The sequence below is a fragment of the Ammodytes marinus genome (assembly GCF_949987685.1).
Source record: "Ammodytes marinus genome assembly, chromosome: 22".
NCBI classification, from domain to species: domain Eukaryota; kingdom Metazoa; phylum Chordata; class Actinopteri; order Uranoscopiformes; family Ammodytidae; genus Ammodytes; species Ammodytes marinus.
This window is the reverse complement of record NC_137226.1, coordinates 20,234,779-20,378,957: the sequence shown is the minus strand read 5'-3', so window position 1 is coordinate 20,378,957 and position 144,179 is coordinate 20,234,779. Positions and strand designations below refer to the sequence as shown.

Genomic DNA, 144,179 nt, shown 5'->3' with positions numbered 1-144,179 from the left:
TGTTGTCCACCTGCTATCATGGCCTCCCTGATTGTCTAGTGGCTAGGATTCGGCGCTCTCACCGCCGCGGCCCGGGTTCGATTCCCGGTCAGGGAAAACCGTGAAGAAGCTGTAACTCTTGCTATACCTGATTATAATCATCTTGAAACTTGTAGGATTCCAATCTGCCAAGGCATACCTGATGAATTTTTTGTCAATTTCCTTGAAGACTTGGCCAAAACCACCTCTTCTTGTGACATTCAATGTTATTACATTGGCAGGGAGAACCCTAAAGAACACTTCCCCTATTTCAGGAGAGTCTTTTTGATGATGCATTGGCCGGGAATCGAACCCGGGTCAACTGCTTGGCAAGCAGCTATGTTAACCTCTATAATACCAATGCTTGAGTGTGATATCACTACAATTTAATGACTCCCTGATGGTGTAGTGGCTAGGATTCGCTGCTTTCACTGCTGCTGCCTTGGTTCCATTCCCGGTCAGGGAACATAGGTTTGAAAACAGTGAAGAACCTGTTACTTTTGCTATACCTGATTATAATCATCCTGAAACTTGTGGGATTCAAATCTGCCAAGGCATACCTGATGGATTTTTTGTCAATTTCCTTGATTACTTGGCCAAAATCAGCTTTTCTTGCAACATTCACTGTTATTACATTGGCAAGGAGAACCCTAAAGATCACTTCCCCTATTTCAGGAGAGTCTTTTTGATGATGCATTGGCCGGGAATCGAACCCCGATCAACTGCTTGGGAAGCAGCTATGTTAACCTCTATAGTACCAATGCAAAAGTGTGCCATAACTACAATGTTATTACTGCAGCTCCCAAAGGGGAAGATGGAGAAGGGACGGACATTAGAAAGATGATAATTCTTTTATTTCAATCTGTGTTGTCCACCTGCTATCATGGCCTCCCTGACTGTCTAGTGGCTAGGATTCGGCGCTCTCACCGCCGTGGCCCGGGTTCGATTCCCGGTCAGGGAAAACCGTGAAGAAGCTGTAAATCTTGCTATACCTGATTATAATCATCTTGAAACTTTTGTGATTCAAATATGCCAAGGGATACCTGATGAATTTTTTGTCAACTTCCTTGAAGACTTGGCCAAAACCAGCTCTTCTTGTGACATTCAATGTTATTACATTGGCAGAGAGAACCCTAAAGATCACTTCCCCTATTTCAGGAGAGTCTTTTTGATGATGGATTGGCCGGGAATCGAAGCCAGGTCAACTGCTTGGGAAGCAGCTATGTTAACTTCTATACTACCAATGCAAAAGTGTGCCATAACTACAATGTTATTACTGCAGCTCCCAAAGGGGAAGATGGAGAAGGGACGGACATTAGAAAGATGATAATTCTTTTATTTCAATCTGTGTTGTCCACCTGCTATCATGGCCTCCCTGATTGTCTAGTGGCTAGGATTCGGCGCTCTCACCGCCGCGGCCAGGGTTCGATTCCCGGTCAGGGAAAACCGTGAAGAAGCTGTAACTCTTGCTATACCTGATTATAATCATCTTGAAACTCGTGGGATTCAAATCTGCCAAGGAATACCTGATGAATTTTTTGTCAATTTCCTTGAAGACTCGGCCAAAACCAGCTCTTCTTGTGACATTCAATGTTATTACATTGGCAGGGTGCACCCTAAAGAACACATCCCCTATGTCAGGAGAGTCTTTTTGATGATGCATTGGCCGGGAATCGAACCCGGGTCAACTGCTTGGCAAGCAGCTATGTTAACCTCTATACTACCAATGCTTGAGTGTGATATCACTACAATTTAATTACTCCCTGATGGTGTAATGGCTAGGATTCGCTGCTTTCACTGCTGCTGCCTTGGTTCCATTCCCAGTCAGGGAACATAGGTTTGAAAACAGTCAAGAACCTGTTACTTTTGCTATACCTGATTATAATCATCCTGAAACTTGTGGGATTCAAATCTGCCAAGGCATACCTGATGGATTTTTTGTCAATTTCCTTGATTACTTGTCCAAAATCAGCTTTTCTTGTGACATTCACTGTTATTACATTGGCAAGGAGAACCCTAAAGATCACTTCCCCTATTTCAGGAGAGTCTTTTTGATGATGCATTGGCCGGGAATCGAACCCAGGTCAACTGCTTGGGAAGCAGCTATGTTAACCTCTATACTACCAATGCAAAAGTGTGCCATAACTACAATGTTATTACTGCAGCTCCCAAAGGGGAAGATGGAGAAGGGACGGACATTAGAAAGATGATAATTCTTTTATTTCAATCTGTGTTGTCCACCTGCTATCATGGCCTCCCTGACTGTCTAGTGGCTAGGTTTCGGTGCTTTCACCGCCGCGGCCCGGGTTCGATTCCCGGTCAGGGAAAACCGTAAGCAAGCTGCAACTCTTGCTATACCTGATTATAATCATCCTGAAACTTGTAGGATTCCAATCTGCCAAGGCATACCTGATGAATATTTTGTCAATTTCCTTGAAGACTTGGCCAAAACCACCTCTTCTTGTGACATTCAATGTTATTACATTGGCAGGGAGAACCCTAAAGAACACTTCCCCTATTTCAGTAGAGTCTTTTTGATGATGCATACATCACTACAATTTAATGACTCCCTGATGGTGTAGTGGCTAGGATTCGCTACTTTCACTGCTGCTGCCTTGGTTCCATTCCCGGTCAGGGAACATAGGTTTGAAAACAGTCAAGAACCTGTTACTTTTGCTATACCTGATAATAATCATCCTGAAACTTGTGGGATTCAAATCTGCCAAGGCATACCTGATGGATTTTTTGTCAATTTCCTTGATTACTTGGCCAAAATCAGCTTTTCTTGCAACATTCATTGTTATTACATTGGCAAGGAGAACCCTAATGATCACTTCCCCTATTTCAGGAGAGTCTTTTTGATGATGCATTGGCCGGGAATCGAACCCCGATCAACTGCTTGGGAAGCAGCTATGTTAACCTCTATAGTACCAATGCAAAAGTGTGCCATAACTACAATGTTATTACTGCAGCTCCCAAAGGGGAAGATGGAGAAGGGACGGACATTAGAAAGATGATAATTCTTTTATTTCAATCTGTGTTGTCCACCTGCTATCATGGCCTCCCTGATTGTCTAGTGGCTAGGATTCGGCGCTCTCACTGCGGCGGCCAGGGTTCGATTCCCGGTCAGGGAAAACCGTGAAGAAGCTGTAAATCTTGCTATACCTGATTATAATCATCTTGAAACTTTTGTGATTCAAATATGCCAAGGGATACCTGATGAATTTTTTGTCAACTTCCTTGAAGACTTGGCCAAAACCAGCTCTTCTTGTGACATTCAATGTTATTACATTGGCAAGGAGAACCCTAAAGATCACTTCCCCTATTTCAGGAGAGTCTTTTTGATGATGCATTGGCCGGGAATCGAACCCAGGTCAACTGCTTGGGAAGCAGCTATGTTAACCTCTATACTACCAATGCAAAAGTGTGCCATAACTACAATGTTATTACTGCAGCTCCCAAAGGGGAAGATGGAGAAGGGACGGACATTAGAAAGATGATAATTCTTTTATTTCAATCTGTGTTGTCCACCTGCTATCATGGCCTCCCTGATTGTCTAGTGGCTAGGATTCGGCGCTCTCACCGCCGTGGCCCGGGTTCGATTCCCGGTCAGGGAAAACCGTGAAGAAGCTGTAACTCTTGCTATACCTGATTATAATCATCTTGAAACGTGTAGGATTCCAATCTGCCAAGGCATACCTGATGAATTTTTTGTCAATTTCCTTGAAGACTTGGCCAAAACCACCTCTTCTTGTGACATTCAATGTTATTACATTGGCAGGGAGAACCCTAAAGAACACTTCCCCTATTTCAGGAGAGTCTTTTTGATGATGCATTGGCCGGGAATCGAACCCGGGTCAACTGCTTGGCAAGCAGCTATGTTAACCTCTATAATACCAATGCTTGAGTTTGACATCACTACAATTTAATGACTCCCTGATGGTGTAGTGGCTAGGATTCGCTGCTTTCACTGCTGCTGCCTTGGTTCCATTCCCGGTCAGGGAACATAGGTTTGAAAACAGTGAAGAACCTGTTACTTTTGCTATACCTGATTATAATCATCCTGAAACTTGTGGGATTCAAATCTGCCAAGGCATACCTGATGGATTTTTTGTCAATTTCCTTGATTACTTGGCCAAAATCAGCTTTTCTTGCAACATTCACTGTTATTACATTGGCAAGGAGAACCCTAAAGATCACTTCCCCTATTTCAGGAGAGTCTTTTTGATGATGCATTGGCCGGGAATTGAACCCCGATCAACTGCTTGGGAAGCAGCTATGTTAACCTCTATAGTACCAATGCAAAAGTGTGCCATAACTACAATGTTATTACTGCAGCTCCCAAAGGGGAAGATGGAGAAGGGACGGACATTAGAAAGATGATAATTCTTTTATTTCAATCTGTGTTGTCCACCTGCTATCATGGCCTCCCTGACTGTCTAGTGGCTAGGATTCGGCGCTCTCACCGCCGTGGCCCGGGTTCGATTCCCGGTCAGGGAAAACCGTGAAGAAGCTGTAAATCTTGCTATACCTGATTATAATCATCTTGAAACTTTTGTGATTCAAATATGCCAAGGGATACCTGATGAATTTTTTGTCAACTTCCTTGAAGACTTGGCCAAAACCAGCTCTTCTTGTGACATTCAATGTTATTACATTGGCAGAGAGAACCCTAAAGATCACTTCCCCTATTTCAGGAGAGTCTTTTTGATGATGGATTGGCCGGGAATCGAAGCCAGGTCAACTGCTTTGGAAGCAGCTATGTTAACTTCTATACTACCAATGCAAAAGTGTGCCATAACTACAATGTTATTACTGCAGCTCCCAAAGGGGAAGATGGAGAAGGGACGGACATTAGAAAGATGATAATTCTTTTATTTCAATCTGTGTTGTCCACCTGCTATCATGGCCTCCCTGATTGTCTAGTGGCTAGGATTCGGCGCTCTCACCGCCGCGGCCCGGGTTCGATTCCCGGTCAGGGAAAACCGTGAAGAAGCTGTAACTCTTGCTATACCTGATTATAATCATCTTGAAACTCGTGGGATTCAAATCTGCCAAGGAATACCTGATGAATTTTTTGTCAATTTCCTTGAAGACTCGGCCAAAACCAGCTCTTCTTGTGACATTCAATGTTATTACATTGGCAGGGAGAACCCTAAAGAACACATCCCCTATGTCAGGAGAGTCTTTTTGATGATGCATTGGCCGGGAATCGAACCCGGGTCAACTGCTTGGCAAGCAGCTATGTTAACCTCTATACTACCAATGCTTGAGTGTGATATCACTACAATTTAATTACTCCCTGATGGTGTAATGGCTAGGATTCGCTGCTTTCACTGCTGCTGCCTTGGTTCCATTCCCAGTCAGGGAACATAGGTTTGAAAACAGTCAAGAACCTGTTACTTTTGCTATACCTGATTATAATCATCCTGAAACTTGTGGGATTCAAATCTGCCAAGGCATACCTGATGGATTTTTTGTCAATTTCCTTGATTACTTGTCCAAAATCAGCTTTTCTTGTGACATTCACTGTTATTACATTGGCAAGGAGAACCCTAAAGATCACTTCCCCTATTTCAGGAGAGTCTTTTTGATGATGCATTGGCCGGGAATCGAACCCAGGTCAACTGCTTGGGAAGCAGCTATGTTAACCTCTATACTACCAATGCAAAAGTGTGCCATAACTACAATGTTATTACTGCAGCACCCAAAGGGGAAGATGGAGAAGGGACGGACATTAGAAAGACGATAATTCTTTTATTTCAATCTGTGTTGTCCACCTGCTATCATGGCCTCCCTGATTGTCTAGGATTCGGCGCTCTCACCGCCGCGGCCCGGGTTCGATTCCCGGTCAGGGAAAACCGTGAAGAAGCTGTAACTCTTGCTATACCTGATTATAATCATCTTGAAACTTGTGGGATTCAAATCTGCCAAGGAATACCTGATGAATTTTTTGTCAATTTCCTTGAAGACTTGGCCAAAAACAGCTCTTCTTGTGACATTCAATGTTATTACATTGGCAGGGAGAACCCTAAAGAACACTTCCCCTGTTTCAGGAGAGTCTTTTTGATGATGCATTGGCCGGGAATCGAACCCGGGTCAACTGCTTGGCAAGCAGCTATGTTAACCTCTATACTACCAATGCTTGAGTGTGACATCACTACAATTTAATTACTCGCTGATGGTGTAGTGGCTAGGATTCGCTGCTTTCACTGCTGCTGCCTTGGTTCCATTCCCGGTCAGGGAACATAGGTTTGAAAACAGTCAAGAACCTGTTACTTTTGCTATACCTGATTATAATCATCCTGAAACTTGTGGGATTCAAATCTGCCAAGGCATACCTGATGGATTTTTTGTCAATTACCTTGATTACTTGTCCAAAATCAGCTTTTCTTGTGACATTCACTGTTATTACATTGGCAAGGAGAACCCTAAAGATAACTTCCCCTATTTCAGAAGAGTCTTTTTTATGATGCATTGGCCGGGAATCAAACCCAGGTCAACTGCTTGGGAAGCAGCTATGTTAACCTCTATACTACCAATGCAAAAGTGTGCCATAACTACAATGTTATTACTGCAGCTCCCAAAGGGGAAGATGGAGAAGGGACGGACATTAGAAAGATGATAATTCTTTTATTTCAATCTGTGTTGTCCACCTGCTATCATGGCCTCCCTGACTGTCTAGTGGCTAGGTTTCGGTGCTTTCACCGCCGCGGCCCGGGTTCGATTCCCGGTCAGGGAAAACCGTAAGCAAGCTGCAACTCTTGCTATACCTGATTATAATCATCCTGAAACTTGTAGGATTCCAATCTGCCAAGGCATACCTGATGAATATTTTGTCAATTTCCTTGAAGACTTGGCCAAAACCACCTCTTCTTGTGACATTCAATGTTATTACATTGGCAGGGAGAACCCTAAAGAACACTTCCCCTATTTCAGTAGAGTCTTTTTGATGATGCATACATCACTACAATTTAATGACTCCCTGATGGTGTAGTGGCTAGGATTCGCTACTTTCGCTGCTGCTGCCTTGGTTCCATTCCCGGTCAGGGAACATAGGTTTGAAAACAGTCAAGAACCTGTTACTTTTGCTATACCTGATTATAATCATCCTGAAACTTGTGGGATTCAAATCTGCCAAGGCATACCTGATGGATTTTTTGTCAATTTCCTTGATTACTTGGCCAAAATCAGCTTTTCTTGCAACATTCATTGTTATTACATTGGCAAGGAGAACCCTAATGATCACTTCCCCTATTTCAGGAGAGTCTTTTTGATGATGCATTGGCCGGGAATCGAACCCCGATCAACTGCTTGGGAAGCAGCTATGTTAACCTCTATAGTACCAATGCAAAAGTGTGCCATAACTACAATGTCATTACTGCAGCTCCCAAAGGGGAAGATGGAGAAGGGACGGACATTAGAAAGATGATAATTCTTTTATTTCAATCTGTGTTGTCCACCTGCTATCATGGCCTCCCTGATTGTCTAGTGGCTAGGAATCGGCGCTCTCACTGCCGCGGCCCGGGTTCGATTCCCGGTCAGGGAAAACCGTGAAGAAGCTGTAAATCTTGCTATACCTGATTATAATCATCTTGAAACTTTTGTGATTCAAATATGCCAAGGGATACCTGATGAATTTTTTGTCAACTTCCTTGAAGACTTGGCCAAAACCAGCTCTTCTTGTGACATTCAATGTTATTACATTGGCAAGGAGAACCCTAAAGATCACTTCCCCTATTTCAGGAGAGTCTTTTTGATGATGCATTGGCCGGGAATCGAACCCAGGTCAACTGCTTGGGAAGCAGCTATGTTAACCTCTATACTACCAATGCAAAAGTGTGCCATAACTACAATGTTATTACTGCAGCTCCCAAAGGGGAAGATGGAGAAGGGACGGACATTAGAAAGATGATAATTCTTTTATTTCAATCTGTTTTGTCCACCTGCTATCATGGCCTCCCTGATTGTCTAGTGGCTAGGATTCGGCGCTCTCACCGCCGCGGCCCGGGTTCGATTCCCGGTCAGGGAAAACCGTGAAGAAGCTGTAACTATTGCTATACCTGATTATAATCGTCTTGAAACTCGTGGGATTCAAATCTGCCAAGGAATACCTGATGAATTTTTTGTCAATTTCCTTGAAGACTTGGCCAAAAACAGCTCTTCTTGTGACATTCAATGTTATTACATTGGCAGGGAGAACCCTAAAGAACACTTCCCCTATTTCAGGAGAGTCTTTTTGATGATGCATTGGCCGGGAATCGAACCCAGGTCAACTGCTTGGCAAGCAGCTATGTTAACCTCTATACTACCAATGCTTGAGTGTGACATCACTACAATTTAATTACTCCCTGATGGTGTAGTGGCTAGGATTCGCTGCTTTCACTGCTGCTGCCTTGGTTCCATTCCCGGTCAGGGAACATAGGTTTGAAAACAGTCAAGAACCTGTTACTTTTGCTATACCTGATAATAATCATCCTGAAACTTGTGGGATTCAAATCTGCCAAGGCATACATGATGGATTTTTTGTCAATTACCTTGATTACTTGTCCAAAATCAGCTTTTCTTGTGACATCCACTGTTATTACATTGGCAAGGAGAACCCTAAAGATCACTTCCCCTATTTCAGGAGAGTCATTTTGATGATGCATTGGCCGGGAATCGAACCCAGGTCAACTGCTTGGGAAGCAGCTATGTTAACCTCTATACTACCAATGCAAAAGTGTGCCATAACTACAATGTTATTACTGCAGCTCCCAAAGGGGAAGATGGAGAAGGGACGGACATTAGAAAGATTATAATTCTTTTATTTCAATCTGTGTTGTCCACCTGCTATCATGGCCTCCCTGACTGTCTAGTGGCTAGGATTCGGCGCTCTCACCGCCGCGGCCGGGGTTCGATTCCCGGCCAGGGAAAACCGTGAAGAAGCTGTAACTCTTGCTATACCTAATTATAATCATCTTGAAACTCGTGGGATTCAAATCTGCCAAGGAATACCTGATGACTTTTTTGTCAATTTCCTTGAAGACTTGGCCAAAACCACCTCTTCTTGTGACATTCAATGTTATTACATTGGCAGGGAGAACCCTAAAGAACACATCCCCTATGTCAGGAGAGTCTTTTTGATGATGCATTGGTCGGGAATCGAAACCGGGTCAACTGCTTGGCAAGCAGCTATGTTAACCTCTATATTACCAATGCTTGAGTGTGACATCACTACAATTTAATTACTCCCTGATGGTGTAGTGGCTAGGATTCGCTGCTTTCACTGCTGCTGCCTTGGTTCCATTCCCGGTCAGGGAACATAGGTTTGAAAACAGTGAAGAACCTGTTACTTTTGCTATACCTGATTATAATCATCCTGAAACTTGTGGGATTCAAATCTGCCAAGGCATACCTGATGGATTTTTTGTCAATTTCCTTGATTACTTGTCCAAAATCAGCTTTTCTTGTGACATTCACTGTTATTACATTGGCAAGGAGAACCCTAAAGATCACTTCCCCTATTTCAGGAGAGTCTTTTTGATGATGCATTGGCCGGGAATCGAACCCAGGTCAACTGCTTGGGAAGCAGCTATGTTAACCTCTATACTACCAATGCAAAAGTGTGCCATAACTACAATGTTATTACTGCAGCTCCCAAAGGAGAAGATGGAGAAGGGACGGACATCAGAAAGATGTTAATTATTTTATTTCAATCTGTGTTGTCCACCTGCTATCATGGCCTCCCTGATTGTCTAGTGGCTAGGATTCGGTGCTCTCACTGCCGCGGCCCGGGTTCGATTCCCGGTCAGGGAAAACCGTGAAGAAGCTGTAAATCTTGCTATACCTGATTATAATCATCTTGAAACTTTTGTGATTCAAATATGCCAAGGGATACCTGATGAATTTTTTGTCAACTTCCTTGAAGACTTGGCCAAAACCAGCTCTTCTTGTGACATTCAATGTTATTACATTGGCAAGGAGAACCCTAAAGATCACTTCCCCTATTTCAGGAGAGTCTTTTTGATGATGCATTGGCCGGGAATCGAACCCAGGTCAACTGCTTGGGAAGCAGCTATGTTAACCTCTATACTACCAATGCAAAAGTGTGCCATAACTACAATGTTATTACTGCAGCTCCCAAAGGGGAAGATGGAGAAGGGACGGACATTAGAAAGATGATAATTCTTTTATTTCAATCTGTGTTGTCCACCTGCTATCATGGCCTCCCTGATTGTCTAGTGGCTAGGATTCGGCGCTCTCACCGCCGCGGCCCGGGTTCGATTCCCGGTCAGGGAAAACCGTGAAGAAGCTGTAACTATTGCTATACCTGATTATAATCGTCTTGAAACTCGTGGGATTCAAATCTGCCAAGGAATACCTGATGAATTTTTTGTCAATTTCCTTGAAGACTTGGCCAAAAACAGCTCTTCTTGTGACATTCAATGTTATTACATTGGCAGGGAGAACCCTAAAGAACACTTCCCCTATTTCAGGAGAGTCTTTTTGATGATGCATTGGCCGGGAATCGAACCCAGGTCAACTGCTTGGCAAGCAGCTATGTTAACCTCTATACTACCAATGCTTGAGTGTGACATCACTACAATTTAATTACTCCCTGATGGTGTAGTGGCTAGGATTCGCTGCTTTCACTGCTGCTGCCTTGGTTCCATTCCCGGTCAGGGAACATAGGTTTGAAAACAGTCAAGAACCTGTTACTTTTGCTGTACCTGATTATAATCATCCTGAAACTTGTGGGATTCAAATCTGCCAAGGCATACCTGATGGATTTTCTGTCAATTACCTTGATTACTTGTCCAAAATCAGCTTTTCTTGTGACATTCACTGTTATTACATTGGCAAGGAGAACCCTAAAGATCACTTCCCCTATTTCAGGAGAGTCTTTTTGATGATGCATTGGCCGGGAATCGAACCCAGGTCAACTGCTTGGGAAGCAGCTATGTTAACCTCTATACTACCAATGCAAAAGTGTGCCATAACTACAATGTTATTACTGTAGCTCCCAAAGGAGAAGATGGAGAAGGGACGGACATTAGAAAGATGTTAATTCTTTTATTTCAATCTGTGTTGTCCACCTGCTATCATGGCCTCCCTGATTGTCTAGTGGCTAGGATTCGGTGCTCTCACTGCCGCGGCCCGGGTTCGATTCCCGGTCAGGGAAAACCGTGAAGAAGCTGTAAATCTTGCTATACCTGATTATAATCATCTTGAAACTTGTAGGATTCCAATCTGCCAAGGCATACCTGATGAATTTTTTGTCAATTTCCTTGAAGACTTGGCCAAAACCACCTCTTCTTGTGACATTCAATGTTATTACATTGGCAGGGAGAACCCTAAAGAACACTTCCCCTATTTCAGGAGAGTCTTTTTGATGATGCATTGGCCGGGAATCGAACCCGGGTCAACTGCTTGGCAAGCAGCTATGTTAACCTCTAAAGTACCAACGCAAAAGTGTGCCATAACTACAATGTTATTACTGCAGCTCCCAAAGGGGAAGATGGAGAAGGGACGGACATTAGAAAGATGATAATTCTTTTATTTCAATCTGTGTTGTCCACCTGCTATCATGGCCTCCCTGATTGTCTAGTGGCTAGGATTCGGCGCTCTCACTGCCGCGGCCCGGGTTCGATTCCCGGTCAGGGAAAACCGTGAAGAAGCTGTAAATCTTGCTATACCTGATTATAATCATCTTGAAACTTTTGTGATTCAAATATGCCAAGGGATACCTGATGAATTTTTTGTCAACTTCCTTGAAGACTTGGCCAAAACCAGCTCTTCTTGTGACATTCAATGTTATTACATTGGCAAGGAGAACCCTAAAGATCACTTCCCCTATTTCAGGAGAGTCTTTTTGATGATGCATTGGCCGGGAATCGAACCCGGGTCAACTGCTTGGCAAGCAGCTATGTTAACCTCTATACTACCAATGCTTGAGTGTGACATCACTACAATTTAATGACTCCCTGATGGTGTAGTGGCTAGGATTCGCTGCTTTCACTGCTGCTGCCTTGGTTCCATTCCCGGTCAGGGAACATAGGTTTGAAAACAGTCAAGAACCTGTTACTTTTGCTATACCTGATTATAATCATCCTGAAACTTGTGGGATTCAAATCTGCCAAGGCATACCTGATGGATTTTTTGTCAATTACCTTGATTACTTGTCCAAAATCAGCTTTTCTTGTGACATCCACTGTTATTACATTGGCAAGGAGAACCCTAAAGATCACTTCCCCTATTTCAGGAGAGTCTTTTTGATGATGCATTGGCCGGGAATCGAACCCAGGTCAACTGCTTGGGAAGCAGCTATGTTAACCTCTATACTACCAATGCAAAAGTGTGCCATAACTACAATGTTATTACTGCAGCACCCAAAGGGGAAGATGGAGAAGGGACGGACATTAGAAAGACGATAATTCTTTTATTTCAATCTGTGTTGTCCACCTGCTATCATGGCCTCCCTGATTGTCTAGGATTCGGCGCTCTCACCGCCGCGGCCCGGGTTCGATTCCCGGTCAGGGAAAACCGTGAAGAAGCTGTAACTCTTGCTATACCTGATTATAATCATCTTGAAACTTGTGGGATTCAAATCTGCCAAGGAATACCTGATGAATTTTTTGTCAATTTCCTTGAAGACTTGGCCAAAAACAGCTCTTCTTGTGACATTCAATGTTATTACATTGGCAGGGAGAACCCTAAAGAACACTTCCCCTGTTTCAGGAGAGTCTTTTTGATGATGCATTGGCCGGGAATCGAACCCGGGTCAACTGCTTGGCAAGCAGCTATGTTAACCTCTATACTACCAATGCTTGAGTGTGACATCACTACAATTTAATTACTCGCTGATGGTGTAGTGGCTAGGATTCGCTGCTTTCACTGCTGCTGCCTTGGTTCCATTCCCGGTCAGGGAACATAGGTTTGAAAACAGTCAAGAACCTGTTACTTTTGCTATACCTGATTATAATCATCCTGAAACTTGTGGGATTCAAATCTGCCAAGGCATACCTGATGGATTTTTTGTCAATTACCTTGATTACTTGTCCAAAATCAGCTTTTCTTGTGACATTCACTGTTATTACATTGGCAAGGAGAACCCTAAAGATAACTTCCCCTATTTCAGAAGAGTCTTTTTTATGATGCATTGGCCGGGAATCAAACCCAGGTCAACTGCTTGGGAAGCAGCTATGTTAACCTCTATACTACCAATGCAAAAGTGTGCCATAACTACAATGTTATTACTGCAGCTCCCAAAGGGGAAGATGGAGAAGGGACGGACATTAGAAAGATGATAATTCTTTTATTTCAATCTGTGTTGTCCACCTGCTATCATGGCCTCCCTGACTGTCTAGTGGCTAGGTTTCGGTGCTTTCACCGCCGCGGCCCGGGTTCGATTCCCGGTCAGGGAAAACCGTAAGCAAGCTGCAACTCTTGCTATACCTGATTATAATCATCCTGAAACTTGTAGGATTCCAATCTGCCAAGGCATACCTGATGAATATTTTGTCAATTTCCTTGAAGACTTGGCCAAAACCACCTCTTCTTGTGACATTCAATGTTATTACATTGGCAGGGAGAACCCTAAAGAACACTTCCCCTATTTCAGTAGAGTCTTTTTGATGATGCATACATCACTACAATTTAATGACTCCCTGATGGTGTAGTGGCTAGGATTCGCTACTTTCACTGCTGCTGCCTTGGTTCCATTCCCGGTCAGGGAACATAGGTTTGAAAACAGTCAAGAACCTGTTACTTTTGCTATACCTGATTATAATCATCCTGAAACTTGTGGGATTCAAATCTGCCAAGGCATACCTGATGGATTTTTTGTCAATTTCCTTGATTACTTGGCCAAAATCAGCTTTTCTTGCAACATTCATTGTTATTACATTGGCAAGGAGAACCCTAATGATCACTTCCCCTATTTCAGGAGAGTCTTTTTGATGATGCATTGGCCGGGAATCGAACCCCGATCAACTGCTTGGGAAGCAGCTATGTTAACCTCTATAGTACCAATGCAAAAGTGTGCCATAACTACAATGTCATTACTGCAGCTCCCAAAGGGGAAGATGGAGAAGGGACGGACATTAGAAAGATGATAATTCTTTTATTTCAATCTGTGTTGTCCACCTGCTATCATGGCCTCCCTGATTGTCTAGTGGCTAGGAATCGGCGCTCTCACTGCCGCGGCCCGGGTTCGATTCCCGGTCAGGGAAAACCGTGAAGAAGCTGTAAATCTTGCTATACCTGATTATAATCATCTTGAAACTTTTGTGATTCAAATATGCCAAGGGATACCTGATGAATTTTTTGTCAACTTCCTTGAAGACTTGGCCAAAACCAGCTCTTCTTGTGACATTCAATGTTATTACATTGGCAAGGAGAACCCTAAAGATCACTTCCCCTATTTCAGGAGAGTCTTTTTGATGATGCATTGGCCGGGAATCGAACCCAGGTCAACTGCTTGGGAAGCAGCTATGTTAACCTCTATACTACCAATGCAAAAGTGTGCCATAACTACAATGTTATTACTGCAGCTCCCAAAGGGGAAGATGGAGAAGGGACGGACATTAGAAAGATGATAATTCTTTTATTTCAATCTGTTTTGTCCACCTGCTATCATGGCCTCCCTGATTGTCTAGTGGCTAGGATTCGGCGCTCTCACCGCCGCGGCCCGGGTTCGATTCCCGGTCAGGGAAAACCGTGAAGAAGCTGTAACTATTGCTATACCTGATTATAATCGTCTTGAAACTCGTGGGATTCAAATCTGCCAAGGAATACCTGATGAATTTTTTGTCAATTTCCTTGAAGACTTGGCCAAAAACAGCTCTTCTTGTGACATTCAATGTTATTAGATTGGCAGGGAGAACCCTAAAGAACACTTCCCCTATTTCAGGAGAGTCTTTTTGATGATGCATTGGCCGGGAATCGAACCCAGGTCAACTGCTTGGCAAGCAGCTATGTTAACCTCTATACTACCAATGCTTGAGTGTGACATCACTACAATTTAATTACTCCCTGATGGTGTAGTGGCTAGGATTCGCTGCTTTCACTGCTGCTGCCTTGGTTCCATTCCCGGTCAGGGAACATAGGTTTGAAAACAGTCAAGAACCTGTTACTTTTGCTATACCTGATTATAATCATCCTGAAACTTGTGGGATTCAAATCTGCCAAGGCATACATGATGGATTTTTTGTCAATTACCTTGATTACTTGTCCAAAATCAGCTTTTCTTGTGACATCCACTGTTATTACATTGGCAAGGAGAACCCTAAAGATCACTTCCCCTATTTCAGGAGAGTCATTTTGATGATGCATTGGCCGGGAATCGAACCCAGGTCAACTGCTTGGGAAGCAGCTATGTTAACCTCTATACTACCAATGCAAAAGTGTGCCATAACTACAATGTTATTACTGCAGCTCCCAAAGGGGAAGATGGAGAAGGGACGGACATTAGAAAGATTATAATTCTTTTATTTCAATCTGTGTTGTCCACCTGCTATCATGGCCTCCCTGACTGTCTAGTGGCTAGGATTCGGCGCTCTCACCGCCGCGGCCGGGGTTCGATTCCCGGCCAGGGAAAACCGTGAAGAAGCTGTAACTCTTGCTATACCTAATTATAATCATCTTGAAACTCGTGGGATTCAAATCTGCCAAGGAATACCTGATGACTTTTTTGTCAATTTCCTTGAAGACTTGGCCAAAACCACCTCTTCTTGTGACATTCAATGTTATTACATTGGCAGGGAGAACCCTAAAGAACACATCCCCTATGTCAGGAGAGTCTTTTTGATGATGCATTGGTCGGGAATCGAAACCGGGTCAACTGCTTGGCAAGCAGCTATGTTAACCTCTATATTACCAATGCTTGAGTGTGACATCACTACAATTTAATTACTCCCTGATGGTGTAGTGGCTAGGATTCGCTGCTTTCACTGCTGCTGCCTTGGTTCCATTCCCGGTCAGGGAACATAGGTTTGAAAACAGTGAAGAACCTGTTACTTTTGCTATACCTGATTATAATCATCCTGAAACTTGTGGGATTCAAATCTGCAAAGGCATACCTGATGGATTTTTTGTCAATTTCCTTGATTACTTGTCCAAAATCAGCTTTTCTTGTGACATTCACTGTTATTACATTGGCAAGGAGAACCCTAAAGATCACTTCCCCTATTTCAGGAGAGTCTTTTTGATGATGCATTGGCCGGGAATCGAACCCAGGTCAACTGCTTGGGAAGCAGCTATGTTAACCTCTATACTACCAATGCAAAAGTGTGCCATAACTACAATGTTATTACTGCAGCTCCCAAAGGAGAAGATGGAGAAGGGACGGACATCAGAAAGATGTTAATTATTTTATTTCAATCTGTGTTGTCCACCTGCTATCATGGCCTCCCTGATTGTCTAGTGGCTAGGATTCGGTGCTCTCACTGCCGCGGCCCGGGTTCGATTCCCGGTCAGGGAAAACCGTGAAGAAGCTGTAAATCTTGCTATACCTGATTATAATCATCTTGAAACTTTTGTGATTCAAATATGCCAAGGGATACCTGATGAATTTTTTGTCAACTTCCTTGAAGACTTGGCCAAAACCAGCTCTTCTTGTGACATTCAATGTTATTACATTGGCAAGGAGAACCCTAAAGATCACTTCCCCTATTTCAGGAGAGTCTTTTTGATGATGCATTGGCCGGGAATCGAACCCAGGTCAACTGCTTGGGAAGCAGCTATGTTAACCTCTATACTACCAATGCAAAAGTGTGCCATAACTACAATGTTATTACTGCAGCTCCCAAAGGGGAAGATGGAGAAGGGACGGACATTAGAAAGATGATAATTCTTTTATTTCAATCTGTGTTGTCCACCTGCTATCATGGCCTCCCTGATTGTCTAGTGGCTAGGATTCGGCGCTCTCACAGCCGCGGCCCGGGTTCGATTCCCGGTCAGGGAAAACCGTGAAGAAGCTGTAACTATTGCTATACCTGATTATAATCGTCTTGACACTCGTGGGATTCAAATCTGCCAAGGAATACCTGATGAATTTTTTGTCAATTTCCTTGAAGACTTGGCCAAAAACAGCTCTTCTTGTGACATTCAATGTTATTACATTGGCAGGGAGAACCCTAAAGAACACTTCCCCTATTTCAGGAGAGTCTTTTTGATGATGCATTGGCCGGGAATCGAACCCAGGTCAACTGCTTGGCAAGCAGCTATGTTAACCTCTATACTACCAATGCTTGAGTGTGACATCACTACAATTTAATTACTCCCTGATGGTGTAGTGGCTAGGATTCGCTGCTTTCACTGCTGCTGCCTTGGTTCCATTCCCGGTCAGGGAACATAGGTTTGAAAACAGTCAAGAACCTGTTACTTTTGCTGTACCTGATTATAATCATCCTGAAACTTGTGGGATTCAAATCTGCCAAGGCATACCTGATGGATTTTCTGTCAATTACCTTGATTACTTGTCCAAAATCAGCTTTTCTTGTGACATTCACTGTTATTACATTGGCAAGGAGAACCCTAAAGATCACTTCCCCTATTTCAGGAGAGTCTTTTTGATGATGCATTGGCCGGGAATCGAACCCAGGTCAACTGCTTGGGAAGCAGCTATGTTAACCTCTATACTACCAATGCAAAAGTGTGCCATAACTACAATGTTATTACTGTAGCTCCCAAAGGAGAAGATGGAGAAGGGACGGACATTAGAAAGATGTTAATTCTTTTATTTCAATCTGTGTTGTCCACCTGCTATCATGGCCTCCCTGATTGTCTAGTGGCTAGGATTCGGTGCTCTCACTGCCGCGGCCCGGGTTCGATTCCCGGTCAGGGAAAACCGTGAAGAAGCTGTAAATCTTGCTATACCTGATTATAATCATCTTGAAACTTGTAGGATTCCAATCTGCCAAGGCATACCTGATGAATTTTTTGTCAATTTCCTTGAAGACTTGGCCAAAACCACCTCTTCTTGTGACATTCAATGTTATTACATTGGCAGGGAGAACCCTAAAGAACACTTCCCCTATTTCAGGAGAGTCTTTTTGATGATGCATTGGCCGGGAATCGAACCCGGGTCAACTGCTTGGCAAGCAGCTATGTTAACCTCTAAAGTACCAACGCAAAAGTGTGCCATAACTACAATGTTATTACTGCAGCTCCCAAAGGGGAAGATGGAGAAGGGACGGACATTAGAAAGATGATAATTCTTTTATTTCAATCTGTGTTGTCCACCTGCTATCATGGCCTCCCTGATTGTCTAGTGGCTAGGATTCGGCGCTCTCACTGCCGCGGCCCGGGTTCGATTCCCGGTCAGGGAAAACCGTGAAGAAGCTGTAAATCTTGCTATACCTGATTATAATCATCTTGAAACTTTTGTGATTCAAATATGCCAAGGGATACCTGATGAATTTTTTGTCAACTTCCTTGAAGACTTGGCCAAAACCAGCTCTTCTTGTGACATTCAATGTTATTACATTGGCAAGGAGAACCCTAAAGATCACTTCCCCTATTTCAGGAGAGTCTTTTTGATGATGCATTGGCCGGGAATCGAACCCGGGTCAACTGCTTGGCAAGCAGCTATGTTAACCTCTATACTACCAATGCTTGAGTGTGACATCACTACAATTTAATGACTCCCTGATGGTGTAGTGGCTAGGATTCGCTGCTTTCACTGCTGCTGCCTTGGTTCCATTCCCGGTCAGGGAACATAGGTTTGAAAACAGTCAAGAACCTGTTACTTTTGCTATACCTGATTATAATCATCCTGAAACTTGTGGGATTCAAATCTGCCAAGGCATACCTGATGGATTTTTTGTCAATTACCTTGATTACTTGTCCAAAATCAGCTTTTCTTGTGACATCCACTGTTATTACATTGGCAAGGAGAACCCTAAAGATCACTTCCCCTATTTCAGGAGAGTCATTTTGATGATGCATTGGCCGGGAATCGAACCCAGGTCAACTGCTTGGGAAGCAGCTATGTTAACCTCTATACTACCAATGCAAAAGTGTGCCATAACTACAATGTTATTACTGCAGCTCCCAAAGGGGAAGATGGAGAAGGGACGGACATTAGAAAGATGATAATTCTTTTATTTCAATCTGTGTTGTCCACCTGCTATCATGGCCTCCCTGACTGTCTAGTGGCTAGGATTCGGCGCTCTCACCGCTGCGGCCCGGGTTCGATTCCCTGTCAGGGAAAACCGTGAAGAAGCTGTAACTCTTGCTATACCTGATTATAATCATCTTGAAACTCGTGGGAATCAAATCTGCCAAGGAATACCTGATGAATTTTTTGTCAATTTCCTTGAAGACTTGGCCAAAACGAGCTCTTCTTGTGACATTCAATGTTATTACATTGGCAGGGAGAACCCTAAAGAACACTTCCCCTATGTCAGGAGAGTCTTTTTGATGATGCATTGGTCGGGAATCGAACCCGGGTCAACTGCTTGGCAAGCAGCTATGTTAACCTCTATATTACCAATGCTTGAGTGTGACATCACTACAATTGAATTACTCCCTGATGGTGTAGTGGCTAGGATTCGCTGCTTTCACTGCTGCTGCCTTGGTTCCATTCCCGGTCAGGGAACATAGGTTTGAAAACAGTCAAGAACCTGTTACTTTTGCTATACCTGATTATAATCATCCTGAAACTTGTGGGATTCAAATCTGCCAAGGCATACCTGATGGATTTTTTGTCAATTTCCTTGATTACTTGTCCAAAATCAGCTTTTCTTGTGACATTCACTGTTATTACATTGGCAAGGAGAACCCTAAAGATCACTTCCCCTATTTCAGGAGAGTCTTTTTGATGATGCATTGGCCGGGAATCGAACCCAGGTCAACTGCTTGGGAAGCAGCTATGTTAACCTCTATACTACCAATGCAAAAGTGTGCTACTACAATGTTATTACTGCAGCTCCCAAAGGGGAAGATGGAGAAGGGATGGACATTAGAAAGATGATAATTCTTTTATTTCAATCTGTGTTGTCCTGATGTCAATGAACATCAAATGTTACGCCCCTGTAAGGGGGGGTTATAGAAAACAACGAGGACGCAGTATTGTTAGTGGAAGTCCAAAGTTGTAATGTTGTTCAAAATACACAAAATTCCATAAACAGTGCATTTTACATTTTAACAATATTTCTCACGCATTAACACATTACTATATAAAGCATATTTCACATTTTAACCATATTCCTATATAACGCATTGTTTCAGCTAAAACACACTGACAATACTATCTAATGACACTCAACTGAATACAGTTGCAGCTTGTACTATAACACATCGTCAAAATTACACACTACCTAAATAAAGCGCCAACTTATACTCCAACACATTTTCATATATATTACACCTGAAATGAGAACCGCGCCAACACGTATTGTCGTGGAATGGCGGACACTTTCTTACCACGCGCCTCTCCGTGTGATGCTACTAGCAAGCACGCTACGGCAGAGCGACTCCTCCGTTTTTAAACTAACTAATCTTTTTAAACATTTAATGCAGTTATTTTACTCTCAGCATGTTCCCTAGCATTAAACATATAACTAAAACAATTTCACAGCCACCGTTCTTACCTGTAAGGGGGGGTTATAGAAAACAACGAGGACGCAGTATTGTTAGTGGAAGTCCAAAGTTGTAATGGCCGATGAGACGGCGAGCACGCTATTCCCCTACAGGCTGAACGGGGTAAACTAAACTAATCGAACCCAGATCATCTACAGATAAAACTAAAAATAACGTGAAATAAAGAAACACTGCAACAACTAATCTAATTTCGCATTTGTGAACAGTGTTTTAGTGAATAAATAAATAATAGATCCTAAACTAAACATGGGATTACACAAACACATATTTAACCGGCATCCCATTATACCTAACCAAGGGGAGAGCAACAGATAACCGACAACAACATCTTTATAACCATTACAACTGCTGCACCACTAACATCTTTTTTGGTTGCATTAGTTCTGCCTTAGATAGATGGTATTTGTTTTCAGTGAGAATCGTTCAGAAAACACTATCTTAACCGGATGGAAATACTATATGTAGTCAAGTACAAGTACCTCAGATCTTAACAAGTTGTTATAAGCCTGATATTTAAAATTTGCAGGCACTATACATTCACTGAACAGTGTTTGTTACAAACTGTTTATACCTGACCTGTCTGTGAAGAGCTCAGTTGTTTGACAACCTTTTAGGGTGTATTCACACATGCCGTGTTTAGTTCGGTTGAAACGAACTCAGATGCACTTCTGCCTTCGGTGCGCATCTTTCAGGCAGGTGTGAATACAGCAATCGCACTCGGGTGCGGACCAAACAAACGCTCCGAGACCCAGCTGAAGAGGTAGTCTCGATGCGTTTCCAAACGCACTCTGCTGCAGTTCGTTTGTGGTGTGAATTTGTTCGGACTCGATCCGACCCAAATGCAGGAGGCACTGTGCCTTTTCTTTCTTTTCTTTTTTAATAAATAGCCGTCAGCTTCACATTATGGGAAAGTGTTGTTGTCACCATTATTAGGAAGATTAGTTGTGGTTTGACCGGGAGCCCAGAACAATATAAATGCTGAATGTGTTCAGCGATCAGATGAAGGAGAGGGGAGCGTCTCTCGCACAGTGCCAACAGGTTCACGCTGTGCAAGAAGTGTGTGTTTTTATTTTGCTTCCCATGTACGGGACCGTCAATACTATCCCCGTGTCAGTTTGGAGCTGAACTGCGCCGACCCAGCTGATACACAGCTTAATCAGCTGAGTGTCAGCTTGAGCCTATTCTTCTCGCGTGACGCGCATCCAGCACCAAAAATACAGTAAAAATGATGTTTCACATCGTAGGCTACAAGCCACATAACGTGGCATTGACATAAGGCTACACATTATGACCATATGAAACAACAATAATTTGATGTTTTTCCTCTTTATTTATAGGTTAGATGTAGGCCCTTTTATTATTTTTAACCCCATATTATATCAATGATATATATTTCGCAGTTTAAACTTTGTGCTTCCTGTTTCTCTCCACCCCAGAATGTCTGTCCAATGAATGAATGACCTCAGATCACGTGTGGTTTTGCTTCGTAATGCTGGTTCACTTGCAAAAGGGGCAATATGAAAGTGGACCACACCAAACAAAAAAAATCAAAACTCTATTTGGTCTGGACCAAAGCAAGTGCACTAGCGGACTTTCCCAGTGTGAATACACCCTTAGAGAAGGGACATACCTGTCATGCCCTGAGGTCTACTGGTGGTTATGTGATGATGCTGGTGTCAATAACATTCCTGTTAAATACAAAAAACTTCCTGATGGTGTCAACATGATTGTATGATTACGTGAGCTGCTTCCTTCACAGGAGAATGGACTAACACCATTGAACATTGAATAACCACAATAAGTACTTAATGGTGGTTGAAAAGAACCTGCCCATTCTTTACACAGAGGTGCATTTTAAGTAGATAATCTAATCTGCTAATTCAACCATATAACCAGTTTATTGCACTTTTGCTTACAGCATTTGATGTTAACAGTGTATTACTGTGTCATAATCTGAACATGTCAATGCTTTACAGTAAGTCAAGTCAATTCGATTTATATATATATATGTTATACCGTAATACATATCTTGTTATAAAAAGATAAAAGTTTATCACATTCTAATTTAAAGACCTACTTCACTGGTTGAAATATGAAAGTGTATTGAACTCTGAGATCCTATGTAGTATAAATGCGCAAAAAGCTTAGAAATTGGTACATCCTAGCCTGAGAAAAGGCAGAGTGTTTTATGGTCTCAGTCTAACCCTACATTTTACCATGTATGACATCACATGTGGTAAAATGTAGGGTTAGGATTCACAGGAAAGCTGGGCCAAGGGAAGACCGAGGAAAGACTGAGGGAAGAAAAACCTCATTCTTTATATTATCATAGCGATTTTATAATGATTGAACGCCGGTTCCGTATTCCTTTAATGAAGAGAAGCAGGCCCAGATCTTAACTTTGCCACCACTGTGCTTCACTGTTGGGAGAAGGTTCTTTTGATGGTAGGCTTACGCTTGTTGCGTTTTATGACAGTTTAATTTTGGAATTATCCCTCCACAAAAAAGACTTTCAGAAACAGGTTTCTCCAGCTGCTCTCTGGCAAAGTGTGAAAGGACGCTTTGTTATTTTTTGAGAGCAGATATTTCCTGCTAGCAACCCTCCCATGGAAGTCATGTTGACTGAGTGTTATTCTTATTGTGGAAGCATGCACATGTGTCCCATGCAGCTAGAGAGGTCTGCATATTTCTAGATGTAATTATGGTTTGTGTTTTACCTGAATTATCACTATTATTGCAGCTCTTGTGGATATTTTGGAAGGTTGTCCACCTCTAGGCAGATAACCAGTCACTTGTTTTGCTCTCCATTTGTAGATGATTTGCCTTAAAGGTGAAGTAAGCGATTTATTTATGTTAATATAAGTGTTAAATCGCTCTTTATTCATACAGTGATCACTTACATAATGTGCGCGTTTCATATAGCCAATCTCTCAGTCAGCTGCTCTGCATGTAATCGGCAAATAAACTTTTCGGGGGATCCCGAAATTAATATCCTATCAAAAGAGAGAACGCTACAAACCGACACCCGTCTCACTCATGTGCTGTGTCTGAAATCGCGCACTCACGTAAGTGCACTTACATTGAGTGCACTTTATTATCCCTACAGTACACTTACTTATAGACGCAGTGCTCTCATTTCTACAGTGCACTGTCCAAACTGCCGTCGCGCACCTACCGGAAATGACTTTGCATTTTGAAGGTTCTTCTTCGGTGGTATTTTTTTTTAAACGGTCGGATACAGTCTAAAACAGTGTAGTTGTACGGAAAAACTAAACAAATGTGTAATTTAACTTTTGTAGAGCGCGTCAGTCTCCACAGTTGCTTCAAGCTCCTCTATTTTGATTTTAATGTCCCGTCCTCTCCGCTACGTAGGCAAGATGGCGGCCGTTGAGTGTGGAAAGTGTCCATCGCTCCACACTCAAGTTTTAGACCGTTTTGAGTGCACGACCGAGGAACTTACAGTGCACTGCATTTTGGCACACTCTCCGGTTTTGCGCAAAGTGCACTCAAAAAAGTAAGTGTAAGTACAGAAGTGCGCGATTTCAGACACAGCATTGGTCTCACTGCCGGTGCACGCCAGAGCGACAGATGAGTGAATGTTTATTTGCCTACAATGGCGGAGCAAGTAAAAATCCTTCCCAATGTTTTGATGTTTTTTTTCATGTTTTATCACACTTATGGATCTGAGATGATGCTAGATAACTTGCTGCTTGAAGACCGCAGTGCATTAATGTGGTGACGTAGGGACGAGCGAGGGGACTGCTAACTGCAGTAACTGACAGGAAGTTAGCTAAAAGAACCATTCCGCTTACAGCACATTTAATTCATTTCACTGATTTACTATTGTTTACTTTATAGCATGAAAAGGTACCAAATGTTCTCATCAAACTCAGCAGGCTAGGAAGTGTTTTCTCCAATCTGGAACAAAATAAAATGACGTCATCCGCGTACAACGAGATACGATGTTCTATGCCTCCGACTTTAATTCCTGTAATGCCAGCATGTTTGCGAATTGCCATGGCAAGTGGCTCAATAGCCAGGACGAAGAGTAAGGGAGAGAGGGGGCAGCCCTGTCTCGTTCCTCGGTTAAGCCTAAATGGCGTTGATATAAGTCAGGGGTGTCAAACTCATTTTCACAAAGGGCCGAATTACAACATGATAATCACACGAAGGGCCAGACATGTCGCTTACTGACATGCCTTCTTTTTAATCCAAAACTTAAACAACATATCTAGGTATATAACCTGCGTACATACGAGGCATAGGCTAGATTTTGTTTACATATTTTGGGGGACAAATTATATGTGGGGGGTATGGGGGTGCTCCCCCAGAAATTTTTGTGCGTCAAACACTTAATTTCCTGTATTCTGGTGGATTTTTTTGTTTTGGTTTTCTGTGCCTTTTCTGCGTCAATTTATTGTGGAAATGTCTTTATTTTAAATGTCTTTATTTTTGTAAAGGAAAAGACAACATTCAGGTTCCTGGTGAAACAATTATAAAGGACTATAATGCAGTAAGGCTCTCAGGCATTCTGGATTGAGCCACAATATGTTTTCTCTTGGATTTTTCAAAACTTTCTGCACATTCAAAACATATCACGTTTTTTTATTTAATTTTTTTATAGGAATCATGACCCAGCACCAGTGTTAACTATTTATGACACTTTACATTGGTAATGAAATGCAAAGCCACCATTGGAAACAAAAGGGGTGGGCTATCAGCGGCTATCTAACGTTAGTTAGTGAGCTATATTGTAACTTCAGGCAAAAGTTAGAAACCAGATAATGTTAGCATTCATCCTTAGACAGTTGACACAATCAATCATCATATTAGCATGCTATTTAGCCCCATAGATTGGCCTATTTACAGCCATTAGAAAACTGACATATTTTCTTCAATGCAAGTTCATCAATTCATGGCTTAAAATCCTGAGCTGTGGAACTTTCACCAGACATTCCTAGTGGTAAGCTATGCGAGTGTCCTAACGGTTGGGAGCGTGTGCGACGTGCCAACATGGCACAGGCTCCACATGATAAAAAAAAAAAAAAAATCATGATAATTTTTTTTTTTTCTCGGGCCAAATTGAATGGAATTGCCGAATTGGTTCGCGGGCCAGATTAAATATTGAAACGGGCCAGATTTGGCCCGCGGGCCAGAGTTTGACACCCCTGATATAAATCCATTAGTTAGAATTTCAGCTTGTGGGTTGGAATACAAAAGCTGAACCCATCAGAGAAAATGAACACCCACACCATATGTTTGCAGGACATCAAATAGGTATTGCCACTCTATCCTCCATGGTCTCACTGCTGGTGCATGCCAGAGCAACAGATGGGTGAATGTGTATGCGCCTACAATGGCGGAGCAGGTAAAAATCCTTCCCAATGTTTTGATGGTTTTTTTCATGTTTTATCACACTTATGGATCTGAGATGATGCTAGATAACTCGCTGCTTGAAGACCGCAGTGCATTAATGTGGTGACGTAGGGACGAGCGAGGGGACTGCTAACTGCAATAACTGACAGGAAGTTAGCTAAAAGAACCATTCCGCTTACAGCACATTTAATTAATTTAATTTATTGCAGTCCCCAGACAACTGTGCTGTCACTTTTCTCTTCATGAGGTCCTCTGAGATTTCCTTCCCTCTTAGCATGTCTGACCTGTATGGGTTCACTTTGGTGAGCTTAAACTGACCTGGGGCCTCTACGATTCTCTTTTTTGCATAGGAAATTTCCTTTCCTATCGAGATGACCCAGAAGTACTCGGCGGATAAATGGTTCGAATTCTCAAAATGCTTAGGAAAGGAGCCTTGATTCATCCTTTAACCCTCCTTTAGCATAGGTTACTCCGGACCCTATGCGAAAGGAAAGGAGATAGTGGTATCCCATAATCCTTTACGGTGGCAATATTTAAAGCAACAAGCCACCGATGGAGTTTACCGACCCGAATAAGAACGAGAGGTAAAACAGAAGAGAGGAGAAGAGAAGAGAGGAAGATTTAACTCGGCTAAAACACTTAAAACACTCTCTCCTTGACCCCGATGACGTTTAGGGTTAAATTATAGGAAAGGAGGCTCGAAGGATAGGAGATTTGACTATTCGTAGAGGCCCCAGGTTTGATCTTTGCTTCATAAAGTGCCACCCAATCTCTCATTTCATTGGACCATTTCATCACTCAATTTGTCCCACCTGATTGTGTTTACCTGCATGATTTCAGCAATGCAACCAACACAAAAAAAAGTTTTACAAAAACAACAAAAGTCAGTTTTACATTACAAAAGCTGTCACACCAGATAATTATCTGTTACAGGAAATAAATAAGAACAACAATGGCCTCCTCGCTTCCTCAAACAGCCTGCAGAACCAGCTATTACAGCAGATGTCACATGGTTCAGACTTTTGGATCAAGAGTATAAAAGTCAGCCAAACAAGACGGGGTGTAGAGCAGCAGTTCCCCACTGATACAGAGGTACATCCTGAGGTTCACCGCTGACTACAGACCCACAACCACAGAGACGAGATGAGAGCTGTAACAGCCTTCTTGCTGGGGCTGTGTTTCCTGGCCATCAGTCATGGTGAGTCAGTCACTTGAATTTTTCATAAAAAAAAAATAATTGCTGAAGCTGTTTTCTTTTCTTCTTAAAAGTGGAAATATATTCTAAACCTACATTGGTTATGATTTTGTCTTTGAAGCATGGACATGCGGCCAGGCTCCGCAACTGAACAATGTTGTACAGGTTGATGCTGGCCAGGGGCAAGTGGTCGCAGTAGACCGGAACTCCTATCCATATTTCCTGATTGGATCGTCTTGGTACAGAATGACCACAACTAGGTTCAGGCATGTCTCAGTGGGACGAGCTGGACTTTGGGCGACTACCACCGCAAACCGGGTCTACAAGTACGTGGGTGGAACCTTCTTACCATCCACAGGTGACTATTAATTATTATTTCTATTTCCACAAGCACAAAAGCAGTATAAATGTCCCTGAGTTAAAGATTTCAAATTTCCAGTGCACAAATGAAACTGAACTGCCATGACCCTCTGTGTTGGATTCCTCTTCAGGTTTGTCTATGCATCAGGTGGATGCTGGAGGTGATCAGCTTGTGGGAGTAGCATCGGGCAGCTACAGAAGCAGCTGTGTGAGAAGTACCATAGCCTCCCTCTACTATAGAGGCAGCCTGAGCTGGACTTACCTGCCAAACACCTTGAAGTACTACAGCTGTGGCCCGCTGTACGGATGCTGGGGAGTGGACTCAAGTAACCGGATCTTTGTCACAAAGGTTAGACACTTTCTTGTAACTCTTGGTGGTGTTACTGTTGCTTTAAGGGCACATGAAACATACTCACTTACTGGTCATGACAACAACTCTGTTTGCTTCTTATTACAGTCCATGACCCCGACCACCTGTAGCACCAGTGGGTGGACACAGATTGGTGGGTCACTGGCAATGATTGAAGTGGCGACTGATGGAACCGTTATTGGAGCGAACAGACATGGCAATGTCTACCAAAGGTAAGCCAGGATCTGCAGTCTGGAAATCACATTGGAGATAATCTTTTTGGAGTGTGTTAATACAACAGGGTCACAACTTGGACCCACAATATTCTAGTATATGATTAAAACACAGCAAGAGCGAATCTTCTAAAAAGTAGGGCTGTCAAACGGTTACAATTTTTAATCAGATTAATCACATGATGCTGTGGATTAATCAGGATTGATTCTACCATTCGAAATAGGCCCAACAATGTCCATTCTCTCTGTATATTGTTGTAGGAACGGAAAGATAAATGGAAGAAATTTAGTTTTTTTAATTGTATTAATTGAAAATCCAAATGATACTGAAAATAAATCATAATCAACTAAAACATAGGCCTACCGCACTATAATTCAATGTGGCTTTTACTTACACAAATAACTCATGCAAACTTCCTGCTGATGGAAACAGAATTGTGAATGTGATGATTTCCTACATTTCTCCACCCTCTTCTAAACAGAACTGGCATCAGCAGCGCTCGCCCAGAAGGCTCAGGCTGGGTCCAGATCCCAATGTGTATGAAAATCCGTCACGTGAGCTACGACCTGGGCCAACTCTGGGTCGTGACCACCTCTGGTCTGCTCCTGAAGTGCACACATTAATGCCTCCGGTATGGCAGCTGATCAGTGTGCACCAATCAGAAAGAGGTTTTCTTTAACAGGAATCTCTTTAAGTGCTGTTTTGGCTGATCCCTAGAAAATGATTTCCTTCTTCCAGATTATTCAGTGCATAGTACACTATGAATAATTGATTAGCATTTGATTTTTCTTCTACATGTAAAATCTATGGTGTACCCATTCGTTCTACTCTTGTTATTAGGCTACATTACTACTACTACTTAGGCTGCAAGTAATACATTCTTAGATGCACTGTGACTTTCCTCTGAAATGATTCAACATCAATGTACAAAATGTGTTAATCTGAATTCAAATTTAGTGATTTATGAATAAATCTCTCTACAGTAGCTAGAAAATACAGTAAACAGCTAGATTAACAAATACAATTTATTTTTCTTAATCAGACTTTTTGGACTGTAGAACATAAATGATACATGTCAATTACAAATCAGCAGAGTAAGAGTAACCTAATGCAGCAATGATATACCTTGAGGGCTATAGATCACTTTTTAAAAATCAAATATATGTTTAACCTCCACCTGCCAGTGGGCCTACTTTCTACTGCTAATAAATCATAATGAAAGCAATTTTATCTGACCTTTGTCATGTTGTATATAAAATGTTCATGTTATGATTTGTGGTGGTGTTTGGGAGGGGGGAGGGGTCTATATGTTTCTCACATAAGAACAATTTTCTCTAAATGTGTCCATCAAAGATAAAACCATATGCCAGGGTATAGTTTATCAACTTCTCCTCTGCCTTTAATACAATAAAACCGGACATACTGCTACTGCCAAAACGAATTATATGGATATAGATCCACATCTCGTTCACTGTTACTGATCCTTTCTTACTAACAGGCAATAGCTGGTCATGGTCAATAACACTTGACCTATATCTGGAAATGGTGGATAACTTGGTAAAACGGTTGGAGCAAAATGCCCTCATTCTCACACTCAAAACGAAGGAGATCATCTTTGGCCCCTTGCATGATTGCCACACTACACCAATAATCATTCACAACCAAACCATGTCTTAGATCATTATTAAAAAGATTACATTTGCTGATGTATTGTTATAATAAATAGATAGATGACCCTCCAAAATCTGTTTTGAGTGTTTAAAAGCATTGCATTATGAATAGCGTGAATGGTAATGAATGAAGCATGTCATGTCTTCTGTTCAGTACACATCTTTTGCAGTAACATGAGAGCACACACAGGCCTGCAACAGTCAAATACAGCTTGTTTGTTTTAGTCTTTGCTGGTTGACTGGCAATCTCATGTTGAGGCTTAAGATTCAAGGAAGTCACTGCGCCAGGACAAGAAGATAAGATAAAATCTGCCCATTTTCATGGGAAATGGTTTAGCATCCAATTCCCTTATAATCAATATGTTGGTTGTTGCACAGTACAGGAAGTAAGTGTGTGTGTGTGTGTGTGTGTGTGTGTGTGTGTGTGTGTGTGTGTGTGTGTGTGTGTGTGTGTGTGTGTGTGTGTGTGTGCGAGAGAGAAGCACCAGCGTCCTCAGTGCTGCACTCTCACTTGTATGCAGACTGGTAAGGGTCGAGTCCCTCCTGTATGGACTGAGAAGGCATGTGAGTGACATTTCTCCTGTGTGCCTTCATCAAAACTTGAATAAGGGCAACAGGGTGAAAGTCATGGCACTCTTTGAGAGTAGGTGTTCATTGGGAGAGAGATGATGTGTGACGTCTTTCAGGCTGTGTGTCCAGTGTGATGGTGGCAGAGATAGATTTCAAGTCTATTTTAGACATTTTCAGCATGTATTACGTCCATCTGCTGCTGCGCGGATGGGCTCGGTGTGGCAGTTCTCATTTATTATAATGGGAGAGTTGTATCGTTGTGGTTTGCCGCTACGAGTAACATTGGCTGACAAACTGGGGCAAGCTCCTCTAGGAAAAATCTGTTTTCTCCTATGGAACACATATGTAAAGCAGTAGCTTACATCATAACGCCCAAATATGTACACAAGCGGTATATCACTAACAGTTTAAGTTTTATTTTTTTCGATCACACAGATTCACAACATTACATAAGTAAAAAAAACACAAAGTTGTCATCTTAATTTATACATTGATTTCTTATAAATAGTATTGATCGAAAAGGTGTAGGCTGAAGCCTTAGCTTATTGCACCTACCCTTTTTACGTTATGTTTATTTATTAATTTTCCGTTGGTCCCTCAGGATCTTTTTTAATTATTATATGTACATAGGGGAGAACGGGGTAATCTGAGCCACTTTTTACATTTGCTCCCCTCTAAGCAAGCTAAAATGATTTATCACTCAAATTTTCACATTTCCCATTAATTCAGGATGTTTCCTAGAAATGGGCATTAGCAGAATTTTTTCAAGACAAAGGGCAGTGAAAATATGATTGTTTTAAAAAAAGTTGTCATGTGGTTCACTTTACCCCAGCTGTGGGGTAAACTGATCCACTTACTTTTTCCACTCTGAAACTACCATAACAACACATATTGTAACAGTAAGAATCCTGAAAGCTAGCCACACATTCCAGAACTAATGTCGGACTAGTAAAAGAATAATGGGGTTTGGTCAATTAAGCAAAGCAAATTTTCTAAACACATAGAACCAGTTAGATTAGAACACAGTCTGGGGGTCACACAGGACACAGGACCCTTAGAGCCAGCTAGTGTCTGGGGGTCAAAGCATAGGAAAATCAGAACCAGCTAGAACAGCCTGGGACTCAGAACACAGGAGAAGACCCAACTGGATTATAACATCAGCCTGTCATACTCTACAACTAGGCCTACTCTACATTCCAGCCCTGAAGGTTACAGGGAAAGATGAGAAGGGGCTCTTTCCGTGTGGTTACCCTAGGTCAGGGGTGTCCAAACTTTTTTCACTGAGGGCCACATACAGAAAAATCTACGAAGGGCCGGGCCACTTTGCAAAAATAACATTTATCAGGACATGTAGCTGCTCTGATGTTTAGTTTCATAGTGTCTTCGTAAATTGTAATCCTTCTTCACGGCAACACTTTACTTTCACATTAAAAAGATACATCCCCCCGCTTGTTAAATGCCATTAATACACCCAGTGTTTTCTGCTTTTACGTCTAATGTCCAGCTTTGTGAAAATAGTAGCCAGCCGAGATCCCGCCCCTCCAAGGGGGGTCCGGGGGTATGCCCCCCCCGGGAGATTTTTTTAAGTTTTTAAAGTGAAATGCATGAATCTGGTGCACTTTGAGAGGGAAATTAAGAGGCTAAAGCTGAAGAATTTTGTATGAAAAAAATTTAAACACTGTGTCAGATGAATTACACTCTAAAAACAGATACTGCATATTACTTAATTTAATTGATGTAACATTTTTACACTCAAAAATATTGAGTAGCTTTCAAAGCTTATAAATCAAGTAAAACAAACCATGAATAATGAGTAGATTTACTTAATATTTTCTATTCATAGTTTATTCTCAAAAATATCAATGAAACATACAGTAATTATTCTAAAATATTTACACAATGTAATCTGTCAGTCAAGTAATACATTTTGTTGATTAAATAAACTTACTTTATTTATTACATTTCACACAAATATTTCTGTTTAAATTTTACTCATGGATTTTGATTAAGTTAACCCAAATGCTCACCAAAATGATGTTTACTCATCTTTTTCAAGCAAAAAATACTTTTATATTACTGTTACATTTACTAAGCCCTTGAAATATTTTTTAGAGTGTAGAAGCTATTGGAGAAGGACACATAGATTTTCCATAATAATATTAATTTAAATTTAAATATTATGCAGGGTCCTCTGGGATGGCCTTGGTGCTCTTTTTCTTTTATGGGACATATTTCTCTGTAATATAATGAGTGCATTTAGATTATTTAAAAATTAAAAGGGCCATATTACATTATATTTTTAAAATATGCCAAGGGCCAATCAATCAGTTTTGACACCCCTGCACTAGTGGGTTAACTAAGAAATGCAAAAAAAAAAATTATTATTTTTTTTTTCTCAAAAGGCCATATTGTATTATATTTTTAAAATCGGCCACGGGCCAATAAAAAGCGGGCTGCGGGCCGCAGTTGGCCCGCGGGCCGTAGTTTGGACACCCCTGCCCTAGGTTGTCTTCCTGGTGTATGTCCTTGGCATGATGGCTTTTCTACAATGTGTATGACATTAAAATAAAACATGTTATGTAATATTACATTAAAATATGTTAAGACTAAACTTAACTTGTGCCTCATGGTGGGGGAAAGTGAGACAGTGGCTCACTTTCCCCCACAGCATTTGGCTCACTTTCCCCCACCACCACAATTTGAGAAAAAACTACCTCTCTTAGCATTTCAGGCTAATCTTCAGTTATCAGCATCACATGGTTTCATATGTTGGTAGTTCATCAACACGTATGATAGAAGTTTTTCTACGTGAATACATTTGCTTTGGCACAACAGTTGATTAAGTTGACAGCAAGAACATTTACTTTTACATGCAAAATACCTATTTTGGTGAAAAAACATGCTTACCACAGCACCATGAGGTCCTCTCTTTCAGGGCCATGGGGAAATGAGAGGGGCTTGAAAACATATATCTCACATGACCACAAATGTTTTCCGTTGCCTAGATACAGGGGGTGGCTCACATTACCCGATGCCTCAGATTCCCTCGTTCTCCCCTATATTTTTTTAATTTGACATTTTTTCTAAAATATTAATTCCTTGAAGCCTAATCTCTATTAAAGTAGAGATTGCTTCCATATGCTGTTTTTGTTAAATATTTACGATCAATAAAAGTTTGTTTTTGCTCTCCTTGTGACTTGCAAGCAATTGCTTTACTCAACCTACAGTATGTAAAGAAAATGTATTACATCTCAGAAGTATACATTTTAAATATAGAAGGTAAATATTTTCAAAACTCCCAGGCTGTTCTAATGCAGGGCAGACCTTGCCTGCGCTCTGGCCTTGATGCATGATGTTCCCATGTGAGTCCATTTTAAAAGAATGCTAAATCTTTATTTTGCTCCCAAAGGCTGGAGCAATTTTCGCAGCATTTAGAGTAAGTCTGCTGGAGACACTTTTTTTCTTCTTCTTCTTCTTTAAAAAGATAAATCATACCCTTTAGAGCAGAGTCATCACAGCGTTGACAGAGGTTGGTTTCTCTGCGTTTGAGATGCCACCATTTTCGCACTGCAATTCACCTCTTAGCCTGTTGCCAAGCAACTCCTGACACTTTGGGGTTGAGGAGTGAATGCAGGAGCTGCCAAGGTATTTTCTACATTGTTTTGCTCCATGCACCATAGGTTTGTACATTGTCCACACACACATACACATGCTCATCCTCTACAAAGCCATACCTAGGTTGTTTGTCCAGAAACCAGACCAGAAGATATAACCTGAGACTGAGCTGCTTGGACATACAAGCAGAGATTGAAACGTTGGTGAAACAAACAAACAAAAGTATTATTACAGTTTAATTGAACTTATTTACATCATACACATTCATTTGTTACAATACTGTTTTCCACAGTTGGTTCTGATAGTTGGTTTTCTTTTGGATCCAGGTCCATGTTGCTATAACACCCATATTCACTTCACTGAAGGCTAAACCAGTTTATAATAATAAAACTGTAGCAGGCAAGCATTCAGTGCAGAAATCATCCAATCTAATACAGTTATTTTGTTCAGAATATTCTAATTAATGTGAACGTAAATTCAAGGATCAGAGGTCAACCAAGGATCCATTCTGTCAGAGATACTTAAAAAAAAAAGAAAGATTTTTTAAGAGGCTTTGAAGTCAGTTCAACTTTTTCTGTCACCACTCTGTGTTGGCACCCATGCTCTAATTATATAGTAGTTAATTTGATATGAATGAACAGCCTAACACATTTGTGCTTTCGCCTGTCTGAACACAGCTCAAGAAAGGTAGCTCAACTCATCCCACAATCCCCGTCATGTCAGAGAGACTTGTTTTTAAGATGTCTGAAACCACTTCAAATGACTTGTATCCACTTCTCAAAGGAGAAGTTGTTCTACTGAGCTTTAGATTTTTCATTTTTTTTTTCATTTAACTTTTATTTATCCTCGAGAGACCAATTGAGGGGTGACCCTCATTTTCAATGACGTCGAGTTCAAACAAATTCAAAGGAAAAACAACAATACATAAACAATATTCAACGCAAATACATCAAATACACAACAACAGGTGAAGAGAAAAACAATTGAAACATTTACACAGTGGTGAAGATTAAGTGGCAGCAATTAAAATTAAATGGGTGAAAGTACAATATAGCCTAATTAAAACAGTTACAGGTAGAGTTTGGCAGATTTCAGATAGTTTGTTTAAATTGGTTAAAGGATATGAAGTTATTTAGTTTAATTTGTTGCTGTAAGTTGTTCCAGGAGTCAGGGCACTGAAGCTAAAAGCTGTCTTTCCCAGCTCAGACCGGGCTTGGCTGAGATCCTCTACTAATCTCCACAATTTATCCCAGATAAATTCCTTCAGCAGCCAGCTGGTATCTGCACTCTCAGTCTTCGGTCACTACCTTAGGCTCATGGCCATAGGTGGGGTTGGAATTGGAACGTAGGTCAACTGGTAAATAAATAAAAAACCGCTGCCTTCAGTCCAAGCCCCAACCTCAGCGATTTTTACCAGCATCCAATAAGGAAGTGACCACAACTGTAGTAACCGGAAGTGCCACTAGGGGGGTGGTACCAAGACTGAGCCATTTTTCTTTGACTCACTTGTTAGACAGGCCGTTTTCAAAGTCTTATTAAACCTATTTACAGCCTGGTCCACAAAACCATTTTAGTCTGTATGTTTAGGTCATATCTCCATGACAACACTGAGGGGGGTGAATTTTTTCGGAGGTTACAGTTTTTTCGATCGCTAAACCACAGTGGGCACAACTGTAGCTCAATGTGCAAAACTCTAACTACAGTCTGCACTACCAACAGTCATTGGAGCTGAACAGTTCAATTCACCTGCAAAATAGGCTCAGTGCAGCACTATGAATTGTCCTCACTGAGATAACACACACTGTCAGTCAGAGTATGCTCTGAGTACAAACACTAGCATCAAACCCCAATACACAAATTACAAACTTTTAATCTTTACAGTTTGAATAATTTGAGTTATTTCACACAAATTACATAATATTGTCTTTGATGGAAGGGTTACATTCTTTCACATGAAATTGTTTATTTTATAACATACCAGTTTTTTTTAGGAAAACAAAAATAAATGAAAATCTGAAGTTTGCTTCAATAGATACACATTTTGTATATTTTATTGAAAACATTTCCAAATGTAGTATTTATCTGTGTAAATATTCTATAATTGTAATACAGAAATCTATCCTGTAATGTTGTCATTTACTGTAAGGAAAGGCAACTCTAAGCTGTTTGTTTGCTGGAAACTCCGTATTACAGATGCAACTTTAGATTTTTGCAGATTGGGTTGCACTCTCAACCCTGCCTCTCTCAATGAGAGACCATGATTCACAACAGGGTCTATCAGTGTAGCCCTTACTGTATTTCATCAGACATTACAGCTCTATGTCTTCCTCTACACATCCACACTCTCACTGCCACTCTTCTCCCTCCAACAACCTGTCTTCATTGGTAAATTTCCAAAAAAAAATATATTTTTGAGCTTTCCCTTTATACTGTATATGTTCACTAACAAGTCTAAAACAAGACATCTTAGTGTTTCAGTTGAAATTGCAATCTGCAGTGTTTGAAAGGGATTCATTCTGTTTTGAATGTGTGGTTTACAGTTGTGGCAGTAGTGTGTTAGTGTTTGAAAAAAAGGGCTGGAAATCCACAGTGTTGTGCAGGCTGTGGTTAAGCCATGAGATAGGTGTGTAGAGTTTTGAAAATTGTGTTTAATCAATGAAAAACGAGCTACAGTTTGGTCCGAATGAACCGCTGCTGTGCATAGTGTAGTTAGAGTTGTGCACTTGTCGTTCCAGTTGTGCCCACTGTGGTTTAGCAATCGAAAAAAACTGTAAAATGTATTGGCGCGATCTCTTGAGTGACAGCTCTCCGCCCGTTGTCCCTCACTTTGCCTCGGAGGTATCGGGGAGGTATACGTCAGCTATCTGCCTCCCCTCTCACAAAATGGCGACGCGCACAAACCAGGATTATTGGATGCCGTGTGAATAACTGAGGTCAGCCCGGATGCTACATCCATATTATTTACTATCTATGCTTCAGTCTCAGCTACACTTTTATTACGTCACTACGTACCCCACCTGGGCTGAGCAGTCCAATGTTTTCCGTCTCCTGCTGAGTTCTCTTCTGTGTGTGAGTGGCTGTGTATAGCCTACCCTGGGTGTCTGCCCAGAAATGTACCTACAATTAACTAACTTACAATTATTGTCATTTTGTTTCCCTTCCTGTTTTTGTCATAGCCGTGCGACCAGGTTATGATAATAGACACAGACTCTGGGAGCCGACTCTCTTCAAGAAGTGGGTGACTGAAAAAAACAAGTGTGTATTTTTGTGGTGAGGGCATATTCATGCAGGCTTGAATTTGAATGGTATACTGTATTAAATTCCACAAATGCGTAACATCACCTCTTGAACAAGTCCAATCCTTTCCACGAAGACCAAAATGGAAGCTTTTAGCTGTGCGCGTGAGGCCAGATACTCAGCACTCAGACACTGGTAATCAAATGATGCTAACCAAACCAATAGGCCTGCAGCGCCTCTGGCCCAGTACACCTCAGCTGATAACACACTCGATCGCTTTATAGCACTTAAGAGTTTGGCAGGAAATGGGACGACGAGTATAGCCTGTAGATTATGGATCTATTTATCTATATTCATTTCCATTTAACTTTATTTTTAAATAAAGTACAAGGTTGAAGCTTTGCCTTCCTTTTGCTTGCCCTGGTTATACTACTACTATACTATAATACTATATAATACTATACTACTACTATTACTAATACTACTATATAATATATATAATTATACTATATACTATATTTATTTATTTATTTAAACCTTTATTTTTCCAGATAAAACATTAAGAACAGTTTCTTATTTACAATATTGATCTGGTCCAAGAGGCCCCACTAGGAGTAAAGGTACAAATAACAAATACACAAGCATGACTCACATATATAATACTATACTATACTATACTATACTATACTATACTATACTATACTATACTATACTATACTATACTATACTATACTATACTATACTACTACTTTGGAGCAGAAGTGGACCTCCATTAGCTCTGCTCTCTATGACGCAGCAGCCGAAACAGTCGGCTTTAAGAGTAAGAATCACCAAGATTTGTTTGATGAAAACTCTGACAGCATCCATGACATGCTTGAGAATATTCATAGATTGCATCGTAAAGCCCTCAGAAATCCATCCTGCAGTATTGCAAGGGAGCAATGGAAGAAAGCAAGGCAGGAAGTTCAGAGGACCACTCGGATCGCAAAGAACGAGTGGTGGGTGAAAAAGGCTGAAGAAACTACTGGCTGTTGCTGGTAAGGTCCTGGCTAAGGTGATGTTGAACAGGTTGGTCAGTAACATCACAGAGTCAATGCTGCCTGAATCACAGGCATGTGGCTTCAGAGAAAGCAGGAGTACGGTCGACATGATCTTTACAGCACGGCAACTTCAGGAGAAGTGCCGGGAACAACATCAGGATGTTTTTATAGCTTTTGTCGACCTCTCCAAAGCATTTGACTCTGTTCAGAGAGAACTTTTGTGGGACATCCTCCTAAAGTTTGGCTGTCCCAAAAAATTTGTTAACATCCTCCGTCAGTTTCATGATGATATGACTGCTAGAATGACCATGGGAGGAAAAGAGTCCGCTCCTTTCCCTGTTCGTACAGGCGTCAAGCAGGGCTGTGTGCTGGCAGCTGTGCTCTTTAACATATTCCTTCTCTGTGTTACTCAGCTTCTCCATAAGGAGATTGAGAATAGCAGTGGTGTGCATGTAGACTTCAGACTGGATGGAAACCTCTTTAATATCAGGAGATTCCAAGCTACCACCAAACTGCTTGATGAAAGGGTCCTTGAACTGCAATATGCAGATGATTGCGCATTTATTGCAAACTCTCCAGAAGTCTGTCCTTAATGCTGCAGCCAGAGCATACAGCAGGATGGGTTTAACCATCAACACCACCAAAACAGAGGTTATTTGTCAATGGAGTGCCAGCCCCCCTTCCACTATGCCTGTCTTTACTGTTGCTGATGAACAGCTATCAGTGGTAACGTCATTTAAATACCTGGGGAGTATGCTCTCCGATGATTGCAGCATTGATGAAGAGGTCCAGAACCGCATCAGGCAAGCGTCTGCTGCCTTTGGTAGACTGCGACACCGGGTCTTTCAAAACAAGGACTTAAACCTCCACACCACTCTGCTATACGGCTGTGGGGCTTGGGTCACTTACAGGCGCCACCTCAGGTCCCTGCAGAACTTTCACATGCGCTGTCTGCAGCGTATCCTTGGCATCACTTGGCGTTAGGGATGTCCATGGTTAACTGGTTAACCGTTAACCGTTAAGAAGATCTTTAACCGGTTAATACTAAAGGTTAAATGGTTAAAAAAAATATATATCTTAATTTCTATGAAATCCGGACTCTTATTTTGATATCGCTAAACCGGATGTAAGAATGCCAACTGTCGGTAAAGAATGAAACGAGTAGTGTAGGCTACGCTCAACTTTATAATAGGTCCATGGTACGCTCCCAGTCACTACTCATGGTCACAACACTCCCGTGTCATATGTTTGTATAATTTAATTAACAGCGTGGGCTCCCGCTAGCTTAACATAGCGCTAGCATTAGCCTTCTTGAGGTGGATGCTGTCCTGCATCTATCACCGTCTCAGTGAGTGTGTGTGAGGGAGTGACAGACAGGCAGTGAGTGCCCCTGCACAGACACAGGTCTGCCATGATTGTGTGCCAGGATCAACAGCGAAAATCCGTCAACAAAAGCGTTAAGTATCGTTATGCAGTACTGATAACATCGGAGCTTATCAATATTACGGTCTTTCAAAATGTTGCCCCGTGCTCAGCACTACTTAGCACCGGGTTTCGGTAGGCTATCCCCTAAGCCTGTGTGTGTGTGTGTAAATGTCCCGGCCTTTTCTGTCACTTATTTCACTTTCTGCTCCTACATTCGCATACTACACCTCTTCTCACAACAGACAAGGTGCCGTGTGAATGTCAACATGTAGGCATTTAAATTGGCCACTGGTCCCTGAATAGTTTTTAAATTAATATGCCGGTCCTTGGAACAAAAAAAGGTCGGGAGCCCTGCTATAATGCTTCATGTATTTCACTATTTTAGGCTACATTAAAGCTCCCATATTATACACTTTTCGGTTCTATTATACACCATATTATATGGTCTTAGTGGTCCCTAATACGTTTTTCTTTAATTGTTTGCTGAAAAAAACTTTCAGATAATGTATTGTACTATGCTGATGTTCAGCTAATCTCACAATGGCCTATTTTTTAAAAAGAGCTGCAGCTCCCCTCGTAAATATACAATCTTTGAGCTGCCCCCGCCCCCTGTCCGGAAGCGAAGCCAGATACGCCTCGCCCTCTGTCTGTCAGGGCCGTGGACCAATAAGAAATAGGGGTGTGGGCTGCACAGTGGAAGCTTCTGGCTTTCCAGTTTGTGAGGTCAGAAAAGGGGAAAATTCTGACTGGAGTATATTGGGGGGGAGGGGTGGGGCTTTCAGAAAGGGGGAGAGTGAGAACAGGAGAGATTGTTATTTTTTTAAAATATTTTGGCAGTCTCTAGGCACACTGTGGACCCATGGATATGTTAGAACACATTTAAAAAGTGCATTTAGCATAATATGTGACCTTTAAATCTTAAAGGTTAACCGGTTAATAACCGTTAATTCTGGTGGTTAACCGGTTAAAGAAAAAATTCTAAATGGCCATCCCTACTTGGCGTGATCATATTCCTCATTCTGAAATCTTCGCGAAGACCAACTGTAGAAGTATTGAGGCTCTGGTCACCCAGCACCAGCTGAGATGGCTTGGACATGTGGTGAGAATGCCCCAGGACCGACTGCCCCGCAGAGTGATGTACGGCCAGTTAAGTCGTGGCCAACGCTCGGCTGGGGGGCAGAAAAAGCGCTACAAGGACCAGATGAAGACCACATTGAAGAAATGTAACATCAGCCCTGAGGACCTGGAAGTTACTGCTGCTGACCGCACCACATGGCGGCAGGTGTGTAAGGAGGGGACCCCTAGGCTGGAGGAGGACAGGACAGCCAGGAGACAGCAGAAGAGGGACAGGAGGAAAACTCCTGTGGAGCCCACAGTGTCTACTGACACATTTACATGTCCTACTTGTCAGAGGTTATGTAGGTCTAGGATTGGGTTGTATAGCCACATTAAATCTCATAGATAGATGTGGAAAAATGGGGATGGGTAGTATGGGCATTGTCACTACCTGGAGCTTACTAGTACGGAGCCTGGGTCTGTTGAAGGTGCGTTGCTGTTTGGTTTGTGGTAGCCATATGATAGGATAGGAAAAGTAAAGTAAGTAAGTGAAGAAGCTTTTGTTTATTTAAAATGTTTTTTTTTTATTCTTTTTTTTTACAAAAAGGTTCAAAGTGGACGTCATCATCGGAATCGATGGACAACCAAGAGAGAGAGACTTTGCTGTCATGTTTACTAGACAATTTTACAGATGTATTAAATACCTTTAGAACTCTAGTAGAACCATGTGAAGCCATGAATCATCTGTTTGAGGGATCTGACAGCCCCGTTAAAAAGAACATAAGAACTACTGTATACTGTGCTCTCTGTGTCCAATTTAGCCCTATGGCAGCAATGTAGATCCTCATCAACATTTTGCCATTTTTGTTTGGTACTTCTTTTAAAACAACCTGCTGTGTGTTTTTGATTGTGTGTCACTTATAAATCCAAAATGATGGGAAAAATGTGCAAAAGGGAAGCCATGGCTGCTACTTTCATAAATACATTCAACAAGAAGCGACTAGAACTTTAACACTGTGCTCTTAGAATAATATCTAGATTTCTGAAAAAAGCTTATTCGCTGTCTTGCCAAACGTTAGATGAGAAGGGCGATCAAACAAATATCAAACATTAACCTGGGAGTTGATCAGATGTTGGTAAGCAGATTTGGTTATGTTCGTGCATATATTCAGGCCAGAATGTCAGAAGTACAAAATATAAAAACCTTGCTGTTGAGTAAAACAGTGTAGGTTTGTACATTCGTCTTTCTTAATTAAAGCCAAACTTTGGAGGTATCTTAATTAACTTTGGTTACACAAAATAAACTTTCTTCTAACTTGAGGCTAATGTGTGTGTTTGAAGGTTGGTGACCCTGTTTGACTGAAGAAAGGCCAGACTCTGGGGTCATGCTTAACGAATGTCACCGGCTGATAACAAGACAGGTGATATTCCTTTTTGTGAAGCAGGGCCCTGGAAGGTCCCCCAGTGCTTAACTACATGTGGATTAATAAACTGATAAGCCTAATGAATCCTGACTATCGGAACAGGTGAAAGGGGGCTAATGCAAGTAATTACCTTGACTGATCCGTCCGTTGGAAAGGGCAATTCGGTCCTAATTCAGACGATAAAACAAGGGATAAAACCCACTGTGGGGAATCCAAATGAAATATGTCATTTGTAAAACATAATTCACATGGACACCTCGGCTTTACAGCTAAGTGAGCAGTTAATGGCATGCTAAGTGGGGGATGCAACTTGACTTTGAAAACAACAAAGGTCAGGTCTTTCCTGCACTGTCCTGCTTCACCGCTAAGCAAAGGAAACAGATAATAACCACTGACACAAACATTAGACATTTAGATAAAGAGTTGACCGATAGGTTCGCCAATACTTATCTGACCAACTTCAGTGTCACCGGTGTGCTGTCAAGATCAATACTAAGCATCTGTAGACGCTGTTAGATGGGGTGGCATCGTTAATTAACTAACGTTTGACTCACAACAAAAGCCCCACCTATGAATGTGTGTGTGTGTGTGGGTCCCTGTATAACTCAAAACTCAATTCCTTTTCATTCAGGAGCAATGTCCTTCACTGCCCTTCAATCTAACCATAATGGACCACATGGATGTAGCTCAGCTGGGTGCTAACACAAGGACTCCAGGGATTATGTGTTTACCTCTACTGCTCCACTGAAATTTGAAAGGTTTGAATGACAGTTTAACACCTTTGAACTAAATGGCTAGAAATGCACAGGTCCCTCAATAGACTAGAATTTAACTGTATCCATGCATTATGCATGAAGGAGAAATGCACAGCAGTGCATCCAGTCACATGCTCTTAACAGCCTTTACCAATGTGCAAATCGGTGAAGGTCCTTGCCACCTGTCAGTACGTTCTGCGCTGTAAGAATCCAGTTTTGATACACAGCCTAGGTTCTGTAAACGGCTATGTTGCTAGCTATGGTGGCCCCTTTATTTACATACCCGTTGTCTACATACCAGTTTACAGAGTCTAGGCTGTGTATTCACACTGCTTTTTTTCACACGCACACACACAAACACAGATACGTTCAGGTAGCAAATCGTGAAGTGCTATTCACATATTTTGAGACAAGCATTCTCAAGGATCGCTGACTCCACCTTTAATTTCAATATGTGCACATACAGTCATAAACCATGACAATGAATAATCTTTGTTTTTAAGATCTTTTGGGAGCTGTTTTGATGATCCCATTCTGTCTCACTTCAGCAGAGAGTCAAAGAGAAGTGCAACTTGCATTTAGGCACCTAAAATACATTTTCTCATGATTAAACAGACAATTCTATGAGGTTCAAGGCTTAACAACATAATCCAACCAACTTTGTGTTTAAAATCATCAGTTTTACATGCTGTTACAGGCATTAAAATCAACAAAACCACAAGGGTACCCATATTTTTGCACAGCCAGTTTTTCACATTTTATTTTATTTCATACAACCAAATACTGCTTTTCAAAAAATCTTTGTTTGGAAAACATCCCAGTACTTAGCTGTTCCTGGTAAATTAAAGACATACCACTTTTATATTTTTTTTTGTGAAAGCAGAGTCAATTATAAAGCCGGCTGAGAGGGGTTCCCAAACTTTTTCATATGATTGTATATGAATGGGTCGACTGTCCTTCAGCTATGATATTAGAATCTTATTAATGTTTGTGTGCAGCACCTTTAGCCACTCTTCAGGAGCACATTTTCTATCTTCATTTCTCCATCTTTACTTCTGGACAACATTATCTCTGTTTCCTCTTGTTATCTGGCTAAACACTAATTAGATGGAGCTCGCAAAGTTGTTGTTGAAGATTACGTCGCATAGCAACAACAGTGATGTAAGGCTCCTTGCGGCCTTTCAGCTCCTCTTCCATGCGCTTCTAACGACGCTCCCAGGTTGCCTTTGTGCTCAAGCACAAAAAAGAAAGCTTGCGATCAGAACACTGGCTTATCGGTAAATGAGACTCTAAAGGATGTCTATGAATTCATATTTCAGTACTAGGAAACAGACTGACTCCCACTCCTGTAATAAGGCAGAAAAAGCAGTGAAAGCAGAATCATAGTTGCTGTGTGTATATCACATCAGATAAGAACCCGGCCGCGCGTCCCTGGCTGTGCCCAGCTCGCCCACCAGCCACAATAGACGGCTAAAAGACTGCCAAATTGCCCAGTGATTGCTACTCCGCTCCTCTGCCCCTTTTCATAAATGGCGTGTAAGTGTTTAGAGACACACAGCTCTATCGGACAGCTGTGGTCACTCCTTAGGCTCACACTGGCTTTCTCTCTCTCTCTCTCTCTCTCCGTCCTGTTTTCCTGTTTGCTCAGACACAAGCTGACAGGGAGAGTAAATGCCAGTTGGGCTAATAAGTGAAAAGGTCTCTCTCCTCCTGTCTCCAACTCCTCTGTCTTTGTTTGCTCTACCTCTCTTGTATTTAGGCTTCTAATGGACCATGGTTATATAACACTCGGGGCTTATACATTTTTGAGAATAAAAAAAAACGAAGGTATCCATGTTGTTTACGCAACCGGCATCGATTTGGACTGTGTATCATAATGCAATAGGTTGTTGGACAATTTTACACAGCACAATACGTTGTTGGTATCATTTAGACGTGCTTTCAGTTATCTTTTTCTCCAAATCTCAAACAATGGCATAACTTACAAGGCAACATATGTCAATCCAAAGGCGCAACACTTGTCCTTTACTTATTCATTACACAACCTGCATTGTATTTTCTTCTCTTTGCTCCCCTTCCCCATCTTCTTGTCTGCACACACACCCACACACACACACACACACACCTACACACACACACACACACACACACCTACACACACACACACGCACCTACACACACACACACACACACACACACACACACACACACACACACACACACTGTGACTCAGTGCCAATTGGAAACGGTCCAGAACATTTAAAGGCTTTCTGTGAGGCAAAGTTTGCCACTCTCAAAGCGATTATGTTTCATTACAGTGGAAATGGGAGAACAGGGTTTCCTGGCGCCTAAAGATCGATAACCACCTCCCCCCCCATCACCCATCCTCCTCCCCAACAAACGCTAACACACACAAGCCCATACACACATGAACACACACACATATATACAGTAGCTGCTCTACTCTCATGTATGAATGCTTCAATTTGTGACTCCTGTGTATCCGTTGTGTTGTGTTGTTTCGTGGATGGAAGCAGAGATGTCTAGAAGTAGCCTAGTCGTCTACTGATTGGAGGATGTGCACTGTATGTAACAAGAACATTTTTTTCAATACTTCATAACAATAATAAGTAAAGTGTAAGAATCAGTGAAGTGAGAAAATTAGGACAGGAAAACCAAGGCACATATTGGCCGCGTTTCCCAGATTCTATCGTTCTTTGGGACCAAAGAAGGGTCGAAAGAAGGGTTCGCCTAAGAAGGAGCGCTAAGATACGGGTGTTTCCCAGATGGCTTCTTAAGTGCCATCTTTGGAGAAGCCGTAAGATGAAGCGAAAGAAGCTCTTTAGTGGGAGCTGTCCACCGCGGTGGTGCTGAAACTGAATAAATCGATGCGAGGCGAATCGATCACCCACCTCTTTATCAGCGCATAAGTCACACACAGCGCCCCGTGGTCTCCCCCACACAGGTGGAATTAGGCTACGCATGTATCGTGTGTGTGTGTGTGTGTGGGGGTGGGGGGGGGGGGTGGGTGCGGGTGTGTGTGTGTGGCAACAAGTGTATCCAAGTAGTAATCAAGCCCATTAGATATATATACCCCATGGATATAGGCACACACATGTGAGAGTGAAAGAAAGCGGCAGCAAAAGAAACAAGCGGGCACCGTCGTTTACCGCGGAGGAGATGGGCGTCTTAGTGGATGAGGTCTGGCAGCGCCGGGGAGTTTTATTTGGGGGAACAAGGGGCAAAAAGAACAGCACGGTGAAGAACCGTGTTAGGCAGGCCATAGCCGAAAATATGTCCCCCTCCAGCCCATGTGGCCTGCGTGACAGGCGTGCTGTGAGGAAGAAGTGGCAGGAGTTCCAGAACCAAATAAAAAGGAAGAGTGAGAAGGTTTCACTAATCAATCTCCCTTCGTTGCAGGTGATGCAGACGCCCAGTAAAGACAGCGCGGAGTAACCCCTCCCCCTTATGGTTTCAATAAACAATTTTGGTTTCTTTTCAACCATGTATTGTGTGTATCATTTTGCATTGAAATGGTATCAAACCTAGCAACAAAAAGTCCCAGGCAATTTGTAATTTATCTAAGCGTAGGTTAATGACGTGTGCGTATTGTGCGCCCTTTCAACAGCATTCCATTGTCAGACTTTCAGGTAAAGCACCCGGACACTGCAGCAATTATCATAGTGTGCAGGACGTTACATGTAGCCTACATCTGCTGGTTCTGTTTATTTATTTCAGCCTTCAGGCCTGACAGTTGATATGGGAAATGTGGTGGTTATGGGTTTATGGTTTAGTGATCAGTGCTTGGTGACTGGTGGTGAAGAGGTAAGGGCTGGGGTTGTTGGACCTCAGAAGAGGTTGATATGTTCCTAAAAACGCAGCGCAGCCAGGGGCTGCATCTCCGGGCTGAAGGCAAAATTGCAGTGGGTTGCTCTGGATGTGTGGAGACACCTGAGTGATCAGCCGTTGGATCTCCGCACGGGGCAGCCGGTACTTTGCCTGGACGGCCCGGTCTGATAGCACGTACAGTGGGGAGAAGTGCGAGTGCCGACGCACGTATGCTTTAATATAAACCATCTGGCTTCGCGCACGGCGAGGCTGTTGGTTCGCAGCGAGAAGGTGTTGTATTACAGCCATGGTTTCTCACAAGCGCGGACTTTGGCAACGCCTTTATAGCAGGTGGAGCCGCTCTGAATGAGGTTCAGCTGAGTTCAATTAAATCTGTTTCCTTGATATCTGTGAAATGCCACAGGGTTGTTGATGTTTTTTTATGTGTAGTACTATAAATTGGTCGCTAAGAAGGTTGTAAGAGTGGGTCAGCTCCTTCTTACAGTTCCGACTTAGTGAAATAACTACTTTCGTTAAGAACGAATCTGGGAAACGCATTCTTCTTTCACAGCGTTCTTAACCCATTGATGACTATGGCAATCTAGGATGCATGTCCTTAATGCCTGAAGGTTTTCTGAAAAAATAGTACAAATTGTCAAGTCTACCAAAACCTTAATATCTAAGCCTGTGTAGCACATATAAACATGAAATAAAATACATTTAAAAGTTAAGGTTCACAGGTTTTATTTAAGCATGCTCCCTTAGCGCTTACAAACCAACAAATATTTCTAAAAATCGTCAAAATTAGATGAATTAGAAAATTATTAAATATTGTTAATAAATAGATGCAATGTGTTGTGTGGTTTTCGTCAGTAGTCTATAGTAGACCTTGTTTCTGCGCACCAAACTGTTCTGTCGCCGACATAGCTGGCGTATTTTTTAAATTATTTTGTTTTATTTTTTTATTTTTTTGATTGACGGCAAACCACACAACTTTTGGGTGGTCACGTGGTCTTAAAAAAATCAACAAAACCCACCTCATGTGTATTTGAACCAATGACAGTGCATTCTATGCTGGGAATGCCATGAAAATTAGATAAAGTAATAATGCTGCGCGACGCAGCATCAGGCAGGAGAGCCAATGTGGCATCGCGCAGCAGCCGTCATCAATGGGTTAAGAGCGCTCCAAAGAAGTACTTAGCCCAAAGAGGCTCTTAACGAATCTGGGAAACGCGGCCATTGTAAGTTGGGTAAATGAACAACAGGCTTCCACTTTGTGTATGGCCGTTTGGCTACATTTACAGTTTTTTACGATTGCTAAACCACAGTGGGCACAACTGGAACGACATGTGCAAAACTCTAACAACAGTATGCAGAGCAGCGGTTCATTCGGGCCAAACTGTAGATCGTTTTTCATTGCTTAAACACAATTATCAAAACTCTACACACCTATCTCATGGCTTAACCACAGCCTGCACAGCACTGTGGATTTCCAGCACTTTTTTCAAATGCTAACACACTGCTGCCACAACTGTAAACCACACATTCAAAACAGAATGAATGCCTAGTGCATTTCAAACACTGCAGATTGCAATTTCAACTGAAACACTATAAGATGTCTTGTTTTAGACTTGTTAGTATAAAGGGAAAACTCAAAAATATATATATTTATTTGGAAATGGACCAAGTAAGACAGGTTGTTGGAGGGAGAAGAGTGGCAGTGAGAGTGTGGATGTGTGGAGGAAGACCTAGAAGACATAGAGCTGTAATGTCTGATGAAACACAGTAAGGGCTACACTGAAAACCCTGTTGTGAATCATGGTCTCTCATTGAGAGAGGCAGGGTTGAGAGTGCAACCCAATCTGCAAAAAAGTTGCATCTGTAATAAGAATTTTCCAGCAAACAAACAGCTTAGAGTTGCATCCTTACAGTAAATGACAACATTACAGGAATTAATTTCTGTATTACAATAATAGAATATTTACACAAATAAATACTACATTTGGAAATGTTTTCAATAAAATATACAGCATATAGGGGAGAACGGGGAATCTGAGGCATCGGGTAATGTGAGCCACCCCCTGTATCTAGGCAACTGAAAACATTTGTGGTCATGTGAGATATATGTTTTCAAGCCCCTCTCATTTCCCCATGGCCCTGAAAGAGAGGACCTCATGGTGCTGTGGTAAGCATGTTTTTTCACCAAAATAGGTATTTTGCATGTAAAAGTAAATTTTCTTGCTGTCAACTTAATCAACTGTTGTGCCAAAGCGTGAACCGCTCGCCACCGGCCGCCCGTTCGCACGCAAAATACATTGACTTTCTATGTAAACTCGCCGCGCGGCGGTGTGCAGTGTGTTGGCACCTTAAGGGTCCTGTGTGCTGACCCCCAGACTATGTTCTAATCTAACTGGTTCTATCTTTCATTTGAGTCTTATTAAAACCCTTCAAATTATAATATGTTGTATTTGATTTTGTTCAGAGTTACTTTCAAGTGTTTAGAAAATTTGCTTTGCTTAATTGACCAAACCCCATCATTCTTTTACTAGTCTGACATTAGTTCTGGAATGTGTGGCTAGCTTTCAGGATTCTTACTGTTACAATATGTGTTGTTATGGTAGTTTCAGAGTGGAAAAAGTAAGTGGATCAGTTTACCCCACAGCTGGGGTAAAGTGAGCCACATGACAACTTTTTTTAAAACAATTATATTTTCACTGCCCTTTGTCTTGAAAAAATTCTGCTAATGCCCATTTCTAGGAAACATCCTGAATTAATGGAAAATGTGTAAATTTCAGTGATAAATAATTTTAGCTCCCTTAGAGGGGAGCAAATTTAAAAAGTGGCTCAGATTACCCCATTCTCCCCTATGTATCTATTGAAGCAAACTTCTGATTTATTTTTGTTTTCCTAAAAACACTGGTATGTTATAAAATAAACAATTTCATGTGAAATAACTAAAATTATTCAAACTGTAAAGATTAAAAGTTTGTAATTTGTATATTGGGGTTTGATGCTAGTGTTTGTACTCTGAGCATGTTCTGAGACCCCGTTTCCACTTGGCATTAACATCTGACTTTTGTAATCGGATCACATGAATAAAGCTCTAACTACAGGTGAAAACACTCTCAAGACGCATTGAGATCGGATCACAAAAACCACATTCGGAGGTGGTTTACGTCCATTGTGACCGTTGTGTCCGCATGCATTTGGTAGTGGGAACACCAATGTGGTTTTTATCCACATTAGGGACCTCCTACTCAACTGCCGCCCCCTGCCTGAGCGGAAATACGTTGAAAATGCAGCTTTTATAGAAGCCTCATGAACGTTAGTTGCATCCGCCAGTATTGCAAATGACAAGCATTCTGTCCTCTGTTTTCATTTCACTGCGTAAATCTGAAAACACGGAAACCGCTGCTATTGACTGGAGAGCTGCAAGGCAACGACTTCCTGTTCTTATCTGCTTAAGAATAAACGTCGGTTGAAAACAGCAATGCAAATGGAAATGATGTGCGTGTTGATTTAAATACAGCGCGGGTAAATGGAATCGGATCACAAGTAGACAAAGAAGTGCACATTTGAAAATACAAGTGGGAACACACGGACTGAGAGCTGGCCACTTGTAACCAGATTCAAAAAGTCAGATGTTAATCCCAGGTGGAAACAGGGTCATAGTGTTTTGCTGCATTGAACCTGTTTTGTAGGTGAAGTGAACTGTTCAGCTCCAGTGACTGTAGATAGTGCAGACTGTAGTTAGAGTTTTGCACATTGAGCTACAGTTGTGCCCACTGTGGTTTAGCAATCGAGAAAAACTGTAAATCACAGCCATCTGAATTATTCACTATGGCTGGGAAGAGGGGGTTATCCTCTGCAATTAGTGCTGTGCTTTAAAACCAGCATCAGGCTTCAACCACTATCGAGTACATTACAATTTATCCGTGAGATCCCTCTTGGCATTAATCCAGCAGATAATTAAGGGCAGTAAAAATGGATTCAGTGAATTACAGCTCCCACACCTTCTGAATCAAACACTCGTTTTCTAGTCCTCTCTGCTCTTTATCTGGCAAAACGTGTTGAGGTGACTAATGGATCATGCTGCTGAGCTAAGAGCGTCCAAAGAGTATTCCAGTCCAATTCTTCAAAATGTTATTGTATGACTCAAGAGGAACGTGTAAAGAAAACAGCAAGCAGAAACGCACCCATACATACCCCCTCTTACAAGACTTACAATCTTCTCAATGACACAATACGTTTTATAAGCTGCCGTAAAATGCACATTAGCTTCCGATACCATGACATCTACCATGACTGGGTTTGTATTTCAAAGACAAGTTATAAAAGTACTTCACTGATTTTATCATTACACTCCTGTAACATTGTTAGAGTGATAGACAAAAAGGGTCAAGCTGTTACGGCAGAACCACAGAAATCGCTTTTGTAATCCCATTCCCCATTACATTTTTTTTTTTAGATTTCTGTGGAAAGTTGTTCAGCAGATACTTCCTGGTTATGGGACCCATGGAGCATGCTCAGTGTGTTTTTGCTCAAGGAACACCGTGACGGTAAGTGTACTTGCATGTTTTGGGCTTGAAAGTTGAATTGAAAAACCTCAGACTGGTACCGCAAAGACTTTTGGAGGTATTTAAACAACAAAAAGAAAAGGTAAGAAGTTAAGGCATAGTAATACACATCAATAGTTAAAAAATATAAACGCAACACTTTTGTTTTTGCTCCCATTTTTCATGAGATGGACTTAAAGATCTAAAATTAATTCCAGATACACAATTGTACCATTTCCCTCAAACATTGTTCACAAATCTGTCTAAATGTGTGATAGTGAGCACTTCTGCTTTGCTGAGATAATCCATCCCACCTCACAGGTGTGCCACATCAAGATGCTGATCTGACATCATGATTAGTGCACAGGTGTGCCTTAGACTGTCCACAATAAAAGGCCATTCTGAAATGTGCATTTTCTTGCTTTATTGGGGGTCTGGGGACTCAGAACCAGTCAGTATCTGGTGTGACCACCATTTGCCTCATGCAGTGCAACACATCTTCTTCGCATAGAGTTTATCAGATTGTCAATTGTGGCCTGTGGAATGTTGGTCCACTCCTCTTCAATGGCTGTGCGAAGTTGCTGGAGACGGCTTATGGTGGAGAAATGAACATTCAATGCACGAGCAACAGATCTGGTTGACATTCCTGCTGTCAGCATGCCAATTGCACGCTCCCTCAATGCTTGTGGCATCTGTGGCATTTTGCTGTGAGACAAAACTGCACATTTCAGGGTGGCCTTTTATTGTGGACAGTCTAAGGCACACCTGTGCACTAATCATGATGTCAGATCAGTATCTTGATGTGGCACACCTGTGAGGTGGGATGGATTATCTCAGCAAAGCAGAAGTGCTCACTATCACACATTTAGACAGATTTGTGAACAATGTTTGAGAGAAATGGTACAATTGTGTATCTGGAATGAATTTTAGATCTTTAAGTCCATCTCATGAAAAATGGGAGCAAAAACAAAAGTGTTGCGTTTATATTTTTGTTGAGTGTATGATTCATCCCTCCTTTCCCCCAGTAAATCACAGTTGCGCGTACAGCTTCTCAGTGTTCAAGTTCATAGACAGCATTTTAAACAACATGATTGCTAGAGGCAGGTACCCGCTTGTCCTTGTTGAAGGATGAAGACTTTTAAGATGATGATTTCCTTCAAATTCTCAAATGCACATTGCCTTCAAGAATCTACTTCAGGGAAACGACAGAAAGAAAGTATCAAGAAATCAAAAGCAGAGTGTTGCTACAGAAGCGTATCGGGGTGGGGGGGGGGCTGACGTGTCATTTTGGGAGGATTGGGAAATGGATTCTCACAATCTAACCACGATGCCTCTTGAAGAGAGTCTATTGGTTGCAAATATTACAGAATGGCTTGAGAGTGTTGTTACGGCTCCGCTCACAACTGTCGTCGCGCGTCCGATATTGGACAGTACAGGTCCCTGCGAGCCAATCAGGAGGAAGCTGGGGGCTGTATAGAATGAAACCAGAAGAATCTCAATACCAAACTTTCACAGTTTTTCAGATTGGTTCTCCCTCATCATACCTGTTATGTTGAGTGTTTTGTCAGCCAACACAAATCCACTCAAGCAGAGAGAATACCGTGCTTTTCTGTAATGACACACAGCGGTTGAGTAAATGACAGAGTGCCTGCTGAGTTAATGAACACTATAGCCCACATACTAGTGATTTGACCGAATTTCATCACACACTCAATTACAGTTGTCAGCTTTGGCGTGTGGAGAGACGCTAATCACGCCATGTTCAATTAACTTTCCCATGTGGTGGATTACAGTAGACCCTGTGACATCTGACAGCTTAAAGGGATAGTTCTGTATTATTGAATTGGGGTTGAATAAGTGACTAATGCGTAAGTCTCTTACCTTATCGAGATGGCTATCAGCGCAGTCACTATAAGGACTTTATGGGAGACGTTGTTGTATCGGACGTCAGCCTTGTACTGTTAGAGGGCCAGCAGAAAATTGTGATCAAACATGAAAGAAAGAAATTGATCATAAAAAAAATATTAAATTCATTCAGTTTTCATACATGGCAAAAAATGTGCCAAAATTATATTTGTTTACAAATTAAATACAAGCAACCATCCATAGCTACAATTCTAACTCCAGCCCATGCATATTAAGACTATAGCAGCTGTTTTACTTAATAATGAAGCACACACCATCCGAGTGCAGTGCGGTTTAAACACCTTCTGTTAATTACACGTCATCTGAGAGTTAGAGACTGCAACGAGATAAGGGCAGTATAGACGCTTTTGGACACTTTCAGCGTTCTCTTAGTAATTTGGTGCCTGAACGCACCACAGCACAAATAAACAACAAGACTCCTGTGGTGTTTGATGTTTAAGGGCAGACCCATTAAGTCTGGCTGCAATATAGGGTATTACTGAAGCTCCAGATCAAAAGTATTCAATGCTGCTGAGGAATTCATGTTTAATGAGATCAATGTCTATTAAAAAAAGAAAGAAAGATAATTTAACCTTTTTAGACGCTTGAAAATCAGAAAGTAGAGAGTGGGAATGGAGAGAGAGAGAGAGGGGGGGGGGGGGTGACATGCAGTGAACAGCCCGGGTCATTTCGAAACCTGTGACCTGATGTGGTACGCACTCTCTCTACTACCCGCTATGCCACTGGAGCGCCCCTCTGGTTTTTTTTCTGGAGTAGTGCTGGACAAGCAACTTTCACTGCAATAACTGCCACCCTAAAAACTAATATCCTGTTCTTTTTAAAAATAGATTCATGATTGTGACCTGAAAGCCCTCTACAGATTAACTTTCTCAACTTGTTCTAGTTCTGTCTGCATTAATGCCCTTTTACACATTGAAGACCATTCTGATCAATATTTAAATATGTCAGACCTTTAGAAAAAGGCCCCAAAGAAACTCATCAACCTCTGCGAGATCACAAATCCACCGTGCTAAATTTAGTATCTGTTGATACGAGCGCATTCGCAGCTCCTGATGCAAGGGTGGGCTGAGGCTTACCTTGGCTGGCTCATTAAGACGCTGCTGGGTGCACACAGCCTATGATCTCAGCCTGTGTGATGACACAGAGGAGCTGAGGTGGATGAGAGGCTTCATCTGATCAATGGGAATGTCTGCCCTCCTCCCTCACCCCCCCTGCCTATCAGTGGGACTTTAAGGCTCAGCATGCAAGGAGTCTCATACCACAGAGTATAGGGGCCATGTTGAGGAAAAATAAATATATAAAATCACAAGATTACAATCGGAAATTTACGTAAATAAAGTCAGAATTTCAGAGAGAAAGAAAAACATCATTCAGGAAAACATATCACCGATAATCTACATAACGAGGGTGAGAGCGGTCTAATGGTATGGTTATTGTCATAACCCACAATGTGTCTCAGGTGGCACAAAGTCAACAGTAATTTATGTTAACGTGGTGCTGATTTGACAAAACCTTTTCCTTATTTATGAAGGCAGTAGGCTATAACTTAGGAAGATGCCCCACATTCCTCATTTTAATGTAGGGGAAAATACAATATTTCTTTATTTCTTCCTCTAAAATAACAGCCTAAAACTATGACTTTAAATTCATAATATGACTTTTTGTCTCATAAAAGTACGACTTTATTCTCATGATGTTACGCTTTTTCGCACAATATCACAACTTTAATTGTAAAATACAAATTTTACATTAATAATCATAATTTAATTATGACAATGTAATCTATTTATTTTTCCTAAAGGTAACTCTAATACTCCGTAGAAGTTTCACAAAACTTTCACAAACTGTTGGAACTCATGGATCCATTTTGGTCAGCCAATGTTCTCACTTGCTGTCTAGTCGAGGCATGTGAAAGTGACTGTGGCAGCTGCAACACACAGTATGCAAATACTCTAGTGAGAAGAGATCAGGAGGTTCACGTTTGAATTACAGAGTTAGACAATCATCTGACAGCCAAACACACCCATCTTCATTGAACAGACATTTCCCCTGATCATGATGGTCTCATTCTGTCTCTGTCTATTCATTTCCTCTCTGGGTTTATAGTCACAGTGACACCTTGGTCAGCTTCCTGGCAGTCTTTGTGTTGACAGGGAAAAACAACAACAAAAGACTTCCACATAAAAACCTACAGATATATCGAAAAGAACATTGTAGTTTAATCCAAAAACCTCAGACGAAATAACTAGTGATGAGTCAAAGCTGTTGAATTATTTTCAGGTATCGTAAAAAGTCTCAAAAATGCCCCTCACCATTGAGATCCATTCAAAAAAGGTGCCAGCTTCCCCGCTGATTTTAAACCATTAGACAATATTGTCAGTGGATGCTCCGGCTCATCTCGTGCATGGACTTCATGTATGTTCTGAGCTTGTACCGGAGGTGAAAACATGGCATTCCCACGCACAATCGCATTGTTCAGCTGACCTTACTATATTAACAGTGGAAAAACAAGCAGACTAATGTTCATGTGCTTTTTTATTTAAAGTCTAGGACTTAGTAGTATTTAAATAAATAAATGTAGTAGTTTTATTTTCTTGTCCTGAGCATATATATATGCATGCACAATATTAGTTTAAAAAAATGACTTACCAGCCACAGTCATCCTATAACTAAGCAGGTAATCAATACTTCCATGCCTAAAATACATCAACTGGGCTACTGCCCAATCGGGTTGCTTCCGTCACATGACATAATAACAATGATGAATTCCATGTGAACGGTGTGAAAAAAAATTAATGGCTTAGATGGGTTTTATTACTACCATTTTTTGCTGACTCTACACATTTAAAAATAGCTTGGGGTTATTATACTGACTAAAACTAACTGATAAAATATACATCATGTACTAACTGATAAAAAATACATTATGTCAAAACAGTAAAATCTTTGACATAAAAGGTTATTTCACATTGAGTCTACACCGATACAGAACAGCAGTGTTATATTTAGCTTAGGCCTAATTCAAACCTCACCTGGCCTCACCTCGGTGGATTGACTGTACACTGTATGGCCAGAGGGGCGCTGTCTCACTATTAACAATCCAATTAAAAACGTGTATTTGCCTAATTTATTTTTTATTTTATTTTTAAGTGTTCAGATACAAAACATTTGACACATTATTCCAAGCAGCATAGGCTGCTTTGGAAACAAACTAGAAAAAACAAAACAAGTTGTCCTAAAAACAATAGAAAAAACAATTAAGTAAATCAACAAAGCACTTCTTTTTTCCCACCCTATTTTACCTTCATTGGTGAATCTAAAATGTAGTCATAATAAAATATTATCACACAAATATTCCACCTCTTTGTTCATTTTTGAAATAACAGTGATAGGTTGAATTGTAAGGAGTTCCTGGCGTGCCTGACAGAAAATTACAGTGTATTTTATTGGCCGCCTGAGGGGCTCAGTGTCCCAGCCAAAGATACTGTCTCTCCCCCAACCCACCTCTCAACGCTCTCAAAGGCTTTTTTCTTTCTGATGTGGGTGAGACATTTAAAATTTCAACGGGTTTATTTGGGGGCATGTTTGCTTTCCAGCCAATCAAACTTCATTGTAGTTCGAACCTGATGTGTCCTTGAGTAATTGCCACAACCATCAATACCTCTCTGTGGCTGACCTCTTACCCTGGCTCTGTGGGCTTATAAAAAGAGACCGTCCTTTTTATTCTTGAGATCAATACGGCACATATCTAGATACAAAACTCATTCGCTTCCACTATGGGCTGGCTGTGGAATTAAAATTTTAAAACACTAAACGCCCAAAATACTGTTAATTTTTTTAAGATTCGGAGCTGCACTTAGAATTTCTTTCAAGTCACCAGTGATCATTGAAATCATACAATCCTTCAGAAACCAGTAGACTAATATTATGAAACATCTTTAATGCAGTTTAAAGATAACATTTGCACAGTAGGTCTTCCATCCACCCCTCATCCTGCCGCTAAATAAAGGATAAAACCTGAGCTATGGAGGAGTGGCCATCAGTATCCCACATACTTACTGTGTTGAAGTGGTGGACAGAATGGCTGAATGGGCCGGCTTCCTGTGCTGCCGATGTGTGGCTTTCTGCTGTAGGTAGAGTCAATGTATTTACAGTACAACCATCATTTCATCCCATCCGTTTAATTTGTTTCCAGGTGAGACACTGCAAGTGAATAGGGTAAACATTTTTTGCCTATATATATCTTGAAACTTTGCCAGTGGATTACAAATTGTTATTTTTTAAGAAATTGTTGAAAAAATTGTCAATTTTAGCATTATTGAACCAATAATGCGTACATATGCATCCCTTTTAAGTCCCAAACTCTTGTTGGATGAAGCTTAAGTTAAACATTTTAATAATTTTTTTACAACATATAGTGTCCAAAGTTTTTACAGAACAGATTTTCATTTTACAAATAAAAAAATACCACGTACAGGTCTAAAAAATGCAACATGTGAACACATCAAACTACAATAATCAGAATAATGCTAAGAATGATAATGGGAAGTTTAGTTGATGTAAGTTCTTTAGAAGTAGAGATTTTTGGTTCAGAGTATTGAAAAAAATAACTACATTTTGGACCTTATATTTATACTAGCATGAAAAAATACAATTTACAAAAGAAAAATAACACAAATCTTTAAACTGACCAGTTCTTTAAATACCAATGTTTTTTTCTCTGCAGTGTCTCGTCTTCATTTTCACTTCTTTGTGACGCCGAAGCTTGTATTTGTAGCCCCGGCGTGTCCCAGCACTTAGTGTGCACCACTGCGAGTTGCCCTTGTGATTGTTAATACGGGGCTCGGTGTCAGCGTATGAGTAATTGAGAGCGTTCCCGTAGCTTTTGGAGTACGCACCTGGAACAAAGCCTGTAAACGGAGCCCCCACTCTACCGTCTGATTCACTCACTCTCATTACACGCCACTTAGCAGAATTTAAATGCCATGCAGCTTCAGAGCCCAGCATCTGGCTTACATTCATACAGTGTATATAAATATACAAATTATGTTTATCATCAGTGTCATGTCAGGTGTGCTTTTATCAAAGCCGTATCTCTGTTAGAACACATTTTCATCAAGTGTCTCCATTCAGACATGGGCCCCTTCACCCTGTCAGTTTCATATAAATGCTCCCTGTACTCTTCTCTAGGTGGTCTTGCTGTAAACTATCCAATTTCATGACAATTTATGTTGGATTTTTTAAAATAATTTTGGCAAAACTTTACGGTAAGGGTACGTTAATTAACCGTAAGTTAATGCTTAGTCAATGCTAAATAATAATTTACGGAGAATTAACTACCCGTTAATATTAATAATGGCTTAGTAAGCATTAACCAATCGTTATGCTTAGTAAATCTTTAACTAAGATAGTTAATGCTTAACCAAGCATTAATAAATAAGCATTAACTAACCATTAATAGCCTAAACTAAGCATTAACTTACAGTTAATTAGTACCCTTGTTGTAAAGTGTTCCCATCATTGTATTGGTTTTGGGTGTTTTTGCATCTTAAAAAATGAATATAGGACCTACAGTGCATATTTATACACACACAGCTGTTAAGGTGCGAACACACCAAACGCGTTAGCCGCGTACAGACGCGTATAAAATCGGCTATTTTTCCATAGGGAACCATTGGTTTACGCGCGTACATGGCGCTAAAGCAACATTTTAGCCGCGTTAGCTGCGTATGAGCCGCGTCACATACATTGGCAGGGTCGGAGAACAGTGTACTGTTCACAGAGGCTGATGAGAGACACCGAGGAGGAAAATGTATCGCAGGCGGCCCGGTGCTGTATGAAGCAGCTCGGGAATAGAAGACGTGGGGAGAGTAAACCAGGACAATGGACTTCCTGGTTAATTCAGTGAATATGTGCGGCTGTGCTTTAGCCGATAAAACAAGTTAGCGCCGTATAGCATTAGTTAACTCACCCGGTTGTGTGCGGGCGGCTAGCGCCTCATATTATGAACCCAAACATGACGGCTATGTCCGGGGGACTTTCACAACAAGTACCTACAGCGAAGCACCGGTGTTGATCTACGCCAGCCACGGTCCCCTGTCACAGCCAGGTAGGGTAATGTTGCTACTTGCCTTTATGTTGTGCCGCCGTGCACCGATGCTGCTGTAACTGTGTTTGTTATGTAGCTGCCGTGAATATGCAATGCTGTTTTAATGCTAGGCTATTTGTGCTGTTCAGTTTGTCTTTTGGCACAGTTGTTGGCCGTGTTGTTGTTGTTTTTGTGCGGACATGCACGCTGTTGTGTCAGGTCGGGTCTGATCGCAGCCATGGTTGATTAGGGGAAATACAGTATCGGGAGGGAGACTAGGCACGTTACGCGCGTAGAACCATTTTTGACACAAAATGATCAAGCAACATTTTAGCTGCGTTACGCACGTAAATCTTACGCGGCTAACGCGTTTGGTGTGTTCGCACCTTTAGGTTGGCCTAGGTGTGAAATAAGTGTGTCTTTTTGTTTCACCAAGCAAGAAGCCTCCAATGCAATATTCATGTCACAAATTTGGTATTTAGAATTTTTCAGCAGCTGGCACCATTCATCCAGCACCCCCCCTCTCCTGGGGAGGGGGGGGCGGAAAAAACCCAACACACACAGACACTCAGTCTGTGCTGGCTGTTTACATCTCTTTGGAATGTCTGTGGCTGTTTCCATGGCGACGGGAGTAATGATAGTCAGAGATACAGCGTGCCGACGTGAGCTGAAGACTGAGCGTGGCAGAGCAGGAAGTGGGAGAGGAGCTCTTTTATCTACGCCAGGCCCACGGACTAAAACTGCTTCAGCTAGGAGGAGCCGGCTGCTTTGTTTGCCTTCAACTCTCTCTATGGGAAATGACATGTAGAGTTGCACTAAGGCTGGAAAGATATACAGAAGTCCTTTACGGCAATATTTAAGAAAGCCAAGTGAAATATACATTGCATACTTCTTATTATTTACAGTATTTCATTTAGTTTTTTATTAAAGTTAATTGAAGTTACAGCAAATGCGTTTGTTATAATTAAATTGTTGTATTTTATCAAATATTTTGTCAAATGCAAAATAATAATAGACTAATAATAACGTCATATCTGCATTATACAATATATGGGCAATCGGCCGACCTGTACCTTTTCCCTAAATATTGATTTTGGCCATTGAAAATGTGTTTAAAGTAAATGATAGCTACTACAGCCACCTACCCACTGAGATGCTGCACATTTGAGTGAATGACACCGTGGAGTTGTTTGGTATGGCAGAGGTCACAGTTGGGGAGCAAAGAAGTCAGACGAGGCAAATAAAGGAAACCATCAGGTAAAAGATAAATAGTTTATGTGAATCTCTCACATAGCATTTACCTTGACTCTATACACATTGTTTTAAACGTGATATACAGTATGTCATCTTTCATTTCATTTTTTGTACAATTTGACATGTTTTTATTTTTTTTCAGCATGCACTTTAGAATGCCAACAAACGGCTCCACAGATACAGACTTCAAACTAGAACTTTTCCTCACAGTAAAACATACAAAACATGATACTCGGGGTCAAAAGCCTGACACATTTTTAAGGACACGATGGAGAAGCACAGCATCAGACTATACCATGACTTTCACAGGTAAGAGCAATGCACTCAACATTAAGACACAAAAATACATGTTTTCTGGGTTCCAAAAAAATAAACAACCTTTTTTTTTTCTTCTTTAAGTTACGATGTCATCCTAGAAAAACACAAAGAACGGTACTACCCCTTTGTCCATTCAAAGAGTAAAGCAGCGTGTGGTTCTACACAAGGAGGATTGTGGGTACAGGGTGACAATTGGCAGCTGGCCAACTGTGCAGTTTCGCAACCAACATGACACAGCGGTTGTACCTTCCTATCAGCTGTCTGTCTGGAGCTGCATTTTCATTCTATTTTTTCTTTCTGCCGTCTTGTTTTCACGGGCTGCAGAAATCACAGTGTGGATCGGCGCTTTTTGTCTTTTTTTCCGGATGCTTATTGCAAATCCGATCTGATTGTTTGGGTACGTGGGGATTGCTACTGTGCAGATGTAGCCATTCTAGAAGTCCCACTTTATAACTTGGTTAACTTCTGCTACACTTTTGCTCCACCCCCACAAGGGGAAAAGTTTGGAAGAATCAAGTTATGGAGTTTTCCTTAAAAACCAGGAGTGACGAGGAATACTATGGTTAGAATAGTTTGGTTTGTCAAGAGACAAACAAATCTGCAGCACATATGCAAGGTTAGCTCTGTATTAAAGCTATAGTGCGTAACTTTTTTATATAAATGTATGATGGTTACATTCAAGCCATCACCAAATGAGTTGACACAAAGTTGATTAAAACGATCAACTCCATAACACTGTCTATTTCTCAGTTTGGCGTTGTTTAACAAACGGGGGTTGCCCCCTGACACTGGCTCAGGAGCTCAGAAAAATCCTAAGAAGTTATGTTTCAGTCGTTGATTCTACTGCTAAGAAAACACCTGGACGTGAAGCAGAAGGTATACAATCCATGCTTGATCACCAAAGGCTTACCTCAAGTAGATGCACCGACAGTGTTGTTGTTATGACTCAGAATTCCCCATGCGGCAACAGAAGTTACGCACTATAGCTTTTAAGGGGGGGGGGGGGGGGGGGACTTCCAAAATGGCGACTGCATCACAGGGGAACTCTGTCTCGTTCAGGATTGTGCTAAAACTAACTGGAAGAGTGACAGTCCACTCATTGGTATCGGCTAACTTGGCCTTTTCAAACTGCAGACCTTATCCTGGAGGTTTAGCACACGCACACACACACACACACACACACACACACACACACCCTTCTGAAAGGTACCAGGGAAAACAAAAGCAGAGATGACCAAAATGTCCCATTTATTCAACTTAGCACTTTGTCTCTCTATACTGTATATACTGTGTGTAGAATTTCATATTTGAATATACTCCCCTTTTTAGAACAAAAAGTGCCTCAACCGAAACATCTTGATAATACACTTATTGCGAGGAGGGATACCACGGCAAGAAAAGTGATTCTGACGTTGAGTTTCGCGGCGCAACCTAGCGACTGACCGCCTTGTTACCTGTCTCTCTGTTCAAGATGACGAGACAGATGTTGTTGTCTTATTTACAGGAGCAACATCTGTACAGTAGATAGTCTCTTTTAAGGACGTGTCCAGTTTTGCTTTTCACAATTCCATATCAGGAGTAACAAGAACGAGAAATGATGGAAAGGTAAATGCTTATCAAAGTCTTTTTCTCTTTTGTCAAACCATTCGTTTGCTGCTCACTTGAGCCAATGGCTGGGCTGTCAGTCAGTGGTTTGTGTGTGCCTCATCGTCCTGTAGGAGTGGCTTTATGGCGCTGTCCAGCTGCAATAGGTCCTCATGTATCCCACCGTCATTCAAAGAGGAAATGAATGGTCTGAATAAAGTGTAAAAACATCTCTCTAAATATCTTTGTCGAGCACAGAAGATTACACAAGAACTTGCCATGCACAGACAAAAACAAAATGAGAACATAATACAGATCTATGGTGACTTTTACAGCATTTCCAGCCTTCTAAAAAGCTGCCGCATATTGCAGTGGTTCACGTCGGGGTGATTCAATAATTGGGTGTTTACAGACGATCACAAATGTTTGCGAGAGCTCTTCTTTTTTCGTATTGTCTGACTTTTTGCCGAGCTATGTGTAAGATGCATCTAGCTTGGAGCCAGTTGCTAAGCAACCACCTGCTCCCAGTATAGACACACTGTAGGGATGGGGTGAGGCACGTTGCTCGCTGCATGGCTATGTCTGCTGCTGTCCCACACCTGTTGGTGCACAGAGGCAATTTGTGTCTGCCACGTATAAAAAAGTGAATGAATAAATGACAAAGCAAAGGTGGCTTCAGTTTATAATGGGATATGACCTGGCACGCTCCCAATTGGAATTCAGGTCAGTCTGTCTGGTTTGGAGATTTGAGAGCAGGTAACTAAGCCCTTAGTGATGGCTGACATGAAGTACAACTGCAATTAAATCACGCAAAGCTCCAACCAAACCTGGTTTCATATCTTGCAAAAATGCAGTTCTCCTCAATGACGGTGCCATTTGATTAAACAAATTATACTTAAAGGTGCAGTGTGTAATATCTGAATATTTAGTGGCATGTATTGGTAAGATTCCAGATTGCAACACTACCCCTCCCTTTCAAATAATTACAGAAGCTACAGTGGCCTTCATGGACAAGAAGCTAGTTACTAAAGATGACATCATCCACCTTTGTCTCAAGTCTTTCCACAATGTCAAGTGATGAGGTGAGGAACTATAGTGCTTATTCCTTTGTCTTCCAACAGGTGCATTTCCCCAGGACAGCCACTATACTGTATATTAAACAGGTATGGCTGTTAAGTTTGTCCGTTCTGTGCAACTGTACAATCATGGCAGTGCAACATACTGGCCTCCGTGGAGGGTGCCCAGCTCCTATGTAGATATGAAGGGCTCATGCTAAGGTAATAAAAGCAAGAACTTTTATTTAAAGCGATTATACACTAATTATATCCTTTGTATGAATATTATATTCCATTTCTACCAAGTCTTTAATTCTACACACTGCACCTTTAAGTTTCAATATTGGATTCATACGTGTTAATTATCCACAGATGAATATGGTAAAAGCAGCACATTAATATGGTGCATCAAGAGGGCATATTTGTCTGCACCTGTCTCTGCAACCACATACAGGTATCTCTATTATTTAATAGCCCCAATTTTTTAAACACACACACACACACACACACACACATCAACACAAATCTTAATTCATGACCAAAAAGGGTGCAATATGACCCTCACACTTGTTCAGAAGGTTACCTTTCCAACATGGCGGTGCCTTCTCCCAAGCCATTAAGATGGAACGCTGCTCTCTGCTTGTGTGAAACCAGTAAAGACAACCTCTTTGCAGTTATCTGTGAGTGAAAACAACCAGAGACAATACAGCTTTGGTGGCACTCCGTCAAAGAAAAAAAACAAAAAAAACATGGCAGTTGAGGAGAAAGTTAATCCGAAATAGCAGCAGACAAGCAAAACAAAAAAACACATGCAGAGAGGAACGAACGCCCAGCCTGCGTTGTGTGTCTTTTAGTCTCCTAGGTGGATTGTTGGTGAAGCCACTGGCAAAAAATGAGGCACAATATAAGTCGTGTGTAGCCCCCAAACCCCAATGTAATAACATTTAATGAATACATGGATCCATGGCTTTCCTTTTTGTCTGTCTCACTACATTGCTTGCAGACAACGGTTACAGGATGATCCATGCAAGAACATGAGCAAGGCCCGGCAGCAGGTGAAGAGTGACAGACTTAATGTGTGAGTGAAAAATAGTCCCAAAAAGAAAAATATTCCGTCCAAACCGTCTCCATCCCATAAATAAAGTAGCGAACCAAAAAAATGACGTTGAAAATTAGGTAACATCTCTTTCTTTCTTTCTTTTTTTTTTGGAAGCACGTCTTTTTTCAAGGTATCTAAATATAGTAACATCTTATATCCCTGATTATTAATGTGTCCTTTATTAAATGTTATGGCTCTACCTCTGGAGCCACCAATCAGAGTTCTTTTATTGCAAGTCTAGAAGTACGACAATATCCAACTAAAGGGGGACTCCAAGGGACATGGGAGCACTGACTAGTTACTTAGAGCTATGCTGCGCTACTTATTCATATAAATGAATGTCGGTTACATTCAAGACTAACAGCTCCACACAACTCTCTCTGTATTTCTCAGCGTGGCAGCATTTACAAACTGGTGTCGCCTCCCCCCAACACTGGCTCAGGAGCTTAGAAAAATCCCAAGAAGGACCCAAGAAATGTTTTCAGTTGTTGATTCATGTAGATGTGTCCAACAGTGTTGCTGTAATTACTCCGAATTCCTCATGGGGGCGACTGAAGTTACGCACCATATAGCTTTAAGGGGGTTAGCTAAGCACATGTAGCTTCAAGGAAAAGGGGGGAAGTGAAGAGCTACTAACATTAGTCTTAGCTACAAAGTTTAGTACCTATCCACTATTCACTGGTCACAATATCTAGACACCTAAGGGAGTTGGTTTGTTTGGGAGGGTGGGGGGGGGGGGTAGGCTGTGGGCTGGCTGTCTCACAGGATGGAGGGGATAGGGGAGCGAGAGCGCCGCAGTGGGCAGGGCGATCCATACGGCGAGGTCACAGGAGACACACTCAGAGTGTTACCAGTCATGCCCGCTATGTTGTTCAGGCTCCGGGATTTCTCATAGCCTTCAGATTAGATGAGTGGGGGGGCGATAGAGAGGAGGTGGTGGAGGTGGTAGTTGTGGACATTAACACACAGGCAGGCAGGCAGGCAACGATCCCAGTCCCAGCCAGCCGAGTGAACCCAGACAAGACAGGAGACAGGAGTGAGACAAGAGCAACGGTAAACGATGGTGAGTGCATGCACAGTATACATTTCCTAACAATGACATGCTAAGACTTGCAGACTGGAGTTTTTGGAGCTATAGGCAAATGTTTTTTCAAGCTGGAGCGTCTCTTAAAGGAGAAATAACCTAATTAGTGGAGTTAATCCTCAGTAAGGGCAGGCCAAAGAAACCCATCTTCTTCTGCTTTCAACTTTTCAAAGTATTCACATGTTACCTTGTTTTGTGAAGTGCTATGCAAAAAAAAAGTTTATTATTATTATTATTATTATTATTATTATTATTATTATTATTATTATTATTATTATTATTATTATTATTATTATTATTAACACCTTACACAGTAAGGTCATCTATATGCCCGTTATGTATCAAATATCGCAGTGTTTGTAGGTAAACATTCTGATTGGTTACAGCCTCACCATACTGATCAGGATGAGGAAGATTACAGATACCTTAATAATGAATGCTTCAATTATGATTACAAAAGCTCAAACTTCTATGAATGCAGCATGTGATGCACACTGGAAAAATTTGCATTCAACACTTCATCAGCACACTAAACAAGCAAGCCAAAGCAGCCAGATCATCAATGGAACATGCCAATCAGCATGGGTGTACACAGTACTGATGATGAGGGCCGGCGAATGGAAACGTGACCTGATTATCATAATGCAATTCGGCACCAGTTGTTTTCTCCATTTGAGTGGAAGGGTGTAAATAAAACGGGCTGTTGCAAGACCAGCTGGCCCAAGCAGGCAGAACAAAGGGCAGCCTGGGTCTATGCCAACAGGTAGCCGGCACTGGAAAGGACCCCATGTTTTAAGCATAAGTGGCAGGGTGATGTGAGCTGACGTCTGAGGGGGCAGAGGCAAAGGCATGACCACCATGATGTTCTCCATAGAAGAACATTGACTACATGTACAGTGGTTTGCCCTGCTAGTCTAACTCAATGCCTATAGCTTAAATAAACAAGAAGTATCTTTAATGTTGTCCTTAAAGCTATAGTGCGTTTTTCATATGAATGAATGTTTGTTACAGTCAAGCAATTGCCAAATGAGTTGACACAAAATTGATTAAGCCAGTCAGCTCCATAAAATTCTCTATATTTCTCAGTATGGCAGTCTTTACAAACGGGTGTCGACCCCCGACACTGGCGCAGGAGATCAGAAATATCCCAAGAAGCGCCCACGAAATGTTTAAGTCGTGTCTTGTACGGCAGAAGGGACAAAATCCATGCGTGATCCCAAAGGCTTTAGCCCATGAAGATGCGCCGACAGTGCTGTTGTCATTACTCAGAATTTCTCATGGAGGCAAAGGTACGCACAATAGCTTCAAGTACATTTTTCCTTATAAGATTTCTAATGAATTAGGAACTGAAATTCAATTAAACCCAATCTTTAAAATACAGAGGCACTGGAATGGCATGATAACCTTGGTTTGCCTGTAATAGAGTGAGTACAGTAAAGGGCTACGGGGCTGTACAGCAATAGCATTTTGAGCAGGACATTTAGATAACCTCCTGGAGAGGCAGTTAACTCATGATAGAAGGCAATTAGCCAAGGCTTAACGCTTCCACATTACAGTGCAGATTAAAACTACATTAATGAGATGCTTGAGATAAAACGTCGGAATTAAATGAACAAACACGCCGTAGGCCTCGCGTAAAGTCTAAATATTATTGTAGTGTGGCCAAAGGGAAGAGTAACAGAATACATTTGACAGACATTTTGTCTTTTATGACTTTGCTGAAGGGAATACCTTTCAAATCAGTAGTAGCGTGACCTAATCTCAACTGTGTGAGCTGCTCCATTTCTGTCTTTTAGTTTATCTTCCTGGTGGTCATTGTCGGCTTATAATGTTTGACTTTCATTCATTTATACCATTTGACTGACTGTGATTTGAAGGTGGAGTCAGCCATTCAGGAGAATGCTTGTTGTCAAAATCAGTTTAGTCATATCAGTGAATATCTGTCAACGATCTGCTACCTCCAAAAATTCAGCTCACGCACACTAGCCTACGGTAACAGACGGTGACGAGATAGTCACTGATTTTGATAAAATTTATTTTTACGACAAGCGTTTTCCAGAAATGTTGACTCCACCTTTAAATTCAAGGAAACGGCATAATACGAAGTGCTAGGAATTGGCAGTATGCTAACTAGTTACCTACAGAGGTTCTTATAATGTTACAAATGAAGAAGTCAAACATTTTATGAGCTTTCTACTACTATATCCATTTGAATTTGTCCGATTGTGCGATATCTATTGCTGTATCATCACCTTAGATGATGCACTGGCAAATTGATTCGGGAGCTGTCGAAGGCCAATGAACCTGGCAACAACCCTAAAAAAAGTGAGACACAAAGTCAGCAATCTATTCAAGTGTTTCCATGCAACAGGAAAACATGAATAGCTTGTGAAGAAAGCAGCAGTCCTGTCAGCTGGGTAGACACTGCTGCCCTTTGAGAATTGCCAAAAAGGTTGTGCCGGGTGTCACTGCTGAGAACTGCAAACAGCAAAGCCATAGGTTACATTACCTTAGGCTGACTACGCCTCAACAAACAGGCTTTTTTCCCTTTCATGGATGTCTGTGTTCCAGTCACCAAAGATACGGATAGGCTGATGAGGATTTTGACTGATGATGAAGATGTGTTTTTAAGGTTGAGCTTGGACATTTGTATTTCTATGTCCAAACATATTTGACATAAAAACTGCTCTGACGGTTTATTCAGTCTATTTAAAGGCAGGGTCAACGTTTCTGTAGAACGCTTGTTGTCAAAATCACACATTTAGTCAAAAACTTTGCTAAAAACTGCTAAAAACTGGGGGGTCAGAGGGACACTGTAGCTGGCAACATGCCCGTTCACAGAGGCTTGGATTGGTATTAACAATAGATCTTTTTTTTGTGCACACACAGAACACACAGGTAGTGGATCGTGAGGAGATATTCACTGATTTTGAGAAAAAGTGATTTTGACAATTTTATGTTAATTTATGTCATCATGGCATTCAACATACCTTTCCGCAGCCCTCCGTCCGAAGGGCAGGTGGTGTAGTCACTAGCAGCGAGCAGGAAGCACGTCCCCCCACTCCGCCGGTCCTGCTCCCGGGCACTGGAGCTTCTCATGGGGACCCTGTCCTCTGGAGACATGGTCAGGTCACTGCCCCCACTGCAGTCTGCTGACAGCACTGGGGAAAAGAAACAATGCAAGGTTAGAGATCTGACATAGCCTGGAATCTAACATCCATTTCCTCCATTTGACATCATTTATAATCTTTTTACATTAAGGGGGTTTGGTTTTTGAATCCTGAGCTGACAAGAGCAGATTTAGTAAGAAAAGAGCATACCGTTAAAGCTTCAGTAGCTACCTGGATACCAAATGATAAGTTGACATGATAGCCTCCATTTAAATTTTTTTCCCTCTCTGCTGAGATATACATTCTGGGGGAACAGCATGTTCTTTCTTTGAGTTTGTTTTTTCAACGTGTAACATTTCTGTGGTGGGAGCTTGTTTAAACACTTTGTTATTGTCACATTTCCATAATGAATTCAAAAAACTAAATGTGAATTCTTGTCAAGTCAAACAGATGGCTGTTTACTCGTGCATGGGGAAGTGAAAAAATCCCGACAATTACCTTTGACAATGACTGTAAAATAAGTATTGCGTGACATATTACATCATTCAATACATATTTTTTAATTGCCCTGGGAAAACAAAAAAGTAAAATAACTAAATCCTGTTTTTTTTTAAGGAAATAAGGCAATAAATGTAACATTTCACTATGATCAAACAATACTCTGCTCTCACAATGTGACAGGGTATGTTAAAAGTACCACCAAAACGCTGTGGTTAATAGTAATGACATACTCTCTCGACAACAGTGAATAGCTCATTAACTTCTCAGTGGTATATACTTAGTGGTAGAAAGAGAAAGGGGGGGTTGTGGGTGAGAGAATATAGGGGAGTTTTCAAGGTAGCGGTGGGGTTGGGGTGACAGGGAAATCACAGTCACAACAAATCATCAAACAACCTCACCACATTCAAAGCCTGCGCCAAATGCCACAAGCGCCACAGTGCAGGTCAAAAGGTCAGACTTCTGTGGTGGAGCTCCGGCGGATAAGAAAGACATTGTTTATTCCTGAGCCAATGAGAGATTTTACAACAATAAAACTCTCTCTCTACTGCCAGGATGTGCAGATACGCCATGCTTAAAAAATACGTCTGAGGTTGATATTACGTTAATCTCAACAAATGTCTCCTGAAGACCAACATCATCCTACTAACCAATATTGTCCTAGTTTTGGCTTTTGTCCACAAACAATTCAAAAAAGGTACAGAGTGTAATATCGGAGTGTATAGCGACTAGTGGAGCGATTCCAGATTGCAAGTCTCCCCTGGTAACACCACCCTTTGAAGAATTTACAGAAGCTATGGTGGTCTTCGTGGACAACAAGAAAGTTACTAAAGATGACATCTGCCTCAAGTCTTTCCATCAGGGTACTAATATTATATTCCATTTCTACCAAGTCCGTTCTGAAAAAATGCAAACAAATTCTACACACTGTACCTTTAAAGCACATAAAAGAGCCATGCAGTTTTTATGACTTATGCGATCATTACAAATAAAGAAGCCAGTGTAATATGTTTACTCAACCTGTTAAAGTGGATTGGCATCCATAAGCATTCACAATAACGTTTACTGCATATGGAGTTGCTCTCCAGTGACTAGAAATGCAGTGGCAATTCAGCAGCTTACCATGTAATGATGGAATATTACATGAATTACGTCAGTGTTGCTCTTTTATGTGTTTTTAATTGTTTTTAGATGACAGTAGAAGTCTATGGCACGCAGGAATTTTCTATAGTAGGCTTTGGCTACACAGGCAATACTGGTTGGTAGGGTGGATTGGTTTTTGCTTTTTATTTTTCCGTATTTTTCATAAAAAGAACTAAAGTAGGAATGCCCTCTCCCATGTGACTGACATTAATATATAGTTATGTTAATGTAAATGGAACCTTTCACATTAACACGTAGGGGAGAACGGGGTTATACAGTATGTAACACGGGTTGGTTGTCACAATCGTTATATCTCGGAACCAGAAGGCGCTGTCTGTGAAATTTTGGTATGTAAATATCCAGAATTGGGATCAGAGGTCACCTACATAGTCTTCCTTGGAGTTAATCTGCTGAATTTGAGGTGAGAGGACTGTTTGTGTTTTTCATGTCAAATTGAAAATATTTAGCTCCTCAGTATTTTTCTTCTAGGCTTTTACACAATGGGTTTATAACAAAGCACTTGTTACCCTAAAAAGTGTGAAGGGTAAACTATAGTTTAGATTGTGGTTAGCAAGCTAATTAGTTGTCAGATGGTTGTTGGCCTTGATGCGAGCAAGAAATTCAAGTTGGGGTTGGTCGTCACATTTTTTGGGGGGTTGGTTGTCACATGTTGTCCAAAGCTGCAGCCAGGAAAGGAACCCAATAACGAAATAAATTGTCAAGCTGTATCCTCACTGACACCCCAGAGAAGGAAATAATAGAGAAGGAAAAGGCAGCTAGCATGCAAAAGAAAAAAGGGCAACAAAATCAAAACAACCCAGTGCATCCCAAACTAGACCAGCTGCCAAGGCTACAGTCAGTTATGTAGGCCTATTTGTCAACTTGACAATGCAATTAAACTTTCAAATTTAGTTCTGCTTTCTTGCCTTCTTTTTAAGATTATTCCTATTAAGATAACATTGTGACAAACAACCCCATAGTGTGTGACAACCGACCCCTTGATGGGGCATTGACACTCATTTTCATCAATCTCAAATGTGTAAGTATAAATGACTGATGATGGCCTAGAGGGAAAACAGCCTCATACGGGTCTGAACAACAAATTAGCAATCTCTACTGCAAGAAAGACTTGGACACAAGAACACTTTTCACACAAACATATCCTACTTTCAATACCTTTTGCATTGCCTTTCTCGTCACTGTGGCAACCAGAGATGAAGGCTGCGAGGCAAAAGAGCTCAGTGTTCTGTGAGGGAGCTGCTGACTCTCCAGGGGAAAATAATTTCTAGTGTCAGGGGGCCACCTGTCAAATGGCCACTGCGTTCTACCTAAAATGGATCCCTTAGGGATTTGCCTTGCTGTCACTACACATATAAAGACCACTCGGTGTAACCTGGCTTTTACTACTGAAGTGTGGTTGCTCATAATTTTCGCTGTTTTATAACCTTGGTCTGGCAATATGTTCTTAGCCTGGTGAGACCAGCCTGATCTTGCCAGGTTCACATTAATTTCTCACCTGCAGATCAGTATGGTCTTTCTCCAGTCTATGTTGGTAGGAGTCAGGTCAAAACATTACTGGGCCAATCAGAGCCCGCATTCTGACCTGACATTTGTCCCCTTATAGTGGAAGGCAGCTTCTGACTGGTATATGCAGTCTTCAATCTAACTTTGTGAGACCAGCCATATCTCGCTAGCTCATTTGTCGATCCATGTGGACATCAACGACTACATGTACCAATCAGGGGCTGATTTCCACTAACGGACAGAAAGTGCGGCAGGCCCGGTCTGACTGGAAGCTAGACTAAAGACTACATGTAGCAATCAGGGGCTGCCTTCAACTAACGGACGGGAGTGGGGAGGGCCCGGTCTAACCAATGGGTCTGACTGAAGGCTAGATTTTTCATTACAAGAACCAATCAGGGTTGCCTTCCACTTACTGATGGGGCGGGGCTCCTCCCCACGGAGATTGAGAAAGTCCAGACTAGTCTACAGGAGCGAAACGATTGTGAAGATTGTAAGCTATACAAACACTAATCGGTGTAACCTGGCTTTTACTACTGATGTGTGGCTACTCATAATTCTTGTATAACCTTTGTCTGACAATAAGTTCTTACCTGAGAGGTTGCGTTCTAGTACCCTGCTCCCTTTGGCGTGGCACAGGTCACCTGTAGAGCTGTTGCAGGTGGTGTTGAGATCAGCTTTGGAGTATATCGGCGACCCTCCCTGCACCACCTGAGGGATGTGTTTCTTCCTCTTCTTGGGCAGCTTCTGCTTGGCCATGGCCAGGGAGTAGTACATCCCAAAGTTATTGACGATAACGGGCACAGGCATGGCTATCGTCAGCACACCCGCTAATGCGCACAATGCGCCGACGACCATGCCCGACCAGGTCTCCGGATACATGTCACCATAGCCTAGTGTGGTCATGGTTACCACGGCCCACCAGAAGCCAATGGGGATGTTCTTGAACTTTGTGTGGAGACCACCGGTGGGGTCATTGGCCTTGGCGCCGATTCGTTCGGCGTAGTAGATCATGGTGGCAAAAATTAACACTCCCAACGCCAGGAAGATGATGAGCAGCAGGAATTCATTGGTGCTGGCCCGTAACGTGTGGCCCAGAACCCTTAGACCCACAAAATGACGCGTTAGCTTGAAGATACGCAGGATACGAACAAAACGCACCACCCTGAGGAAACCCAACACATCCTTGGCGGCCTTTGAAGAAAGGCCACTCAGCCCTACCTCCAAGTAGAAAGGCAGGATGGCCACAAAGTCGATAATGTTGAGAACGCTCTTAACAAACTCCAACTTGACCGGGCAGAAGGTCACTCGCACCAGGAACTCGATGGTGAACCACAGGACGCAAACGCCCTCCACGTAGGTGAGCGCTGGGTCCGTTCTAATCTCGTACTGCGGGCCTGGGTCCGGCAGGCTGCTGTTTCGATTGATCTCCGTCTTGTTGATGATGGTGTTGAAAGCCTCGTGAGTCTCCAGGCAGAAGGTGGTGATGGAGACCAGGATGAAGAATAAAGATGCAAAGGCAATAAACTACAGGAGAGGGAAAGAGCAAAAAAAACATGATATTATTACCAATCATCCATTACATTTTTCAATTGTTTGAACCTTCACGTTCTATTCACTGGATTAGGATACACAGACCGAGATCAATCGACAAAGTTACTCTTGAGAGTGAACGCCGACAAGTTTAATTAACTTGCATCAATTTGAATGGACTCCAGAGAGAGAAGCAATCTATTAGCAAGAGCAACAAATAAACACACACTTTCCCCATTGCTCCTGGTGGGAATGTAGCACAGGTGCAGACCCAGTCAGATTTAATTTACTGGTGTTGGTATGTTGGGGGTTTGAAGCAAGGAGCAAAGTTGTTAGAATTAACCAATCAAAGATGAGACTTCAGAATCAGTGGGGCATTTTATTTTCACGTGTTTTATTAGTTTTTCGTGTGTATGTTTTGTGCATATTGCATAATAAAACATGCCCCATCTCCATGTAGTTGATTGGAATGGCAAGATGTTGGACTATTTACTCTGTTTTTGCATTGAACTTGCTGTGATAGCAATGCAAGCATGACGGACTGCATCTACACTCAACAAAAATATAAACGCAACACTTTTGTTTTTGCTCCCATTTTTCATGAGATGGACTTAAAGATCTAAAATTCATTCCAGATACACAATTGTACCATTTCTCTCAAACATTGTTCACAAATCTGTCTAAATGTGTGATAGTGAGCACTTCTCCTTTGCTGAGATAATCCATCCCACCTCACAGGTGTGCCACATCAAGATGCTGATCTGACATCATGATTAGTGCACAGGTGTGCCTTAGACTGTCCACAATAAAAGGCCACTCTGAAATGTGCATTTTTTTTGCTTTATTGGGGATCTGGGGACTCAGAACCAGTCAGTATCTGGTGTGACCACCATTTGCCTCATGCAGTGCAACACATCTTCTTCGCATAGAGATTATCAGATTGTCAATTGTGGCCTGTGGAATGTTGGTCCACTCCTCTTCAATGGCTGTGCGAAGTTGCTGGAGACGGCTTATGGTGGAGAAATGAACATTCAATGCACGAGCAACAGATCTGGTTGACATTCCTGCTGTCAGCATGCCAATTGCACGCTCCCTCAATGCTTGTGGCATCTGTGGCATTTTGCTGTGAGACAAAACTGCACATTTCAGGGTGGCCTTTTATTGTGGACAGTCTAAGGCATACCTGTGCACTAATCATGATGTCAGATCAGCATCTTGATGTGGCACACCTGTGAGGTGGGATGGATTATCTCAGCAAAGCAGAAGTGCTCACTATCACATTTAGACAGATTTGTGAACAATGTTTGAGAGAAATGGTACAATTGTGTATCTGGAATGAATTTTAGATCTTTAAGTCCATCTCATGAAAAATGGGAGCAAAAACAAAAGTGTTGCGTTTATATTTTTGTTGAGTGTATGTACCCGTGTCTCTAAATCTCAGGTTTTATATAGGTACTTCATGCGACAAGGTCAGCCAAAGAAGAATTTTTTCCCCATTGTTTTTATTAAACTAAAATTAAAAGTAGAATTAAAATGAATAAAAAAAGAAAAAGACAGACCTCCTAAAGGTTAAAGATAGTATTCACCATTGCTACAGTGCAACATTCTGTCTTTTCCAGTGCTCTAGCTGTGTATTATATATTTTTTTGTGTCTTGAAATAGAACACAACATTGGCTATGTTAAGCTGGCTCCATATGAAAGCCATCTTTTCTCGCTTGGCCCCGTTGCCTATGAGTGAAAGTCAGACAGAGATATCGACTTCTAAATGGCCCTCTTTCTACAAGAAGATACATCGAAATACAGACTGTTTTATTAGGATGCAATATCAACATCAATGTCAGCGAGGTAATAGGGAAGAGTCAAGGTGACAAAACGGAATATTCAGCAAAAGCAGGCAGTTGTGAACATGTGAGTGGCAGTGAGCTCAATGGCACTTAGATTATTTTTATTTTTTTTACGCTATGACAACAACACCGATGATATAGAATTAAGTCCAGAATGGGTTAATATGAAGTACTACCACTTACTGTATATGTGTTATCAATGCAAAGTTTTGTTTCAAAGACACTATTGTTGTTAAAATAGAATTGAAGTACCTCGCAAAATGATAGTTTAGAGTGTTAAATTATGAGTCACATAGATTGTATTAATTTTTTTTTCATTGCTTAGCAGATCTTGCCCTGTTTTGGTCTTTTTTTTAGCAAATTGTTTAGGGAACCACCTGTCAGATGCAGAGCCTGCATCCAGCATTTTTCCGTTGCCCCTGGAAGAATCTCGGGGCTGAAAGACGGAGCAGGTTTCCACACTATACTTTGCTCCCTCTCCACCTCCCTCCCACAGTCCATCCACTGGTTGCGCTACTCTGCCTGCTTGAGCTCTGCGCTGAAGAAGCCGGTTCACACCAAGCCTTGTTTTTTTGTATTGCATGACTCACGCTCTTAAAATATCACTGCCACTATTTGGGTCGCCATGCTCCTGAACCTCCTGTGTGCATGCATTCACTCCACCGCTGGTAGCATGCCTTCTCTTCATATACAGTACATGTACAGTATCTTCTTTAATGTCCTATCAGTGTGCATGTTTGTTCTGCTCATTAACTGGCATGATGCAACTTGACACCATGTTGCCATTTCTAATTCAGTGACATTCAGTACGTACATACCTGAATATATTCTTCAATCTCTTTGCATCAGTATATCTTCCTAGTTACTTTATTCACACTGGCTTGTCTTACTTTGTATGCCTTTTTATAAACACACTCAACCTCATTATGTCTACTTGCACTTGTACTTTGTACTAGACAACGTACAGTAGTGATGTACTGGAAGTTAGAGCATCTGCACCAACGTGGGCCTGCATTGAATTGGGTCCTTTACGGCTGCTGTTAATATAGACATAGGAGTCTTTTTTCTTTTCTCTAGTTTGTTTAAATAAGACAACATTTCTGCTGTTGACATCAATTCTAAAGCTGTGCACTTTACTATACTGTTTCGAAAAGGATTTTACTAGTTCAACCATGTTTGCTAAGAAATATGTCCAATGAGATGGCGCATGTTAGATGTGAATCTGAACTAAAAGGCTATACTCTGAACTTTTCAGAAAATCACAACAAAAAATACTGACTGCTCTGTGCCCTTTTCTAATGCTGCAACAATCAACTTTAACTTGGGAAAAAAACAAATATACAAGCTATTCAACAAAATAATATTAGTTGTATTATATTTCCATTACATTCATGTTCTGTCTGGAACCAGACTCTTCCTGACTCAAAGTAAATTCCCCTGCTGTCATTGCTCTCAAGTTGTAAACATGGGCCTCTACCAATTTACTAGAAATAGAAAATATATGCAGCACACTTACAACAAAATAATCTCAGAAATTAAAGGGACACCGCCAGCGGCTTTGATTTAAGCATAATGTGGATATTGCCTTTTGAAACATGCAAATCCCGACTACAGCAATCCTTCTCCTATACTGCCAAATGATTTCTATCTATCCCACCATTCTCTGTGTCTGTGTCTCCCTCTCATTTATGACCCTGGCTGAATCTAACAGCTGGACGACCCGAGCTGTTTTTTCCTATGTCTGCTCGGATGCTGCGCCGACTAATGACAACTGCCGTCTCGTGCTGGGCTGTAATTTTTGTTGCGATCAAGTCTGCGGAGCGAGAATACATTATCTTCTATGCCTCTAGCATCTCAATCATCTCATATTAGACAACCAGACACCAAACACACATGCATACACTATGATAACCTCTTTTTACACACACATGGCCTCACAAGGTTATTTATGATAGACATTAAAGATGCAAAGGCGCTACTCTTCCATGTGATATTTGCAATAGGCACACGCTTCTCCACATCCTTATTTCAGGCACACACACACACCCCGCGCATGCTAAATAAGTCCAGGCAATTCTAGAAATGGCAAAGCGGATGTCCTTCAATTTGAATATCACAAACAATTTCCCTCTTATTCCTATGTTAGGAATCAGTGAATATCTCCTCACAAACTGCTACCTGTCTGTACTGTGTGTGTACTGAAGAGAACATTTAACAAAGATTTTGACAAAAAGCTTCTCCAGAAATGCTGACTCCATCCTTTAAATTGCGTAAAAAAACGTTTCCATAATATTATATGTTTTTTTTTAAATGCACCTATACAGTATATGTATGTTTGTGTGTGTGTGTTTTTGTGTGTATAGAACATGCTCTATGCAAATTGCAGTGGATATTTGTGATCCCCAGATGATGAATTCAATTGAACTAACCTCCCAGTCTTCTGGTGCTCATTAGACCAACATTTCAAAATATCCCATAATGTAATCAGCGCATTTCCAAATTCCCATGAAATTTTGTCTAGCACATTCATGTTCCTATGAAGATAAACCCCCACTAGAATTCAATGACAGCATCACTTTCCCTACAGTTCAACCCCAGAGGCTAAATGTACATGTTCAGCACACTATTGGTAAGAACAACACACACTGTTTATTCAGAACAGGTTTGTATTGCAGACTCTAATAAACATCTCTCCACGTCTCCATGGGCAACTAGCAGGGCATCTCTGCACCAGTTCTGCTTTAAGTGTGTAAACAAGAAAGTGGTTAGATAATTCACAATCATTTCGTCTTGCCAGATTCCGGTTTCTGAATTTAGCATTACTTCAGTGTGCCCAAGCTGAATGTTTTTTTATGTCAGTGCAACACACGCACGCACAGACACGCACACGCACACACACGCACACACGCACACACACACACACACACACACACACACGTTATTACAGCATCCATGCTGTCTTAGTCCTCGTTAGTGAGGAAGACGTGGGCAGAGGGATAGCACATGGCAGTAAAGAAGACAACTATAAAGGACAGGAATAGGCTTTTAAATACCGTCTTTCACAGGCGCAGAATGTCTAACTAACAAGCTCCATGTATGTCTTTAGATGCACTGTACAAACACAGTGATTTATTAGGTCTTAACAGATCCAGTGGGCAGCCCTTTCAGCCCTCCCAAACACTGATGGGATGTGAACCCTGTCACAGTCACACTGAAGCGTGGATACCTTCCTCATAATCACATCATTTTTCACAAGACGCCTTTGCCCCTCCCAGGGAAGAGACATGAGGGAAAATGCCATTTTAAACGGCTTCGATCACGCTATCCCGCGGAGGATTACATGGAGCCCTGTGCCCCTAGCCGCATGGGGCCAGGACACTGACACCGGAGCTATGCAGCCCTCAGGGTTGTAAATAGTAACCGATGAAACAGGCACGGACGTCACAATGCAGTGTAAATAGAAAGGAAAAACTTTGAGGTCTGCAGGTCACAGAGGACGGACAGGCCTGTTGACGGTCACTGACAATATGCAGCTGAACCTCCAGTCCAGAATGCAGTGGTAAGGCACTTGAAGATGTTTGGTAATTGCTATGAAATTTGCCAGAAAAAGAATATGTGCACAAATTAGTCAGTTATCTATCTAACAACCTACCCTAAACCAACACAAAAAATGCATGGTTTCCTCATCTACATGGCAGACCCTGACCATGTTGAGTCCACTTGGAGGAGCTTGCCCAGATTAGAATGAGTCTATAGTAAATCCTCGTATCGCTCACGCTCACTCAGATAGCTATAAACAGAACGTTCCTCCTGGGTCAAACATGTTTCCGTACATCCCTTCATCTGTTGGCACAGTAAGACGTTGTATGGGCAAACCTTGGCATTCCCCCAATGAAAAATCCCCCCCCCACACACACATACATACACACAGCCAGGCAGCCCACCGCTCTGCTCAGGCTCTGTTTTAGAAAAGCGTCCTGCTGGTTGGGCCAATCAGAACGCTCGCTGCCCTCACCTCCTTGGGACCGACACCATCTGTTTGACACAACGAGGTGAGGCTGTGTGAGTCGGTACGGGGCTTGAGACCACCGTACACCGCCATACTGCTGTGACATCATCGAGCTAAGGGGACCCCGGAGGTGCTCACCCAATCCTCAAACACACACACATTTCTACACACTGACATAATTAAACCTGTGTGGTTTTGGGGGGGGGGGGGGGACGTTGAGCTTGTGCCCAGTTATATTTTCAGTTTGGATTAAGGGATTTTTTCCCACTGTGTACACAAATGACGTCTGCACATCCACATGAATGCAGCCTTGACTGGCAGTGTGCAAAGACATTCTAATAGGGTAAACCCTCCTTGCTCCAGTACGACAGGTGTTTTGTCCTTGTATGTATACCTGCAGACTGAGTTAACTATTGTATAAAAATTGCTTAATGCTGTTTAAGGTCACAACCAGGCCCTTTATTTATTTATTTATTATGTGTTACAGTATCCTAAATCAGGACAGCATCAGTGGGTACATGTGCAGAGATAACACTGCACACAGCCAGAGGTTGCCTCTCCATGTCTCTGTTTGTGTCTCTGTCTCTCTCCCACTGACACTGAGCTAGTAGGCTCCAGCTGGAAGCAGAAACCCCCGGCAAGAGACATCCCTCCGTCTGCCGCTCGCTGTCTGTCTGTCACTCAGCAGTGTTGTGTCTCTTCAAAGCAACACCCCCCCCCCCCCCCCACACACACACACACCCCAACCCACGTTACTGTCATCACACCAGGGAGAGACAGTGATAACCGACAGGCACCTCTTCCCTCCCTCCGAGCTGGCTAGTAACCAATGAACTGCATGCGGCTTGTAAACAATAGCCAAATACACTGTTTGTTGCTTTCTGAGTTTTGGCTAATCTATAGTCCATGGTTGGCACTTTTGGCAGCCGAATGGAGTAAGTAAATAAATGACTGACTCTAGCCTACTTCGCTAACTTTGGCTGAGCGATTTGCGCTGACCTAACGCTGTTATGCTCAACATGTAGAACAGCTAGATCAACAGCTTTCTCCACGTCACTAACATCTCTGTATTTACAACCTCTAGAAGCTTAACCAAACGCTTCAGATGCCTAACCTTAACCGTACCGTAGTCTCCATGTGTCATTGAATGTTGTTCTGACTTGTTAATATCAATATATGTCTGTATGATACAATAGGAAAAAGTCAAGTGTTCAAAATGTGAGAGTTACCTTGACCAAAGGCAAACCATGGCTAATTGTGACGTGGATTATAATATAGGTCATCCTTGTGTTTTCTTTTTTTTTAAAGAGTATAAAAAGATAACCAAGATAACGAAGTACAAAATATATAATTTGACAAATTACCGATATGCACTACTATTTTGCCATAGCAAATATGTTTATGGAAAAGCTCAATGCTGCTACTTACATTTCACATTGAATAATTAGGAAACTTTTTAAAGAAACTTTTTCGTAAGCACTTCGTAGCCTCCTCCCACTCACAAAGAAACATCTGTTGTCATTGTCAGATGCATGCTTTCTAGACTCTGTGGAGGACAGGTGATGAAAGCCACACACACGCTCACACAAACCCGCTCACACTCCAACTATTAATACGTTTAAATCTCTGGGGCAACCACTACATAGAGTATTCACAGACACGAGAACCTAACATTTTCTTCCACCAATAGTGGCATCGATATACCAGAATGCAATGCGGCAAACCATGGCGTGAAAGACACAGTTGAGACAATAACAGCACTTTTATGTATTCACTTCTTTGACCTTTTAAAGTGTGGATGATGAAGGGGAAATTGGCTGATAAGTCCGTCTGTGTATTAATGCCGTTTACTACCGTTGTAATTCACACTCTCTGTCTGGTAAATTCACTCGGGCGATTGTACAGAAAAGTCTTCTCTTAGGCTACGTTCCAATACGCATACTTCCCTGCTATTTAGTGTGGTACAAAAAGATTTATGATGTCCCAATACATGTGGTCAGATGCAGCATGCTTAAAAATACCCGGATGTCCTACTACATCAATCAATCATTTAAATCAGCATGCTTTTTAAACTATTCTGACCCACAATCCACTGCACAGCGGAGGTTACATCGCATCATAACAATTGAGATTCCAATGTTCACGAGGCTTGACGATATGATGAAATAAACAAGCAAAAGTATGTCCCAATTAATGCAAACTATGCACTTTAAATGGTCAGTTGTACTATGTAGAAGAATATGAAGAAAGAGTATGCGATTTGGAACGCAGGGTTAGTGTATCATTAAAAACGTGTGCATCTTCACTTATCTTACATGGCTTTGAACACAGCGAGTTTGCAGCTCAGTTGCGTTTGAAAACCTGAACCTCCTAACTGGGCCTGTGGGTTTACACAACCTTTTGATGACCGTCTTCTTAGGCCATTAGCTGTGTACACAATCCAGTGTGTTCTGCTGCTTGAGACACACTGTGTGATCACTGAGCCATGGCTGTAGGAGGAGAACATTGCATGCTGGGGAAACGGACCTGATGTCTGTATAGCCTATTTCTTGTCACATGAAGCTCCCCCTGTTCTAAAATTAAACAGTGGTTAAATCAACATTTTGCAGTGTAGTTATCTGAACGGCTCATTTAAACGTCATCATGGCGCATGCATAATTAAAAACCGCCAAGTAATTGATTTCCCATCTCTGCCTTATGCTATGGAGAGAGAGAGAGAGAATAGTTATGGGAGAACGTAAAGAGAGCTCCGTCCTCGCAGGACAGTTTATTTCGGCTTGCCACAACATTAGGACATAATACACCAGGTCTCACTGTTTCATTTAGTTTTGTTGTAATCATCTGTATGTTATGTTGTTATATGTTGAATATTTTTACTTATTAATTTGATGATGTGCTTTGGCAATATTGTACAATACTGTAACTTTCATGCCAATAAAGCCAATTTGAATTTGAATTTGAATTTGAATTTGAATTTGAATTTGAATTTGAATTTGAATTTGAATTTGAATTTGAGAGAGAGAGAGAGAGAGAGAGAGAGAGAGAGAGAGAGACTGGATGATTATTTCCTTTATTAAATATTAGCGGGATAACAATAAAGCAAGTGCCCGGGAGACAATGGGAGACAGTGAGAGGGTTTGGTAATGAATCGGCCTAACTTACAATGAAGTCCCCCAAACAAAAGGCATGTTTTTTTCACTTGATCAGCCGCCGCCATGGCAACGGCAACCTTTTTTTCCCCTGACAGCTCAAGATGGTGAATCGCAAAGGGGAAGAGAGATAGATGGGAGGCGGAGGGGAACATGAACGATTGTGTTCTTTGGCAGGCAGAAGGGTTTCCCCCATTTTTTTTGCTCGCTGTATTTTCCTCCGCTTTCACTTGATTCAAAAATATGTTTCTCTTTTGGTTGTTGTTTCTTTGTACATACAGATGACAAAACAAGAGCAGGGTTTGCTGTCACTCACTAATTACAATACAACTAAAAGGAAGGTTTTTATTAAATACTCTATTAAAATTAAGGTCCAAAATGTACATTAAGGTGTTCATTTGACTGAACCTTGTCTGAATGTTTGCGTCTGTATATTTCTCCTATACAACCATCTTTAAAGGCCAACATTAGCTATTTTCAATACGCATTTGTTCATATGTTTATAATTGTCTAACTTATGATACATTTTGTTCTTAAAAACATGCAGAAAATGCTTTTTTGAGACTTGTACATACATAGTATTTCTTGATTTATAAAATATGAAAAAACCTGCCGTTTCTCGACCTTAAACTGTTTCCATAGCTAATTTGGAATCAACAACCGACAGTTCCCTAACTCCAAAAACAAGCAGGGACAAAAACACAGGAGTATTTCCACATGACAGGATGATTCACTGCCCCCCTCTGCTCGCTCACACACAGGCACACACACACACACACACACACACACACACACACACACACACTCAGACAGACACTCTCTCTCTCTCTCTCTTCCTCCCTATCCTCATTACACGGCTGGCTGTGACATGACAGCCGGCTCACTCGGGGAACCCTTCTAAACCCATAGCTTTTGGCCAGCAGCCAGACGTAGGGGCTAAAAATAGCTTATCAAAACTTTCCAGGCGTTCCAATTTGAATAATTCATTGTCACTTGATGTCGGCGTTGAAAGAGAGTGGGGAAGCTGAGGTGCAGACAAATGAGCCACTGTCGCCTTCCTCTACACAGAGACTCAAAGGGTCACGACAAAGAGGGATTCCAAAATCACATTCTAATTCAGGGAAGTGGAGATGTGACTGATTGATACATTAACAATGTGGTGGTCACCTCTGCATTTTAATGGACACAGTAGATTTTCCTACCAGCTCAATATAACCAATTGTATTATGATTTGATATTTGAAAGATGATATATATACAGTATCTCACAAAAGTGAGTACACCCCTCACATTTCTTCACATTTTTCTTTATATCTTTCCATGGGACAACACTGAAGAAATGACACTTTGATACAATGTAAAGTAGTCAGTGTACAGCTTGTATAACAGTGTAAATTTACTGTCCCCTCAAAATAACTCGACACACAGCCATTAATGTCTAAACTGCTGGCAACAAAAGTGAGTACACCCCTTAGAAAAAATGTACAAATTGGGCCCAAAGTGTAAATATTTTGTGTGGCCACCATTATTTTCCAGCACTGCCTTAACCCTCTTGGGCATGTAGTTCACTAGAGCTTCACAGGTTGCAACTGGAACCCTCTTCCACCCATTTATGACAGCATCACAGAGCTGGTGGATATTAAAGACCTTGCGCTCCTCCACCTTCTGTTTGAGGATGCCCCAAAGATGCTCAATAGGGTTTAGGTCTGGAGACATGCTTGGCCAGGCCATAACCTTTACCCTCAGCTTTTTTAGCAAGCCACTGGTCGTCTTGGAGGTGTGTTTGGGGTCGTTATCATGTTGCAATACCACCCTGCGGCCCAGTTTAGGAAGGTTGAGTGCACGTGGTCAGCGTCGTACACAGAGGTTGGCTTTGGAAAATAGACGTATGAGTGCTGCCAGCATTGCTGAAGGGCTTGAAGGGGTGGGGGGTCAACATGTCAGTGCTCAGACCATACGCCGCACTCTGCATCATTAGAACATCATACTGGTCTGCATGGCTGTCATCCCAGAAGGAAGCCTATTCTAAAGATGATGCAAAAGAAACCCCACAAAAAGTTTGCTGAAGACAAACAGACTACGGACATGGATTACTGCAACCATGTCCTGTGGTCTGATGAGACCAAAATACATTTATTTGGTTCAGATGGTGTTAAGAGTGTGGAGCGGCAACCAGGTGAGGAGTACAAAGACAAGTGTGTCTTGCCTAGAGTCAAGCATGGTGGTTGGAGTGTCATGGTCTGGGGCTGCATGAGTGCTGCCAGCACTGGGGATCTACAGTTCATTGAATTCTAACATGTACTGTGACATACTGAAGCAGAGCATGATCCCCTCCCTTCATAAACTGGGCCGCAGGGCAGTACTGCAACATGATAACGACCCCAAACACCCCTCCGAACGACCACTGGCTTGCTAAAGAAACTGAGGGTAAAGGTTATGGACTGGCCAAGCATGTCTCCAGTCTTAAACCCTATTGAGCATCTTTGGGGCATCCTCAAACAGAAGGTGGAGGAGCGCAAGGACTCTAATATCCACCAGCTCCTTGATGTCGTCATGAATGGGTAGAAGAGGGTTCCAGTTGCAACCTGTGAAGCTCTAGTGAACTACATGCCCAAGAGGGTTAAGGCAGTGCTAGAAAATAATGTTGGCAAAACAAAATATTGACACTTTGGGCCCAATTTGGAAATTTTTTCTTAGGGGTGTACTCACTTTTGTTGCCAACAGTTTAGACATTAATGGCTGTGTGTCGAGTTATTTTGAGGGGACAGTAAATTTACACTGTTATACAAGCTGTACACTGACTACTTGACATTGTATCAAAGTGTCATTTATTCAGTGTTGTCGTATGGAAAGATATAATGAAATATTTGAAGAAATGTTAGGGGTGTACTCACTTTTGTGAGATACTGTATATACTATACTGCATATCGAGGGAGGAAGCAGTCGACGTCTTTTTTTCTGACAACACTGCGTCCCCCTGACTTCTGAAACCAACCCTTGTGGTGCTTATAACTGTCTAATCTGTATTGATTTTTCCACAAGATCGTAATTCCAAAGGCTCAAGTTAGTCATTCGTTTTACAACGTCCTCTCCATCCTCTGTACGGTGAGTTTGGAATTTGGAGTGTTAAAACAAAAATTTAAAATTCAATACAATTTTCAAGGCTCAAATACTGGAGTGCCTCTTTAACATAGCAAATATGCTGGTTGAATAAAAAACACGTGTGTGTGAAGTTAAAATTGAAAAAGCTCAACATTTCCCATTGAGCACAAGGTTGTCACTTATTTAACATACTGTATGTAATTTGGACATGGCTGCATATTTTTAACTAATAATAAAGATAATATTATATAGACTAGTAGTTACCATCAACTGATTCAATGTTGGCATAGGATGAAGTTAGCTGGAAAGGAGCGACATTTGCAGTTACCAAAACACCCCCAGAGTATATCTCGACATTATCTTGCTTCAATAATGATGGCCATATGCCAATTATGTGGAAGTGGACGTCCTTTTAAACAAGACATTAACAATCAAAATGTTTCTGTGCATCCCTTGTGTGAGCAACACAGATGAGTATTATTCCTTCTTCTTAATAATAGTAACACTTCCTAGCAATTCAGGAAGTGGGTGTAAAAGATCTGTCTCCTGTCACCAGTGCTGTTCTGTATTATTACAATCCAGATATTCCTCTGCTTGTCGTTGCCTGTCAAACTCGCTGGAAAACAAAGAGTTTAAGACAAAGATTAAAGCTAGCAGCGGGTGGACAGCATGAGAGCGCTTATCGTAACATCACTCCAGATAAAACAAAAAGCTGTGTATCAACCTCTCCTGTGAGACAAAAATACACCTGGGGAGAAAGTGATACTAAATATAAACCAAGCCCCCCCCCCCCCACCCGCCTCTCTATCTCTCTCTCTCTCTCTCTTTCATCTCCTCATCTGCCCATCGATATTACAGTGCTTTGTCTACAGCTCAGGCCTGCCATTGACTGATGCTAATGTGAGCATGTCTAAGCTATGGCAGCAGAAGTGAAATATTATTGATGGCGTGCGCTGTTTTGTCCAGCGAGACTCCATTCATAGACAGTGTGTCACCAGGGCATGGCAGGACTTAAAGGGGTGTGGGGGGCGGGGGGGGGGGGGGGGGTGTCTTGGGGGATGTGGGGGGGGGGGGGGGGGGGGCGTTTGATTTTGGGGTTCAGGGAAAACCAACTCATCAATAACTAGTGAGTTCGTAAGCCAATCTTCACACTATACCCTGTACTGTCCCTCCAACTAATGGTGATGGTTTACTTTCTACTGCATTGATCACTAGCTCATTGTATTATCCTTTTATCTTGACTAACAGTTCATTTCCCTAACGAGGTTGACGTTTTAACTTATCGTCATTGTGGTCCGCTATGAAAAAAAAGATACATTCTTAAGCAGAGAAGATAGGACAAATGCGCTCCAATACGGTCCAAGTGTAAGTTTGTGCTCCATTTGACAAATAAAATCCCGTCAAAATGCGTTCTTCAAATGAGATTTGAAGTCGAAGTGATCTTGACCTTTGGCCTACAAAATCCAATCACTTCATCATTTAGTCAGAGTCGACATCTGTGCAATCCCCTCAAAGCTTTCTTTGAGATATTGTCCTCGTGACACGCAAGGTCAGAGACAGTGACATTTTTTTTCACCTTTATTGTCCAAAATCTAAAGGGTGTATATCCCAGAGACCAAGTTAAGAGTTTGTGCCAAATTTGAAGCAAATTCCTCAAAACATGAGATATTGCGTTCATGAGGCACGAGGTCACTGTGACCTTGACCTTTGACCTCCAACATCGAAACAAGTTCCTCTTTGAGTCAGAGTCCGAGAATATATGAAAGTGGGCAGATGAGCAAATCGACTAATTGAATGTTTATGTTAATTTATATTAAATATAAGGCTTCATATTTCTTTGTTCCCTCCATTGTGGTTTCATTCGTAGCACTATAAGGATGTCTGAAAACCTCTTACTCAATTCAGTTTTGTTCCGGGGCCTTTAGTGGTTGATTAGCTCAGACCTCTTTTTTAGAAAAAAACATAATCATTTGATTGACATATGTAAATGATGAACACACTTTCTGTTAAACTTGAAACTTTTGACACCAACAGACTTGTTTATAGACATCAGAGTGGGATTGCAGCATCCATCCCTTGCCAACCACGCCAACCCTCTCAAGAAATTTGCTACTTTACAAATAGTCACTTATCTGAATAGCCCATAAGATGCCATTACATCCGCCCATTTCCCATTGAGGACGGTGACTGCTCCAATAAAAGACGCAATCCTTATCATTCCGGATTCAAATCCCCTCAGAGACCAAATGAGACATTAATCCCATTTTCTAGGCTGGCTCACATCTGAGAGTCCGACATGATCATCTTAAAACGGATCAGACAGACAGACAGACAGACAGACAGACAGACAGACAGACAGACAGACAGAGCTTAGAATGGAAGAAGAGGAGCCTTATTTGACTTAGCAGACCTTGATTTTTTTTCACAAAAACGCTCGGGGCCCGGTCGACGTCAAGTTGAGGAAGCGCAGTATGACACCGGTATCAGGCATGCAAGTGTGTGTGTGTGTGTGTGTGTGTGTGTGTGTGTGTGTGTTTTGCCAAAGGATGTTTTGGTTATTCTTTATATGTCTGACATGTGATATTCTAAGTTGATTCAACACCCACTGCTTCTGTCAGGAATAATAGTGAAACGTTGAACATCCACTTTGTTCGGACACACAACTGTGCAAATCAGCAGCCGCAGGGGGGAATTGTTTTTGACATACAATCCTCACTCTCAGTAATTTCGCTGCTTATAAATGCAACACAGACACAAATAGCACTGACAGATCGCTCCAGAATTGTTTTTTTTTAAACGTGCGATATGTCTTCAAATGCAAACGAAAATAGAGTTGCATGATCAATGGAGGATTGAGTGTGTGAAGCTAACTTGTGCTATTTAATATAAAATTGATCAAGGGATGATAGATTAACCAACTGAAGGAGAACGCAGAGCTATTCTAGGCAGAGGTAAGTTCGATAAAGTACTTTGTAACTTCACCGCTATCTTCCCTCCTTCAAGATCACAGAATATAGGGAACAAAAGAAATGTGACTGTAAAAAGACAGTGCCAGGCAAGAGTTGTGGGCTGTGTTACCGATGTTGCTTTTAAATTCGGGTTTGGTTATGGAAATCAATAAATAATCGTACCTCTGACTTTATCATCTTCAATCATATGCCCCAAGAAGACTCTATAGTGCAAAAAAAAATTAAAAATAAACATTGATATGGGCCATATATGGGTGTGACTAGAGACTCCCAAAGAATGAGAAAAAAAACAACCCTTTCTCTACACCTCCACCTTTCTGAGGACATATGTTCAAAAACCTCAGTCAGATTTCTCTCCCCTTATGATGTCACAAAGGGAGCAGCCACGCCCCCTCATTACCTCCACCTGCGATAAGCAGTTAAGGTCAAACAGGAAAGTCAAACCTTAAATTGTCTGTAATCAATCAAGATATGACTTGAACTCGGATTTGGACAACGGTAGTCCATTTGTAGAGTGGAACATGCAGAAACACCTGTGTAATCCTTTATTTGCCCACCACATATACTCTGGATCAGAGACATAGGCATTTGGAGAATAACACACATGCATTGTAATGAATGCAGCTGGCTAAAACACAGATAAGTGGAGGGGAACATTTCGATTTGTGTGTATGATTGATGTCAGTGTCTGTGCCTATCCCACCCCCCCTTCCCCCCCCCCCCCCGTTGTGATTAAACGCCTAGTTTGCAGGCATTTCATCAGCCCTACCAATCTCTTCCTGAATACATGAATACATTTTTGTCACTTAAAAGGAAACAAACATGCAATTATTTAGAGAGTAAGAACAAAAGAGAGACCAATCTAGTCAAACTGCCATACACAGAGCACATTAACACCATCTCTAACTGCATTTCCCTTCAATCCAAGCCTGCTAAAAAACAACATGTATCTTCTCCAATAAGCCAACCAGTTATCCGCCACTTATATGCTATTATTTGTGGTGCAACAAGCTTTCCTGCTCCACATCCGCTCTGCCTGATTTAGCCAAAAAACTGCATGGAAATAGGTCAATCACACATGCCATATAGCTGGGTCCGAAGCAGAGCAGTCTGGGTAAAAAAACAGTTAGGTTGCGTTCCGAATCGCATACTCTTTCTTTTTTCTATTCTACATACTACATCCGACGATAAAAAGAATCTAGTTAGGATGCAGTAGGCATACTTTTGGGACATACTTTACTCTCTTATTTCATCATAAAATTGCGCCTTGATCTTGCCTCTTGCTTTTATATCCGTCGCATCCCCGTTTGTTTTCATATGGAGGCTTCGTCGATGTGACGTCACTTTACGTGCACACTGGATTGTGGGTCAGAATCGCCCAAATAGGATGCAGTTTTCAACACTAACAATCTTGGCCGCATGAAGTAGGACATCTGGGTACTTCTAACCATCCTAAATCTGGCCACAAGAATCGGGACATCCTAAATCTTTTTTCTACATACTATATAGTAGAAAGTATGCGATTCGGAACGCAACACTATTCTCCCTCATTGTGGTCCCATGCAGGCCATTGACTATTCAAACCCAATATAAGCCGACTACGTAAATGAACCCAGTTTGCTGTTGACAAATCCCATTGGACAGAAGGTATTGTTCACCTGCAGGCTCTGATAAATACACTTCGGGATGGTTCAAGGTCACAGTTTCAGTTTCGAAGTATGCGTCGAAATAAAGCTCAGAGTTAAATAGCCGTCACTGTGCAGGGGAAGGTGAGACTGGTGATTAATGGTGCACTCTATGTAACGTTGAGTGTGTCAGAGAAGTGAACATTTCCTAAGGTACATTCTCATACCTGAATAAACAAGACTATACTCACAGGAAAATTGGATCCCTTGGACACTGTTCGGAGTTCAAACGCAACCTATAAAGTTAGTGTTTCACTGTTGTCGTTTACAGCAGTGGGGAGGGCCTATAATAATAATAATAATAATAATAATAATAATAATAATAATAATAATAATAATAATAATAATAATATAATAATTTTGTCTTTGATTTATGATGATAGAATTATTCAATATAGGAATAACATACAGAGTAAAAATAGCCTGTCTGACATTATGATTCTTTGACACATTTCTTGTCTGACTAGGGTTGTTAATATTGCCCTAATCAAGTCAACAACAAGTGGCGTATTCATCCTCCATTCCAAAAATGTTCTTTACATTACAAAACAAGAGTCAAAACTCCACTTTCACTGGCTTGCTACTTCTTGGTGCTGTCAAACTTTCCCCACTGTTTCCTCGTCACAACAGTTGCCATGGAGCTGTGGATGTTCTATCCTCCATTGTTGACTCAGAAGTTGAGCTCGACAGTTCTTTGTTGAAACAAGGTCGACTCAACTCACTTGTACCACAGCTTTTGACACTATCACGTGGTCCTCATCGGCTGCTACCTTCAAGGTTAGGAAGGGAACTTTGAGGCGTATTTCACTAAAGAGTTTTACTAAAGATAGTTACTGTTACAGTCTTCATGTGTCACAGAACATGTAAGAAGTGTGTGTCCCTTTCATCTAGGACAATGTATTTGTTCAACCCAGGACTGTATGGATAATTTGGTCTCTCTAAAAAAATTTAACTCTAAAGAAATCTACTTGAATACATAATTTAAATGAGTAACGAATACCATGTAAACCCCACATTAAAACTAAGCAACTGTTATTATGAGGAAGCAAATCTATCAATGTGAGGCAAATGTTTAGATGCTACTTTTACTGCTTCTCATGTTTAAGAACCAACCCTGTTTCTCCTGTGGAGGATAAAGTGAGGTTGCTGAGTAACTGTCTGTTGAATTTCTTATATAATTAATATGAACTGTATCACTTTGCATCCTGACCCCCCCCCCCCCCCCCTCCCCCCTGGGACCTTCTCTGTAGATTAAGCAAAGGGCTGTAAATAAGTTGCCATTAATCATACAAGCAGCAGTCTGATGAATTGTAATGAATCAAGTTGACCGGTGGATATATCTCATTTCTGCGGAGCAAACTCATCATAGCTTTTCTGCTTCCATTCACCCATCTTGCCCACAACTGATCAGACGTTATTCAACATCTTCATGGCCATGTCTCTCACGGGGAGAGAAAAAAAAGCCACTGTTGCTATGGCGATGAGGAGCGTGTAAGTGGCACGGCTGAGACACATTGACAAAAGACGAGGCCGGATCCGACAGCGCCCGCCCCGATCGGCCCTGAAATGAAGGCGGATGTGTTTTGACAACGCGACAATATCCAACCACCGCATCAAAACCACAGACTCCTACCTGAGTCTGTCTGCCAGCACTCTGCCAGTGTTCGTTACAACAGCTCAATGCAGCTATCAAAAATGATCCATGCAAAAAATAATAATAATATTCAAAAAGGATCATTGTCCAATCTTCCACCTCTATAGTCAAGGATTAATTGAATGTTAAAGGTGGAGACAGTGATTTTGGAGAATGTTTGTTATCAAAATCAGTGAATATCTCCTTACGATCCGCTTCCTGTCCATATTGTGTGTTAATAGACAGTCTTAGCTCTATAAAGGGGCATTTTGATAACTACGGTGGGCACTTTGTATACAATCCCTTTGTTAACATACCAGTTTACAGAGCCTAAGCTGTGTTTTTACACCAGCTTTTCCAATGCACAAACAGTACAGACAGGTAGCAGATCATGAGGTGATATTCACTGAATTTTGGACGAAAAGGGATTTTAAAAACAAGCATTCTACAGAATTGCTGACTCCACCTTTAAGCCAACTGAAACTAATACTTGGTTAAGCATTGAAAAAGATCCTGCTCATGGTACAACATAAACCCTCATGAACTGTAAAGAAGGGATGTGAGAAACAGTCTGCAGAGCCATAGTCAGACGTGTGCTCAGCCATCCACCTGGACCTCCTGCTGTTATGCTGCAGTTTAATAATGCCATGCTACTTCTGCCTCTGCATCCAAGAGATTACTGTCTATATTGGCACAACGGCAGGAGGTCGATCCTCAGAAATATGTCAACACAGACACAAGTTTCAAGTCTAGAACAATCCGCGGCACACCGTTTGTTCTTCTACCTTCACTGTGGGAGCGTCTCAGCTTTGAACCTGTGAACTAACTTATGAGAACAACTTGCTCTGTTGCAGTATGTCTACCAGTTAATATGTTCAAGATATTTGTGTCATAAACTGAAAATATAGACATCAAAATACTAATAATATAAAGGCTCTGGCTCTGGCGTCAAACTTTGATAAGCACCTATGTGTTTTATTTGATCACAATCCAAGAAGTCATCAATCTTAAGTTTTGTTGATGTGGAATCATAACACTGAGCCACCACAGAATTGGCACAACACCTACATCTCCTTGTGGACTAATCTGCACCCATACCCTTGACTTTCAACTTTCATCATATGCGATAACTAGAACTACCGCATGGCGAATATATGCCTCTGAACGATTCAAAAATATAGAAGGCTATGCCCTAAAGAAAGTAAAGCTCCTACGAAGCAACAATATGGTACAAGGTCACTGTGACTTCACAATAGGTAAGGTGGCAGTAACCTTTGACCTCCAAAATCGATTCAGCTAATCACTAGCTGTATCCCATTCCAGGGGCCGCATCCTTCTAAGGACGCGGTCTACGCGGTCTATGAAGGCCATAGCCTGTGAAGGCCGAAACGAAGGCCGAACGAGCGTTGTTAAGTGAGACGGTCTCCGCAGGTCTCCGTTTACGAGCATTTCCGGTTTGCATAACAAGCCGTTACCTTGCGTGACGACTCGCCGCTCCTGTGCTGCCTAGCAACCCCGATTGCTGCCAACGGAGACAGCCTTGTCAACGGAGGAGAAAAGAAAAAGAAGTTGCCTACCAGACGAAAAGAAAAAAAAGTACAAGAAAAAAAGAAAGGAAGTTAAAGTTAAGAAGATGGAGCAACACGTTGCTGTTTTGTTATTTTTTATTTCATTTTATGCCAACTCTGAAAAAAACGCAATGAATCTTGGGATTTGTTGGGCCGCGAAGGATACATCTGTTGGACCCTTCAAAACCGTGAAACGAAGGCTGCATTTCTCGCCCGCATATGAAGGAGCCTTCCAAATGGAACAAGCCTTTGCGCGCCGCTATGACGCAATCGGTCTTCAAATGCAGCCTTCGTAGGCTGCGGCCGCTCGATTGAGATACACCTTTTGAGTCAGTCAACCTTTTGTGAACACTTTGAAGAAAATCCCTCAAAGCGTTCATGAGATGTTGCACTCACAATATTTGAGGTCACAGTGACCTTGACCCGTTGGTCAGTTCACCCTCTTCTCAAAGTGTGGGTTTTCTGCCAAACTTGAAGAGAATCCCTCAAAGCGTATCTGATATACACTCAAAAAAAATATAAACGCAACACTTTTGTTTTTGCTCCCATTTTTCATGAGATGGACTTAAAGATCTAAAATTCATTCCAGATACACAATTGTACCATTTCTCTCAAACATTGTTCACAAATATGTCTAAATGTGTGATAGTGAGCACTTCTGCTTTGCTGAGATAATCCATCCCACCTCACAGGTGTGCCACATCAAGATGCTGATCTGACATCATGATTAGTGCACAGGTGTGCCTTAGACTGTCCACAATAAAAGGCCACCCTGAAATGTGCAGTTTTGTCTCACAGCAAAATGCCACAGATGCCACAAGCATTGAGGGAGCGTGCAATTGGCATGCTGACAGCAGGAATGTCAACCAGAACTGTTGCTCGTGCATTGAATGTTCATTTCTCCACCATAAGCCGTCTCCAGCAACTTCGCACAGCCATTGAAGAGGAGTGGACCAACATTCCACAGGCCACAATTGACAATCTGATAAACTCTATGCGAAGAAGATGTGTTGCACTGCATGAGGCAAATGGTGGTCACACCAGATACTGACTGGTTCTGAGTCCCCAGACCCCCAATAAAGCAAAAAAATGCACATTTCAGAGTGGCCTTTTATTGTGGACAGTCTAAGGCACACCTGTGCACTAATCATGATGTCAGATCAGCATCTTGATGTGGCACACCTGTGAGGTGGGATGGATTATCTCAGCAAAGCAGAAGTGCTCACTATCACACATTTAGATTTGTGAACAATGTTTGAGAGAAATGGTACAATTGTGTATCTGGAATGAATTTTAGATCTTTAAAGGGATAGTTTGGAATTTTGGACATAGGGCCTGATTCCCAAGTTAGCCTAAGTGTTCTTTATCATTGGAGACAGTTTTCAACACATTTCATTCAGTCCTTCTAGTTTTATAGTTTGCTCGTGCTAGGCTAGCGCACCTGATTGGGGTCAAACCTAGCCTGCTACTAAAACAGTTTTACCCACTCCACAGTACACCCGAGGCAAATCAATTATAACGCCAGACTATAGATGTAAATGTCTGTGTTGAAAGAATAATGTTAGAAATAAAACCAACCTTGCATATTGCATTTTGAGGGGTTTGTTGTGTCTCAGCAGCAGCGTTATATTCCTGGTAGTAGGCTTCGGTAGCGGCGGATTGATATTACCTGGAGGCTCTAATAGTTTGTTTATCTGCCGCTGTCATTGCTACAGACGCAGAGTACAGTGCACAAAGGAATTTTATTAGCCTATTTAATTAACAAGATATGGCCACGTTTGGAGGACTTAGCGATGCGTCTGCTTTTGAAGACGATTATGAGGAATTTGTTGTATCCAACACTATAATCTCCACTAACGTTGTCATCAATCTGTCAGTATAGGCTAACATTATGAAAGGGGCCAGCTTTATTAGCTAGTGTAGCCTACCAAACGTTATTACCTGTTCATCAGTGGCTGTTGATGCATCTGAAAAGACGGATGGCACCGCTTTCGTTTTCAGTGATGTAATGCTCTTTAGATTGCGGGGTTTCGTCCGGTCGAAATTATCGCTACAAATATTCCGTTTGCAAACAGTTTCCACCGGTGTTTTTATGTCCAAACCAGAAGCAACAAGCCACTGGAAATTGGTGGAAACTTTGTGGTGCACATCTTTAGGGTTTATTTTTTCAATTCCTAAATGCACACTGAACCACCGTGTTGCCTAGTCCTTCGTTTCCGCTTCTGTCCCACGCTGCTCTGTTTACTTTCTGCTGTAGTGATTCGGTTACACAACTAGCCGGAGCAAAGTAAAATTCCGCTGCTGCTGAGAAAGTAGTCCCTCAAAATGCGATGATTCAGCGATGCGAGGTTGGTTTTATTTCTAACATTATTCTATCAACACAGACATTTACATCGATAGTCTGGCGTTATAATTGATTTGCCTCGGGTGTACTGTGGAGTGGGTAAGACTGTTTTAGTAGCTGGCTAATTGACCCCAATCTGGTGCGCTAGCCTAGCACGAGCAAACTATAAAACTAGAAGGACTGAATGAAATGTGTTGAAAACTGTCTCCAATGATAAAGAACACTTAGGCTAACTTGGGAATCAGGCCCTATGTCCAAAATTCCAAACTATCCCTTTAAGTCCATCTCATGAAAAATGGGAGCAAAAACAAAAGTGTTGCGTTTATATTTTTGTTGAGTGTATTACGTTCATGAGGTCACAGTTGTATTGACCTATGATCTGCAGAATCTAATCAGTTCATCCTTGAATTAGAGCGGACATTTGTGCACATTTTGAAAGAAATCCCTCAAAGTGATATTGAATGACCAGGACAGACAGACAGTCGTACGCATAGACAACCCAGAAAACAACATGGGATGAAATCACTCCCAGCAGGGAGGCCCCTGTTCACTTCTGATTGCAGGGCAGAGCGAGCTCCATACGGTATAACCCGCTCTCCCCCCTCGGGCAACTTGAAATTGCAGGTCCCACTTTGCTATTAATGCTCGGCAAGTTGGACGCCCACAGGCAAATTGTGAGTGAGTATAGCAGTATGCCATCTAGAGTAGACCGGCCCAGTGATATAATCCCTCGTGGGATTTACTGTTGACCCACTCAAAAGGTCACATAGAATGTTATACATGCAGGCGATAGAGTGGCACGATGGGCTTGAATTTCAATATTGACGCCTGGGTGAACATAGTGGAACAACTTCCAACATTTGTACGCACCTTGTTTGATATGCATGACACCTCCAACCAGGCACAGTGGCATGAAGGAATAAGAAAACCATTTGCAAGCCAAATATACAACTTCACACAACTCAGTAAGGGTAAGAAGGAAATAGATTTTCCATATTTAATTTTACTTTAAAGGTGAGGGTCTGGTGGGAACTGTTACACTGACACTTAAAAAAAACGAATGAATATTTCTTGGCACATTCTAACTATTAAACACCTATTTAATACATTTGCTTTGGGAATCTTTACAGTGTATCATCTCATCTGTACTGTCTAATATAAATAAAATAAATATAAACCAATAAAAACGTCTCACTTATGTCACATGACTTCAGCCTCCAGTCTAAAAAAATCAAACTGACTTTTTTTTCACCTAACTAAAGAGCCCCTTTCACACATGCACTGTGATTCAGAATTCATCCAGAGTTTACCAGGGTGAGCTGTAAATGTCAACACCCATTTCTGGATTATTCGACCCAGACTACGTGCCGATTTTACCCGGGGGTCTCCCTAGTCCTGTCGATGGGCATATCCATATTGTGCGACTGGCACATGACTGGAAATGTTTGCATAACAAATGACAAATTATCATTATTTTGACAAACTGGTTACAAAGCTCCTATTCCAGTGGTATGAATGGTCACTTCATACAGATGGACTACAGTATGTTGCAGGTGAGATAACCATTATTATGATGTGGACATTGACTGTCCACCACCACAAAGCACATTTCTAAATTTGGAATTTGATGGTCTTGGCCAAATGCAGAATCTACATGTCCCCCGGGCTCTACAACCAATAATGAATAAATGAAAAGTGATATGTAGCAGTAGTCACACTCCCCCTCCCCTCTATCAGTTATTTGACACACACACACACACACACACACACACACACACACACACACACACACACACACACACACACACACACACACACACACACACACACACACACACACACACACACACACACACACACACACACACACAGCAAACTTGATTGTTCATGCAGAGGAAGGTCAAGGTACTGTTTTGCTTTCTTCTTCTTTTTTTCGCCAGGCCTCTGTGGGCCTTGTGAGTGATGAGTGTCCCGCGGCTAAATGTGAAACACCACCTTTTCAATCTGAAACAGCTCGTTTCCCGTGTCACAGGGAAATATAGCATTTAGTTTGTCTGCACACACGGGAGCCCTGTGCAGAATAATTGGGCCAGCAGATCAATTATTTATCTGTTGTGGTGTCTCGAGGCCTTTGTATTGACGCTAGATGTTATCGTTTTTAAAGATGTGACAGAAAATTGTGACTTCCATTGGTATTTACCAGTTTCACCACCTTGTAACGTTGTGATGTGCGTTGATTCGCGACTAAAGTTTCTACTACTTTCTTACTAAAGTAGAAAAATATGTCAACAACACTCAGTAAGTGTCACACATCAAACCCAGTCTTTTTTTTAGTGATAACGACCGGCAATTGAATCTGTTATGCTGTTGGATGTCTGATGCAATAAGCAGGAGGTCTTTGGTAGCTGTTTTATTCTTCAAAGAGGATCAAAGCCGTACATATGCTGCCACCACATTAACTCTATTTGTGGCTTGGCTGCTGAATTATTCATATGAGATGTGTATTCTGGTCCTGTCTGATCACTCAGGTAACAGTGTCATGTTGAAGCTCTCTTGAATTGTGAAGGTGCACAAGTGACTTTATTTGAAATTCGCTATAGAGTCAAATATAAAAAGCATCACTGACTGTCATTTTGAAAGTACAAAAAAAAAACATATTAGTTTTTACTCTTATTATTCATGCAGTTGTTAAAGTTGTAATTGTTGTTAACTTTTAATCTAGTTAATAAAGAATGAGTTAAAAACAATGCTGATTGAGCATGATGACCCACTGATGAAAGCTTGTGCATTTGTGAACACAACGCAAGCAGCACTCCGACACTCCAGAAGTGGACAGTGCATCTCAGACTTTGCACTGACAACACATGTGGGTAACACTTTACAATAAGGGTACATTAATTAACTGGTAATGCTTTAATTAATGCTCAATGAACATGAACCAAGCATTAACTACCAGTTAACAACTGCTCAGTTAAAGCTTAATAAGCATTAGCTAAACGGTATGCTTAATTCATGCTAAACTAAGCATTAGTTAACCAAGCACCAACTAGACGTTAATAACTAAGCATTAATGGTTAGATAATGCGTAATCAGCATTACCTTCGCATTAACTAACCATTAATAGCATAAACTAAGCAGCAACTAACAGTTAATTAATGTACCCTCATTGTGAAGTTTTACCCACATTTGTCGGATGTCCCTCTGTTTCCATTTTGGTTATTTTATCAACCAGATCAAAATATTCACCGATATAAGAAATATCAAGTCAAAGCTCAGTTATTCACTCCTGTCTACTTGGGCGGTGTGACAGTATCTATGGTGCAAGGGTATAAATGTATCTCCTGGTAGGGATTGAATCACGTGCAAATGGCAGCAGAGTGCCACAGAACAACCTCTCTCACACACACACACACACACACACACACACCTCTTCACACATCAGTATTCTGCACGTTGAGGTGAGATACAGCAGATTGCCATACTGTAGCTCATTAACCTCGTGAGTCACAGCCGGCATTACAACGTTAAAATAAAAAGCTGAAACTTAAGCGGTTCATATTTGATTCTTGCAATCAAATCACAGAGCAAACGCTGCTTTATCGCATTTTAAGATATCACATCTCATGTGTGATTAAAATACACACACCCTGCCCCACCGGCTTTTTTTTTTTACAACAAAATCACACTCCATGGTTTCAACATACTGTATTTAGGCCTAGGTGTCATGGCAGCGTTCCAAAAAAAGCTCTCCGGGAATAAAACATACCATTAGTGCAATAATTACATTTCTGGTTGAAAGCTGATTAGATACAAACCCTTAGGGAGAGAGAGAGAGAGAGAGAGAGAGAGAGAGAGAGAGGGCGCCCTTAGCTCAATTGGTAGGGCGTCCCTCCCCAGCAGCAGACCCGGGTTCGATTCCCGCCGGCAGTCGTTCTCTGCATGTCACTCCCCTCTCTGCCCCATTTCACCTCTGTCTCTATCAATAAAGCATGAAAAATGCCAAAAAAATATCTTAAAAAAAAAGAGAGAGAGAGAGAGGGAGGGAGTGCAAGGCAGGAATAACTAGTGGTGGTAAAAAAGGAAGGCATAGCGGAAGAACAACAGAAAATAAATGATGAGCGAGAGGGAGAGAGAGAGGATAATGAATGTGGCGGCTCCCCATGGCTCATCCTGACCATCCATCGTTCCGACCATTCCTCCGTAAATAATACAGATAAGATGGAAAAGCTCTCATCCTTCACTTCCATTTAGCCCAATTGCAATCTATTGTGTATAGAGAAAACAACTTGCAACCCCTTCAGACCCACATTTTTTCTGCTGGGCAAAACAAATATTTTTTTAACTGATTCAGACTCCTCTTCAACATAAAACCAGAGTGGATATATTGTTTTTGTTTGAACTCGTGTTTTTATGAGTTTTTTTTCATGTCCATTCCAATGGACGCCAGGACACGATGCACGTAAAATGCCATACAAACATTCAAAATAAAAGGCATATATGTCCTCAGGTATGGCCTAAACATCTGGAACTGGATGTTTTTGAGTCTGTGTAAGTTTCTGAACATGCACATCAACTTGATAGGTGTATCACAGCGAGGGTAGGGAACAGCAGTGGGGTCATCACCAGGAAAGCCCAGAGCCTACAAGAAGAGAAATGCTATGACGCGGTCTGAACATGCACATGAAGACAATATATGTAGGATTGTAGATAAGATGACATAAAAAAGAATTCAGTTTTGCCTTCAGTAAACGATCATGGAACTTCCAACCCATAACCATACTTTTATAGTAGGCTAATTAACCTTTAACAAGGTTATTCACCCGACTCCACCACTTTGAAAAAATCCTACAAATTAATTACATAACATATGTTCAAAATAACTTCAAATATTATCACTTGTAATAGTTAAAATTATACTGAGAGCACGTTTGTTTGGCCAGCATGAACATAAATGTAGATTTTAGATTAAAAATGGGCAGCTACTCTTCCCTCTCTGGATCGGCTCAGCCATACTTGTCTTGTCAGATGTCTGTCACTCTCTCAGAGCATGCTCAAAGTCATTACATGATTTTGATTGGATAATCAGGATCCAATCAGTAACCAGCAGTGCTGACATCATCCAATTACAGAGTTTCTATTGGTTTAGAGAAAGAAATATGTCATGTCCATTCCAATGGACGCAGGGTCTGAAGGGGTTAACGATTCATGAGGCGGCTCCCATTGCTATCACACCAACTTTGAGAGAAAAAAACGTGAGCAAATACGCGGAGAGGGAGACAGTGGGAGCCCAAGCGTATGGCAGCTAGAATGGGATAGGGTGGAGAAGAGCGGGGAAAAAGCATGTAGCCAATATGTGCTATAATTCCCCTTCTATGTTACACTGTCAAAGAAGGACAAAGTCAGGACAACTGTGTGTGTGTGTGTGTGTGTGTGTGTGTGCTTTAAAAAAAGGTCAAAGGTCAATGTTTCGATTCAAATGTAATGTCACTTAGATGTTTGGGGGTCATGGTGGACTACAGTAAAAAAAAACATGGCCTCTAGTCCTTTTTTTTTGTTAGTCTGCTCTGTTCACACAACATGTCTCTATCCTAGGAGATCCTGTTGCTTTTCCTGAGATTTCTTTCACCCCCCCCCCCCCCCCACCCTTTAAAAAGCCTTAATCGAGCGATGGACCATTTATGGTAACTTCAGTAGACATCTAAAATGGCCTCACCACACCTCTTAGAGAGGGAGTTGACCCCGGGGATTTTTTTTTATAAATACACGTTTGGGAAAACTTTTTACTCTAGACTGCTGAGGGAGCAAACTGTATATGGTAACTTAAATGACCGTGATTTGCAGCATGAAAATGATGTGCAAAAGTTCAAATAAATTGCAAAAAAATCAACTGAATCATTCTATAGTATTATCACTATCTGTCAGTATTATTGGAGTATAAAAAACAAAAAATGCACACAAATAATTTAAAAAAAAACTATGCAGGGGCAATTATCAGATCCTCACTGACTGGCATTCACATTTTCCTGGTGATATATGTACTACAGCAATTTAAATGAATGGGATTCATTGTTTTCTATAGTATATTAAGCTTAACTAACACAATTCTCAGTTATGATAATCCTGATAAAGAGTGAGCAAATCTGTATAAATTTCACAACAATGAGGCTTCTCGTCAAATTAGCGTGTTCACCCAATCTCAAACTGCTGGTGGGTAGGCAACGTGCAACAGCTACTACTGACATTTGAGAACAGCATTCTGTGAGTTAGCACCGTACCATGCAGACAGTCTAGCACAAAACTTGGACACACACGCTCACACACACACACACACACACACACACACACACACACACACACACACACACACACACACACACACACACACACACACACACACACACACACACACACACACACACACACACACACACACACACACACACACACAGTGAGCTGCTCCTGCTGTAACCACGGAATAGCAGCTTCCAGCGGATAGATATCAGCGCTAGGCATTATGGGTGAACCTATCTGCCGTTTCAGATCGAGTTATGGCCAATTAGGCTGTAGGGAGAAAGAGGAGCCATCGCAGAAGAAAGCTGCTGAGAAGTCTAGCACAAAGAGGACTGAAGATGCCTTACTGGACTGATTATAATGGAGACTACTTTACCACACCAACCATTTAAATCAAATCATCATCTTCTAACCGAAAAACTAGAACTGTAAACAAAAATATAACAGTCTGCAAAACTGTCCTAGAAGTCCATTTTGCTTTCTGACTGTTATATCGAATGCAACAGTTACTCTAAATCAAAGTTAACATTTGCTGAGCCCGAAAAACCTCTGTAGGAGGAGATTTTTTTCCACCATACTTTGACTACACGCATTCTGCTGTACAGGGTGAAAACTATGAGCTCCAGCGTTATGCTCTATTACTGTTTAATTTGTTCTTTGTGTTGCAGGAATCAAGTCTGTACTCTGAGAACACAAAAAGGTCATGTTTCTGTAAATGTTTCCACTAGTCCATTTAAATGTCCAGAGCTTTCAGCTGTAGAACACAATCTCTCTGACAATAAAGTAATATCGTATTGGGAATCAGTAAGTGGGCTTCTAGTGAGTCCTTTAAATATTTTTTTATTAATTTATATTTTATTTTGATTTGGCCTCCGATAGAGTTCTGGATGGACAGATACAGCACTTGCCGACCGTACTGTATCATAGACGGAGCCGCGTCAGTGTCGGCGGTAGGACGGATAAAAGCATCAATTGCTTACCCTGAAGGTGACTGAGATAAGCAATGGAGGGATGTGTGAAGTGAGAGGGCAGACCCAATAGATTGATGTTGATGTTAACATGAAATGGATTTGCCAGAGGGATGGAAAACTGTATAGTGTCATGGGATATGATAAGAGATCAAGCGGAGATGGGAGTTTGAGGGCATGTGTGTGTGTGTCAGCGTTTGAATGTGTGTGTGTGTGTGTGTGTGCGTGCGTGCGTGTGTATTGTTTGTGAATGAGCAGCTTGGCGAGTGAGCGGCATGCTGTCGTGCAGCAGTTTGAGTAGGCAGTATCTGAACACTTTGCTGCTGCATTTATGCCAAAGTCAGGACAGAAAAAGGAAGTGAGAGAGGAGTGAGTTAAAGAAAGAAAAAGAGAAAGCAGGACTATTCTCACATTAGCCACCCTCCAGGACCTTGTGGCTTGTTTTCTTTTGCCTTTGACTCTCTCGCTGTCTAATCTTTCTCCCCATGTCTGTGCCTATGTCTCTCTCTCTGTCTTATCTTTCCCCCTATATCTATCCGTATGTCCCTCTGTCCCTCCATTAGGTTTTTGGTATCACCTTGTTTAATGAAAGCACACACTTCCACTGCTCCAACTCCCCAACTTCTAAAAGAAGCCAAGAAAACGTGCGACATCCATCCCTCCCTCGGCTCTCCAAACGGGGTTGTGATTTCCAAACTCTCCGCTGTCTCAAGGTCACTGCCATCCACCGCCGGAGGCAGAAAGGGAGAGAGAGAGACAGAGGTCTGTGTGTGTGTGTGTGTTCTAATGATTGAGGAGATGAAAGACTGTCGAAAATAGACAATTTTTTCGTTTATACCTAGATCCACCCAGATATGGACAAAAACTGCATTACGTATGTCAAAATTTTCTCCATATTAGTTTACTAGAACTAAACATAAAGTACAGCTTAGACCTTAAGACCTTCAGACCAATGTCTGACATTGCCACTCCGACAAGGGCAAGTAGAGCAACACTGGTACCATGTAATGTAAAAGCACCATTAACATACTTTATCCTTTGTAACATCTGTAGCAGTAGTGGTACAAGAAGCAAAAACAGGAGCATCCTCAGAAGACCTTCTTTTTTGCACCAGGTCCTATATCAGTTCATGCCATGATAAATAACCAGTGACCGATGGACTTTTTCATGTGTAAATTGTGACCAATGAGGCTGAGCGTAGGTGAGGAGTGGACGCTATACGCTTCACTGCACCTGAAAAGAACAAACAGCTCACCCATCCTCCTCCTCCTCCTCCTCCTCTCTCTGCTTTTCATCCCATTACAGTCGCTTCTTTTCAGCTAACCCTTTAGGGACGACTGAGTGATTTGTTGTCGCAGGAGCAGGTTAACAAGGGAGATTTTTTCAACTGAAGTGAAGACACATGCAAATTTAAATAATTAGCATTACGGTGCCGACCTTTTTTACACTTGACCCACAGAAGACAGAAGAAATCTCAAAATACATCGAATTATTTGAAATATTTGAAACATTTTAATGAATGATGCGGTACTCTGTTAATGAGCTGGGCGGAATCACATCGCTGTGAGAAAAACGGTTAGCATGAAGATATTTTTATCATAATATAGCTCAAGTAGGTCAAAACATTCCCTATCTATCTGCACCCAACGGAACATTGATGTCAGACACTCTGCAGACCATTTGTGGTTGCAATAAAATTTAACTTTTCAAATCTAAATTACTATAACATATATCCATCCATCCATCCAATGAGCCAAACTCTTTCCATTATCTGTTGACAACTCTGAACATAGTTTCAGTGGAGAAATAGATCCTTCTATGCCAGAGCCCAATGACGCAATGAACAAGTAAGTAAGCATCTTGGAATAGATTAGCATTTTGGGGAATATGTTTATTTCCTTTCTTTCCCAGGGTTAGAGGATTTATTTCACTTTGACATCTTTCAGTTATATGTACAGCTGGGGCTTGGCGACAGTTAGCTTAGCTTAGCATAAAGACCACAAGCAAGGGGAAACTGCTTACCATGGCTCTGTCCAAAACCAAGAACACAAAGAACATTTCATTCAGAGACTATGTATCTGAGCCGCTGGAGTCAAAAAGAAAGAAAAGTGTTTTGTGTAGGTTGAGTGAACCAATTTAAACACTTTATAGAACTGTAAAGTGTTCCGTGGATGTAGAATAAATTGTTATAGGGGGGGGGGGGGGGGGGGGGGAAATGGATGTGGTGGAATACCTGAAAGTAGTTGGACAAAGAGGAGAATTATTTTTGCCTGAGGCTACCAATACACCATGGGGACTGATGGCACTTTATATACACTCTTGTGCAATGCTCACAGACAGTCATCAGACAGTTGGTAGAGACATGTTTCGGTGCAGGATATATATATGTCTGTGTTTTGTGGACTATGCCTTTGGGCCATGTGTGACAGAGAAAAGATGGAGGAGGCCCTGGAAGAGCTGGGGACACACTGGCTCACCAATCTGGCCTGCCACAGAGGGGGGCCTCTGGTTCCAGGAGATTGGCTTGAGGTGACTTGGCACTCCAAACAAAAGTCATTTAGGTCTTTTTTTTAGCTCGCTTACTTCATCCTGATGACAAATGACCAGCGTCTGACCTCTCGTGGCAGCCATTTTACACCTTCAATCAATCCATTAATGTTCTAAAAATACAGACGTTCAAAAGAGAAAACAGCACACCTCCAGGGGGATGAAGAAGGTAAAGGGAAACAACAAAGCCATGTGAGCAGGCCAGGTTTGCTGCACAACAGACACCTTCAAAAGGGTATTACTACAGATACACATCCTGAACTGCTGCTGTGAAACATAGCCAAACAGACACCCTTGCATCTTTTGGTGTTTTATGTGCCTGTGTGGCCGTGGAGCCAGTACCACCACTGACTCGTTAAACAGTGTGCAAAAGCTTTTCCCCTCAAATCAAAAGGAGACTAAAGGACAGGCTCTGGCAGCAGGATCGATGCCAGCCAGACTTGGAGCAACATGACCACACATCTCGTCTTACCCTGCTTCGTGAGGGGATAAGGACATTTCGGTGGGGATTAGAATAATGAGGAAAAAAAGGAATTGTAGGATAGAGAAAAAAAACAGCAAATGATCTTCCCTGCTTCTTCTACAGGTGACACTGACTGCTCTCACCAGTTCCTATGCTGGGAATACATGCTGACTGGAGGGTTGGAGAGTGGGTTGTCTGCGTGGGTCTCCAGTTCGGAGAGATTTAATTTCCGACAAGGTGTGTCTACAGCAAAGAGCAATTTTGCAGTTCATGAGTGAAACCAGTGGAACTAAAGCAGATGGGACTTTTCCAGAGGGAAGAGAGTCCTTTCTCTAGCCATTTTTCAACCGAACTTTGACTACCATCTCCTTCCATTACCCTGACAGGTCTGACAAATTACTTTGCTACAGGCTTACTTGCTATGTCTTGCTTGCTTACCATAATCTTCCTCAAATCAATTAGAATACCATGCTGCTGGTTTTCCTGGTTTAAGTCAATTAATTTCATATCATATTTTCCTTATTAACACTACTACGATCCATTTTCCAAAGCCTTGTAAAGTTTGCAGATCATTTCTCTACCTTCCAAAGAGGCATGCAAGACCGCAAGACCTTTCAGTCTTGAGCTGTTTTTTTTTTATGGCTGGCAACGCTGGATTAGATCTTACTCTTACAAACTGCATTACAGTTTCATGGGAATAGGGACAATAGACAGTATGCTTTTTTATATGTCTTGATGAAATGATTTTGTCTGATGTGACACCTTATAGGAAAGCCTGGATGGAAGTGATAATAATACATTAACAGAATAGTCTGCCCTGAACATTCTTGGTGCCAATAAAATGAGGAAACCACTCTATTAGATAAGCTTTAAGTTGCATCACGGTTGACCAATGGCATCCGATTTCCCTAGCGGCATTCCCCATGTAGTTATTAATAAAATACACACACACACACACACACACACACACACACACACACACACACACAAGAAGAGGCCTTCCCAGAATGCTTGGAATGCATCCAGCTTCTTCAGTCCCAGACTAATTCATCTGTCGTGTCACATCCCCTTACATTGATATTGTACCGTTACGTGGTGACGGCTGACTGTACCAAATAAAAATTGATCCCTGTTGAGTAATCATTTTAGGCTTGTGGCTTTCTCTTTGTGACCAGCCAACCCTTTTCCTGCTATACTGAGGACAACGTGTCCCTGGATAACTTGGAGGTCATGATAGTCACCACCTTGCTTTTGTTATTCCACAGCTCCAGGCCTGCAGTTGGCTACACAGAAAGGTAACGCCACAGGTGGAATCATTTGATTTCTGGTGACATTAGAAGCACTTAAATTGTACTTTCCACATTAATGGATATTGATTCAAGACTCTTTTATTCATACAGCTTTGGATGTTGAAGAGGTTCCACTCTTCACATTATTATTTTTTCTTCTGTGTTTTTATACAATACGTTTAACCAAAAGGAACTTGGGTTTGCTCTGTCAGGTGTGTTAATGAATGGGTTGGGAAACATTTACATTTTATTTAGAAACACATTGATCTTGATTATAATTAGCTATTGAGTGTATCATTCAAATAAGACTTTTCTGTCGCTTAGGGGCCACAATATCTCTGGTTGTGCGGTTGTCTCTTTCAATTCTTACAGATTGCCAACACAGTAAATCACACGTTGATCACCTAACGCCTCTATTATTGGCTCCAAATGTTTGACCTACAACAAAACATTGTTTGCAGTACTAACAGGGGAAGCCCTGCCAATGTGGGATTAAACACAAAATGATCCTGAATTCAATGGAAAGGCCAGAGGGTGAGCATAGCAGCTGCTGATAGATGACGCATTCCAGGAATGGGATCAAGGTGAAGAAAGAATAGTTGTTTTGTAGAAGCACTTTGTACTTGGCTCAAGTACACAGTGGCTTAGATGCAGTGACAGGACATCCTCGTACCCCATCCCCATCCCACGCTACTGTACCCTGCCTGAAATAGAAAATCGAACTGAAGGGACCTTCTGAGATAACTTTCAGTCTTGAGAGAGGAGTTTGGTTTCAAAGTGAAGAATCCACTGTTTGAGAAAATTATTTTACAGGGGCTATTTTTACAAAAGAGAATGATTAAGGTAAGAAAATTATCCTATTGTGTATCCAAAGCCACATATCAGGTAAATGCATAAAAATCTGTTTAGCACCTGATGCCAAGAGTTTTTTTGGATCCCTAAAGACAATATAAATGCCAGTTACCGGAAATCTATATCTTTGATTACAAATGTCTTTCAGTTACAGAAGTCGACTTCAAACTAGTGGGGAATTTAAACATAAAAAAGCTTCAAATTTCCCATAGAGATCTGAAAGAAGAACTGTGGCTGCTGCCCATGATATTCTATCCACATCTGATAACAAAACCAAACCAACAGAAACAGGGCCACGGTCGCTGTTGTACTTTGGGCGCCGCAACTTTAATGGCCGCACTACGTGACTATTGTTATGGGAACATGGGTTTGAGAGGTAACACAAGGCACTGTGAAAGGACATTAGGTCACTGGAGTTGCGCCCTCCTTCATAATCACCTCTATTTGGAGGGGTTAAAAGAAGTGCCAATAAAACATGACCTTTTCCGAGGCTCTAATCGCTCTCCTGGGGGTCACACATCTTCCATTGGCAACATGACAGTTTTACAAGCCCTTTCTGACACCATCGCTTGTGTTCAGGGGCATTTAACACCCATATGAACGGACTAGCATAGCCAAGTGATCCTTGGTGAAATGAAAAAAATTATGAGGCTAACATTGCAGAATGAATGAAAGATTGAGGCTGAAATGGAAATCATGTTGCTTCGAGGCTTACCTCCACTTAGACCTAACTGGGTCTGTGGGTCCTCTTTTCTTACATCAGATAAATGTTCCAACTCAGCCCTGCAGCATTCTCCCTGTCCTCGTGTACTACTTTACCATAACCTTTCATACCTTCTCCCAGAATAGGTTCTTTATAAATAATTCCCCACCCATCACATACACACAAACACACACACACCTGCGACCAAACACACATTAGTCTATCTTACTGTCTGAAGGACATTATACCCAGTGGAAGAGAACTTCCTCACCGCACTGTGGTACTTTGGTACTACTACTATGGCACCAAAGGACTTTTCTTAAGGAAACCAGATAATATCAATGCATATTCTAGCCTGGTCCTACCAGACCATCGTACTTCATTTTATTTGTACAGAAGGTCTGAAATCGCTCAACTGACAAACGTAAACTCACTTGAAGGTGGGTGTCTGTTGAAGTTTAAAACTATTGGATGTGCCAACTTGCCAAGTGCCACTCTGGATCTGCCAACCAATTGCATAATGTTTGGTTGTGACGTATGACATGCACCGGCTTCTGACTTCAACTGAAACTGGCGCACAACCTCAACATCATTGTTCTCAGCTACTCCCTCTGTTCGCTGATTGGACAGCCAAAAATCTGCCAGGGAGAAAACCTGCGAATATACAGAGGACCTAGACTGACTACTGAAGGGAAATGAAAATAGGCGGGCGGTGCCATGCTATGCATATTCAGTGATATGACAAGATTACAGATGAATGAACATATTTAAATCAATTATAAAGTCTGCATTGTTGTAACTTTAGCTCAGAGTAAGAATGTTACCTATATTTTAAAAGAATGAGCTGACGAGAACTTTTTCTTGGGTAATTGAGAAAACCCGGGCAACCTCAAGGTAAATAAGACTACTTGGTGGGCTTTAGTTCAAGAAGAGTCTCCAGGTCGTATCAACCAAAGTCTAACACAAAATATTAATCTACAAAGAGTTTGAGTTTTTAAAGTGGAATCCATTACAGAGAGGATGAGGAGGAGTTTCTTTCCCCAGGCCATCAGACTGTTAGACCAGACTGACAATGTCACTTAGCCCACCACCCAGTGACCACCCAATCATTTTTTAAATCTTGCACTTTATGTCGTTGAATGACAGCCGGACCGGTTTACAAGAAGAATTTCACTACACATTTCCCCGTGCAATTGTGTATGTGACGAATAAATAAATCTAATCTAATCTAATCAAACTATGGTATGCATGCACAAATCCAGTTAATCGAATTTGGTAATAGTGTTGATTCTGGCCTAAAAAGGCAGCTACCATGGTGCCCCTTACTGCATGTGCTTAACAATAAATGGGTTTCAATGTGAAGATGCCTGTACTGTGAAACCAGAAGTTTAGATTTTATAGAAGACATTCAGCTAAGATGTTCTGCTCTAGACTGTTAGTGTCTTAACGGTCGTCCTGGGTTTTATGTTGTTTTCAAGTTTCATTCCCTCTTAGTGAATATCAGATATTGTAACTTTTCTGTTCCGTTGGTTTGCACACCATGTACTTTGATGTGCCATTGCACTGTGACATGTTGAAAGATTGAATATGGACTAGTCATTGTTTTTTTTTTTTTGTATATTTTATTTATACAAATTTTTCAATACAAATTTTTCAAAACAAAGAGACAATCACATACAAAAGACAGTAAACAAAAGGACAAAACCCACAGAAACAGACAGCCAGCACTCACTCAATACACAAATCATCAATACTATTTAAAACAGGTCAGGTAAACTTAAAAAGGGATAAAACAATATTTTAATAAAAGAACCTCAGGACCCATTTTGAGGTCTTTCCCTCTTGATGTGTTCTATGAAGGGGCCCCAGATATTTTTAAATTTGGAATGGGAAGACAAATTAAATCGAATTTCTTCCAGGTGTAAACAGGAAACCATATCATTCAGCCACTTTTGGAAGCAGGGAGGAGAAGTTGACTTCCATTCTCTTAAAATAACCCGCTTTGCAATGACCATACCGAACATTAGGGCTTGTTGCAAAACGTAGGGAAGAGTCAGGGAATAGTTGGAGCAGCCCAATATCACCAGGAGACAGTCAGGGGTCAGTTGTCTGTTATATATGTTACTGTACAGATGAAAAATGTCAGTCCAAAACCTTGTGAGCTTAGAGCAGGCCCAGAAAAGATGCCCGAGAGTACCGTCAGCAGACTTACATTTATCGCAGGTAGCAGAAACAGAAGGGAAAATTCTATTCAGCTTTGTTTTGGAAAAGTGCAACCGGTGAATTACTTTAAACTGAATGAGCTGAAGCCTAGCATTAATAGAGCATACTTTTATCCTACTAAGCCCTTTCTCCCACAGCTCATCAGATATTTCTTCACCAGTGTCCTTGATCCATGCCTCTTTGATATGGAGAGAGGGGGTCGCCATAGAAAATAGACTAACAAACCGAGAGATCAAATGTTTGGAGGTGGGAGGTTTGGTCATGATGTCATAGAAGACGTGTTGCGCTGGAATCGTATCAAGACAAGGAAAAAATTGCTTAACAAAATTCCTAACTTGCAAGTAACGAAAAAAATGACTAGAAGGGAGATTGAATTGTGTCTGAAGCTGAGCAAAAGAAGCAAAACAATTATCTATATAGAGATCCCTGATAGTAGATACACCACTATCTGACCAGCGCTTGAAAACAGCATCCATCAGACCTGGCCTAAAACAGGGGTTCTGACATATAGGAGCATTAATTGACAATACTGGGAGATCCAGGACACCCTTAATTTGCTTTAAAATTTTAAACGCATTGCACAGAAAAAAGTTATTGCGTAGCAATTTCATGTTAATGTTAGGTTTGGAAAACAGAATGGCGGACAGGGAGGCACCAGTAAATGCTACAGTGTTACAAAGCTCAAGCTCAGGCCACCTAGGGCCAGGGCCGCACACTTCACCGCCCTCGACCGAGGATTGATTCCAGAAAACCCACGCTCTAGCGTTGCAGGCCCAGTAGTAATGTCGAAAGACAGGGAGTCCTAAACCCCCTTCCTCCGTGGGCTTCTGTAGGTGAGCTTTAGAAATACGGGGCGGCTTGGAAGCCCAAATAAAGGGCATGATGATAGAGTCCAACGCTTTAAAAAATGAAGAGGTGAGAAAAATGGGCACATTCTGAAAAAGGTATGTGAATTTGGGGAGTACTACCATTTTAATAATGTTAACACGGCCAATCAAAGAAAGAGGGAGAAGTTTCCATTTATCTATCATGTTCTTAAGCTTATCCACCAAATCCAAATAATTGAGTTTGAAAAGAAGCTTTGGATTTCTGGGGATATTAATTCCCAAATACGAAAAATGGTCAAGGGAAATTCTGAAAGGTAAATTGTCAAGAAAACTGGGGTCGAGACTGTTAGACAGAGGGATAAAAACCGATTTCCCCCAATTTATGGTAAACCCAGACAGTCGCCCAAAGCTGTCTATCAGATTGAGAAGGGGTGAAAGGGATGTCCTCACGTCGGAAAGAGTCAAAACCACGTCATCCGCGTATAGCCCAATGGTGAAGTCAGATTCGCCAAATCGTATACCAGAAATTTGGGGGCTGGCTCTAATGGCTATGGCTAGCGGCTCAAGGGCCAGAGCGAAGAGCATAGGAGAGAGGCAACAGCCCTGCCTGGTGCCACGGTGCAACTGGAATGATGGGGACCTATCATGATTAGTTAGAACAGAGGATTGAGGGCTAGCGTATAGCATCTTTAGTATAGCCATAAATTTCGACCCAAAACCAAATTTATCGAGAGCAGCAAACATGTATCTCCACTCTACCTGGTCGAAAGCCTGTTGAGCATCTAAAGAGATAACAGCCGCGTGGGGCAATTTATTTGAATACATTACATTTAGCAGGCTGGACTAGTCATTGTTAAACACATGAACACATCACATGTTTGTGGTAACTGGTCAGACTCATTGGGGCAGAGAGTAGACTACATTCTGCTTCGTCCTAATCTTTATCCCATAGCCTGATGTTTTCTTCTGATATGCCCACTCTGTTTGGTTGGTGTTGGCTGTCAGTCAAACTCCTCAAATACCCTCTACAAAATGCTTGGATATCAGAGTCACAGTGCTTTTCCGGGACTTTGGTACCCTTTTTTGGGCACTTACAAACCAAACCTGAAACGCTTCCAAAATACCAAGGTTTTATGGGTTCAAGGAGACACGAGTTTACATGCGTCATGTGCCTGCAGTTTCTCACAGTTGAAAAGCCAAGCATTACAAATGAGCCGAGCTCAAACTAGATTGGAAGAGGGCAAGATTTTCATGATTCCTAACAGAATTAAAGGTGCTTTCATATGGCCAAGTTGCTTTGAAGGCTTATGGATATCTGTTTAAGAGGCCTTGTTGACACGTAATAGGATGCCGTAATTCTTGTAAACGAAATGCCAAAAAACTACAAAATGTAACCGTGGATGAGACCAAGACTTTGATCGATAACCACAACTATCATCATTGTAAATTGAACAGTTCTTTACAACAACATCATGATATACTGTAGGCCTGCATGGTTTTGTCATCCTCTTTGTTTTTCAATGCTGTCCAAAATGAATACAGGACAAAAGGAGCCAGTGTGACAGATATAACCAAAGGGAACCTCAGATCTGATGCAAAAATGACTGTTTTGTGAGACCTCTCCTGCTGTCTGCTTATCTTAATTCTAAAAAAAAATGTGTCTTAAAGGAAATGTGGCAGAAAAATGGGTGTGAAGTCCGTGGAACTTCAAAGGGTAATATTTATAGTTTTAGAATACAAATACTACCTGTCATGTTGTGTTTCCTGCATGGTCTTATTCTCGTGAAGGTGGAAACACCTCCAAGAAAGCTTTTTAAATATAATGGGACACGAACACTGAGTTATACTTTGATAGTTGGTGGCACGGATGGTGACTCACCCAATACCCTCACTGGTAGGGAAACTCTGAGATAGATTTTTTTTAACTTTCACTTCAGAAACATTGGAGACGTTTAAAAAAATAAAAAATGCATTGCATTGCACATTTTGACAAATCAGCTGTGGACAACAGTAAATGGCCAATATTTTTTTTTTTAAAGTTTACAGAGATATCCAACTACTTAAACCCATCCAAACACACCTACAGGCAAAAGGGTTTAGGACAGTCACTCCTTAAGGACTTTCATAGTGTTGCACTTGGTCGTACACGTGACAAATAGTGTAAGTACTCGTCAAGAATGAAATAGGTTGAGCCTAAAAGGGACCCTTTTGTGGCATATTGCAGTTCGAAACAGGGTTTTGGATCTAGAAAGACACTCCCTCAAACACTTTGTTTGAGGCATACTGAGGCATTTAGCTCCCAACCTTTGATCAAATAAGAATATGCTGTGTAAGCAGCATACTACAAGGACTGGGCCTAGAATGTTGATAAGGCTGTGATGCCTCAGTAGCACAATAATGTAGCCTTGAGGCTCTAGCCTGCAGCAGATATTGGGCAACAGAGGTCTGGTAAGCCACACCTCTAGATTTGTCAATTTTTTTCCCCAATTTAATTTTTCTTCAGCACCAACGATAACGTCATCATTTGAGGAGATTCTTAAGTTTTACACAGGTCCATCTCGTCCATCAACGTTTCTTCACATGAAGTAGTTCCCCCCCAAAACCTCTAAACTGACTTTGATGTGTAAAATGGGGGAAGTTTTCCTTTAATATCCATCTCTAAAAAGTGCCTTCACCTGAAAACAGACCTGTGAAAAACCCTGACAGCCAGGCATTCATAAATTAAAAAAATAAACAAAAGAGGCTTAACCCGGAAGGGACCTAAGGATAGTCAGACTGAATGTAGGAGTATTAAAAGACAGGAGTATAATTAGTACTGATCCAAAGTGAGAACTGCACGCACAGACCTAAATAAAGTGAGCACACCTACACTTGTAGCAGCACCATGCTCCACCAATTAACAAGCAGTTACAGTAAAAGGTAGCGAGCGACACACATAACGTGCCCTACACCTCTCAGTTCACAGTCTGTTGTCAAATAGAACAGTGATGACTCAATATCACATTGTCTTGAGTATTTTTAACAGAGAATACCACAACCAGCTCTGATGTCATTTTTAGTGGAAGTCTATATGAGATTATCTTGTTTGACCTTCTATGTATTGTAGCAGTAGCCCTTACAATAACAGTCAAATGTCTGGCGAGTGTTCATTTAAATTGTGTTTTTATCTACTGTAAATTTGTAGGTTGGGTTTATCTGCATGCCGGCACGCCTGTCTGTTGTTGCTGGCTGTGCATTGACGTTAGTGTCAACATGTGATGGTGAGTGTACAGATGGTGTCAAGGCAGGGCTCCTCAGGTGTCAGGCCCTCCTGCCGTCTGCACTCACAGACAGGGAGCAAGAGATCAAAAGGGAGAGCAGACGCTTTGCATGATAGAGACAATGACCGGACTGACACAAACACATTCATCTTCTCAGTTTCATCTGCGTGCAACAAGCGCCGTAATGTACAATCAGCATTCATTTCTTCCAAAGGAAATTTTTAATTTAAACGCGTGCATATTAAACTAAGGAGGCCCTGAAATTAAGATCTATTTGAAAGAATTCTGTATCTGTAACCATCAACGTTTAATAGGTTTTAGGCTGCATATTTCTTACCATTGTAAATTGTATTGCCTGTAATGTGACCCTACTATTGACCCTTTGCTATTTCTAAGTAAATAAATAAATTACCCTAAAAATGACTCCAAATAATAACTATTCTTATTCTTAGCAAAAAGGCTGGGAGCCATGAGCCATCATGTAAAGGCCTCAGTAAGCTTCGAATAAAGTGCTTGAGGGAGTGTTTTACCGTATCTAAACAACCGCGGGCTGGAATAACCCGGGTCCGCTGCTGGCCGAGGCCAATGGGGGGGACGCCCTACCAACTGAGCTAAGGGCGCCCCAACGTTTTTCATATCATGTGCCATATGCAACCATCTTCCCCGCAACAACTATGCGGACAGAGATGAAGTTGAATGCTCCAGGGGGAAAAAAGTGCCCCTCGAGTTAAGATTATACTGTGAAACATAAGATTTTATTCATATGTAAAGTCTTCTTCTGTTAAAGTACATACATGGTCTTACCAGTGAAAAATAGTATATCTTCAATAACATCTGCAATACACTGGTACTGTAATGGATCAAAACCAAAATGTGCATCAACTACCGCCTCACAAGCACAGAAGTGTGAGTCATCAGGGATGCGTCAAGGCTAAGAGTAGACCCTGCATTCACTCACACAGAATAAGATCATTTCTATTTGGACTTGTTTTTCCATCAACACCTTGTTTTCCTTTGAAAATCTCTATTGCCGTATTTACGCCAAATGCACTTTCACTGTCAGGAAAATTGACAGCAGTGGAAAGGTCTGAAACACTCCTGTGCGCAATCTAAACAGGTGCTGAAGGCTGAAGTGGGTGGGGGGGGGGTGGGTAGGAGATTAATATGGAGCTTCTCCTCCTGTCACTCACATTAAGATTCCACTTATGCACACACTATAAGTGCCTGTGCGTGCATGTGTGTGTGTGTGTGTGTGTGTGTGTGTGTGTGTGTGTGTGTGTGTGTGTGTGTGCCTGCTTGCTTGTGAAAACGAGACCCTCTCCACGGCTCCACTAGCCTCCTCCAGCGCACTGCTAAAGTGACTTCAAATGGAAAAGAGAGTCATGGTTGGAGGCAAAGCTTGGCAGATAGTGAATAGGGTAATTGCCTGTGTCTGAGGAGGGCGACAGTACGAGGGTGCTACAGAGGAGAGGGGTTATATTTACGTAGTGGGTTGTGTGTGCGCTCGTGAGACACACCACAGCATTTAAATGTGACACTTTGCAGCAGGCGGTATCAACCTGCAGATCTCACACGCAGCTCGCCTGATTGTTTTTACTCCCCATAAACGCTTGTGGCATAAATAGTAGTGGAATGATATTGCGGTGCACGGCATGTGTTGCCTATACATTGGAATGGAGGAAAACGTGTTGAGTCTCTAATAACTTATTTATGACTTATTTATCAATTCTATGACTTTTTTATCAAGTTAATGTTTGTGGCCAATAGGGTCAATAGCCCCACTGGTTGTATTACTGTTACATTTGAGTTACAGAGGTATGCATTTTATTAGCATTTTCTTCCAAAATAACTGCCAAACTTGAACAAAATCAGAATATTGAAATATTGAAAAATAACATTAATATGCAAGAATGTAACTGCTTGAAATGTTTTACTTTTGGTTCACATTTTGGTAGCTTCTGATTTGAAGCTAGTTAGCATAGCTTGCTATTTTGGAATGAAAACTCAACAGCAGGAAAGGTCCTCCAAAAAGTAGAATGTTCTAAAGAGTAGACGTCTTCACTTAAGAACAGTATCGACTTTACGAGACAGGGAAATAAACACAGTGCTATCAAATGTGTAGGCTAGACAGTAAGATCATTCCAGGTATTTTGATGTTTCAAACCGTGCCTTGGAGAATTGGCTACCCACTTGGAGGCCTGTCGATGTCCGAAAAACCTTTGTGAAAGAACTTGTCATAGCTATTAGCATTAGTTCTTTAGACTTCTAAAATGTCCATTCTTGACCTCAAGCAGTCTGATAAGCACATCATTTTAACTTCTATTTCCAAGCAGTAGCTGTCAAAATATCCCAAAGTCCTTGAGCTCTACTTTTTAGCGAGTGACACCTTACTATGGCTCAGACAAGAAAAGTTCTGTCTCAAAGTCTTATCCTCCCAAAGTCAAGCGGTTTACCTCAAAATCCGACCCAATTCGGCATCTGGCGGAACGTGATATCTGAGGTCATTCAGATAAAAGTCACAGTGACTTTGCTATTTTTCTTTTCACATCAGCTCCCTTTCTTGCTATCTTCTTTCAACCTACTTTCTTTTCCTCCCCCGTTGTTCCCTTCTCAGACCTCAATAGGCACGAGGCTGCAGGTGCTTTAATGTGGTACTTTAGGGAACTGAACTTCCCTCTAAAGGTTGACTTTATTTATGAAATGTGTTCTAAATAAAGCTGGCTGATGGATCAACACTGTAACAAGAGACACTATTGTCTGTGAGTACACAGATTTCTGTATCAAAGTCAATGCTGTTTATTGATTGGATTGCTGAATGTTAGAACCAGAACATTTCAACTGAAGGAATTGCTGCTATTAATCACGACATTCAAATCAACTACGTTTCATATGTTAAGTATCCTTCTCATTCAGTCCCATGTTGTTGCCTATTCTTCTAAAATAAGATATAAAGCCAGATTATCCTGAAACCTTGGTACCTTACGTTTCAAACAAAACCACTGACTCAGAATGGTACCTAATAGCATTGACATAAACACAAAATATGAGCAGTCTGTGGTCCTATACAAAATTCAACAGATAATGGTTGCTATGCACTGTTAAACTTGTCCTCAACACTTGGGGTGCGCCCCAAAAAAGTCTAGTCATCAGTCGAGATGAATCCTGGCACATCTCTGGCTGGCTTGGGTTTGAGCTTGACACACAAAGCTCATGGAGTCTAATGAAAGACACTCTCCAGTTACATCATTGAAAGTGCAAGGTCTATAAATCTGTCTCTTGCATATAGCGTCCAACTATATAAAAGTTTAGGCAAAAGGTAAACTTCCAGAGTACTTCATATGATGATTATGTGGTTGTCTTTTGTGATGACGTTGATTCTTCCAACGTCTCATTCATTGATCTTAAGACACAACTGTAATGAAATGCTTCAATTCAAATGGGTTCTACAGAGTCAGGTACTGTACGTTCTATTCCAATATTGCACAATATTGTTTTAGGGACATTTCGATTTATCTCCACTTACTCTTGTTTGAATTGTGCTTTCACCATAATACATCTATCTCCCACAGCTTTGTAAGGTGGATTACCAGTCAAGTTGCACAGAATTAAAACGTGAAGCTTGGCTGTTGATAAAACGGCCGTTAAGTGGAAACACGTGCTGACATATAACACTGCACTTCCCTTCTGACAGCAAGCAGCAGTGGTCATTTTAAATATACCACATGCCGTGAGGGCATTGGCGGCCGGCACCCAGTGGCATGCATCTGCACACAAATACTGTCTCACGCTCGTGGTAGAGTATCCTCCCTAGGCACAACAGGCTTACTGCTGAGAGGCTGAATTTCTCACGCTGGAGCAGTGCTGAAGATAAGCTCTTGAAATGGCTCCTTTGCCCGCGGGAGCAGATGCTTGGTTACCCTCTTCACCGATCCGTTACGATTATACCACAGAACCCGGGTTAACTGTCACACAATAGCAAGGAAACAGGTATCAAACATTTACTTCACCTTCTAATGTAGAGAACTGCAAACTCCAAAGGCTTCCGTCCCTGACTTACTTTTATTGTGGTGCAAGCAACCTGTTGTGTGGGGGCTTATGGCGTTCACAGTATTCCTATGCTGGAAAAAAACTAAATAAGGAAAGTTGGAAAAGTCTTAAATATTGATCGCATCGACTATGGACAGGTACCGATACCCCTGCTAAATGTAAAACAAGTGTAGTGTACAATAATATAATAGACTCACTCCAAGACTCACTCAGCTCTCAATTAATTGATAAATTGATTGACAAAATTGAACATTTGTATTTGTAATAATTGATTCAGTTGCTTGGTTCCTGCTTCTCCAATGTGATTGTTTTGTTAAAGGTTCATAAAACCTAACATCCCTGAGGTTGTTGAGTCGCGTATCGTTCCATCGTCAACTACAACACAGATTCTATTAACATGCAAAAATCATCCAACAAAACATCAACAAAAACATCCGTCCATCCTGTGGTCAAACATTTGGTCTCTAGAAAGATGATTCACTGATTGTAAAACGGTGAGCAATCAGTGAAATGACCTGCGGCAGCTTGGATGCCTCAGTGGCACATGGTTAGACGTCACTGGGTAAGATGAAGACATTTGTACCGAAGAATGACTTTCAGAGTATTATCACCCAACAGATTAAATGTGTTCCGGAGTCATTTATAGAAGAAAAAAAAGCCTGGGGTAATGTTCTCATTGCTGCTTGATTTACACAAAACTGAAGATGTGAGGAAATGACTAAATTGCTTGTGTAGGAGTGAATCCGCATTGTACTCTTGACATAAAAAAAAATCTCCTCTAATTCTAATCAATTTGGTTTGAAAAGTATGTACACTTTGGCTAAGCTGCGCACAAAAGAGTTTTTGAATGAATGATTTTACTTGATCAGCAGAAGGATGATATTAAGGATGATATTCATATACAGACTAATATGACCAATATCTGCAACCAAACAGGATAGACGTAAGAGCTAATGAAGACTATTTTGACATTAACAATGAATCAAATAAAAGGTGCATATCATTTTCCTTTGGCAGGGTATGTGAGGAAAGCAGGGAGAAATTAGGCAGCCTGACGTGGTTTTAAAGATATGGTCGTCTCAATAAGCCCATATTTAGACCAGGGAATTCCAATTTTCCTGAGGGGGCATGCCCACAAAGCTGACCTATCAAGCTCACTTTTTCAACCTCCTTTTTTTTCTAAAACCCTGCGTACGGCCCTGATTATGAGCCAAACCTCTGTTCAGTTATTCTCTCTGGAGGTACTTCCTTAACACCAAAGGTATGTGAAGCACTGATCAAGTAAAGGGAAATTGGGATTCTTAGAAGGAAAAAAAACATCTCTGACATCCCATCAAGGGCAGCTGAATAATGAATGCTATGCTGCCAGCACTGACTCGTCCTTTGGGCACTTCAGGGTTTTCAATCCCATGAAGACCCTTGGGCCAAACAATCAAGAATATTATACATTACATGTCTACTTTGGAACCTACAGTAAAGCTGTTTAAGAAAATGAGTTGCTAATTTGCATTCATATATATGAATTACCGCACCAGGCCGTGAGATTGATCAGTCTGCTCATCTGGGGAAGAGTGGATTCTTTGTCATGTTCATACCTAGTGACAGGTTAACTCTATTTCATTTCCATATCTGGTCTGAAAGCAAATGTTTCTATACTTTAGCTACTCAGAGGACTCACACACTTGAAGGCCAGGTGAAAAGTCTGCCAGCACGGAAAGAGAGGACATAGTATGATCAATATAAAAAAAATATGGAAAATGCTGCAAACTTTCAGGCAGTTTCTCAGGAGGATGCCATGCAGTTGCAATCGAACAACTAGTGACAGAAGTAAACAACAGTTTAAGAGCCTACTGTCTCCCTCACACACTTGGCCAGACATTGCGAAAAGTTGTCGTGAATGTCGGCTTCTCAGTTTCTGAAAGTTTAAGTACCGACAGATACAACCTCCCCAATCCCCAGTCTTCTGTAAAGTGTTGGGGGAAGGCGTTTCAGAAAGAGTTTGACCATTCTAGTACTTCATTTAAAGCCTTGAGGCACCATTTGTGGCCTATACCATACTGTGAGGGAATTTTGGGTCTTTAGTTGTAATATTAATGGGAAAGATTAATAGGTCATATATGCCTATCTTGTGTGTCTGTCTCTCAGACTCTAGGTCAGCCTTGGAGCCTGTTAGGAGACACTTAGGTCAGTTGTATAGATAAAGTCTAATCTCCTTAGACTCCAGAATGTTATGGTTCACTGTGTTCAGCTCTGAACCAAAACATTGGTACGCTTGGTGCCCGAGCCGGGGAGGTGGTAGAGATAGCGCGAGGTTAAAACACAGCTCTAAGCATGAGTTTGTCAGAATTGAAGTGCAAGTCATGAGGGTTGCAGTCCGGTTCTCCTTGGCCAAGTCTGTAATAGATATTGCTTCATAATTCATCCAAGTATCCTGAAATATTCTTCCACCTGAGTTGACCTCCAACCTTAACAGAATTTCCATCACACATACTTGCGCCATTGTGATGGTAGATCACGTCTGTTGTTGTGTTTAACACTCACAATCAAAAGGTCTCAAGAAACCATTATCCTGAATTTTTTTATGTGATTTTCCAAAGACCTCTGAATGAGTTCTACATTTTCAAATTAACTTATGCACCCAAGAATATTTGCATAAAGTTCAGGGGATTTCCTTTTTTTGCCCATGCATTTTCCTACATTGGCTTTACAGGCTTTCCCATGTGTGATGAAGCAAGTTTCTCACTTGGAATATGAAAGGCATGCAGGACGAATCGGACTGGTGGAGGTTTGTGTTCAGTGGGGCCTTATACCATCAACTACCGTGGAGAAGTGCGGGAAGTAAATGTCTAAAATGTCTTGTGCCTCAAACAGCTTTAAGAGATTCTGCAAACATAGTAAAAAGAAAGCAGTTTTCTCGCCTGCGTGGGCCCCCTCTACCCTCCTACTTTAGAAAGAGGACTATCTTTATACCAGCAAAGCCCTGGTGGTTTTTACTGAAGAGCAAATGCACCCAGGCGTAAATATAGTGCTCTGTCTGCGAGGAGCGGAGGACTCCCGAGGTTCCAGAAGAAGCCTGAATCCAGCAGAGAATTACTAATAGGATTGCTTGTGCCAGGTCGCTATCAGTGAACCATAGAAGAAGACTCAGACAGACAAATACTCCTGCCAATGCACTGAGGAGTTGGGGGTCAGCTACAGCTTTCACTTCAGTTGGTCCATACAGCCAGTTCATGTGAAATAAGGAATGAATAAGTTTTTGACCGAAACCGTTTAGAAGTGTTGTTCCCGGTCTTTTAATATTAATTCTGGAGCAAAAGTCTCTACACCTTATATATGTGACTAATATGTGCTTAAGAGGTGATGTCATTGTGGTTGTTTGCCCTTTAAATACACTCTGAAACTATAAAGGTGGAGTTGCATGGCCTGGTTTCCCACGACTTATACAGAGATAGAGAACTGTGTCACGCTTGAATTAAAAATAAATGTGTGGTAGATTCTTTATTTAATATGTTCAGCACACACTGTTCTCTTCTGTAAAGGGAACTGAGCCCAACATGAAGAATTCCCTAATGTACTTCTAATGACTTCTTAATATGAGGGCATTGAGAGAAAAAAAATTACACGCAGACTTGTTTATCGACGTATTTGATACAGAGTGACATTAGCATGAGTTTGTAGTGGTGATGAAAATGAATAACCCTTTGGTTCCATTTTTCTTATAAATGAAATACAGTAGCATGTAGAAAATAAACTCAATACAGTATATACCAGTGTATACGGCAGCATGACATTGTGTGAAGGGAGTTTGAAGGCAGTATAGGAGTGTGCGGCAGAGCATGAAGCCCACCTAACAATGTTCTCTGCTTCAAATCAAACAAACTGTCTCATGAGACAACAGCGAAGCAAGAAGAGGTTTATTAAAAAGCTCCATCCGCAAAGGCAACTGATGCTTACAGCAGTAGACTGTTGACAGTTTCCCTCACAACAAGGATTCATGTCAAGTCCTACCCTGCGTTCCAAATCACATACTTTTTCTTTTTACTATACTACATACTAAAGTACAGAAGAGTATTAGAGCCACAGGAGAGAAAAAAAAATCAAATACGGAAGATTTTTTTTCATTATGTCGATAAATGTCAAGAATAAAGACGAATACTCCAAAATGCTATTGGAGTTAGTGGGGCATTTATGTATTTTCAGCATACTACAATTGACCTGCATGTATTGGGACATCCTACATCTTTTTATGGCATACTAAATAAATAGTAGTATGGGTATTGGAACGCAGGGCTAGTCTGCATCAGTCATTAGTTACACTTTTTGGAAAGGCTGGGCATTTTAATGGAATCCCTTCTTGACCTAAATACTATTAGTTCAAACAGACCAAGTCCCTATCTCCTGCAAATGTCTGCCATGGAGAAAATTAGCAAATAAAGCAAAAAATAAACATCTCTCAGAGCTCCAAGTCATGCCTGTGTTTTTGTGCCAGAGGGCGCAAGGCAGTGTACCCACCCTCCATACAGATAACTTCTCTTTCCAAGACACAACCTCCCGGGGGCTATAGAGCTGATAGGCGGAAGTCCCTTACTTCCGGGACATCGGACCTCTCGCAGACATTCGCTGCTCTTGACACTTATGATATACGTCACCACTCGCATGTCAGAAACATGGCTGTGTCTTTAATGCACTTTACCGCCTTCTTTCAAGGACAAGGCAAAAGTCTTCAGCTTGGCGAAAACCACTACACAAGTGGACATGTGGAGAGTTTCAATTTCTCGAGTGGGGAGATTGTTGGCGTTGTCCACGCCAGCCATTAGCATTAGCACTGTCAGTCGAGAAGTGGAGGGAATGTGTTGGGGTGACGTCACAGAGGCGACAAGACTTGTAGTTTTTCTCGCTAAATTTTTTCAAAAGCCGTTAGACGAATAATCATACATCATACCGTCAAACTCTTCACATGAAAAATTATCATTTAGACCCATACAAAATATATATAAATTCCAATCTGCCTGGGAGAGCCTGCACTACCATAAGTCATCATCATCAGCCAGAGAGACCCATGAAGGAAGCTACATTAACAGTATATACAATGTCAGTTTCAGAGAGTAGAAGTTGGAGCATTGTTTAACTGAGTAAGGTTTCTCGGAGAGCTTTGCATTTTTGACTTTTTTTCCTCACTGACCCACACTGTCTTTATGAACTGTGGACAACAAGTTATTGATGAAAACACATTTGAGTAAGATACAAATAAATACTAGAGGACGTGATGGGTATCTTTTTATTTCAGAGTTGGATCTGTTTATGAAGCTACAACACAAAATTCAACATTTTCAGAAAGGTGAAGCAAGAGAATAAGTTTTTTTGGGCCATCTCTAGACACACTCGGGACACATTGATAATGGAAGAAACATGAACAAGTGCATGTAGCATAATATGGGAACTTTCAACACGCAGACCAGGGATATGTACCAAGTAATGTGTTCAAACAAAGTAGTGTCAAGTTGGTAAAATAAGGATTTAGACAAGACAATGGATCCTACTTGACATTTGATACAAATACTTTCATACAGTTATCTATATTCTGTGCCTTCTAAACATTTCTGCTGGTACGAAAAGAGTATTCAGGCTAATACACCCAGCTCTGGTAATATGTTACCAGGAAGTGTTTGATTAGGTGTTTGACAGTTCAGTGTTGTCTTTGGCAACAGCAGTTTTACAAAGACAATATATTTTCAATATCATCTTACATGAAAAGATGGTCATCACCTCCATCTAAGGTTTCATATCTAGTAACCTCTGAGTAAACTTAGTCTGCTCATGACGATTGTCATACTGTATTGTTGACACAAAAAAACAAGTAAGGGGACTTTGGCAAAAAAATCGTTATCAGTGATATTTTTGTCAATTGTTACAATTGTCTATTGATTCAAAAAACAATGCTTACTGGGAAAATTTCGTTAAAAAAAAACCCAATGTTCATCAATGTTTATAGAAACACATGGTTTTCTTTATAGACAGGAAGAGCAATATATTGAATTGTGAAACACATTGAGCAATGTGAAAAAACAAACGTAAGCTATTTAAGAGACTTAAGGTAAAGTACATAATGATTAGTTGGTTAGAATCAAACTTAACTTCCTCTCACGGAATTCACCTTGTGCTTCCCTAAGACTCAGTCAACCAATGGGGGCACAGAGTCAAGAAACAAAAATCCACTGCAAAAAATCGGATGTATTTATCACATTATAATGCGCGTGAGCTTCAGGGTTGTGCAAATGGTGCCAGACAAAATAACTTTCAGTCGATCCATTGTCCTTGGGAAGCGCTCAATCTTTTGGAGTGATTGGATTAAGCATTAATTATTCAACATTGTGCTCCAACACACAGTCTGTCTGTGTGAAGAGATCACATTAGGTGGAGGGCCCCTCCTGGTGGTCCAAAGACAGTGCACATATAGGTCTGGTCTGGGGTACACCTTCAGCAAGCATGCAATCACATCCATAAATGCATGATATACCAGCATACATTCCTAAGTGCATTTCTACCTGGCAAGGTGTACTGTTCTCCGGCACAGATGGACATCAAAGAACAAGACCTTTTATCCTTCTCTTTGAAGCGTTCCAGTTTGGGCAGCGCTCCTCGCAGCCTTCACTCACGGCGACATCCATTCATGTTTAACAAATTGAGCAATTAAGCTCATCCAATTTGTCTAACACTGAGTCATGAGCATTTTGAGATAAATCCACAAACATCTCGTCTCCTCACTCATCTCCACTACATACAAACAACATTTTATCACTTAACACCCTCTAACGACTAACCCTTGGGCTTTTTTTTTTATTTCTCCAAGCGTGCATCTGTAGATACCCAGCCTGGATATTGTAGGAAGAAAGTGGCTGGGAGTGAATTAACAAAATGCACCACTCATGGCATGCGCTATTTTGAATTAAAAGGGAATGTTCAGTATGTTTGAAGTGGGGTTTTATGAGGTACTGCTGCATAGTTAGTTTGTTACTTTATGGAGATGGCGGTCAGGCGGTCAGCGAGATCTCCCCCAATCTCCTTAAAATGAAAAAGCTGACTGCCATTTCCATGAGATAGCAGATATGCATAAGTACCCCCATACAACCCCACTTCAGTAATACTGAACTATCCCTTTAACACCTGTAGAAACCTTTCACGAGACAAAGAGGAGTGCTACCCGTCATGGAAAGTCATACATGCACTCATGCTTCATTCATTTTTCAAATGCATATCATGCCGACTGGTGTTCAATCTGCCTTTTGCTAGCCATTTCATAAAAGACTAGGAAATGTCCAGAACAACCAAAATTCATTGCTCATTTATCTTTACAGCTTTCAGTGTGCCATCCTTCCTGCCTCTCTCCCTTTTAGTTAAACCAGAGACAACGAAATATTTGTGTGTCTATAAACAAAATAAATAGGGGGCAGATATTGTCAAAGATTTTGAGATGTGAAAATACAAATTGATTCCATGCAAAAGTGATAAAGAACATAGTTATTTCTTAAAAGAGAGTTCCAGTTTCCCAATGAATATTCTACTACAATTAAAACGATTCAAAAAGGGAAGGAATCACTCATTGGCCCAGAAGCTGTTTAAGGTCTTGGAGTAACACCATCACCATGTACTGTATGCCAAAACTGGCACTTTAATCTACTGTGTAATCATAAAAAAGTCCCTTTGCAAGATAGAGCGAGCATGTTCCTTCTTTCAGTGGAGAGTGTGAGTGTGTCTCTGTGTGTGGGAGAGAAAGGGTAAGGCTTACAGACAGAGCAAGGCCTGATGGGATGCCATAGCTAGAAACTGTAAGGCAGGGGGGGTCCAATCATGCATACAGAATGGGTCTTGTTCATTAACTATCAAACAGGAGTCTAATGTTTTCTTTTGTATGCACACAAAGACACATTCATGCACGTCATCATGTTTTGGGAGGATACTCACTACGGCTACTTCATTTGCATGAAGTGATAAAGTAAAATAGTCATGACACTTGTAAAAATCAGCCAATATCTCCTCACTGTCCGTACTGTGTGTGTGCTGAAAATAAATCCAGTTTGAATCCACAGCCTAGGATCTGTAAACTGGTACGTTGCTACGAGACCCTTTGTTTACATACCAGTTAACAGAACCTAGGTTGTGAATTAACACCAGTTCTTGTTCAGTGCAAACAGTATGGACAGGTAGCTGATTGTGAGGAAATGTATTCATTGATTTTGACAAAAAAAAGTGATTTTGACATTATCCATCTTATTAATACACAGCCTAGACTCTGTAAATGGTATGTTAACAAAGGGGGCCCACTGTAGCTGGGAACATGCCTGTTTGCTTGTGGTTGCTGCTTGCTTGTACAACTCTAGTCACTTACAGGGTTCCTTTTGTAGCAATAGTAACTTCCGAATAGTAACTATCACCCATATAGAAAATGCTAAACTTTCACATTTGCACTACAAGTGTTAGTGAGGAAGACATCCCAGACATCAAATTGCATAACTGGTAGCTTGTTGCTATATAAGCCCCTTGAGGCAAATTGTTATTTGTGATATTGGGCTGCATAAATACAACTGACTCGACTTGACATGTGATAAACACAAACTGCACCACAGGAGGAGGGCTTAGCGAACAATGCCAAATGTTGAAAAAAACAAAAACAACACCAACACCATTAATAGAAACAAAGCTGTGAATGCAAAAGCTTTCCTCACACTAACCTTTCTCTCCTAATTAGCATAGCTGCAGCGCTCCACTCAACTCCGCTACGCCAAGCTATTATATTAGTCAACCAAAGCAGAACGCAGATGATGATTGGCGGGGTAGATTAACTGTGACTGGCAGCAGCTACAAACATGCCCAGCGGCGTGCCGTCAGTGCCCACGCTCCGGCAGCCATTGGTCCCTGATCTCCTACACAGCGTCAGACTCAGGTCTGCCGCTGTTGACACGTCAGGCTCTATTTACTCAAGCAGGCCTCGCCGTCTGCTCACAGCACATCAGTAGCATTTCCTGGTTCCCCTGCCTGCAACCTATGATCTGGCACAAAATGATTCAACAGGGCTTTTGGGATGAGCCCTAGGTACACCTTTAGCTCTGGTTAGACTGGTAAATTACCCATGTAGCACCTTCTGTAAGCAATAAGAAAGCAGTTAAAGAGACATGCACCCATGGGTGGTTCTGTTAGTGACGCTACAACACACTTTTTTTTTATTCAAAGTCAAAGCTAACACGCTAACAAGAACAAGGTTATGGAGCAATGAGGGGGTTGACGGTCGAGCAGGTTTTCTGAAACCAAATCAAGTTTCACGGAACCGGACGGATCTGAATGAAAACAGGCCGTGGGTGATGAGTGATGATGTTGCCATGACAACAGGCAGGCTGAGCGTGCAGCCTGGGTATCTCTTCAGGCGTGCAGGGAGCGGGCTGCACCCAGACGCTTTGGGTTTTTAACCTCTTAAGTGAAAGAAAGCAAGATGCAGTCTCTGATGGAGTGGGGGAGAGGGGGTATGAAAGGGACTGGCTACAAAGACAAGCATCAGTTTCCATGGGAAATGAACAAAAGGTGGTGGGGGTTATTTCTTTTTTTGTTTTGTTGCCATCCCAATCCAGCAATGGCCAACTATAGAGATATGAAAAGGATAAACAAAAGAGATTAACACATAGGAGAACACATACACCTACACCTACACATACACACACACACACACAAACGCCTCGTTTCCACTGAGTGGCACAGTTTGGTTCGGCACAGAGCGGTTTGGTACAGAAAGGTTACTCTAGATCTGTCTTGTGTTTCAGCTGCTAACAGTACCCTATCTTGGTAGGCAGGGTTTATGCCAATCAATGGACTGAGTGTAGGGCCACCCTTTTGGGACTTACTTTGGTACCCTTTCCAACTTTTGACAGTGGAAACGCAAATACATGCATGCAGAGCAGCACCTAAACAAACCGCACAGCTGAGTGGAAACAAGGCTATAGAAAACAGTTAACATTCTCTTTTCAGAAACGCAACTCAAAAAGCTGTAACATAAAGGAAACTCAACCAGAAACTTTCACTCTATGTCACACAGACACACAGTGTAAAAAGAACAACAGATCTCACAGCATGCACATTAAAAGAGGCAGCATAGAGAGAGAACAGGACCGCTACAACAATAGAAAGAGCGTGGGGAGCCCGCAGGAACACGCCCGCTACTGCTGGCACAGACTCTCAGCTTACCTGGAGAAACAAACTCCTGAAAGAAAGGCTTTCTGAAAGCCACCAGCAGCTGATCTGACATCAGTTATAGTGCTGTTAAAGAATTTGCTATTAATGGAGAATCGCCACAGTGGTTGGGATATACTGTTAATGCAGGGAGGGCATATTTGCACTGCGTGCTTAACTGACAACCAGATAAAATGCTGTTAATTGGTCAATTTGTTTTACACTCTCTGGGAGAATGGCACCATCTTCCATTTCATTTAACATTCTTTTTCCTATTTTATGACAGAGTTAAAGGGCGACATTAAGGAAAAATACTTCCTTTATGCATTAAACATACAATTTGACGACAACAAATAACTCCCTAATGAAGTATTGTTCATTGCACAAAAAAACACTGAAAGAGAGCTAACAGTAAAACAACTTGTGACTTGGCAGAATGTGGTTGGCTTACTTTATTTTAGGCAAACACAAACATTTACAAAGTCGTTAACGTGAATGTTTAGGCAAACACAGGGCTAGCGTAATTTATTCACGTCTCTCAAGTTGCCTTGTTAACTGTTAGCGCCCGCGAAACTGTGGAACACTTAGTTGCGCCGCATATGAGCATAATATGAGGCTTCCCACCAAAAATAATGAAAATACATTTTTTATTTAAATATGAGACCCCAACATAGCACGAGGGCCTACGCACAGCGAGTGTTCTGCGTTTAGGGAGGGGCGGCCCTGGGCAAACACAAACATTTACAAAGTCTTAAATAGTGAAAGTATGATCTAATGATTCACAGCCTTTCTGCAGATGGAGATTGATTTTCATAAGACTAATGTTCACGGGTACATGATCCAGCTGTCCAGCTTTCTTTCCTCTCCACCACGCCTCTGAGTGTAATATCATGTCTGCTGTTAAAGAGCACTTTGTTTGCAGTGACTGTCACTCACCTTCGTGGTGTCAAAATATAACTGTAAGAGCATGGCCGGGTTGGTATAGCTTACCAAGCTGACATCACACATTTCATCTCCATGGAGGATAATGCCACACTACTACTGCACCTCTTTCCCCTATAACGCCCTGTCAGGAGGCGGATTAGTGCCCCCATGGGCGCGGGCACACGCGCGCACATGCTCAAGTACACACACTCAGAGCCTCTCTACGTGCATGGGAGACCAAACACTAGCTAGCCTTTAATAACCAAAGTATGGTTATGCATCAAGTAGAAGCAGCTTCTCTTTAAGAGGCATAACATGGTGTGACATCATAGCTATCATACAGACAACCGAGGCTTGGAGGCACTCATAGAAACAGATGCTTCAGTGCGGTATTGGTGGCAGTGAAATGTGGCGCGACTTAATGTGTTTGTGTACACACTGGGTGGGAGCTGGTGCTTGGAGACAGATGAATGCGTGTTGTAAACAGGAGCATTCAGCTCCATCAACTCCCTTCTGTCAGTGGAGCATCACTGAAACTAACTCAATATTTACCTGGCATACATCCATGCCAGTAACTATGTCAGCAGGGTGCAGAGTGCCAAAGACAATCTTGAGACATAACCAGTGAAATGAGTGTAAGAGTACAAGGAACAACAGGTCCAAAGCATGTTTGGCTTTGAATGTAAAGTTTGAATGCAAATTTAGTTTGGAATTTTAAAAATTACAATCTAAAAAGTATCTAATTATAGATTAAACCCCATGTATATATATCAGTATTCCTTTCACACAAGAAGACAAATGCCTAACATCTTCCTTGCTCAAAGTTTACACACACACACACACACACACACACACACACACACACACACACACACACGCCAAACAAAAGGACAGGGCCTCTTGTAAGAAAAATCTAAATGGTAGCGTCCGGAATTAGGCGAGAGAGGAAACAATTAAATATTGATTGAATCAACAGGCCAGTCGGATCACTGATGCCAGTCACTGACTCATTACTCAGATTTCTGGGAATAATGTGACACCATGATCACAGGCAGTCAGTATACATTAGGTTTGTATATCAAAAGTTCAATAGATTGATTAACCTGGCTTGACTTGGGACTTAAATTCGAGGACCAATACCACATTCACATGTGTATAGATATAGGGAAACAGCTAGCAGCCGGTTAGCTTAGCATAAAAGACTGGATTGCTGTTTGGGAGGCTACAGAAGCTGCAGATAAGAGCACGGCCGGACAAATTGTCTTATTTAAAATATATAAAAGAATATCACTGCAATAATCAATTGTAATTCAATACACCGCTTGTAGCTCAATACACTGATATAGTCTCCCTACAAAAGGCTTAAACTACAATGTAATAGTCTATTACATGCAGCCTATGCAGCCCTGCTCTACATAGGTTTCAGGCTGTCACCTCTGGCCACACACACACCAATCAGTGATATCACTGATGTCATTAGCAGACACTAAACGTCAGCGAGTTTACTTCCTTTTTGTGACTTAGTTCAGGGTTCTATGAATCCTTTATATGATTAAAAAAAACGACCTAAAATATGCAAGCGTCATCCTTTGTTTGTTCACGTCTCCAATTCATGAAGACATGTTAGTTCTATTCACACATCATGAGCCCACAGCCGGCAGTCACTCACTGCTGTAACACGTCAGCCTGCCAATGAGGGATCCAGTTGTTCCACCAGCATCCTAAAGATCACTAAAAATGAATGTGATTGGTTTTTCAAAGTCCATTCAAAACAGTTAATGTGACCTATTGCAAAAAAAATGAGTTTTGGCGACTGGGATGTAAAATGTGCTTTTTGCTTTTCTGCAGTCTAATAGATCAAACTTAAGAATTCATTTTTTTAAACTGAGTTCATTTTGCAAAAGATAAAAAGTCCCTTACATTTCTTTTGTGTTGAAAATTGACATTTCTGGGCTGAAGTTTGGAGCAGAAAGAAGCACTGGCTGAGATTGGTCGCCTATCTGCTAGTGTTGAAATGACGTTTTATAGAGCTTAACGCAATAAGCAAAACCCCTTCCAACAGGAGTAACCAAATAAACAGTATCATATTGCAACAAATAGGCTACAAGCTCTGTTTGGCACAATCCTACACACCTACACTACACTGCTGCTATTAACAAACATCCTGAGGGTTAACACCAAAAAAAAAAATCCACAACACATGTTTACTTGTCACAGGCAAACAAGGGTTATGGGTTTTTCTGTGTGTTTGATACAACTGGCAGTGTCCTATATAATGCTCTGAACAAACCACTATCTTGATACAACTCTAACTCAGGAAGTCATAGTATAATATAGTATTGTAACAAAGAAAAAGGTTGGAAAGATATGTTATCACTCCACTGCAAGACATCTCCCTTTTAAGAAAGCAAGTTTGAGACTTTATACCAACTTAACATTACTCTTTACTCTGTGAAATTTGTATTTAAATTAACTTAATCGAAAGGACATCTCATAAAGTATGTTACTGTGAATATGAAACGTAGGTTGGAAGTGAGTTGTACAGTGGGGATTGTTTGTTTGGTGTGAGTGTGTTTGGTGCGCTCCAGACGCATGCGGTGCGCGCCCCCTTACCCTCGCCGCCCTGGAGGAGTAGGGGTCCTCGAATAGATTCCAGATCCGCGGCTGCCACTTCCTCCACAGGCTGACATTGCCGTCCAGAGCCATATCCTCTATGCCCAGCCTCTTCCCTGACTCGTCCTCATCCTCCCCGTTGTCCACGTTGAGCTCGAACACGTCGAGCGCCTCCTCCGCGTCCCGGTGCTGCCGGTAGGACATCCAGCAGCACGGCTCCACGTCCGTCTCGTCGATTCCCCAGAAGGAGAGCTCCTCCTCGAACAGCGGACCGCACACATCCGCCGGGCAGTGCAGCTTGCCCGTGCGGTAGTAGTTGAGCACGTAGGCGAAGACGCCCGGGTGGCGGTCGAAGAAGTACTCATTGGTGCGCGCGTTGTACTCGAGGAAGCCGGGGACCTGTTGCAGCTGATCCAGCACCGAGTCCAGGTCCGAGTCGGAGGCGAGCAGGGCCAGGCGCGTCCCCGGCAGGGTCTTCAGCGTGCTCTTGTAGGTCTCGTGCCGGGTGCCGCCGACGTTGAGGACTATCCTCTCGTTGTCGTCAAACTTGCCCATCGCTCTGTACCAGACATGACTTGATGGAGAGCGGGGGGAAGTTGTTGGCGAGTGCAGTTCCTAATGGAGATATAATAGCCAATACCGATGAAACCCGACGCGCGCACACACAAACACACCCAACAGTAGTCACTGTTCAAAAAAGCTTCAGGATCTTTTGGCCGTGGTGCGCACCATCTCCGATTTCACTCCTCCGATGCTTCAGTGGTTATTTAAGAGGCCCGAGGAGGATGTCCATGGTTTGTTTGGGGAAGATTTCTGGGAGGTGGAAGTGGTTGATATGTTGCGCGCAATCCGTTCTGACAGTGGGCGCTCGGAGTGTTGAATGATCTCAACCGATGGCTCCAAACATACTGCGCTGCTGCCGTTGCGCGTCTCTCCGGTGTCCCTGCCCTCTCCAAGACGCACAAGCGCTCGTCAGCGTCGGGATCGTTATTCAATAGTAGCCTATGTAACGTTCCTTTCAAAAAAAGTAATGTCTGCTTGTTATTCATCGCTCCCCTTGGAAAAGTCACTCATTACATTTAAACTTAAATGTTGTTCATTCTTTGCTTCAGAAAATAAGCAAATGTTTGCTTGCGGGAAATATAAAGCCTACACCGTCTAACCGATTTTGAGCGCTGAGAAGTGATGTGGACTGAAAAAGCAGGGCTTCTAAAACTTAAATTTTGTTTTTATCATTCAACAGGTCATGTTAAGGCGAGACAGTGCAGATAAATAGGTTTAACATTTTAACTTATATATCATCATGAAACTTTGCCAGTTGGTTTCTTAGGCTACATTATACCTAACTGTGTAATACGTATGTGTTGTGCATTTCTTTAAAAACAAAATATCTTGTGTCCACATTTTTTATGGAACACATTTTGGATACAGCCTTTTCATTTCATAAAAAAAAATAAAAATAAATTAACAGGTCTTTAAAAATGCATAAAAGTAAATCTATCATTTTATCGATACTAGAATGGCGGAAGAGAAGTTATCGAACCAAAAAAGCTAAATATCTCAAGAAATGATTAGAGCTGACACAATGTTGCCAACAAGCATTCTCCAGCATCGCTGTCTCCACCTCCTATACAGGCATTATTTTGATAATGAACTCAATTTGAATGTTATTTTTGAAGCAATTGGGGATAAGAGGAGCTGTATATAAAGGCCCTTCACCTGAGAGTCTGTACACAGTGAATTGAGGGGGACAGAGGGACATCTTTAGAGGATCTAAGCCCAGCTCATCAACAGGAGTCACGACAGGCAGCTCGCCTAGAATTACATGCATCATTATTCCCTGATGCAAGGCTGCAACCTCAAATCACCTGTCTTCATAGTTAGTTAGTTAGTTAGTTTTATTATTTGTCACATACACAATTGCACAGGGCAATGCACAGTGAAATGCTTGTGTACGAGTCCGGCTGTCATTCATATATAAAGTGCAAGATTTGATTATGATAATGATTGGGTGGTCACTGGGTGGTGGGCTAAGTGACATTGTCAGTCTGGTTTAACAGTCTGATGGCCTGGGGAAAGAAACTCCTCCTCGATCCATCCCCTCAGCAGCATATCTTTATTGTTTTAAATTATTGTATTTTAAAGCTGGGGTGGAGGATTTGGGGAGAAAATGGCAGTTAGGATAGAGATTCGAATCCAAATGCCTCAACCGCTCCACTTGTTCTCTTTGGTCCCTCCCCTATGGTCCCTCCCTGACACGCTCTACACCAACAAAGTCGTGCTAAAGTGAATGGACAGTCCCAACAGCCAATAAGAACAGAGAACCGGAGCCTCGCTCTGATTGGTCAAAGTGTGCAACTCATGTTAACTTTGACCAATCAGAAATCACATACCCCAGCTTTAACATGTAGACAATCTCACTAAAAAATTATTCATTCATTTTCCATCTATTAATTACCTCAAACTACAGTGATACACTGTAGCAGACATGTCCATATATTGAGACAGACATGTTCAGCCATGCAACCTCATCTTGGAGATGAACATTTTTAGCAGCCAATAGCTGCTCTTCTTGTCATTTGTATTTCTCGGCAACATTCAACAACATACATAAAACACAAATAAATAAGCATTATGATTAAGTCAGTTTTATTAGATAGAAAAAAAAGACTGTCGATTGTAAGCTACTATACATAACTGAAAGGAGGGGAGGATAGTGACTACATGATTTTTGTAATGTTTGAGGATTATTTGCTCAGGTCACATTAAGAAGCTGGAGTCATCGAATCTGGAGAAAGCCGGTAGGAAAAATCACTTTGTCAAAATCAGTGAATATCTCCTCATATCCAACATCATGAGAATAAGCAACACCTTGCTTCAGCTGCTGCCACCATCACTTTTTTGAACGTTGAACACGCAACCGTTGTAGTTATGTGTTGAGGAGTGAAGCATCAGCGAAAAACAGAGCTGCATGCCAAAATGCTCCAACAGAATTTGTGAAGTGTTTATTGCCTTGCACAGCTGAGCAGGGCCATGGCTGGTATAAATACTGTGGGAGTTTGATGGCCTGGGAAGGTGGGTCTCCATGTATGTTCATCAAGTTATGTTGCACTCTATATTTTTACATGTTATGTCATTTTAGAACCAAATACATGATGGTCACAGGCACCTCCTGGTTTGTTTCCAGTATGCATTTGATTCTAAAATGACAAATTGTTAAAATATGGAGTGCAACATAAGGTAGTAAATAAACATGTGCAAACAAGCACACAGGAACGTTTAGTGATGTTGTATAGTTTATATTTTGACCCTGCTCCCCTTTGAGCTAAGCTAACCTGGATGAGCTACCTTTTACCCATTTCTATATCAAAAATGCACGCACAGTTAGCCTACAGGAACAGCTTCAGTCGCCTATTCTTGAGTCAGAGCATGAGGCAAAAAGCTAAACATTTTGAACTATTCCTTTAAGATGAACCCATGTGATGATGAGTTGCTAAAATCACTTTTTTTGGATCTGTTCTGACTGAGCCTTGGACTTTCCCACTGAGATGTTCAACGGGCTCTGTCTAATGCATGGAGTCAAAGCTCTACTTCTACAGACACAGAGAGGTTATTATCTGGGAACTTTCCTATGCCAACAGTGTTTATAGAACACAACACTGATATTTGCTGTATGCATATCTTGACCCAGTTTATTTATTTGCAGGAGACCAACAACACATGTATAAAAGTACGAGTTATTTTACGTGACAAAGTACATTCCCAAAGAACAGTATCATTAAGGGTACGTTAACATTTGAACTAGATAAACCATTCTACATCAATTACATTTCTGGTATAGTTTCAGGACAGGGTCAACTTTACTAGAATTCTATACCGATTACAGACCTATTCATTTTCAACGACCTGCTGCTTCCCCATTTTTAAAATTACAAATGAACCAGCAGGTGGATTGTGAAATTGGGGTGTTGAGTCCTTTTAATGTTTTCCTAATGAGGGCCATTCATCACAGACAGAAGATGAAGTATTGGGGACTATAGCAGGGCAAGAGGACCGTCTCTTGTCTGTAAACAGCCCTCTTTGCACTGACTGATACAGGAAGCAAATAGCATTCAGACACTCTCTTCTCCCTCCCTGTAATATACTTTACTAAAAATAGAGCAGCCAGATTGCTGATGTGTATCGGGAACTGGAGAATTTAAAAATAAATAAATGAAAATATTGGAAAGCCAAGGTCTTTGGCCGGGGCCACTTTCCACAGAGTCACAAGATGAGTCCCAGAGGAAGGCTGAGGGCTAGACAGGCAGGCCTTGACTGGTTTCAATTTTGGGTTTACAATAACAACATCAGTCAGACATGCACAAATAGGGTGAATATGATTACGTTCCCAGTTCTCTAAGTATCAGTGAAAAGAAAAGCCAGTTCCAATGACGTATTTCAATATATATAAAAAAGGTTTAATTATCATGCTTTGGGAGTCTCTGGTCACACCAGGGACCCATATTAATCTAAAACAAAAAAAAATGTGAAAAAGTGCATTAGGCATTATAGGTGACTTTTAATAAATGATCTTCAATATAAGGAGCATCTAGGCCACAGTAGAAAGCGAGACCCTTTACATTCATACAAGGAGCTTGAATTGATATTTTTTTTAAATGCTGACAGGACACTTGATCAAAAGAATTAAGAGAACAAGTAAGTGATTGTATCATAGTGTGATTTTAGACACAATCGCATAATGATTGATACTATCTAAATGTATTTATTTCACTCAACTACAGAGCAGTGACCTTGTGAGACAGAGAGGCAGGGTGACTTTTTCCTGCCCTTTCAGTCTGAACTTTCTTTCCCCCCATCTTGCACAGAGACTGTCTGCTGGCTTTATATCTGATGAAGCACAATACCTCCGCCTGACTCCCAGAGGGCCTGGCTACACAATGCTGCCCACTTTGAAGACATCCAGGAGCCACCAGGACAGCTCTTTGTCTGAAACCTCAAATAAATAAAAGAAACGCTGCCCTTTCAAATGCATTTCCAATAAAAAAATAAAATACAAATGAAATGCTTACAAGGGGGTGCAGCCAAGGCCCAATGTGCCCTCTGTACGGTTTCAATCCCTCGTATGTTTCCAACAAATAAGCAACGAAAATAGGCCGATCACTTCCAATTATGACCACTTTCTCATCACCTAACTAAAAATATGTGCACTCAGTATACAGTATACAGTATACCACTTCCATACAGAGGTGGGAGACTCACAAGAGAGAGACAAAGCAGACATAATGGAGAAAATACAAGCTTAATAAAAGTGTTCTCATCTTTCAAACACCACGATTTTGTACGCTATTTCTGTCAAAGATGGTAGAAATTAGACTACTATACAAAGACGACAAAAAAACCCAGATGATAATATCATGGGGTGAAATGCATTTCCTTTTAGGGCAATGTACATTTTTTGAACATTTTGTAATCTGCACTCTGTTGTGCCAGTCTAAAGGGCTCTACATACTTGACACATGACTTCCGAGGACTTAAAAGTTAGTGGTGGTCAGTGTACATGCTGTTGTATTCATACCCCAAAACAAGGCATGCGCCGGTCTGCTCCAGTCTTGTGGTGCATGCATTCGCACTTTGCTGAGTCAATCTAACGCATGGTATAAGTCCATAAGAGGAGAAATTGCTACAATTAACAATAACAGTGTCCTTTAAATATTTCAGATGTTACAAACAAAACACTGACATCCTTAAGAGGGTGTGTGTGTGTGTGTGTGTGTGTGTGTGTGTGTGTGTGGCCCTGAGGGGGCTGGTTGGGGAAATTATTCATATTGTTTGCATCCCACGCATACCCTACTGCAAACAAAACACGTTTAGCTCCATTCACAGGCACAGAGTGAGTAGTACAATAAAAAAAAAAGAAAAAAAAATGTATTATCCTGCTAACCACAGGCTCTTTGGCAGATTTCCCAATGGAAGAATATTGAGCTGATTAAATATTGCTTTTCTAATTGAGAGAGCTGAGCTAATTTGCGACGAATGCCAGATCTTTTTCCTCCGCTGCTTGAGAGGAAGTCATTAATAAAATCGCAGTGTGCCTAATTATAAGTTTATGACAAGAGGGACCGTTTGATTTAATTGAGATACTTTGGAAGAAGTTCTCAACATTATTTAAATTTGGTCGGAATTAAGTAGTGGAGGAGCATGCTTCAGTTTGATAGCATACTATTTAATGATTTTCTAAAGAATCCTACAATAAATATGTCTCAATCAAAAATGAATGAAAACGGAGAATTCGTTCAAGTTGGTGAATCCATAAGAAACAATTCCTGATCCGCCCAGTGCAAAGTGTTGAGACTTCTTTTACCTTATAGCCTGTGCTGCAACCGTGTTCACCTGGCGCCATCTGCAGGATACAAAGGAATCATCCATTCCTTCAGCTTGAATCAAAGAGCAGTGGTCACATACTGTAGCCAGCCGTGCATCTGCAACTGCAAAGGAAGTGTGACAGTATCAATATGGAATATATGGTGAAAGCATTGCAAACATGTACTCCTATTAATGTAAGACACTGCAGGCAAAAACATTGTTTTCTAAAGCACTGGTCACTTTTGAGATTGTTATCTATTTACTTTTTTTTCAATGCAAAAGTAGAGACGACCTTAGTCTCAGTTTGAGCCCCTGTCAAACTAAAGACTGAATACATTTTAATCGAATAAATGACTTAAAATGTGTTCATAATGTAAAATCAATAGTGTTTAGATGTAGTTCATGATCTGCTCAGTTCATGCTGGTGGACAGGAGGAGCAAACATCTGCTTATTTGTGTTCATCTTTTAAAATGACTGACAGAGTCTGCGTTCCAATACCCATACTTTCAGCTATTTAGTATCGTAGAAAAAAGATTTAGGATGTCCCAATTCTTTAGTTACCGACGTGCTGGTGAAATACCATACCTTTGTTGTTCTCTGACTGTGCATGCAGAACCATAGATAGTAAATAATAGTGCAGGACACACTGTGCGTGGATGTGACGTGACATCCGTTCCCCTCGGATCACCTCCGAGATTAACTGATTAAATCAATAAGCCTATTAACTATCCAGATGTATTTATTTTTTGTATTGACCTTTGCGTAATATAGGCCTTGTGTTAATATCACTATATCACTTAGCGTAACAAATAATCAGCGCTCTTGGGGGGCCCCCTGGCGGTCGCGGGCCCCAAGCCTCAGCTTAGTTTGCTTATGCCTAGGGCCGGCTCTACATAAGAATACCTGGATGTCTACTAAATCCGTCCATCTCCAAACCAAAAGAGCTCTGTATTGATTTCAGACGTGGCCCCCATCCCACCAAGAACACTGTCATCTGTGGCCAGCCAGTGGAGATCGTGCCCAGCTATAAATATCTGGGCACGATCATAGATAATAACCTGAAATTTGATGTGAACACGGACATGCTGTGCAAGAAGGGCCAGCAACGCCTTTACTGCCTTAGGAAATTAGCTAGATTCAATTTTGACAAAAGCCTGTTGAAACTGTTTTACTGTGCGTATATACATTCTGTCATCTCCTTCTCTGTCATCTGCTGGTACGGTAACCTCACTAGTACCAAGGATAAAAAGTATATTGGGAAAAAAATTGTTAAAACTGCCTCTAAAAGTACTGGCATCCAGTTAGAGAGCCTTGTTCCCTTTTATAGCAGACACCTGCTCAAGAAAGCTTTGCCCATTCGACGAGACTATACCCATCCACTCAACTCAGAGTATATGTTGTTGCCATCTGCCCATCGCCTGTGTGTCCCTAAGATCAATACAAATAAATACAAGTATTCTTTTGTCCCTGCATCCATTCGGCCAATCAATGCGGCCAGCAGCAGGTAAATGCTGCTGATGCTGATTTGATTTGTGTGTTGTTGCTGATTTAGATTTTTTGATTCTGATTTTTATATCTTGGCACTTTATTTTTAAGCACTTTATGTCTCCTCAGGCTTGTGTACATACTGTTGTGTTTTGTGTCCATTGTTGTCTTGTATTGTCGTGTGTTTTTAGCCACTAACTCATATGCTGTAAACAGATTTGCCCTCGTGGGACATTTAATAAAAAACCTTGAACCTTGAGATTATTAGTGTTGTAATCTGCATGCTATTTGGGCGATACTGACCCACAATCCAGTGTGACGTAGCCTCCGTATGAAAACAACAGGTATATAAAAGCAAGAGGCAAGATCAAGCAATGTTATGATGAAATAAAAAAGTAAAAGTATCAGTATGTCCCAATTTTATGTCTACTGCATGCTACTATATTCTTTTTATGGTCAGATGTAGAACAGAAAAAAGAAAGTATGCGATTTGGAACGCAGGAGCAGTTCCCCTAAACCAGCCATGAAACCACCTGATGGTGCGTGATTCATTAAATTAGGACCCATGGCAAACATGACCCCAATAAATAGTTCCATCTAATAAAACTGTAAACTATTATCAGACTCTTTTCACAGCAGACTTCTCAACTTATTGTAGGATGAAATCCAAGGAATCAATATGAATATGAATGATATTAAGTAGTAGTGATGAGTTCCATTATGCGTCCAAGTGAGCCACACAAAATACAAGTACTTCATCAAAGTGGAATGCAGCCACACACCAGAAAATGTCAAAATATAGCCTGTGATGTCACAGAAAGAGAAATGTAGGGTTAGACAGTGAGACCATAAAACACTCTTTCTGCCTTTTCTCAGGCTAGGATGATCCGATTTCAATTTTTTTTATACTTCCGAGTTCAATACACCTTCATATTCCAACCGGTGAAGTAGGCCTTTAATTAAATCAAAATGAACACCAAAGAAAATACAGGGTTGTCTTAACTGACTCCCTAACCGAAAACAGGAGAAAAGCAGGTTTCAAAACGATGGCTTCTCACACCTAATGCCACAGCTCCTGCCCCAATCTCCAGCCACATCTAGTAACTGACTCACAGAGTGAAAACACAATCGAAACAGCACCTCCCTCTGGCAGGGAGGGGGACCAGCATCCTCAACACACTCAATTTCCAATACAAATACACATTACAATACTTAATATGACACATAAGTCATAACAATTAAGACTAGTTAAATGGAGCTAAAAGGAAAAATAAATTGGACTTACATGTGTCAATTAACCGGTAGATAATGGTGATAACTGGGCCTGTTGTTTAGAGCCTGTTTCCGATGCCCTTCTCTTTTAATTCTAGGCTACTAGGCACACTGCTTATTGTTGTGCTGTGTTGAGTGACTTTTAGTTGACAAATGTTAAACATGTCCTCAGTGCGAGGGGGATTTTTACATGAGTTAAGCCAATCCATTATTTGGGTAGAATGCTAACTAACAAAAAAAATGTAGATACAAGACAGCCTTGTCTAATACCACAATATATGTTATTTAATGTCTCTGAGATTCCATATATTAACTTCACACAGCAGGAGCTTCCATTATGAAGTGTCAGAAATACTTTATTTCAGTTGGTGGATGTTGACGTGTTGGAAACAGGTAGGCCTAATCAGAGAAAGTCGTATATGCCATGAACACATCAGGCTGAGGGATGGTCCACTCAATCAGAATAACTGGAAACACCTGTGTGGGTTTCCACAACCTTGACACGTCTTTTGCCCCTTTTCCAACAAAAGTCCCAGGATCTTAGTTCCAGGAATTCCTCTTTAAAGGAACTTAAAGGTTCCTTTGGCCTCAATTTTTGCATTGACACACGTCTGGTGGCCAAGGTGTTTCTTAAATGGTCTGTTACAGTTACAGTTAATCCCAAGGCAAGCCATAATGTCAAGTATTTAGGAACTTGGACAGAGGTTGCTTACATCACTAGTTTAATTCTGCTGACAGTACCAAGAAGTCATTCCTAAAACTCAATTTTATTTGGTCTTTAAACAGATTCATTACAGTGACAGTTATCTATTTTTTTTTATTCATAACAAGCCATTATTGTGATAGTTATAATGGAGTTATATTTTAACAAGCAGAACTTAAGTCTGAGATACACATTTATCAAAATGCAGTTTTGTCAGTAGTAATAAAGGTTCTAAAACAGAAATGTTGATGTTTATTTTTTGTTGTTGTTCTGATGCTTTCTATATCTGATGTTTAGACATTTTGAAAAATAATATATTTTTTATTTTAACGTGGGAGGAAACCGAAGTCCTCGGAGAAAACCCACGTCAACACAGTGAGCAGGTGTACACTCCTCACAGCTAGGGGGTTAAGGCCCAGATTTGAACCCTCACTTTTTGGCTGGGAGGCCACAGTGTTGAACACAGAGGCACCTGTGTAGCCCTGTAAGAGACCTGGAGTCCTGTGTCATATCCAGGTTAAACTCTGAGCATATAACCCAAAACTGAGGCTGGTAGCACAGAGAATAAGATGGACATGATTTGAGACTTCAGACCCCAATAAAGCTTTTTCAAAGCGGAGATTTGGACTGCTGTGATCTCACCTACCCACCCTGACCGCTGATGATTACAAATTGTGGCCACTTCTGAAGCAGGCAGAAATTGGTTTGGCCATGGTGTTAAAAACAGATTTTATGAACCTGTTAATGGCGCTCGTCTTCTTTGGTGTCACCATGTGCTGTTTGAGAGTCTCAATGATGTATTGATAGACTAAGGGATCCTGTGACAGGAGATTCATCCTCAGCACCCCTGCACTGCCCATCTTCTTGCACAGGTCCTTGTGCACTGCCCTGATGGTCCTTTTAACCTGGTGTCCAGTTGGCTTGACAGCAATGTCACAGCCCGCGATTTCTGCACAAAGCGTCTCTTTAAGTGTCTTGATGATATTCTTTGTGGTATTAGTAGATAGATGTATGGGCTGATCTTTAACAATCTGATTGACCAGCCCAGACACCATATTTACGCAAAACAGTTATGAAGTCCCACTTATGGACAGGGTGTACTGAGGGCTTACAAGCAGATGGGTCGGCTGCGGACCTCCATGCAGCCGGCTCTGCTGCACATGAAGATTCATTGTAGATTGCTGGTACAACAACTGCCTGAATCGGCAGACACCATTTTCGGGCAACAGATGGTAGTCGGCCCGGTGTGTCCTGGCCTTAAGGCTGTGTACCAAATTTAGTGATGATAGGTTGGAGATCCATAAAGTATGTCACTTGACTGTA

General features: G+C 41.5%; 2 protein-coding genes across 6 annotated transcripts; one reads left to right on the top strand and one right to left on the bottom strand.

Moving 5' to 3' along the window:
* Positions 1 to 27,123: 27,123 nt before the first annotated feature.
* On the top strand, positions 27,124 to 29,351 carry LOC307268437 (fish-egg lectin-like; the record flags this gene model as incomplete). Its single annotated transcript, XM_080051068.1, has 5 exons — positions 27,124 to 27,178; positions 27,297 to 27,533; positions 27,667 to 27,884; positions 27,993 to 28,117; positions 28,600 to 29,351. 5 exons carry the CDS (start codon positions 27,124 to 27,126, stop codon positions 28,739 to 28,741), a joined length of 777 nt encoding a protein of 258 aa, XP_079907194.1. The 3' UTR covers positions 28,742 to 29,351.
* A 36,026-nt stretch (positions 29,352 to 65,377) lies between these two features.
* kcnc2 (potassium voltage-gated channel, Shaw-related subfamily, member 2) lies at positions 65,378 to 133,587 on the bottom strand (the record flags this gene model as incomplete). 5 transcript variants are annotated; one of them, XM_080050897.1, is made up of 4 exons in its annotated part: positions 65,378 to 65,514; positions 68,693 to 68,863; positions 72,568 to 73,501; positions 133,033 to 133,587. In XM_080050897.1, 4 exons carry the CDS (start codon positions 133,585 to 133,587, stop codon positions 65,378 to 65,380), a joined length of 1,797 nt encoding a protein of 598 aa, XP_079907023.1. The 5 variants fall into 5 exon arrangements, with proteins under 5 accessions (XP_079907023.1, XP_079907025.1, XP_079907024.1 ...); XM_080050899.1 differs by having other exon boundaries at positions 65,378 to 65,481; XM_080050898.1 differs by having other exon boundaries at positions 68,693 to 68,854.
* Positions 133,588 to 144,179: the final 10,592 nt, after the last annotated feature.